General features: G+C 55.3%; 2 protein-coding genes across 3 annotated transcripts; both read left to right on the top strand.

The window, feature by feature from the left end:
- The first annotated feature begins 44,035 nt into the window (after window positions 1-44,035).
- Window positions 44,036-68,801, top strand: PRR5 (proline rich 5). 2 transcript variants are annotated; one of them, XM_060113483.1, is made up of 8 exons: window positions 44,036-44,437; window positions 53,067-53,147; window positions 55,607-55,655; window positions 57,170-57,227; window positions 61,985-62,076; window positions 62,498-62,638; window positions 66,144-66,279; window positions 67,844-68,801. In XM_060113483.1, exons 1-8 carry the CDS (start codon window positions 44,304-44,306, stop codon window positions 68,317-68,319), a joined length of 1,167 nt encoding a protein of 388 aa, XP_059969466.1. In that variant the 5' UTR covers window positions 44,036-44,303; the 3' UTR covers window positions 68,320-68,801. The 2 variants fall into 2 exon arrangements, with proteins under 2 accessions (XP_059969466.1, XP_059969467.1); XM_060113484.1 differs by lacking the exon at window positions 62,498-62,638.
- Window positions 68,802-77,786: 8,985 nt separating this feature from the next.
- Window positions 77,787-139,327, top strand: ARHGAP8 (Rho GTPase activating protein 8). The gene is given in 15 exon segments (XM_060114206.1): window positions 77,787-77,870; window positions 91,311-91,430; window positions 94,940-95,083; window positions 102,263-102,321; window positions 102,324-102,349; window positions 106,847-106,981; window positions 113,457-113,536; window positions 114,836-114,936; window positions 116,161-116,294; window positions 128,905-128,930; window positions 128,933-128,977; window positions 131,918-131,995; window positions 132,477-132,605; window positions 136,164-136,267; window positions 139,007-139,327. Coding segments are annotated over 14 exon segments (1,485 nt in total). The 5' UTR covers window positions 77,787-77,870; window positions 91,311-91,327.
- The last annotated feature ends 1,079 nt before the right edge of the window (window positions 139,328-140,406 follow it).

Here is a 140,406-nt window from a genome sequence, read left to right as displayed (position 1 = left end):
TATGCTTTAATAAACTGGTAAACGTTTTTCCCTGAGTTCTGTGAGCTGCTCTAGCAAACGATCAAATCCAAGGGGGAGGAGGTCACAGCAACCCCTCAATTTATAGATTGGTAGCCAAGTCAGACACAGGTTGCGGGGAACCTGGGGACCGACTTCTTGTGATTGGCATCTGAAGTGCAGGGGAGGCAGTCTCGTGGGGCTGAGCCCTTGACCTGTGGGGTCTGACGCCATCTCCAGGTAGTGTCAAAATCAAGTTAAATCGTAGGACACCCAGGTGGAGTCACAGAAATGCTGGGTGTGGGGAAAACCCACCCACACCCACACACAGTGTCAGAAGCGCTGTGAATGTGGCAGTGGTGTGAGCGTAAAGGGAAGACACAGGAGGAAGACTGTAGGTGAGGCAGGGTTCATGGTGCCCATTTCACAGAAAGGCAAACTGAGGTCCCACAAAATGAGTGGCTCCGTCTGGACTCCCACTCACTCATCTACATAAACCAAGGACCCCTTCAAAGGGACGGGGGTAGATCTTAGCATCTGACACGAGATGAGGGCCCCAGAAGGACCCGCTGTAAAGGCTGGCTTTTAGGGATCAGAGTGTTTTCTTAAATGTTTTTAAAGATTCCATGTGACCAGGGTTTAAAAGCAAAATATACACAGCTATTATAATTGTTTGCAATTTGCTCACCTTCCCCGCCCCGATCTCTAAGCTTCCTCAGCAGCAGAATCTGTGAAATGGGCTAACAGAGACAGAAGCCAGAGAGGTTGGGTTGATTTGAGCTGAGCGAACCCAGCGGGGGAAGCCCAGAAGGGGCTCAGACCAGGGAGCTGGAGATTTAAGGAGGAAAAGAGGAAGAGTCTTGGAGCACCTGAGATGGCAGCAGATCCTGGGCATGGGAGTGATGGGGAGACAAGTTTTAAATGTTCAGCTGTGAGTGTGGCTCTCCATCCTCATTATGGCGCTGTGGCAGGAGACTGCAGTGGACAACTTGCTTCTCTGTTACTCTGGATATGATGCAAAACGGGTGGTTCTTTTCATCTGTGGTGTGGACGCTCCTGGTCCACAGAGTAATTGCACTTACGTGTTCTCCCACAATCAAAATCATACACATTTCTTACCAGATGTTGGGAACATGCTAATTTGGAAAACTAGCAAGAACAGAAACTTTCCATATTGTCAGGATCCAAAGATCACCACTGATAGCAACAGAATGTGTGGCTTTGGGGTCTTTTCTTCATCTCTGCATTTTGCACCCTCTTGACGATATCCCATATGATATTTTGAATCTTAGTGGGGTTTCATTTAATATGATTGCATAAGCATTTTCCCATGTCTTTAAAAACTGTAAACCTAATTCTAATGGATGCATCATATTCCAGAGAAAGGATGTGTAGTCACTTCATGATTCATTTTTGCTGGGCATTGACATGGCGCCTGTTTTCTTCTCCTACAGATAATGCTCTGACAAACAGTGGGAAGGTTTTCCTAAGTTTTGGAATACTTCCTTAGCATGGGTTTCCAGATGTGGAATTATTGAGTCAGCTCACTTTCTGAAATAAACAGCCAAATTGGTCTCCAGCAAGTTTGTAGACGTTTATCAAAACATTACCCCCAGAGGTACCACGCTTCCCCTGCCAGCATCCCTCATACACACGTGTTATCACCTGTGATGTTGCCGACTTGAACCTGGAAGGGCGCTCCCCCAGCCCGAGAGCCATCCTCCGACCACCCTCAAGGACAAGAGTGTGTCTCTCAGCAGATGTTCCTGGTGCCTAGGGCATCGTCTGCTCCGGGCATCACTGCTCCGGGCCTGTCTGGGGTCTTGGGGTTAAGGGACTGCGGGTGGACACTGCTTGCTTTGAGAAGCCCACAGATCCAGGTCTATGGCCTTAGGCAGCGGCTCCCTAACCCATAAATGGGGACACTGGGAGGGTCACAGGAGGACACGTGCACGGCGGGCACAGACGCTGAGAGGCCACTGCATTACTGCCTCTCACAGCCTGTCCCCTTGCAGGCCCGCTTTGCGGGGACGCGCCATTCCCTGGTCCAAAGCCACTCTTGCTTCTTCCCAGAACAGCAGCAGATCAAACTCACGGGGCTCCTGGACTTCATTAGTCTTCATTAGACTTATTTATTTCTCTTTGCCTGACAGAAGTTTCCATTTAACAAGAGAAACCTTTTTTAAATTACACATCCCTTCCACCAGCTGCACAGCTTGGAGGCTGAGACAGATGGGGTTTGTCAAGATCCGCAGGTCTCAGACCTCTTCCTACTTCGGAGGTCCAGGGCCCCGTTTTGGGGATGCCCATCCCCACTTCCAGAAGCTCCCCCCAGCCCGGCTGCAGAGCGGGAGGGCCCGGCTTAGGGAGGCCCCAGCCACTCATCTGCTTACTCATTGGCCCTGTTTCCTCATGTCCTCAGCAGTGGGGCTGGCCTGGGGCTGGGGATGGAGAAATAAATCAGACAAAGCCCTCTTGCCAAGTGACCGTCAGGCTCTGGAGGAGATTTGGGTGCCGGAACATGTAATTACATTCAGACCGTTGTTGAAAATCTATTTTCTGAGCACTTATGGGAGAGTCACATTGTAAGAATTCTGTGAGCTGGGGACTGAATTTGTCCCAGGTCCTTGCTGGCGGAGACAGATAAATGTCCAGTGAGGGCCAGGGCTCACCCAGGGTCAGACCCAAGCCACCAGCAGGAGCCCAAGACCAGCCTCTCTGGCTCCCCGATGTTCCAATGGGGCCGGCAGGGAGGCCAGGATGTTTCTGCTTCCAGGCTTCCCTGAGGGTCACCGACAAGGGCCCCCGAGGCCCTGGGGCAGGGTCAGCCAGAAGAACATGTGACAGCGCCTGTCCTGGGGGAGACGGGGAGGGCTGGGTTTCTGCAGGCAGCCCTGGCAGGAAGCAGCTGTGGGAAGCTGGGAGAGGGTGGGGCTGCTCTCACCTCCACAGTCCACCCTCTGCTGGTGAGAACCCAGGGCGGGGACTCTGCTGCCATGTGGAACCACAGTGGCTGAGGCCCAGCCCGGCTCCAGGGCCTGACGGTCCCCGCTGGTCAGTCACTGCCCCATTCTTGACCTGCTCCAACCCAAAGGCCACAAGAGGTGACAGCTGGCGGACACAGAGGCTGTGAGCACCTCTCAGAAGTGGCTGTGTACCTGTGGCCGGTCCTGGAGGACGAGATGGAGATTTCTAGGGAGACAGGGTGCAGGATACAAAAAGACAAACCCACCACAGAAATACCAAGGCCAGCTTTTAAAGAAAATGGAGTAAGAGGGAATTCCCTGGCGGTCCAGTGGTTAGGACTCTGCGCTTTCACTGCCGAGGGCGCGGGTTCAATCCCTGATCCAGGAACTAAGATCTCACAGGCCACATTGCACAGACAAAAAAAAAAAAAAGAAAAGAAAAGAAAGAAAAGAAAATGGAGTAAGCATTGGCAGGGTTTCTTCCCTAACTGCCTTCTGTGTGTGCTAGATCCATCTTCCTGCCTTAATTCTGTTCCAAACTGAGGCTCCCAGCCTCCAGCCCCCAAGAACCCAGCCCCTAGGTGGAGAATCCAGCTGAGACAGCAGAGGAGGACAAGAAAGGTGGGCAAGAAAGCTCTTTCTCCAACCTGAACCCCACAATGAGAGCTCAAGTGACGGCTGAGTGTAGTGAGCCCACCGTCTCTAGAAGCAATCAAGCTGCTCCTAGATGCTCAGGGCCCAGAAAGCCAAGGAAGGCACCTATAAGTAGGGGGGGCGTGTAACAAGGTATCAAGGGGTTCTCTGTGGGCAGTACTGTGTGTGGGAGTCAGAGACACCTGAGTCCTCTAGATAGACCAGGTGAGGACCCCAGGAGCCCGCCCAGGCACCGGAAACAGCAATAAAGGGTGAGCAACTGCCACAGGCCTGATGCTGCAGCAGTCAGGAGTTCTGCTGTCATCTAAAACCATGTCAACACTTGCAGAGCATGGATTACTCTCCCCACTTAACAGATGAGGAAACCGAGGACCAAGGAGGTGTCGACTAAAAAATTATTCACAACCTAAAGTTGAGAGTTCTGTTTTATTCAGTGGGAGTATTTTAGGACTTCAAGCCTGGGAGTCAGCATCTCAAGAAACCCTGAGAGAACTGCTCCGAGGAGGTGAGGGGTGGGGTGAGCCAGGATAGATGGGAGTTTTGCAACAAAGGGCAGGTAGTCTGAACATGAAAAGATTATTGTTAATTAAAGAAAACCAGATATGTCACGTTAAGGAATTTAGTGCTTTTCCATATATGGGAAGATGGGAGAGTCTGGGCACACTGAAATCATTCCTTTGATATGCACCTCAGCTATCTGGGGCAAGTATCCTGTGTTTTCACATCCTGAGTTTCCTCAGGGCTCACCCTCAGGAGTGGCTGCAGTCTGATGGCGGCTAGATGGCAGGTATTCTTTCCTTTCTGAGTTTTCTCAGGGCTCACCAGCTCATAATCGATGGCTACAATCGCTGATGACTGTGACATCCTTTGTTTACTAATAAGGCAGGAAGTATTCCATTTATCTGAGGTAAATGAGTTGCTCAAGATCACACAGCCCTCTGGGGGCAGAGCCAGGATATGGACCCGGGTCTGGCTGACCCAACGCTGGGTGGAGCCCTCCCCTTGCAGACATCATTCAATTGAGAAATCTTCGTGGAGCGGCTGCCCAGTGCTGGGTCCCAGGAGGACGCGCGTCCGTGGGGAACCAACCAGGTGAGGCTCTTCCTCCTGTCCACGAGCCAGGCTCTCTCTTCACTGACTTCGCCAAAGCATTTCACATGTTTGCCTAGGTTGCTGATGTCTTTATGTTTTCTTGTATTCAACAAGCTTTGACCAGAATATTCAGTCCATTTCTCTCCTCCTTCCTAAATTGCATTCGTTCCCTCACTGACCCAGGCCCAAGGGTGGGGGCTGGGAGTTGACCAGCAGCTAAATCAGATCCCGGGACCACAGCCCCAGAGGGGAGATGATGCTGGGCTCCAGTGAGGAGGGGGCCCGAGAAGGGCCTGCCAGGACTGGTGCCAAGATTGGAGCACACAGCAGCCCTATAGAAACCCCGGCACCCCGGATGGGCTCCACGCCCATGTTGGGGGGATCGCTACCCCATTCTACAGCTGAGAAAAGTGAGGCATCCGTTTTTCATCTTCTACATCGAATGTTTGTCAAAGCATTTCACACCCAATAACCAGTCAGGGACAAACAACAGCCATATGGAGTCAGTAAGGAAGCAAGTGGGAGGCTTTGGGCAAGGGCTGGCTCCACAACAGGCAATCATTCCTGTCCCCAGGAGATTTTTTGCTCAAAACTCAGAACATCAGAATCAGACAGAGGCCACTGGGTCCAAATAATACCCCCTGGAGCTCTGGGGGTCCCAAAAGTGGAGGAAGCAGGCAGGGGGTTCTTGGGTCCTTCTTATAGCAAAACAGCTCCTCTGGGCCATTGTCACATGTAAGCCAGAAGCCAGATCTTCCCAGGTCCTCCAGCTTTTGGGGCCTCACCCTATGCTCACGTCCACCTGTAAGCAGATTCTAGCCCTTTCTCAGGCTCGCTGCCCTCCCTTCCCTCCCACCCCAACCCACTCTGTCCACCTGCGCTATCACTAGTGAGAGTGAGAGCTTGACTGAGATTTGGGGGGAGCCAGCAGGGGTTTTGCATTGCCTGCCACTCAGCTACGGGGGGGCCTCCTTGGGCACCTGGCCCCCCAGGCCCTCCTGGGCAGATCTTCACAGAGGCATCCTCTTCTCCTTCTTTCTCCTCCCAGGCCTCGCCTTGCTGCATCATCTACTCTCTTCCTTGATTCTTACCGCACGATTTGCACACTCCCTTCCTCTGTATTATGCTGAGCCATTCGCTCAGCTGGAAGTTCCACCCTGTCAGGAACTGGGACAGTTGGAGATTTACCCTACTTGCAAGCTGACAAGTGAGCCGCCACAGTTCCATGGGTGCTGGCAAAGACGTGAGATGCCTGGATCAGAAGCAAAGGATGGTTTGCGACTCACGGCCAGCAGGAGGCAGATATCAGCATTGTCATGGGCCAGTTCCCCAAGCTCCGAACCCTACGGAGGGTCAGATGGCACCTGCGTACTCAGTGGCTGTGTTACAGGAGAGGAACCCTGACCTCAGGGACCCTGGATCTTTCCTGGGAGGCAGTAAGCATGCCTGCCCTTCGCTCTGGAGGGAGAAAGGAGCTCTATCTTTCCAGGCCATTCACTTACACTATGTTGAATAGCATCTTTCCAGAATTCATGTCCGTCAGGGAACTGTGAACCTGTTCTTATTTGGAAATAGGGCCTTTGCAGATGAAATCAAGTTAAGATGGGTCATACGGGACTAGGGTGGGGCCTTAATCCAATATGATTGGTGTCCTTGTAAGAAGAAGGACATTTGGACATAGACACAGAGAGGGAAGGCAGCCATGTGAAGACGGAGGCAGAAATTGGAGGGATGCTGCCACAAACCAAGGAGTACCAAGGACTGCTAGCCATCACCAGAAGCTGGAAGAGGCCAGGAGGATTCTTCTCTAGAACTTTCAGAAGGAATGTGGCCCTGCTGTCACCTTGATTTTGGACTTCTGGCTTCCAGAACTCTGAAAGAATACATTTCTGTTGTTTTTAATCCACCCAGTTTGTGGTAATTTATTACAGGAACCATGGGAACAAACACATCACTCCCCCAAAACCTTGAAAAGATGGTCAGGAACAAAGGGCAGTGGTGTCTTGACCACAACGCACACAGAACCATGGGGAACCCACGGAGGGTCGTCTCTAAGGCCCGTGATGCTTTTGCTCATCAGAACTGAAGACCCACCCACATTTTCTTGCCCTTGGCGGGGGTCTCACCTCTGTCCCAACTGTTCACCGTGGCATTTCCCCCCTCCTTGTAAAGGAAATTTTTTACCAGCTAATAAGAAAAAATTTTAATGCTTATATCATATCATTGCTACATAGGGAATTTCCACCAAAGATTGTTTGAAGAAAAGCTTCTGTGGATTTCAAAATTTTTAAAGCTGAGAAGACTGGGCCCAGCCCTCTCAACCGGCAGCTCAGGGAAGGGCAGGGGCTCCCCCAAGGCCAAAAGTGAGTCAGAAGCAGGGTTAGTCAGTTTGCCGAACTGCAGCCCTAGGCACGGCCTCCGGATTTCGTCCCCAGTTTCCTCTGATCAAAGAGAGGTCAGAGCAGAAGAGAGAGAGGTTGGGCAGAGCAGGAAACGTGGACGTTGCTGGGGCCCAGATGGGTCTGGCAGGGCTCACGCCCCTGCTTCCGGGGACAAAAAGCGTATTTTTCACAAGCAGCATCCTTCGACCATCTCCTCCCCTTGTCTCCTGTCTGACGGCGGAAAACTCAGCCACATTTGTAACACCGTGGCTCCTATCCACACCCCTTCCCTCAAGCTCTCCATCATCGTCTTAAGAGCTGTCGGGCCAACATGTTACCTAAAAAATCCTGTTGAAAAGGGGCCATCTCTTCGGTGGGAAGGCAGGGATCTCATCCTTCTTGCTCCCCAGGCTGGTAGGTACAGCACAGTGTGTGTGTGTGTGTGTGTGTGTGTGTGTGACGGCTGTGCTGGTGCCGGGGACCACCAGCTCCACTCAGCCAACCTACCCACTCGTCCCACACGCTCGGGGCCCTCACCAGGTGCCAGACACACTGCACCAAAGGCTCTGCAGCTGGGATCTGGATTAATCCCCATGACAAGGTGACATCTGCCTATTTTGCACATAAGGAGCCAGAGGCTCAGAGAGGCAGATCTACAGTTCAAAAGTAGCCATGCAGGTAAAATGGGGATGGTTCAGGGCGGGATGGGGGGAGTGGGAGGTGGGAAAAAAGGAAGGGAGGGAGGGAATCACTAGATGCCCTTTCAAGAGACGGCTAGTTATATTCTAAGCACATTAGCTAATCCTAGAAGCGTCTGTATCTTTCATTTCTTGGAGCGAGTTCACAACTCTGTAAGTTGTAAAAAACTGATAGTAACGCCAAGATTCTTGTCCATAAAGATGCAAATGAATTTCATCAGGTGGAGGGACACTGGGTCCCTTACCCCACGGAAGTAGTCAGTTTTGCGTCTGTTAGCAAATTCAATTCCGCCTTCCTGATTGCCTATACGTGTGTCTGCTCTTGGCTTTTCTTCTGAATTGATTGTAACATCTTACTGGTCTCCTCACTAATTAACGAGCTAAATACAATCTTTGGTGCATGTTCATTTAATATTTGTATGAGAGTCGTGCGTTTACCCTTCAACCCAGGGGCCCCCTATCTAGCTCCATGCACCACCTCAAACTGCAAGTGTGCCTCGGAATCACCTGAAGGGAGGGCCCCTTACCACCCAGACTGTGGCCCTACTGGACACTTCTGATTCAGAAAGCTGGGTGGGGCCTGAGAGTCTGCATTTCTTTTTTTTTTTTTTTTTGGCCGCACTACACGGCACGTGGGATCTTAGTTCCCTGACCAGGGGTCGAACCCGTGCCCCCTGCAGTAGAAGCATGGAGCCCTAACCACTGGACCGCCAGGGAAGGCCCAAGAGTCTGCATTTCTAACAAGGTCCCGGTACTGGGGTTGCAGACTTTGAGGACCACACATCTCCCCTGAGCTCACCCTGCTTCCTCCATCTGACCCACCCTGTCCTGCCCTCTCCTCTGGGGTAAACCCCTCAGCCCTCTGGCAGAGAGGATTCTGAGGTCCTGTCGTCCCCACCCTCTCCCCAGAGGCCCTCTGGGGTAGACAGAGCCCCAAGCCTGGTGTTGGCCCTCACATCCAGGGGCCCACTCTGTCTGGGGTTGGGGTGTGGCTCAGAGGTAGGGCTCCTGTCTAGGGATGGGAGACCAGCAGAGGTGGCCCAGGGGAAGGCCCAGGCAAGCAGGGCCAGGGCGGGAAGAGCAGGAGCCTCACCCAGCCTCCCTGCAACTGTTCCCATAGCCCCACCATGGCAGCGCTAACCCTCCTTAGCTCCCTGAGCCTTCAAACCTGACTCCCAGGACTGGCTTGGAGGGGCCAGCTCCGCCCCCTGCCCATCTAGGTAGGGGTCGGGGCCCCAGAACTCAAGCTGCACTGCCCTCTTAAAATTCTCCCGATTGGTTTCTGCTGGTGGCTACGAGGATGTTCCCACCTGAGTCTACTTTTCCAGCTCCTGTGCACCAGGGAAGGACATGGGGGGCCCCAACATCCAGCCCCTGCAGCCTGAGTCTGGATGGCTCAGTGGGAGTCTCTGCCCGGGGTCTTGCTCTCCACCCAGTTCTCCCAGGTTCCTCCCAACCCACAGGCAGGGAGACCCCCTCCTCGAGAGGCAAGCAACTTGCCCCTGGCCACACTGATGAGGACTGGCAGAGGCGAAATGGATGCCCACTAGTCTCCTGACTTCTTCTGGACTTGACTACACCGCCTGGGCTTTCTTGGTAGATAACAGGGCGTGTGTGAGAGGGGTTGCCAGGAGCTGCAGTGACACATGCCAGCAGACAGATGGGCACAATGAATGTGCAAAGCCTCTGACAGCCCAGGCACAGAGCACCCCGATAAAGCAGCTGGGCTCACCCCTCCCTTCTCCAGGAGAGCTCATGTCCATTGCTTGGGGACAGGAGCTGGGCCAGGAGGACGGTGGAGAGACTGGAGCCAGGAAAAAATGGAGGCAGAAAAGGAAGGTCCCTGGAGAGAAACGCTGCCCACATAAAGCCACATAAAGTCTTTCAAGTGCTAAATAAGAAGATGCATGTTATTTGAATTAGAAATAGAATATGTAAACCTCTACTCAGGTGTTAAAAATACAATAACATTAAATAAAATAAGCTAAAATAAAGTGAGGAAAGCATTAGAAGTGCCGCTGGCTGGTTTTGCATACAGGCATTTTTATCCACCTTGAATAAGCTCAAGCCCCTCCCCATCCACTAGGGGCATCTAAGAAAATGGGGCTCCGAGGGTGGTCTGTGGGCATATCAGGAAAGCCCCTGGACTCCAGCTCTGGCAGCCAGCGCTCACACCACAACAGGCCCACACCCAGGTGCAAAAAAAAAGGATACCTCATGATGCCTCTGTGTCTCACAGATTATTTTTTGCATTTCAGGTAAGTGTATTAGGGCCCTGATATCCATCAGAAAGGGTGGAAGATTCATTTAAGGAAATGATTCTTGTCTAGGGTTTGATTTAGGGTTTTTGGTAGGGTGTTGATGTCTTTTTGGTTTTGCACTCATTTATACTTTTTTGAAAAGTATTTTAACAAGTTAGAATTACCCTGATAACAAAACTTGGCAAGGACCTTATAAGAAAACTACAGACCAGTATCACTTATGAACATATATGCAAAATCCTCAACACAATTTTAGCAAATCGAATCTAGCAATATATACAAAGGATGATGAATGTGACAAAGTGAGCTTTTTTCCACAAATGCAAGGTTGGTTCAATATTCAAAATCAATGGGGGCTTCCCTGGGGGGCTTCCCTGGTGGCGCAGTGGTTAAGAATCCGCCTGCCAATGCAGGGGACGCGGGTTTGAGCCCCAGTCCGGGAAGATCCCACATGCCGCGGAGCAACTAAGCCCATGCGCCACAACTATTGAGGCTGCGCTCTAGAGCCTGCAAGCCACAACTACTGAGCCTGTGTGCCACAACTACTAAAGCTGCGTGCCTAGAGCCTATGCTCCGCAACAAGAGAAGCCACCGCAACAAGAAGACTGCGTACTGTAACGAAGAGTAGCCCCCGCTCGCCTCAACCAGAGAAGAGCCCGCACACAGCAACAAAGACCCAACACAGCCAAAAGTAAAACAAATAAAATAAGTAAATTAAAAAAAAAACAAAATCAGTGGGCTTCCCTGGTGGTGCAGTGGTTAAGAATCCTCCTGCCAGTGCAGGGGACACGGGTTCGAGCCCTGGTCCAGGAGGATTCCACATGCCGTGGAGCTACTAAGCCTGTGAGCTGCTGAGCCTGCGCTCTAGAGCCCACGAGCCACAACTACTGAGCCCATGCGCCTAGAGGCCGTGCTCTACAACAAGAGAACCCACCGCAATGAGAAGCCCACGCACCGCAACAAAGAGTAGCCCCCGCTCGCCCCAACTAGAGAAAGACTGTGTGCAGCAATGAAGGCCCAACGCAGCCACAAATAAATAAATAATGATTCACATAATTAACAGAATAAAAAATCATATGATTTCAATAGACACAGAAATCACATGATCAAATTCATTCATGCTAAAAAGATGTTTTTAATTTTCAGCAATGCAGGAATAGGAGGGAACTTCACCAACCAGATAAAGAAACTGCAAGAAAACCTACAGCTAACATCACAGGGGAAGCGGGGAGACTGAGTCTTTTCCCAAAAGACCAGGAGGGAGACAGGATGTCCACTGTCCCCACTTCCATCCAGGTTGTCCCATGGTCACAGCCCACCTCTGTGTGCCAGCAACATGGTAGTCCACAGTGAAAACCCTGCAGAATCCACAAAATGCCCCCGAGGCCTCTCCGCAGTGAGGGAGGTACGGTCCTTGCATTGAGTTGGGGGAACCCAGGAAGACTGAACCTGGGGAGAGGGCCGCAGGCGCCTTTTCTGCTGAGTTATTTCAAGGCAAATTGGGCCTGGGTTTCCTGCAGAGGCCAGGCTTGTTCTCTTTGGGAAATCCGAAAGCAGCAATTGAAGATAGATTCTTGGCAGGACTGCGGGGTTGCACTAATTCTGCTCGCCAGCCCCGGGTGCTTCGGCCGAGTGCAGGGGGCTGGCTGCCAGCTTCTCAGAGTGTGCATTGGAGGAGTGGGGTTTTGGCGGCTGGCTGCGTGTGAAAGGCCTCAGCCCAGACCCTTTCATAGGCAAGTTATCCCCGCCAGGGGAGGGAGTGTCAGTTGTGTGGTCAGAGCTGCTCCCAGAGGGAGGGGTGAGAGAGAGGGTCTCTGGAGGAGGAATCGGGCCCACAGGACTGGCAGGCTGGGTCCTCCGAGCCCACCCTCTCAGGCACCCCTGCCTTGGGTCAGCACCTGCACCTGAGCCCTAGACCGTCACAGGCAGGCACCAGGCCTGTGGGATGTTTCAGGTGGCAGCCTGCGGGATGCACATGGGTCCCAGAGTCCTGAGCCGGGCTCTGCCCTTGGCGGGTGGGAAGATTCCACTCAACTCCCAGGAGGGGGCGCGGGGGCTACCTCCAGTTCCAGCCCCCAAGACCCTTTCTGGGCTTCCAGTACTACAGTCCTCGGCCACCACCTGGTAGACTTGGTTTCCGGCTCTGGTTCCCCTGCCTCCACCTCGGAGCTCCCCAGGGCTCCCACGTGCATCCAGGCCCAAACGCAGAGCCTAGCGCGGATGAGACACGTGAAAACACTCCTTGAATTGAACCGGACTCGGCCCCTGTGACCGTGGGCCGGCAGGCCAGGCCAGCACTGAATGCAGAGGGACCCCTGGCTTTCAGTTGCGCGCAGATGACTCTAGTGCTGGAGCCAGAATCAGCGGGTGGGGGTCAGAGGCTGCAGCTCTCTGCCAGAGCCCCCAGACCCCAGACCCCAGCCAGCCTGGCCCACTGCCCGAGCTGGGTCACCTCCCCCAGCCTGGCCTTGTCACCACGGGGATATCGGGGGCAGATGGTCTGCTGACCAGCTGGCACCAGCACCAGCCTGGTTCCCACCTCTCACATCTTGTCCTGCCCTGTCCCTCTCGGTCTGAGGGTCTGAAGGAGGGGACTGTCTCGTGGTGGCCCAGGGAGAGGGTCTCCATTGCCAAAGCCCTCCCTGCCAGGACGGCCAGGAGCAGCCCTGTGGGAAAACAGCATGGGTGCCTCGCTTGTTGCCTAGAGGGAGGGCACATGCAAGAACCTTGGGTGCTTGTAAGAGGGTGTTAGAAAGGACTTCAGGGCCCTGGGAGTGTGCTGGGCGACAGGTGGGTCTGGGGAGGCGGCTTTGCCCTCAGTTGGATGCTCTCAGGAAGGGCGGGTGACTCTGTGATCAGGTATCTTAGTAAACCTTGCCTGCAGGGGCGGAGCCTGGCATGAGGACTCACTCCTGTAGCCGGGAAGGGGGAGGCTTGGTCACATTGTGGCCTGGATGACGCTCATGCTGTGGCCTGTGCTCAATGGTTACCAGGCCGGAAGCCTCGCTTTTGATCAGCTGTGTCTGGTGTTCTGTGCAAATGTTTATGTTCCATGGGAGCACACGCTGTTTGTTCTGGAGAGGGAGGGCTCCCCAGGGAAGGGGGAGGGCTCCCCAGGGAAGGGAGAGGGCTGTGTGGAGCAAGGCCCCTTAAATGTTCAGGAAAATTCCTGAAGGCACCTCATGCTGGGGTGGGAGGGCTCAGGTGTAGGTGAGGCAGAGGAGCCAAGCTCTGCACTGATGTCTCCCAGGGCCCTGGATCTCCTGTAGGGCTCGGGGGCCAGGCAAAGGGACTGCCAGGCAGTGTAGCAGCCGCCCGGAAGCCCCAGGGACCCTGGGTAGACAGGCCAAGAGGCAGGACTGGACATTCCCAAGATGAGAGGTTCGAGGTTCGGTCACTAGGAAATAGCCTCTTGATACAAGCTTGTCAGGGTGGGTTCCATTCGGACCATGACCCCTGGGGTGGAGCTGGCACTTCCAGAGTCCAAAGGAAGAGTCTGGAACCTTCTAAGAGAGACACAGTCAAAGGTGAAGCCTGGGCTGGGGAGAAGAGTGTGAGGTCCTCAGGCCTGACTGAGTCTTGGTCCTTCCTACTTGCTAGCCTGTGCCTGGTACACAGGTGTGATGCCCAGATGTAGGGCCCAGGTGAGGCATGCATTTACCAAAACATCCCTTGGGTGCCGAATTTGCCCCGCTCTCTGCAAGGTACATCCATCATTTGCCATTCACTGAGCACCTATGATGGGCCAAGCCCTGCACTGCACCTTAGGGACCCAGAGTTGAAGGCCAAGCTCCCTGCTTTCGAAGACTTTCCATTCCAGGGAAGAGGAGGAGGAGGTAAGGAAGGGACCCCAACAGTCACTCCTGTTTATCAAGGCTGCTCGGCCACGCCAGCTCCTTAGTGAACAGGCATCTACTTAGGGGACAGGAGGATCCGCGTGCTCCCGCAATGCCATCAAACACAAGACCCAAGACAAAAGGTCAAGTCTGAGAAGCTAAAATGCAAGGTGAGTCAGTAGTGGGAGGAGTGAGGGGCGCTTGCCCTGGGTGGGTGTGGGTGTGGACACACAGGCTTCAAAACCGGGGGCACTGGTGGGGTTTTGTTTTTTCCATTAGTATTTAAGTTATTTTATGTATATAATATTCTTATGACATTCTAAGCACCCCATCAGAGGAAAATCAATCCTGAAGCACCCGGCCAATCTCACAGCCTGGGAGCCCCTGGATGGAAGGCCATGGAACAGGGGTCCAGGCCAGGCACAGAGCCAGGCTCAGCTGCAGGAGACCCGGCTTCCAGTCCTGGCCTTGCTGGGCGTACTAGCTTCCTATGGCTAGTCTAACAAATGGCCACAAACACACAGGCTTAAAACAACACAAATTTATTCTCTTATAGTTCTGGAGGCCAGAAGTCAACCAGGCCTCATTCCTTCTGGAGCCTCTAGGGCAGAATTTATCTCGTTGCTCTTCTAGCTTTTAGAGGCTGCCTGCATCCCGTGACTTGTGGTTCCTTTCTCCATCTTCAAAGCCATAGGCGCAGCATCTTCCAGTTTCTTTCTCTGTTTCTGTTGCCATGTCACCCTATTCTCACTCCTGCCTCCTTCTCATAAGGATCCTTGGGATGACATTGGACCCACCTGGTAACCCAGAATCATGTCCCCATCTGAAGATCCTTAATCTATCTCATCAAAAGTTCCTTTTGCCATGAAAGGTAATATCCACAGGCTCCGGGGCTTAGGACGTGGACATCTTTGAGAGCCATTACAAGCCTGGCACACAGGGTGACCTGGGGCAAGTCACTGCACATTGCTGGCCTCCGTCTCCCTGTGGGCAGTCACTGGGTAGGTGTCTCCAAGGGTCTTCCCCATGGAGGAGAGGCTCAGCGAGCCTTCGGAATCTTTGGGCTATTACCCCATCCCACAAGGGCACCAGAGCCCCTCTTGGCCAAGTGGGGTGTAGGAGATCCCAGAAGGGACCCCAGATCCACAGGGGCAGTGTTGGAAATAGCCAGCCTCACCCATCAGAGAACTAAGCTTTGCCCAGGGCTTTAGATTTGCAAAGCGCTTTTCTTACATGCCGGGCAATGAGCAAAAGTTCACTAAATAATTTTCAGTGACTCAACCAATGAATAAATACATAAACAAACTTGTGAAATTGGCAGGTATGACCATCCCCACTGTAGGGACAAGGAGCCTGAAGCTCAGAATGTATGGGTCACTCGACAAGGGGCTCAGCCTTGGTCTGCTAGCTGCAGAGCTTGTGCCCTTCCACGCTGGGACAGTCCTGGCTGGCACACAGTGGGACTGGCCTCCACCAGGGCGCAGGGAAGGAAATAGAAAGTTGGCTGCCACGGCGGGGCTGGGGCCTCACCTCAACCTCCCACAGTTTCCCACAGTCTCTCGTGACCCGCAGAGCAGCTCGGAGGTGACATATGTGCATGCTGGGGTTTCCTGCCAGGCCCAGGGACACACTCAGTTCTCACCCAGTTGCCTGGAGGAGGTGGATGGGGCTCTGGGGGTCAGTTGCCTCTGCATCACCTGCATCCCCTTCATGTTTGCCCCACAGTCCTGGGCCCCTCAGTGGAGAAGAGCTCAAAATCCCCCAAAAGCCAGATGTAGACTTTAAACCAGGGGTCTTGGGTTGGGACACTGGCTCTGTCGTTCCTCACTGTGTGGTCCTGGACATTTTTTTAAGACTTTATTTTTTTGGAAGAGTTTTAGGTTTCCAGCAAAATTAAGAGGGAGGTACAGAAATTTCCCATAGACACCCTCCCCCCACTACAATGCATAGCCCCCCGCCACTATCAATATCAGACGCCTCCTCATGGCACATTTGTTACAATTGGTGAACCTACACTGACACATTGTCACCCAAAGTCCATAGTTGACATTAGGGTTCACTCTTGGTGTTGGGACATTCTATGGGTTTGGATTAATGTATAATGACATGTATCTACTATTACAATATCACAGAGAAGTTTCACTACCCTAAAAATCCCCTGTCTCCACCTATTCATCCCTCCCTCCCCCCACCCCAACCCTTGGCAACCTCTGATCTTACTGACCCCATAGTTTTGCCTTTTCCAAAATGCCATAGAGTTGGAATCATACAATCTGTAGCCTTTTCAGATTGGCTTCTTTCACTTAGTAACATGCATTTACTTTCCTCTGTCTTGATGGCTTAATAGCTCCCTTCTCTTTAGCACTGAATAATATTCCATTGTATGGCACTGAATAATATTCCATTGTATGGCTATACCACAGTTTTTCCACTCACTTACTGAGGGACAGCTTTGTTGCTTCCAACTTTTGGCAAATATGAATAAAGCTGCTATAAACATTTGTATGCAGGTTTTGCATGGAAATAAGTTTCAACTCCCTTGGGTAAATACCAAGGAGAGTGATTGCTGGATCGTACATATGGTAAGAGTATGTTTAGTTTTGTGAGAAACTGCTAAACTGTCTTCCAAAGTGGCTGCACCATTCTGCATTCCCGCCTGCCGTGAAGGACAGTTCCTGTTGCTCCACATCCTCGCCAGCATTTGGTGATGTCAGTGTTCCGGATTTTGGCCATTCTAATAGGTGTATAATAGTATCACATTGCTGTTTTAACTTGCATTTCCCCAATAACATTAGATGCAAGGTATCTTTTCATATGCTTATTTGCCATTTGTGTATCTTCTTTGGTGAGGTGTCTATTAAGATCTCTGGTTGGGCATATTTTATAACCTCTCCATGCCTCAGTTTCCAATTCTGTAAAGTGGCAAAAATCGTATCTATCTGTTTCAGTCACGGTCCCAGCAGAAGAGATAATTTACCCCAGGTGGTCCAAATAAGGCACGTGACCAAAGGGACTGCTTACAGAGGTGCGGGCAGGTTCAGGAGCACCCAGAGACTGGCAATGGCGGGCAGATGCTACTATCCCTGGGGTTGGAGGAACTAGCAGAGGAGATGATGCTTCCAGCGGAAGCTGGTGGGAGCTAGAGTCACAGAGGGCCTCCCGGCAGGAGCTGTGGTCATAGAGAGGTGAAGCCACATCCAGCCTCTGTCCCTGGACACCGAATTAAATCTCGGAGACAGAGTTTTGGGTGAAGTAGAAAAGAACAGTTTTACTGTTTTGCCAGGCGAAGGGGGACACAGCGGGCTAACGCCCTCAAAACTGTGTGTTCCAACTTGGAGAGGGTAGTGAGAAGTTTTATAGTAATGGTTCAAAGAGGATGTGATCTGCTTGTGGACATCCTTCTGACTGGTTGGTGGTGAGGTAAGTAGGAGTCAGCATCATAAACCTTCAGCTTCCAACTGGTCTGGGGTCTACGTGCTTGTGGGCAGCATACCTTGGTCAATTGTTCACTTTTCCCACCTGGAGGGGGTTTCAGTATCCGCAAAACAGCTCAAAGATATTGTTGTATGTATACGTTGATGGGGACCCAGGACCTTGCCCCAAGGCTGCCTTATTGTTTTTCTTGACCGTTTGTTTCTCCCTTGTCTCCCATCCCTTCCCTTTGGCTCCCCGTCGGGAAATCGAACCCCGGTCTCCTGCATGACAGGTGGGGAGCTCTCTTTGAACCATTACTATAAAACTTCTCACTACCCTCTCCAAGGTGGGACACACAGTTTTGAGGGCAGGAGCCCGCTTGGCCCCCTTTGCCTGGCAAAGCAATAAAGCTGTTCTATTCTACTTCACCCAAAACTCTGTCTCTGAGATTTAATTCAGTGTCGGGGGACAGAGGCTGGATTCAGCTTCAGGGGCACCGACAGTGTCAGTGTACAGCACATGGCAGTGGGAGGAAATGCCCCATCCTCTCTCCCTCTGATCTCCAGCTGTTGCCCCCATTGGCCAGACCCAACCAGGCACCAGTGGGGGATGCAACTCACCAGGGTCGGCGCAGAGCCAGCAGCGGATGGATCTCGGGGGCAGGGGATGCCACAAGTGAAAAGTGACCAGCGCTGCTCACGATGATGGGGCCATTCATCCACGTGTTCTTTCAACAGACAAACACTGTCTTAACCACTGGGGACCCTCTGGGGAAGAAAAGCGACAAATCCCCCCCCTCAGGGAATTTACATCCTACTATAGGTGTGGGGCATGTGGTGTGGGCTATTTCCACCAGAGCAGAACTTCTCAAACTTCACGGGAGCTTGGGAAGCACCAGGAGGGCTTGTTAAAACCTAGATTCCTAGGCCCCATCCCCAGTTTCTGTAGGTCTGGGGTGAGGCCCGAAAATTTCCATCCTACCAAGTTCCAGGGTGCTGCCCACGGAGCAGTCGGGCCATCCTTTGACAACCATGGCCCTGGGATATTTAGATGCTGGAAGCGTTTGTTTGTCCCATCCCTGACCCCTCGGCCTCCCTCAAGACCCCAAGCCCCAGGGCAGGGACTGAATCTGAGTGTGTGATTTTTCCTCCGGGCTACCGGCGACCCCCACAGGCTGGGGCTTGGGGAAGGGGCGCTCCGTGGGCGTTAGAGGGCCGCGGAGGAATGCGTTACGGGCCGGAGAGCCGATCTGGGCCGCCAGGGTGGCCGGGGACACCCCCTTCCCTGGCGGGCACCGCCCACAGCCTGCGCAGTGCACCCGGGTGGGGGGATCCCGGGAGGGCGCCCCCGGCCCCCGGCTCCCAGCTCGGGCGGTCCCCAGTGGGTGGGCGTACCCGCGACCCAGGTGGCTACCTGCCGTGCATCTCCAGCAGCCCAGGAGTCCGGTGGCTCCGGCCTCGTCGGGCGCCCTACGCGGGCCCGGGGGGCGGGGCGGGGCGGGGCCTCCGCGGCCCCCTCCCCCGGCCCCGGGCTCCGGCTCTGCGCGGTGGCAGCGGCGGCGGAGGTGGCGCGGGGACCAAGGTGAGTGGCGGGGACGAGTCCCGGAGGCCCCGCCGGGGGAGGGGTCCGGGTGGGCAGGGGGCGGCACGCGCGCCCCTCGGAGGGCGGGGGCCCGGGCGGCGCCGGCGGAGTGGCGTGTGTGCGCGCGCGCGCGCGTGTCCCCGCCGAGTGCGGGGACATGGGTTGGGCGGGGGTCGGGCCTTCCCCTTGGTTGGGGGTCCAGCCCCTCCCACCCCCGTCTCCTGGGACCTCCGGAGCGCATCCTCTCTCGCAGTCTCTCTCTCGCCCACGCCCCGCCCCCACGCCCCCCCTTCTCTTCTCTGTCTCTGAGTTTCTCTCTGTCTCCGTGGGTGGGTCTCTGCGTGCCCATCCGGCCGCTTGTCCAGCTGCCTTGTTTCCTGATCTTACCCGCCCCCCAACACTGCCCCTCCCCATCGCAGCTCCCCTCTGTCTTTCCACTGCCCCCCCTTAATAGAGCAAACAAAGATGGTCAGAAGGGAGACACCTCCTTTCTGAGCCCTGTCCTGGCTCGGCGTACGGCCCCACCCCTCTGGCCTCTGGCCTGGGCCGCCCGCCACCTTCCTGCAGGGAGCTGGCCCTGCAGAGCTGTGCGGGTGCGTTTGGGGCAGCAGGCACATCTGAGGGCAGAGGCGGAGCCTGTAGAGGTTCGTGCCCTCAACCCGGTGAGCCCCCTCTCATCCCTTGAGAGGTGGCACACGGGGCAGGTCTGCCCGGTCTGCGGTCTGGGCCTCTGGCAAAACCTCATCATGCACGAGACCCCGTTGACATGAGCAGCGCCTGATGCTTTCTAAGATTTTCTCCGATGGAGCCAAGGTAGGGGAGAACTTGCTGGGCTGGGGGAGGGTCCCTGGCCCGAAGGTCACAGGGTGTGGTCTCAGCCGTGCTGGGCCAGGCCACTTCCTGAGGGCGAGCTCCATTTCCCCATCCGTGGCTCAGGGCAGCCCTGAGAGCTGTGTGCAGCTGCTGTGAGAACCCAGCGTGTCCAGGTGATTAGCGATGCTCTTGGCGAGAGCGTGGCTGTGCCTGAGTTCCCAGGGATCCCAAAGGCCGGTCCCTGGACTGCATCTGGAGGGGGAGGGCAAGCTCTCTGTGGCCTCTCAGACCTGCTGCACCAGGTCCAACCCAAGACCCTCCCCGGAGGGGTAAGCTGGGGGCTCTGGGAGAAGAGCCTGGGACCACCAGACTGTCCTCTTTAATGACAGGGCTTGATAAAATGCAGATTCCTGGACTCCTATCCTGACCTCTGATGGGGCACCAGGAATCTGCATTTTACCACTCCCCCCCCCCATTCTGGTACACATTCAAGTGTGAGTGCCGCTGGGTGGTGGCATTGGGTGATCGGGCAAGGTCATATTAGCTCCCTCTGGCTGGCAGGCAGTGGAGCGGACCCAAGAGGAGTCCATCCTGGGGGCATGGCCTTGCTGTGTCCCTGGGCAAGCCACTTCCCCTCTCTGAGGCCATGTCCCCGTCAGTCAGAGGAGATTAGGGCCTCCCTAGGGTCTTTCCTGCCAAACGGTCTGGGATTCTGAGCCATTTGTTTAAATGGTGGTAAGGGGTGGGTGAGGGCTATAGAATCAAGCTGACCTGGGTTAGCACCTGGGTCAGCATCCACCACTGGCTGGCTTTGTGGCCCTGGGCAAGTCACTGCTTCTCTGGGCCTCAGTTTCCTTATCTGAAAACTGGGAATCTTAATATTACGAACTCCTTGTGGGTAGTCAGGATCCAAAGAGGCACAACGCCCGACATATCACAAGCTCACTGCAAACTGGCGGTGGGGGTGGGTACCCGTTTTGAGAGTGGCTGGCACTCCATGTGTCTCGGCTGTTTTAAGTCTCTGGTGATGGGGACGGTCACATGAACTTAATTTCTCATCAGCAGGGAAAGTGGTCTGTGCAGAAACATTTGTTAGCTGATGGATTTTTTGTTTCTAATGGGTGGCTTAAAAGGCCTGAGGATGGCCACGCTCGGAATTGCCTCGCAGCCTCAGGCGGCATTTTATGGCATCCGGCTGTGCACCGGTACCAGCTCTCTTGCTCAAGGCAGGCACTGGGAGACAACACCCTTGTCCCCGGGGTGACTCCCGGCAGATTCTGGAGAGGCTGGGATGGGAGAAGGAAGGCGAAAGCCCCGGGCCCTCACCAGGTTCCCCAAATTGTGGACGTTCATGGACGTGAACAAAATCATCTTCTGGGACATCTGTAAGGAGAGCAGAGCTCTCGTGACGCCCAGAGAGGAACGGGAGACGTCATTCATTCATTCATTCACTCACTCACTCGTTCCCCCAGGCCTTCTTCAGGCCTGGAGGATGGCAAGCGTCCCCAGGGAGGCAGAGGGACCCACGCAGAAAGGGGGAAGCCACAGAAGCAACCTGGATGGGGAGCTGTTGGGTCAGACGTGCTGTCAGTGGTCCTCCAGGTCAAAAGCAGAGTCAGGACGTCCTGCTGCGGGACACACCCCGTGGCCCAGGGTGGCCCTCAGGGGTACGGATGCTGAGGAGGACCAGAGTTAGGGTCGGGAGGTATGAATTAGGACCATGGGCTGTGATGAAGGCGTGGGAGAGTGGGACAAGGAGGTGACTTCCTGGTGACAGTATAACCTTTTTTTTTCTTTTAACCACATCCTTCTTTTATGTCTCAAAATCGAACCTCAGTCGGGGAGCACCTAGAGGCACAGGGACTTTGAAACTCTGTGTGAGCAGAGTTCTAGTGACTCAGGAATCCAGATGTCTCAGGGGCGCAGCCCGGGTGCCGCTGCATAGAGGACTTGGCTCTGACCTCAGACCCTGGACTCTGGGTGGCCTGGAAGGGGAGCCAGCAGGGGCCAGGGAGGGGCCACAAAGGCTGGAGACCCCAGAGTCAGGTCCACCTGCTGAGCTTCAGTGCTCTCATTTGTATAGAGTGGATTGGAAAACACACTTAGGTGATTAAGACCTGGGTTCTGGAGCCAGGCTATTTGGGTTCGAATCTCAGCCCCACCTCTCACCAGCTGTGTGATGTTGGCAAGTCACCAAACGTCTCTGTGCACCTCGGTTTCTTCATCTATGACGTGGTGATTATCGTAGCACCTACCACATAGGGTGCTTTTGAGGACAACGTGACTTCATGGAAGGTTTCCAGAAGGACAGTGCCCTGCGTTGGTGTGGTAGAGTGGTCGTGCAGTGACGTGTGGTTGTGCAGTGACAGTGGCTTGCGGTCAGGCTGGCCTGGCACCGGCCCTGGAGCTCTTATCAGTATTAGTGTTAATGTTGCTGTTGGAATCTCACTTGTGGGGTCACATGATGACTATGGATGAAGCCATGTACAGGGCCCCTCGCTGCACAAGGAAGCCCTCAGGTGATGCTGGCACCCATCTGTACCCTCTAGGGAGAGCAGAGAGGACAGAGGTGACATTTGCTACTGCATTACCACGTACTACACCCAGGAGCAAGTGGGGAGGGGCCAGGGCCAGCTCCTTTCTGAAAAGATTTTCAGGAAAATCTATGTAGTTCATTGCAGCGGGGAGTATTGGTCTCCTCGGTTCTGACTCCAAAGCCTGGGTTTACCTCTGGAAGGAAGCAGGGGACAGCCATTCCCTGAGCACCTACTGTGTGCCAGGCCCTGTGTGAAGTCTTCCCCAGGCACCGTCCCACTTACTTCTCCCAGCAGCCCAGAAGGTGATCATGGCCATGCCCAGTTAACAGATGGGCAAACTGAGGCTTGGAGAGGCCAAGGGCTGCCCAGAGGCACAGGGCAGCAAGGAGCAGGGCTGGGGCTCAAACCCCAGGGTCTCTGGCATGAGGTGTGCACGCCCACTTTCCACGATGCTACACACTTTAAGGTGAGGGAATGTCACCAAGATGCCTCACTGTCAGGAGCTGCCACCGTGGGCTCCTCTGACCCCAGCAGAAGTCCTGCTCACTTTCTGGAAGGTTCTTAAGGTTTTGCTTTCTGTGCCATCAGCTGGGCTGGTTAAAGGCCTTCTTTGTGTTGCCAAAGCAGTTTCTCCAGCAAAGACAATCCACTTGGAGTCACTTACACCCCTTTGAGTCTGAGGGGGGTTACTCTCTGTGCTTCAGTTTTCAAATCTGTGAAATAGGAATTTTTATTTCTGTCCCACTCAGCTCCCACAAGTGGGTAGGTAAAGCTGTGAAATAATAACAGTCCTGGACAGGCACCTGGAAGGCATCTTACATATTTGCTCTCAGTTAACCCTCTGAGGCCTTATGAGGTCATTGTATGATCCCATTGTACAGATGGGGAGGGCAAGGCACAGAGAGGTCAGTATCTTGTCCAGTGTCACACAGCTGGTAAGACTTTGGGTCTCATTAAGATGGACTGAAAGACAGTCATTGAGGCCACATCTTGGTGGAGAGACATGATGCTCCTTGCTTGGTTATTCCCATGACAGGGAGCTCACTACCTCATGAGCCCCTGTGATTGCTACTCTAGGACTTGAGTCGGTGGTGGTGGTGATCCCTGGTACAGTTGACTTAACGTGGGAGAACATCCTGAGACTGGCTTTGGCTGTGCTGGGTTTGAGCTGCTGACAGGCCCAACCGTGGAGAGATGGGGAGGGTGGCCCCAAGTTCTTCGTTACTTACAATGGTGTGCATCTCATTCCTTCCACTGACTAAATCTGAGGCTGAGAGAGGAGAAAACTCTCAGCAAGGGAGGGCAGACACTAGGTGCTCAATAAATCCTTGTGGTGGACCAATCCTACTTCTTTTTTTTTAATTTATTTATTTTTATTTTTGGCTACGTTGTATCTTCCTTGCTGCACGCGGGCTTTCTCTAGTTGCAGCAAGCGGGGGCAACTCTTTGTTGCAGTGCGTGGGCTTCTTGCGGTGGCTTCTCTTGTTGCGGAGCACGGGCTCTAGGTGCACAGGCTTCAGTAGTTGTGGCTCGCAGGCTCTAGAGTGCACAGCAGGCTCTAGCTGTGGCGCCTGGCCTTAGTTGCTCCGCGGCATGTGAGATCTTCCCGGACCAGGGATAGAACCGTGTGCCCTGCATTGGCAGGCAGATTCTTAACCACTGTGCCACCAGGGAAGCCCCGCAATCCTATTTCTAAGGAAAATTTTAAAGTATAAAACCAACATAGCCATGTTGTACAAAGTCTGGAAAATAGGCTCCGATTTTACCTGTAACCTCAGCCTCTGAGCATGATTATTTTGTGTATCATTTCCAGTCTTTTTGGAATCAATACATCTTGATGTAGAACTATTTTCACAGGATGTCGTCACACCACACGCAGTTCCGTATCCTGTTCCTTTTCACTCACTGTAATACTACTAGCATCTCCCCTGTTCCCGCAATAGTCCAGTAGCTCCTAAAGAGCGGGGACGATTTTTTACTGGCTGCACCGTATCCTGTGCACCTTCATCATTTGACTTGGACCATCCCCCTCTCAGTGGAGCCCCCACATGGGCAATGATATGAAAGGCGGGTGTTGACCCCGAGGGCACACCCCAGAGGTCCAGCCGGAGCCCCACCAAGCTGTGTGACCTCAGGCAGGGTCCTGCCCCTCTTTGAGTCTCAGGTTCCTGCCATGCTGTGAAATGAGGGTGGGAACCTCATATCACAGGGCTGCTGGGAGGAGTAGACAAGGGGATGTGATGCCAATTATCTGGCAGTAGTGGGGGCTTGAAATGTGGTAGCTGTTATTACTGTTGCTGCTATTATTATTATTACTACTATTTTTATTATTTAGGTCCTATCTCCACAGTTAAATTGTGGAGCCCTGCAAGCAGGAGCCGGGCTCTATACATTCCTGTGTCCCACCCCTAGACAGGCCCTATAATATTTATTGATTTGATTCCACATGTTCAGGTCCCTCCAAAAAGAATGAGTCCATGTGGGCAAGGAGCTGGGAGATCCTTTGTTTATACAGTCTCATCTGGTCCCCCATGAGTGGGGACCACCAGCTCCATTTTAGAAACAGGCTCAGAGAGTGTGATGGGCCTGCCCAAGGTCACACAGTGGGAAGGAAAAAGCCAGGAATACTTCCTGGAGGAGGTGGCAGTGCTCTGGGCCAACAGGAAGGGGTGTCTGACCAGGCCAAGGTGCAGAGTGCTAGTGTTCTGAAGGCAGTGCAAAGGAGCCTGGGAGCTGGCAGAGTGGAGCCCAGCACCCAGCACAGTGCAAGGCAGATTGTGGCTGAGGCTCAGGGGCATTTGCTGGGCTGAGCTGACCTGAAATGACAGCAGGGCAGGAATGAGCTAGCTGTCTGGGCTCCTGACCCCACCAGCACCCCACCCAGCCACTTCCTTCTGTCCAGGCAGGAAGGGGTGCTCTGTGGGGTCAGAGGCTGCAGGCACCTTCCCGGGGCCTGCCTGCTCTGTGAGCAGTGATAAAATATTCATCAGAGATGCCAGCAGCCAGGCTTCCCTGCACAGCGTACAGCTGGGGGCAGCTCCCACCCCAGACCTGCAGACTCAGAGTCCCGCTGAGTCACGCGCGAGCCCGGTGAGCCACCTGCCCGTGCCCTCCTCAGCCCCTCTGCCCTTTGGCCACGTGGATGCCTCATAATGTGCAAGCCATTCACACAGGGCCAGGACATCCAGCTTGGTTAGTGCTGAGGGTTTCAGAGCTCATTTGGCGGCCAAGGTCATACGCAGAGGAGGCCAGAGGGACGGGATCTCCCCCGCACCCACCCCTGCGGGGTCCCAGCTCCTTAGTCCTCACTGCACCCACCCAGCAGGGTAGGTCCTCAGCACCTCCGTTTAGTGACGGAGACACCGAGGCTCAGAGCAGGGGCGCGACGGGTCCAGTCTCATGCTGTTAGTGGCTGAGCGGAGATTTGGTCCTCAGCTGTCTGACCCCTCTGCTGAGGTGCTGGACTCTGTTCTAGTCCCGGGTCAGGGGCTGGGGGTTCTGCCCACCCCGAAGTGACACAGCTGTGACTTCAGGTTTGTGCTTTTGATTTTCAGAGTGACAGCGACAACAAAAAACAGTAGCAGATGGCTCCTTCCTGCCGCCGGAGGTGTGGGTGGAAGGACAGGGCTATCGGATTCTTTTGTTCACTCATTCATAAAATACATTCTGGGTGCACTGGCCAGGGGCCAGCGTTCCAGGCCCTGGGGACCAATGGGGGACACTTAGGCCGTGGTTGGGGGCGCCCTCGGAGCCAGAGAGGGCTGGCTTCTGCGCCCGAGCCCACTTACTGCTTGCTTCCATGCTCTGTGACCTCTGGTGGGTTGGTCTCCGATTTGTGAATCGGGGGTAGAATCTGCTTTCTCAAGTGAGGATCACACCTGTGTCCTTGTTCTCCGTCACATCTTCACATTGGCCTGACGGACATCGATTGGCCTTTGGGACAGGTCTGGTTTCCAGAGAGATCCCGGCAGGCCTTGAGGTTGGTTCTCCCAGGAAATAACCTGGAACCACTGCCCGAGGGGCCTTGCAGTTCTGATGGTTGAAGGTGGAAGTTTTTGCCAAGCTTGGTTCTGAAGGGAACTGGCCTCTGTAGCCGCATTTGCTGCCCACAGCTGTGAGAGGGAGCCCTGTGGGTGGCCCGGGTCATCTCCCCCCGCACTGCCTGCAGGTCATCTCATATTCCTGCTTGCTGTCCGCCTTTCCCTCCTCTGGACCCTCCTCCTGCCATTCCTCTGTCTGGAATTCTTTTCTTCCCTTCTTCACTGGGGGCTTTTGTTGGTTCTTCAAGCCCCTGCTGGAAGATACCCTCCTCTTCCAGGAAGCCCTCCTGGCTGCCCTGTGTCCACCCCAGGCAGGGTGGGTAGGCGCCCCTCCCGTGCCCTCCTACCCTGGAATCTTTGTTCATATCTTTGATCCAGCACTGGATCTGCTCCCCAGTCTCCTCCCCTCCAGCCTGGGGCTCCAAGGGCAGAATTCTGCTGGATTCATCTCTGGGTCCCAGGGCTCAGCTCAGCATTGGCACAGAGTGGAACCCCGAGAATGAGGAATGAGAGAGAATGTCGGACATGAGGGCTGGGCTGGGGGTTTAGGAACGTGTGGAAAGGGGCAGCCACGAACCTGTAAGGTATGCTCCACGTGTGAACTCCCTGTGTTTCTGTGAGGGACCCCTGTTTTCCTGGTCTTCACAGACGATGAACATTCAGCTAGACAGCGGGAAATAAGGACTTCTGGGGCTGAGACTTGTGGGGCAGGGGTTGCTGAGCCCTGGGGGTCGGGAGGGCTGGACCTCTCCTTTTGGAGCTGCATGACCCCAAGCGACTCAGCCCCTCTGTCAGGCCTCACGTCCATTCTGCAAACCCAGCATTTATTCGTGGAAGAGAAGGGGGCAGGCGGCAGGCTTGCGTTCATGGGGTGCTCACGGGGGTGTCCGACAAACACTCACGACCGGCACAGATAAAAGGCTGGAGGGAAATGCACCAAGATGGTAGCAAGAACTTTCTCTGGTGGTTTGTTTCCTCTTCCAACTTTTTTGTGTTTTTCCAATTTTTTCAAGTTCATTCAGTGACTTTGCATGGGTGTTGAGAGCCTTGTGCTGAAGCCTGTGAGGCAACTGAGCCATAAAGACAGAGCCCATGCTGCTGGAGCACTCAGTCTGACAGAGAGGTAGTCCTTCTCCATCAGACTGACCCTACATGGTCTGATGGAGGAGGCTGCTGAGACTCAGACCCATGGTGTGATGGAACTGTCATGGTGGGAAGCCCAGAGGAGGCCCCTGGCCCAGCCTGAAGGCTTGTGAAGTTGGGACCTTGCTGGGGAGGGGGGGAGGGGGGGGCGCGTTGGGGGGGTGGGTTGCTAGGGAGGCCGGTGTGCTGGGACTGGGGAGTGGTCTTTGGCTGGAGACCTGGATGACGGTGAGGTGAGGATGGTGAGAGACCCTGCAAGGAGAGGGTCTGGACCAGATCCTGAGGGATGGGGGGAGGGGGTGCTCCTGTTAGAATCACAATGGCTGCATCCCCTGAGGGTCCACCCACCAGCCTTTGGGGGGTGCAGGGAGGCACTGTGCGCTAAGGAACCCAGGCGACCCTTACCCCTATAGGGACCCTATGGGACTGGCACTGCTGTGTCCCCCACTTTACAGAATGGCAAAACTGAGGCCAAGTACAGTGAGTGACCAAGCTGTGCTTCAGATCCAGGTGTGTTTGTCCCCAGAGCCCAACCGGGACCAGCTGGCCTCTCCTGCAGCCCTTGCTTGTCGCTGAGCCTTGGGGCCTCTGTTTTGTCATCCGTAGAGTGGGGATTAGAACCTGACATCTTAGACCAAATGAGCACCCTTCTTATAACTAAGTGTCAGGTCCACCCCTTGAAAATTCTCTGAGTTCACGATTTCTGTCATCTATGGTTAGAACATCGCCCATGGTGGCAGGTTAGGGGGACGAGACACAAGCGCAGGAGGCACCTTGGGGACAGGGCTCTGAGGAGAACCCACAGAAATGGGAAATGAGTTTGATTTCACATGACCAACCGGAAAGAACTTCAGGCAGCCAAAAGGAGGTCAACGTGGATGGCCCCAGGATTGGACCCGAGGGAGTGTGGGCCGCGGGCCCCGGGGATGGCAGAAACAAAGCAGGCCGGTCGGAGAGGGAGCCGATTCAGAAGGCTCTGGGCCGGGCCAGCTGAGGACTCAGAGGCAGGTGGGGAACACAGCTGCCCACCGAGCCACAGAGGGGGCGGCCCCTGTGCAGGTAAGGTGTCCTTTACTTTACCTGAAGGTGCAGAGAAGAACCAGCCAACGAAGGGAAAAGGCCTCCGTGCTAATGGTCAAGGTCACCAGCCATCACCTTGGTCTGTGGGCTGCAGGCCTTGGTGCTGGGCAAGGTGTAGAGGGGATGTCGCTGAGCTCAGATGGGTTTCCTCCCTGCATTTATGCTAATACAGTGGGCTCTGATGGGTACTGTAGGCAGTAGGTGGGCGAGAGGGGAGGAGTGGGGAGGGAGAGGCCCGCCCAGGCCCCAGCCAGGGCCCACCATTCTCTTCCCTTTGCTTCACCAGCAGAGGGTGAGGGGCCCCTGCTCCCTGCGGCTTTCAGCTGGGTGGGCAAAGTGGGCAGAGAAGGCGGTGTGCGGTGGCCCCCCAGGGGCCTGGACGTGTGGCCAGTGTCCCCCGCTGGAAAAATGAGGACAGCCCCCTCCCTCCCCCACATTCTAGCTTGCTCCCAGAGCAGTTATGAGGCCAGACAGACACTGAGGCTGCCACAGGGTAGAAGATTTGGCCAAGGTCAGGTTCAAATCCAGCGCTTAGCTCAGGGCCTGGTACATATTAGATTCGCATGAAATACTTCCTGGAGAAAAAGTGCACATGGCCTTTGGCAAATTGTGTGGCCCTCTCAGTCCCTGTGTCCTCAGGGAAGGGGGCTGCCGAGGCCCACCCCACCCAGGAATGCTGTGCAGACAGGCCTGGTGTGGGGGGAGTACTAAGCTGCTAACCAGGTTAGGACCACAGGAGCCAGCTAAGGAAAGAGACAGGAGCATGACCTTAATAGTGAGGGATCTCACCCTCTGAGCCTCCTGGGGGAAAGTGTCACTGCAGCAGGTGGCCTGGGCAGTACTGTCCTCCAAATGCTCGGGTATGTGTGGTCGGGTGGGGCTTGTGGAGAAGGCTTAGGTGGGTGACGTCACCCTGAGCAGGGTTTTTCAGGATGAATAGGAGTTGGCCAAGCAGCCCAGGCTTAGGGAAAGGTTATCCCAGACAGCGGGACAAGGGCAAGCACGTGGACGTGAACTGGGCCAGGCCTCCAAGGGCTGCACCTTCCACCAAGAAGTTGACTTCTGCTTTCATTTGTTTGGGAGGCTTCAGGAAGGCTCTTGGCTCCCTTTCCTCTCCCTTCAGACAACCCGTGAGCTGATGGCCTCCCTGTAAGGGGCTGGGAGCTTGTGACTGACTGCTTACCCTCTGTCTCATCCCTGCAGCAAAGCCCAGGAGACCCCGCTCCTGTCACCTGCCCCCGAGTCTGGGGAAATCCCGTGGGCCCAGCCAGTGCAGGAGGCACCATGCAGCTTTACAGTGGAGATGGCGGCCTCAGCTCCCAGGCAGACTTCTCACCTCGGTCCCCCCTGCATCTGCCACCCACACCAGGAACCACAAAGAAAGCCCAGGCCTCCATGACTCAAAAACAGAAACTGCTGAGACCTGAGCCGCTTGGGGGTCAGGCCAGGGGCTGGGCAGGGCCGCCCTCCCACGCCCAGCACCCCAGAGGGGGGCTCCAGGGAGAATAGGTGCCAGGACGCTGTGTCCCCATGCCAGCTCCTGGCCCTGGCCCTGTCAGGCCATTGATCTGCCCAGGCTCTGTCACTTGGGCGACTTATGGGCCCGCGGGGAGTCCCTTCCCTGAGCCTGAAGGCACAGTTTCAATACACTCACACGAAAAAAGCAAAGTCACAAGAGTCATTACTTACAGATCCCAGAAATGGGGCTGGGGGAGCATAATGAGTGGGGGGAAGGGGGAAGGGCAGCCCCTATCCCGGGTCACCAGCAAGAAGGACACGTAGAGAGCAGGGCAGCAGCCTCCGTGACTTAGAAGGCGTCTGGGGCGGAGGCCACTGGCTTTTCTCAGCCTCAACTCTAAGTGCCCTGGGAAAAGCAGAGCCCCTGGAAAAGCAAAGCGGGAACTCGGGGCAGAATCCTAAGCTCAGGCCCTTATCTAACTGTCCAATCTCTGGGCATGAGCCGGGTAGTCACACTGTAAAATCCCTGGGCGGCAACTCGGACTCATCACGGGGTCTTCCTGAAACCTTTCCCCCCAAAGCCCCTCACGCACCCCGAGGCGGCATCGTGGCACCCACTGTCCTCCCAGCCTTTGGGGCCCCCTGCCTGGTGGCCTCACACCCTTCACAGCCCCTGGAGCTCTGGCTCCCGCCTCCCCGGGCTGCATCTCCCGCCTCTGCTCTGTGTGTGCTCTGCCCTCCCTCTGTGATGCCCTCCCCTTCGGCCTGGAGAGAGACCTGGCCCATCTGAGCACCAGCCACGGCCCATCCCCAGACGCCCCCGACCCAGATGCCCCGGGCAGGTCTGGGGCCTGCAGCTGCGGGGGGGTGAGGAGTGCTGAGGAGAGAAGGGGAGGCCAGAGGGCCACCTCCTGACTTTGCCCTGACCGTCCCCTCCAGAGCGCAGAGTCTCTCCCGGGGACCGCTGAGAGCAGGGCCTGTCCTCTATCGATGCCGCGGTCTGTCCAATTCCTGCCACCAGGTCTGCACCCCACCCCGGCCCTGCTGGGTGAGGTCATCCTTCCAGGCTCGTTTGAAATGTCACTGCCTCTGGAGGCACTTCGGAGCTCCCCAGGGCAGTTGGTGTCCTCGGGGTTCTCATAACCCTCCACCCATTGCCTCCTCTGTTCCTGGTCTCCTGCGACTCCAGGGAAGGGGAAACGTGGCCTCCTCTGGGGACGTGCAGTAGGTGCTCACAATCACTAATGACTTGATGGGGGGAGAGGGGGTCCCCCGGAGTGACAGCGTGTAGTGTGGGTCCTCCAGGTCAGAGCTGGGCTCGACCTCAGCACTTCCACTTACCTGCCGTGCAGCAGGGTAGGTCAGTTCCCTTAGAACCTCAGTTTCCTCCTGAGAAAAATGTGGGTGGAAATTCTGACCTGGCTGCCCCAGGAGGGAGGGAGTGGGGGGCCCAGCACCCAGTAGGACCTCAGTATTTGCTCTTTTCGCCACACATTAGGACAGTCCTGCTCTGTGTGTGACCCTGCCTGTCCCACCCCTGCTCCCGGCCTCCGTCTTTCTGTCTGTAAAATGGACAGCTGAGCTACATGAACTCCGGGGGCCTCTGGACCTGGCCTCCTGTGGGAGAGAGTGGGGTGCAGAGGGCCTGGGAAGCAGCGTCAGAGCCAGGCCACCCAGCACCCTTTCTTGGGAATCCCCTTCTCTTACTTCCCCCTGCGTTTACTGTATTGACCGGCCTTTCTTGTAGGAAAGGAGGGCCAGATGCGTTTTGTTAAATGCTCTTTCTTAGCTGCTTGTGTCAGTTACCAAACTTAAACCACATTCACGGCCAGGAACGTGTAGGAACTGCAGACTCAGGTGTGTGAGGAGGGGAGAGTAACGGAGGGCTGGAGGGTCCGGGACTCCAGGGCCCTGGGTCCCTTCCCTCCAGACACCTCTAGGAGTGGAATCCTCCCAGTCTCCGACTCCCCCCCACCCCCCGTCCACCCCTGCCCCCAGCCCCTCCCGAGACAGCAGAGCCTGATTGCTGCTGCTACCCTGCTATGCAGGCTGCCAGGGGAAATGCCCTGTCTGAGGCTCCACTGCTCTGATCTCACCCTCCAGGTGCCACGGGAACATCACCACCCCTCCTGCAGCTTCGCTAGCCCTGTCTGCAGAAGCAGGAATGGCAATACCTGTGTGAGAGGGTATTGGGACTGTATGATTGTATGGTACACCCTTCAGGCCTGTGCTTGGCTATTAGAAAATGCTTATAATGTAATAACTCTGGTTGTGTTATTGCTATAATCATTATCAAGATGTTCCTGGATTTAAAAAAACAAAAACAAAAACAAAACATGCTAGGAGATCTAGTACATGTGTGAGATATGGACTGATTTTTTTTACTCTGAGCTTCCTGGCAACAAAAGCAAAGAGGGAAAGAGGATCACTCACTAGATTCATAATGCCCTTAAGATGAAAACACAGCTTTTCCTGGGAATGAAATCCAAGGGATGATCCTCCTAGGTGCCCTCATAAAGGGCTCCCTGTGTGATGTGGCAAGCAGCATCCTGGCTTGATCGAAGGACCTAGTATCTGGAGCAGGACCCTCAGGCTTTCCTTACTGCAGGGAAGATGGAGAGGGGCATCCTCAGGTGGACTGCAAGGGGGACCCAGTGAGGCCCATAACCTTGAGATGACTGAAGCTTCATGTGTTATCTTCAAAATCCATGAGGATTTCACCTCAGTCTGTAATTAAGGCATCTGTATTAACTCTAAAAATAATGTTTTCCCTCCTCGACTCAAAATCTTTGGGTACCACAGACGTTCCATACAGATGGGCCATGCTCATTCCTTGGCTTTGCCGTAAGGTGGGGTCCCAGCCCTTTTAGAGAAGCCCATGAAAGCCACACTCCTCTCCCCAGCAAAAGGCATTCAGGAGTTATGCAGACAATTTCAGGGTTTCACAGATCGTGAAAAACTCCAGGGCCTCCAGGGCCCTGGCTTGACAGGCTCTGATCTGGGGTGACAGGGATAAGTGCCTATCTTCTGGATGAAGCTCATGAGAATTTTTTCTCCCAGATGGGCTTCTGTTAGACATGGAGCAGCAGAAAGCTCTAATTTATCTTGAGGCTGTCTATTCTGTACAGAGCCAGATGTTTTCACTGTGGCCCAAACAGGAGTAGACCTGGTGCCTCACACCCTCCTGGACACGCCAGGCACTTGAGTCAGTGAGGACTTTTACATCGACTGCAGAACACCAGGGAAGGACAGGGAAATCAACGCTGAGACTGCGTACGATGCTCCCTTGTCCTGGGTCCCATCCCCTTTTACACCTGGGTGGGTGCCCAGTAAGCTGGTCCCTGGCTTTTATAACATCTTGTTCTATTCTTGCTTTCTTTTGTCTTTGATTATGTTAAGCAAATTCATTTTACAGTCTCTTTCCAATAGTTTCGTGGCTGAAGTTTTAGGAATTTCATCCTGACATTTGTAGCGTTTGCTCTCCTTCCCGCATAGCGGCTGTTTCTCTGTGTGTCGCATAATTTGAGATCATGAGTTTATTTCCATCCAGGCTTTTATCTGTGGAAACCCCAGGAGGCCTGGCGTGTGTGCGCTTACCCCTCCAGAGAATCTCTGTGGTTGCTCTGCCTGGCAGCCTAGGGCTGTCACAGCCTGGGGCCACGTTTATGTTAATCAGTTTAGGCTCTCTCCACCCTAACCCAGCAGCCTGTGAAGGTAGGCTCTTGGCTACAGATTATCAGGAGACGTGCGTGCTTTTTCCTACCTCGAGTTCAGGTGGTCAGAGACAAGTTTTCTTGTCATCTCTGTCAATGGGGAGATCTTTCTCCCGGCTACCCATTTATTAGAGGTGCAGCCCCTCGAGACCCCTGGCTTTCTGTGAAGAGGTCAGTTGCGTCTCCCATCGTCCTGCTTGCTGGTGTCTTATCTCCCGACTGCTGGTTTTAACCACTCTGTCTCAATATCCCTCTCCCTACCCTACAAGGCACCTTCATTTAACGTCTGGGTTTTTAGTTCACAGTATTTTCCTGTGACTTAAATGTTATGCTAATTAGAGTACAGCTAGTAGAGTGTAATAGTTAAGAATACAGACTCTGGAGCTGGACTGTCTGGGCTTGAATCCCAGCTCCACCAGCATGAGATGTGCTCAGTTTCTTCATCTGTGGAATGGGCATAGCAGTAGTTGGGGTTGCTGCAAGCGCTAGAGGGCGTTGACGGAAAACAGTAAAACACCTGTTATTTTACCAGCAAAAATGGGTTTATTCGGGAAGGGCAAAGAATTGCAATTCAGGATGCACAACCTATGGTGAACCACAGGCGAGTCCAGGGTACCATTCTTCTATAAGAGAGAAGGGGAGTTGGGAGGGGCTGTTATAAACAAAGAGTCCATTGGAGGAAACTGGGAGTCTGAAGTGTAGTGGCTTTTCATTGGCTGAATGGTACCAGTCTCTCATTGGCTGGGCTGTTGCCAGGCGAGGAGAAATTCTTCCTTCCTCCTGCTGGCAAGTAAAGTAGTAACCTTCTTCCTGTTGGAGATGCAAAGGTATGTCTCTTCCTCTTGGGTCTGTGGTTGACCAGGAGTGATGGGGGTGTGAGAGCTCCCCCTTCTGGCCTCCCAAATCCATTTTAAATGAGGTTTCTGTTTATTAATTTTCACAAGGGCTTGATACATTAAGACACTTGAGAACATCGCTCCCTATTGAATTTTGCATATTGCAAGCATTATACTGGCCTTCAGTAAAATTAATATTAAATATGATATAAGTATACTGATAAGTATCCTAATATTATTCTGGCCCCTGGTGATCATCCTCACTTTGTTACAAGCTCAGTTATGCATTGAGATGTTTGTAATTTTTTATCCAGCATTTCTAGGCGGTATGTGGGAAAGAGCTTTCAGGTTGTGTAGTTCTCTAAATTGACCTTTCACTGGTTAATGCACAATAATGATCATACTCTCCAGGTATTACTACTTCTTACCAAGCACTTTCAGAGGCTGTAGATAACTGTCTCTAATTCTCCTAGTAAGTTGCAGGCCACCTTTGGAGTCCGATGGAATCCAGCTCAGCCACATACCTGCCAGCTCTGTGACACATCTTGTGGCCTGTGCAAATCTTCCATCCTTTATCCGACTGACACCCCCAGGGCCAGATGTGACTTTGGAATTCCTACTGTTTTTGAATGATAATGCAGTCTGTTGCTGCCCTGTAGAAGGGATCAGGGAGGCATCCTGGGGAAAGTTTTGCACAGGATCTCCACTAAGTAGGGTAGACAGAGACTCTAAATAACCTCACTTCTGGCCAGGTCAGGTTTTGTGGCCTAATGAGCCCTGAAAAATCTGAGTTTTCAGAGCTCTTTGCATTTCTGAATCACAGATGGAGTCTTGCGGTCGGGGCAGGGGGTTGGATTTGACTCTCACTCCAACAAGAAGTGGGGATTTATAGCCAAGGAGCAGGGCGGGGGGGTCAGTGGATGGGAAAGTAGGAAGGGGAAACATCTGGGGAAGGAGGATTCTTGCTGACCCACTTAGCTGAATCCTTGCTCAAGGCCAGCCAGGGTGGTGAGACAGCGGGGTAGGGGTGTGGGGGTGTCTGACAGTGGGGGGTGGAGGATTTTCACTAAACTGACTTAGGATTCTTGCTCACAGTGGAGCCTACAAGGACAGAGAGGGAAGCCCAAGGTCAGGCCTCGTCCAGCAGAGGGCTCCAAGGAGACTGATTACAGTTAGGTTAAGAAGAAAGTCTTTGTCCATGTCCGCTGGGCGTTTGCCTCTCACCTCAGCTTGCAGAAGCCTCGGCCTCCGAGAGCATCTGATGGAGAAGGTAGGCCCGTCCCAAGATCCTAACGCAAGACAGAGGGAGGACAGCCTGGGGGTTGTTGGCTGAGCTGGGTCGAGGGGAGAAAGTTCTGCATCACTGGGGTGGGGACCCAGCGCCCAGGGGAAGCCAGAGGACTGGGAGTGGAGAGCGGAAGGCCAGCTGGTGATAATGGCTAAGGCTGCTGAGCACCTACTGTGTGCCAGGCCCATCCTAAGCATTGGACGTCTCTGAATACATTTACAGCCTTGGGATCTCCCAGGGAGGAAGGTGTTATTCTGACTCTCATCTTACAGATGAGGAAACCGAGGCACAATTCAACAGAAGTACTCAGCCCCAGGTGGTCAGCTGTCAACTAGTGAAGCCACATTCCAGCCCAGGCCATCTGGGTCCAGAGCCCATGCCCCGAATCACAATTCTTTACTGCCTTTTACTACTAATATAATCACTGAAAAAGAAACTAGTTGGAAGGAAGGGAGGAAGGGCATCCAGGCAGAGGGCAGAGGCTGGGTAAAGGCCCGGAGGTGGGAAGCAGGCAGAAAGGCTGTAGAACAGTGGTTGCTTTGTCTCCTCGGGGGCCGGGGTGGCAGGACGGGGCCTGGAGGGGCTTAGTGGGAGACGCAGCCAAGATGGGAGGATGAGTGCCGCGCCCAGACTGCGGAGGTCTTGGACACCTTGCTGGAAACGTGGAGTTCATCCTGCAGGTTAGGGGCCTCGGCTGAAGCCTCTGAGCAGACGGACAGGTCACACCTGGGTGGCAGAGTGAGTGTGCCAGCAGCAGTGGAGTGCCCGTAGGCTGTGAGGCCAGGAGGCTGTGTCTGGGGCAGGGGAGGTGGTGAAGTCTGGAGCCTTCGAGGCCCAGAGGTGGGCAGGCTGCAGGGACGGGGACAGGGCCTACGCTAGCTGGCCCTGCAGGGGCTGGGGGACAGCCAGGGGGTGCTTCCTGCCCAGGCTTCGGGCGGGGAGAGTCCCAGTCTCCTCCAGGAGCAGGCCTGGGTTCAGTCCACGGCCCACCATGGAAGAAGCCGGGGACTGGAATAGGGACCCCTGCATCTATGCTGGCCCTGCCCCTCTCAGCCTGTGACCTGGTAGGTGACACAGGATTTGTGGCCTCAACATCCGTCTGCAGTGGAGGAAGAGGCAATCCAGCTGGCAGGGTTACCGTGGGGACCGTGGGCCAGGCTGGCTGGGGCAAGCCCTCAGTAAGGGGTACCTCTCACTTCTAGGAGGAGATGGGCGCCCCTCCCCAAACCTTACAGCGAATCTCCGCAACAGTTTCTCCTGCATTAAATGCATCCCTTCGAGGACTGTGAGCTTCGTCCTTGGAGAAGCGGGAGGATGGCGAGTGGAGCGCCGTCCTGGGGGGATGCCCCTCCTCTGGGAGCGAAGCCTTAGACTTGGCAGAGCCCAGCTGACCCCGCATCACCTCCCCTCTGGGCTCTTTGGGCTTTGTTTACAAGGTCAAGAACATAGCCACCCACCCCCGACTGGAGCTAGTCATTCCTGCCTCACGGGGCTGTTTGGAAGAATACATGAAAAGGCACTTGCAAAGCTCCCACGTCCACCAACCTGGTCCACGATCTCAGGCTCCTCCTCCTGGGGCTTTTCATTATCAGTGTGAGTTCTGATGTCCTGAGCGGTACTTGTTCTTTCCAAGGATTCTTCTAAGAAAAGGCTGCTGGCCAGGAAAGTGCCTAGGGAGGATATAAAGCTGGACATCAAGCCCAGTCCACCCAGCTCTGCCCTGTGTGCCCTCAGTCCACCTATCTGCACAGTGGGGATGGTGGCAGGGCCGCCTTGCAGGGCAGCTGCATTTATCCAGGTCAGGAAAGGCAGATGCGGACCCGGCTCTGTTAGCGTTCAGAGGCCAGACCACGATGCCTTCGCCAGAAGTAACCTGTCACCGCCCGTCTCCCGGAGTTTGTGTGCTCCTGTTAGAGAAATCGGGAGTAGGGGGATGAGGGTGTCTCCAGTTTGCTGAGCTTTGGGGCCTGACCTTTCCACGTTTGGATGTGGGAGTTTTCTGGACATGGAGGTCAAAGCCAGAGTCTGGGGGAGTGCAGGCCCTATCTGGGGAAAGGCAATATACTGGTGTCTTAGGGCTGCTTTCACCAATTGCCACAAACTGGGTGGCTTAAAACAGAAGTTGATTTTCTCACAGTTCTGGAGGCTGGAAGTCTGAAATCAAGGTGTCAGCAGGTCAAGGATCGCTCCTCGTCTCTTCCAGCCCCTGCTGGCAGCTGCCTCCACATCGCTGTCTTCCCTCTGTGCCTGGATCTCTGTGTCTTCAGGTGGCCTTCTCATAAGGACAACAGTCACTGGCTGCAGGGCCCACCCTACTCCGGTATGATCTTACCTCAGCTTGAGCACAGCTGCAGAGACCTACACCCAAATGAGTTCACAGGCACCAGGGGTTAGGACTCCAGCGTGTCTTCTGGGGGCAACAACAACAGGTGAGCAGTCTGGGTACCCCAGGACTCAGCCCAGCAGGCAGATTGCTTCTCCTGTCTTCAAGTTGATCGTGCAGAGCTGGACGGGGCAGGTGGGGTCCTTTTCCGAACAGGAGGCACCTGGGTGGTGATGGCCCCCCTGCGCCAGTGTTGCATCTTCTTGTGACATCGCTGAAAGGAAGGAAGCAGTGGCTGCTGCTTTTTCGGGACCTGCTCCGCGCTGGGCCCCGGGCAGACATGCGCATCCTCATTAGTGTAGGAGGTCACTGAGCAGACGTCCAGACGCCGAAGCCAGCTGGTTTGAATCCCTGGCCAGGCCGCGTGACCTTGGACCCATCGCTTTTTCCAGGGGCGCCCCTGGCTCACCTGTAAACTGGGTTGATGAGAGCAGCTCCCTCCCGGTGGAACTGCTATGGAAATTGAAGGGTGGGTGCCGCGACACAGCCAGGTCACAGTAAGGACTCCACAAGCATCGGCTGTGACCTCTGCCCTCATTTGATCTTCATGCTCACGCTGGGAGGGACATTCTGCAGAGGAGTCCAAGGCTCAGGGGGCTCAGGAGCTTGCAGGGGAGGTGGCCGGGCAGGGAGCAGACCCGGTTCGGGGGGGCGTGGAGCCTGGAATCTCTGCTGTGCCGTGTGCTACTGCTCTCCTCCCCTCACTGCACCGCAGGGCACCTATTTATAGACCAGAATCAGGGTTACACAACACCCGCCCGGGAGGGGCCTCGAGGACTGATTGTTTGAGACCTCGTTTACAGATGGGAAACTGAGGTTTGGAAACAGTCTCCTGGGGATGCCCTGTAGGATCTAAGAACAGGGACCTCTGCTGATCCAAGCCCCCTGACCCACCCCAGGAGTGGGATCCAGAGTGAAAGGAAGGGGGAGTGTTCTGAGAGCAGAGGACGGAGACCACTAGTGTGGGGAAGGGGCTCCAGGAGGGGTCCTGGTGGCCGTGGGGTCGGAATCGGGGCTCAGCTGGTAGAGAGAAGACTTGAGGGGACCATGAGCATGTCAGGAGTTGTCGGATGACAGCTAGGATGGGACGGCGAACTCACCCCATGACGGCAGAGACCCTGTCTTTCCTGTCCCCTGCTGTATTCCCGACACCAAGAACAGTGCCAGGCATGTAGTAGGTGCTCAGCGTTTATTAAAGCACTGGGGAGATGGGCTTCGTCCCCCAGCAGCACAGTGTCCCCGCTCCCGCGCTTTCTAGCTGACGGCTTGAGCAGGTAGCTTAACCCCACTCAGCTTCCCTGTCCCCATCTGTGAAATCGGGGTAGTAACGGTTGGTACTGGCTCTGAAGCCACTGGAGGAGACTTTTCCTCCGGAGCACCGTGAGGGCAGGACCCACCCACCTTTGGTGTTGGTGCCCCCAACCCAGGCTTGGTACGGGGAGCATCTGTAAGTCACCCCATTCACAAAATGCCACACATGTTGCTTCTGGTGGGCCGACGCCCATCCAGCCTTGGATGAGGACCGGCCGTCCAGCCTCGGGACAGAACCGGCGCGTTGCAAAGCGTTCGGAGATGACCAGGCTGGAGTCGCCGAGGGTGACGAGGGCTTAGCCCTGACTCAGGAATCTCTTTCTGCAGTGCGACCGTCACAGCCGGCAGTAAGCAAGCCCTTGGCGTGCACCCCACGACTACGTGAATGGTCTCGGCCCACCTCGGCCCATCGTGGGGCAGGTGTGTCCCCATCCCTGTCCATCCCAGAGAAGGGAGGATGGGCCGAGCATTCCCCCCATGGCTCCCTGCGCCCGGCACATTGCCAAGCCCGTGCCTGGGTGTCCAGGCCCTGGGGGGGGGCGGGGTCCCCAACCAGCAGGAGGGACTTTCCCAGGCAGCCGTGGGGAGCACCAGCCTTCGCCACCAGGGGGCGCAAGTGCCCCTCAGAGTGGGCAGGCCTGGGGCGGGCAGGGAGCAGCCGGCTGAAGTCAGCGCCCGAGAGAGGGACAAGAGGGTGACAGAGCTGGCGGCTGTCTCTTCCCCGCTCGTGTCCTCACCCCGGTGGCCTAGAGGTCTGAAGGCCTGGGTTCCAGAGCTGCACGGACTTACTGCAGTCCTGTCCCCAGGCGTCAGGCTGTCCATTCGTGACGTGAGGGGCTGAGCCAGGCTCGGGGGTCTGCAGACCCCAGGGAATCACGCGAGATTCCCTGAGATGCTCCTGAGCAATCCCAGGTCCCGCTCCCAAAGACCCTGACTGGGGTTTTGAACCAGCCCCAGGGGACTTCCTGATGCAAAGTCCCAGCGCCTTGAGCCCACCCTAAAGGTCATTGCCAGTCCTAGCGCAGTGCCCATGAAGACAGCTGGCCAGCTGTCTGGCCAGCTCCTCAGCACAGTCATACCTCAGGGACCAAAGACACCTAGGTCACCATCTCCTGCCACATCGACGGGGAGCACGTGGCCTCTGAAAGGCTTTATGGGGTCTCATTTCCCCTGTCCCTCAACCCTCAACCCCATGCATCTTACAGATGGGCAGACCGAGGCCCTAGAGGTCATCTGACTTGGTGGCAGGGCCAGTGGACCCCCGTTCTGGCCCCCCGACCGAGGGCTCCCTCTCCCAACAGAAGGAAGAGCCCTGCGGGGGGCGGTCCCCCTTAGTGACCAGGGTCCTGTACCAGCTCCTGACACCCCACTGGTCGGGGAGGGGTTGGAATGAAGTTTGGATCCTGAAGGAGAGGACATGGTTGATGCCGTCGGGCCTGGCACGGTTCTTGGAGCAGGGTTACTCTGGCAGCTTTGGGGGTGCATGATGGGTACCTCCGTTTCCCATTCCCTTGAATGGAGGGCATTTCCCATCCCTGAGTGCCAGACACACATGGCCCCAGCCCAGCATCACCCCTCCCCCCGTACCGTTGCTCACTCCCCAACCCCTTATCTGGCCTGGGAGGCTCTGTAAGTGAGTGGAGGGCCCGTGCCTGCCTGCCGGGCAGCAGCTCAGCCAGAGCTGTCACGTGGGGCCTCAAGCCCGGGAGGCCCGGTCATCTGATGCTTCCCAGGAAGCCAGAAATCAGGGTTTCTATGTCAAGCTCTCCATTGTAAAACCTTGGCTGCATGCAGTTGGGGTTTTTTGTTTTCTTTCCCCGCACTGCCGGCTGTGCAGAACATGTTTAAGGGCTGGACTTGGCCATCGGCCACCCAGTTGCCCCCTGCTTTGGGGGGTGGGAGGGTTTGTCTCCTCCTGGCCTCGGCCTCAGATTCTGGCCCTGGGGGCTGGCTGCTCCCCTGGCTGTCCAGCCCCACTCCCCGCCCTGTGCCCCTCCCTGCCTGTCACCAGCCCAAACACAGGACAGCGGCACGTTTGCCTGGGTCTCCACTACACCCCCAGTACTGGGCTGTTGGGTGTAGACGGATCTTACAGAAGTCTGCGGCTGGCTTCAAGGGGCAGCTAAAGCTAATTCCTTAACACTGACTGTGCATGGCTTTTAAATCCCTCAGCCATCCCCACCTCCTGCATTTCTTGCTGGCCTCTTCTCCCAGCCCCTCCTCTTCTTGCCTCTCCTGCCCTCCCACCGTGGGCTGCCCTTACCACACACCTCCATTTTTCCCTTGATTCCCCATCCAGAGCAGTCCAGCCTCCCTCCGCACTCAGCTGGCCGCTCTGGCCAGCCAGGCCCTGCCAGTGGCTGAGGGTTTCGCACCCGAGGGTGCCAAGCAAACGAAGCCAGCCCCTCCCCCGAGAGTCTGCCTCCAGCTCGGGGAAACCATCCTTCATCCCGTCCACCCAGGGTCTCAGCCAATCCCGGGGGTTCTCTGCTACATTTACACCAGCGGCAGTTACAGTGGTTCTGTCTCTGTCCAGTGTGGCACCTTTTACAAAGCACTGAATCCCTTCCTGCCTGGGAGACAGATGCTTATCCATCCATTTAACCAAATATTTACTGCGTGTCTACTGCATGCTGGGCTCAGGAATGCAGTGGTGAACCAGTTAGTACAGTCCCAGGCCTCCTGGCTTATGGCATCGGATGGAAAACTCAACAGATGACCAGAGGGCAGCCCCTGAGCCTAACCCAGGGTGAAAGCAGTCAGAAGGCGGAGCCAGGAGAGGCAGGGAAGGCCCTGCAAGCTCTGGCTCTGGACCCCAGGCTCTGGACTTGATCCTCGGGGCAGTGGGAACACGCAGGAGCTCTAAGCACAGGGGCGTATGTGTGTGCGAAAGATCACTGCAGCCACCACCCAGAGGATGGGCTTGTCCGATGACCTGTGTGGCCCCGGGGAGAGAGGTCGGGGAGTGTCTGTTGTCCTGGCCTGGGAAGGGGACAGTGGAAGTGGAAGGAGTAGACGGGGTCCACAGAAGTTTCTAAAAGGGTGAGAAACCACCAGGGGCTTCACTGAGAGTTCAGTCCTTCCTGGTCTGTCACACCGGGTCACGCAGGTCTCGGCCTTGGGGATTATGGGTTCTGGGGGAGTCAAAGGTCTCTGTTCCCTCGATTTGGAGCTCAGGGTCAGGGGGTTTGCCGGGCATGACTCTGCCCCCCTAGGATGAGGGTAATGTCTGGCACGCAGTAGGTGCTCGGAAAATGCTGGTTGATTTTCACTGGACGTCTCCTCACCAGGGTCTCATACACCTTATATGAGGTTCTCCTGGTTCCTGGAGCCACAAAAGAGGCTCATTGGCTGCTCGGCCTGGCCTTGGCAACCCACCCTGCCCGGGGCATTCAGCAGAAAGCCCTGGCCTGGGGGGCTGAGCCAGGCCCCCTCCACCACCTCCTCCACACCAAGGAGCAGATCCCTGTCTCTGAGTGGGGACGATAACGTCGACCTATGCTGTGTCAGACTGAATTAGCAAGCCCCGCAAGGCCCGGGGGCAGGTGCTTTGATTCTGCCCTTGCGGGGGAGCATCTCATGCACACACCCTGGCACAGAGGACCCCGGGAACCCAGTGGCCTCTGGGCCTCAGTTTCCTCTTCTCTACAGCATGGGTTGGGGGCCTCTGAACACACTTCCCATGCTGAGGTTCTAGGATTGGCCCCTCCTCTCCCCCTCTGATTCACGCGGGAAGAATTTATAGGAAGACATGAGGCGGGTGCTCTGGTGACACAGGCATTGCTTCAGGAAAGAAATGAAGGAAGCAGAGGAGGGCGGCAACACTGTCTTGCTCTGTCTGACGGAGGGGGCAGGGGGCAGGAGAGCCCCGTGGGGATCCCGGAAGCTGGAGGGAGGGGTGTCCTGCCGTGTGCTCAGGAGGCCTGTGTTAGGCCCAGCCTTGCCATTTGTCGATTGCATGACGTTGGGCAAGTTCTTTCACCCTCTGAGCTTCAGTTTCCTCAACTGGAAAGTGGGCTGAAGACCTCGACCCAGTCTTCATGATAACCACGGAGGAGTCTGTGTCCACGTGGCGGGGTCCTGAGGGATCTGTGTGGGCACAGCCTTTGTGGGGAGGGATGGCAAGAAGGGGGAAGATAAACACTGCACTAGGGGTCTGGGAGGGGGCACGAAGCTGAGCACCGTGTGGGTGCACCGTGTGGGTGTGGCCGCAGGAGCCGGCGCTGGGTGGGTGCTTGGGGTTGGATTGTGCGGCCGTCCGTGTTGGTTTCCTGTGGGCACTGGTGGCCCTTGGAAGGACAGAGGGGGCCAGAGTGCGACCCCAGGAGGGCGGACTCGGGTTGCCTGGGGGAGGAGGGGCGAGTGGGATGCGGCGGCTGAGGCCGCGGAGGCCCAGGCCCCGCCCCCAGCTCGTGGCCACGCCCAGCTTGGTCCCGCCTCGGCGCACGCCCTCTTCCTTGAGGCCCCGCCTCGGCTCCGCCCCTCTCCTGCTCCGCCCCCGGGGCCTACCATGCTCCGCCTCCGGCCCTGAACCCCGCCCCCGGGCCCCTTTAGCGCCGAGTCCGCGCTACCGGCAGCGCTCTGGGAGCAGCACGCTGCGGCCGCTCCGAGCAATGATTAACCTGGCGGGGCGGCCGGCGCAGGGCCCGGGGCGGAGGCGTGGGGCCGGGGCGGGACCCTGGAGGGCCGCTCGGCTTCCTGCTTTTGCCCAAGTCTCCTCGTAGAGGGCGCCGCAACGGCCGGGGCCCGCGGAGCGGCGCGGCGTGGCGCAGGGCGAGGTGCCGGGCGCGCGTGGGCGCGGAGCCTGTCGCCGGGGTCACCATGAGGACTCTCCGCAGGTTGAAGTTCATGAGTTCGCCCAGCCTCAGTGACCTGGGCAAGAGAGAGCCGGCCGCCGCCGCGGACGAGCGGGGCACGCAGCAGCGCCGGGCCTGCGCCAACGCAACCTGGAACAGGTAAGGCCGCGCCCTCCCGGCCGGCCCGCGGGCCGCTGGCCCCGGGTCCCAGAGCCAGGGGAGGGGGAGCCCTGGAGCAGGTCCGCGGGCGAGGGCCGGCCCCCAGCGAGGAACTGTGCTGGGGGCAGCGCGGCACTTTACAGTTTGTAGAGAACTTGCTCCGCCGGAGTTGTGCGGACGGGAAGGGAAGTTTAGTGCAACGTGTTTCTAGAACGGAGGGACGAGACCGCGGACCCGGGGCTGGTCCCAACGCGCCCAGCTGGTGGGTGGTGGGGTGGGCCTGGATCCCGCGAGCCCGCCTCCCCCGCCCAACCCCCGGGGTCTTCCCACGTCTTCGCTCCAGTGCTCATGGCAACCTGGGAGGTAAATAGAGCAGGAAGTATTTATCCCATTTCGCAGATGAGCCTCGCGGGCGCAGTCTGTGGGTTGCCGCTGCGCTTCCTGTTCTGCGTTTAGGTCCCTTTGGTCGGCGGTGGGCGGGTGGCTTTCCCTTGAGCGGCCCCCTGCCCTCCCAGCTGTCAGCAGGGGTGCAGCAGCTGCCCGGCATTCTTTAGACGACCCTCCCCCCGCGGGCCCTTCCCAGACAAGCAGGGGCGTGGGAAGTCCCACCACCCCCTCCCACTTTGTTTGAAGAGCAAGGCTGGGGATCTCCGGAAAAGAGACGATTTATTTAGTGGGATTCCCCACCGTGTTTGCTCATGAGCCCTTTTCAAAATAGCTATTTCCACGGAAAGGAAAATGGGAGGGCAGGAGAAGAGAGTAGGGCAGGCTATCCAGGGGGCTGTGGATGCTGCCCCCATCACCATACACACCTGGCAGTGAAACCCTGCCAGATGCTCCACCGTCTGTGGTCTTGGCCACCAGAAAACCAACTGTCAATGTGGACACTCATTTATTCTGTTCATCAGTCGTTTCATGAGCGTCATGGTGGGCACAGGGCTGCCAGCCTGAGACCCTCCTCTGTGCACTAGGCAGGACGCCGTCGTCCAGTCACGTGCTTGTCTTCTGTCCCCTACCAAGTTGCGAATTGCTTGAGTGCTGGGACGAGCCTGCCTCAGTTTCCCTATCGGTCAGCGGGCATGCACATTCCTTGTTACGGGACTGGTGTGGGGACAGAAGGAAAGACTCTCGTTGGCTAATCTCATCAGCCCAGTGACTGCACGCTGCCTTAAGAGGCGTTTCCTCCTCTCGCAGAATTGCGGAGAGAAGCGGTCTCCCTCCTCGTTTCTCTGCCGTGGCTTAGTGCAAGGAGCCAGACAGACTCAGTTCAAATCCCAGCTCTGCCTCTTCCCTGCTGCGTGGCCTTGAGCAAGCTGTTTAGCCTCCCTGGTCCTTAATTTCCTTTTCCGTAAAATGGGCCATTGTAGGGATTAAATGTGCAGATCTGTATTAAAGTCCTCAGCACGTGCCTGGCGCGTGGTAGGGCCTCCGTAACTTATATTTCAAGCTCAAACTCATGCTGGGGACAAACTCATGTCAGGGAGGGCCTGTAGGGACAGGGTTTGGGGGGGCCCCTCAGGCGTCTGCTGGTTCCTGAGCTTTCACCAACAGCAGCTTTCTCCTGCTGTGGTTGGCCCTGCTGGGGGGTCTCCAGGCAGAGGTGGGGGCACCCTCGGGTAGGCTCGGAGTCTTCTGGAGCTCAGGGAGGTGCCTGTAGGGAGAGGCCACCTGGGTCCCCCCCACTGCTTCTCACTTAAAGGAACTTTCAAACTTCAGTGCCATCTGTACCTTGGCCGGGCAGACTGCAGGGGAGCAGCCCGGCCCACAGCTGGCATCTCTAAGGCTCCGAGCCGCCCAGCCCTTGGACCCACGTCAGCTCCGCTTGCCATGCTGCACTCCTGTGTGCCGGGCCCCTTCATGGCCCTTGGTGTACCTCGTAGCCCAGGGAGGGAGTTATGACTACCACGCCCCATATAGAGGTGGCAGAGGGGGATGCAGAGAGGACCAGGAAGCCTGCCCGTGTGGACGCCGCAGAGCGGAGCCACCGCTCTCGCTGGGCAGAGGGGGCCCTGAGCCAGGGAGGGGCAGTGCCTTCCCCGCCAGCATTCCGCAGGTACCATGGGGAGATCGGGGCCTCTTCTGGTCGCTGCCTGCCTGCCCAGCTCCGATCCTTGCAGTGCTCCCTGCCAGGGCCCCCCAGGCCACAGCCTTGGGGGGCGGGACAGTACAGGTCCTGCCTTGCTAGGTTGTAGACTCCTTATTTTGAGTCCAAGATGACCCCTCTTTTGCCATGTGACCACGTTAGTTTCCCAGGGCAACCGTAACAAATTGCCACAAACTTGGTGGCTTAAAACAACAGACATTCACTCTCTCACAGTTCTGGAGGCCAGAAGTCCAAAATCAAGGTGTCGCCAGGGCCTCGCTCCCTCTGGAGGTTCCAGGGAAGGCTCCTTCCTGCCTCTTCCAGCTCCCAGTGGCTCCTTGGCTTGTGGCTGCATCACCCCGTTCTCTGCTTCTCTCTTCATCTGGCCACCTTCTGTGTCCAAACCTCCCTCTCCTTTCTCTTAGAAAGTCATTGGGCCACCTAATGTAGGGCCCACCCTAAATCCAGGATGATTTCGTCTCAAGATTCTTAACTAATTACATCTGCAAAGACCCTGTTTTCACATAAGCTCTGGGGTAGCAGGTGGACATGAATTTCTAGGGGACACTATTCAACCCACTACAGTGGACCCTGGGTCCAGCCCCTAAATTCCTTGTGCCTCTGTTTCCTCATCTGGACATGGGGCAAAATACATAGCTTGCTCCTGTGATAGTGGAATCCGTGCACTCACCTAGCCACTCATTCATTCGTTCATTCATTCACTCTCCGGCACTGGTCCGAGCAGGTGGTGTTCATCGCTGGGAAGAGGATAAACCGGGGGAACGCAGGTGCTGACCACACACACTTGGGGCCTGGGCTCCCTTCTGCGCGTTCGCAGGGCAGGTTTGAGTGCTGGGTGCCAGGCTGCCGGCTGGCTGGGCCACGCTTACAAACCGGAAACTAGAACAGAACCGTCAGAAGCTGTTTCCTAAGCCCCTGCTGCTGCTTTACGGGGCGGGTTTGTCCCCTGTGCCCAGCCCAGTGCTGGCACTGCAGAGGGGAGGGCGCAGCCTGGCTTAGAAGGCTCACCTGTCACTCCCACCTGGAGCTCCTGATCCCCTCCCTCCCGAAGGGCCCGGGCGTGGCATGTTGTCTCCCTGTCTGTCCCAGTTTTGGCCCCAGTTAGCTCCTCGCTGGGTGTGCACCCCACGCATGTGCAAGGCCTCCAGCTGCACGAAGATCATGTTCCTGAGCTCAGGGGCCAGCTGGGGGGCGGGCAGGAGTCCCCTGTACCTGCGTTTGGGCCAGAGGGCGTAGACCATTAGGGAGCCCTACTCCTTGCCAGGCCTGGATCTGCCCGAAGGCCTGAGGCTTGGCGAGCCTGGCGCCCACCCGCCTTCTGGCTGTGAGAGCAGAGGCCCCGCGCAGGTGGAGCGCGCGCCCTCTTGTTCCCATGGGACCACCTCCGAGGCCGGGCTGGTGGTCCTTAGCATCTAGATAGAGAAACTGAGGCCAGAGAAGGAGAGGGACTTGACCGAGAGCCCCTGCTCACGTTCAGTCTGAACCCTGGCCTGACTTGAAGCCGCTGCCCAGGGACACGTGTGAGTTGGTGTCTGCTGGAGCCGGGTGAGGCGGGGGTTGGTGGTGAGAGCCCGAGGTGCAGCCCTCCCTCCTCGTCTGCTCGTCGCTGGTCCTGGACGGGGCCACTGTTGGCCTGAGCCCACAGGGCGTCCTGCACCTAGATCTCCTCCAGGGCCATGATTGCTCTATCCCCGGGACGGCGGTGCCCACCGACCCCAACCTGTGCCGGTCCCTGTCCCAACCCCAGGCGTGGAGGAGCTGCTTTCATCCCTGCAGCGGCCTGCAAGGTGGGACTTGGTACCCCCATCTTGCAGATGAGGATACTGAGGTCCAGAGGTGCGGGGACTGCCCAGGTCTAAGTCCAGAGCTTCTGCCACCACCTCATGGGGTCTCAGGGGCCGGAGGAGGTTGGCTGAAGCCCTCAGGGTGACGGGTTCGTTGGGAGTTGGGGGGGGGGGTGGAGGCCAGCGGGGGGCCGGTGCTTGGCTTCCCGGCCAACCCTCACGAACAACTTGCTCTGAGTTGGGCCTGGGTCCTGAGCCTCCTGCCGCTCTGAGGCGGTCTAGGTGTGCTCAGCAGAGTCATGGCCCTCAAAGATGTCTGGGAATCTGTGAATACATTCCCTTACACGCAAGAGGGACTTTTCTGATGTTATTAAGTAAATGACCTTCAGATGGGGAGATGGTCCAGGTGGGCCCAGTGTCACCACAAAGGTGCTAATGGGAGGGAGGCCCAGGGGTCAGAATTCAAGAAGGAGACGTGAGGATGGGAGAGGTTGAGGACACCGCACTGCTGGCTGTAAGGATGGAGGGAGGAGTCCTGACCAAGCTGGAAAAGGCCAGGAAACAGACTCTGCCCTGGAGCCTCCAAGGAGCCGCACCTTGATTCTAGCCCTGTGACACTGACAGAGCTTCCGGCTTCAGAGCTGTAAAAACCCAACTTTTGGCTGCTTTGCAGCCACTGTGTGTGGGCTTTGGTTACAGCAGCCAGAGGACACTCATATGCTGGGCTTCCCTCCCTCAGCGCCCTGCGCCCTGGGCCCTCACTTCTCCCACCTAGCAGTCGGGGCTCAGGGCCATCCGCTCTCCACCTCCCGGCCCCCAGCCCAACGTCCAGAAGCTGGCCTCCAGCTGGACGGGTGGGACTGTGCAGCCAGGCAGCCATGGGGGCGGCGTGGGCACCCCACTGTCCCCCTGCAGCCTGTCGGGACGGGGGTCAGCGCAGTCGGGCATCTGCCTCCCTGGGCAGGTGGGGCTCTGGAGAAAAGCTCTGAGTTCTTGCCTGGAGCCCAGGGAGGAGCAGGGGTGGGAATTGGGGGGTATGTAAGCCAGGGCCAGGGCACTGAAAGCAGGGTGAGCGTGATGCCGGTTTGCCGAGGAGCAGGGGAACGGCGCGCAGGCCTGAGAGTGGTGCCCTCAGGTACCCGCATCTGCCAGAGGGTCACCTTGAGGCCCGGCAGGGGGTCGGATTGGTGCCTGCCTCCCCTGTGCCTTCACCTGGGCGTGAAGAGGAGGCCCGTGGATGCTTCCCCCGGGGCGACCGGTGCAGAGCGATGCAGGGCTTCATCTTGGGGCTGGCCGTGGCCCCCTGGGATAATGATGAGGATGTTGGAGGCCCCGGGCCCGAGTTGCACTTCCGTCTGGGGGGATAAGTCACATGAGGGCCTCTCCTCTCCCCACCCCTCCTCCTCTCTCTCCCATGGCTCACAGCAGGGCTTTGTTATTGACCCAACTTGGACTTTGGAAAGAAGGTGGAACCTCAGCTGCAGAGAAACGGGAAGGAGCGGGGCCTTGCCTGTCCACCAACCCCAGGTTGAGCAGCTGTGGGGGGCGGGAGGACTGTGGGCCCCAGGCTCCCTTCTGGCCCTGCCAGGCATCAAGCTGTATGACTCTGGGCCATCCGCTGGCTTCTCTGAGCCTCAGTGTTTCCTTCTGCAGCCTGGGCTGTCACAGTCCCTACCTCATGGTGTGGTTAGAAGGAGATGGAGAAAGCCCGGGACAGATGGTCGAGCCGTGGTGGATGCTTCCGGGGGCACATATCCTGCCCCCCTGCCCCCCCGCAGTCACTGCTGATGATGCCATGGCACACGTAACCCCACAGGGGCTGTGATTACAAGTCCCATTGTACAGAGGGGGAAACTGAGGCACTCATGGTCTGGTCTCCAGAGGCCGGCAGCAGGGAAGCCCAGAGCTGGGATTCAACCCCAGGCCCGCGCCTCGGGGCTGGAGGTGGGAAGGGCAGGGTCAGGGTCCACCAGGGTGGAGGCTGGCCTGGGTGGGGGTGTAGATAGGAGAACTCAAGGGTGACCCTAGGGCTGGCGGGGGCGCCGCTCAGATACAAGTAGGGTGGTGCAAGACCTGGGCTGGGGGGAGTGGGGCCTAAGTGGTAAACCAAATAGACCTCCCCTCCCCCCAAAGAAGCCGGGATCAAATGCTGTCTGCACACAGGTGTGAAGGGGGAGGAACCTGACCTCTCGGTGAGCCCCAGGGAGACGGAACAGCAAGGATGAAGGCCCTGAGGCAGGGGGAGGCCAGTGCTGCTCAGACCCAGGGGCGGGGCGGTTCAAGTGACACAGATGACGATGGACCCCTGAGGGCCTCGGGGAAAGACTTGTCCGAAGAGCCTGTCTTCCCATCCAAAACTGTGGGTTAAGGTGCCCCTGGGCTGGGGACCAGAGTGAGCTGCGCTCCCTCCGGAAGGTTTTACTGGAGGAGGAGGGAGGAGGGACTTGGAGAGGCTGGTGAGAAGAGCACGGCCAGGCCTGGGAGGCTGATGAGGGTCCCCCACGCTGTCCCCTCAGCCTGATGCAGGCCTGGTCCCCAGGGAGGACTTGGCAAGGCCCCTCTGAGCCTCAGGAGGGGCCGGGCCCACGGGGCCATGCTCAGGATGCCCCATTTGCCAGCTCCCAGGCTCCCGCAGGTTTGGGAGGGTCTGCCCTCTGCCCCCAGCAGCACCCAGGCTGGGCACGAGTCCCCATCTGTTAGGATTTCAGGGTGGCAGCCATTAGACTTCCCGTCAGACTGTTTTCCTTTTTTTAGTCTGTAAATGGGGAACAGCCTCACTGTGACTGTTCCCCTGAGCCCACCAGGCACTTCTGACAGGCTGAGCAGAGACCCAGCCGTGACCACAAACCAAGGCTCGGCGCTGGCCGGGCTTTCATCCTGACAGCAACCTGGGGGCGGGCACATTCGCGGCCTCCATTTCACAGGCAGGAAACAGAAGTTAGAGGGCATGTGTGCCTGGACATGCGAATAAGCAACATTTCAACACCAGGTGCCTGGGTAGTCAGGCGTCGTCGTCGGGTCAGGTGACAAGGCCTCTGGCCTGGCCGGGTCGGGACCAACTGTGGACCCCTGGGGCACGTCCCTGCACTGCTCAGAGCTGCCTTCACCCACCTGGGATGCGGGGCCCTGACCCTGCCCTGCCCCTTCCAGGGTGCGGAGCTGGAAGCCCTGCCCACACCTGGCTCCGTGGGGAGAGGGGGCAGCTGTTGGGTGAGCTCTGTGGCCTCCCAGAGCTTGGTCCCTCTGAGCCTCAGTTTCCTCATCTGCAAAGTGGGCGGCCAGTCCATATTGCTGGGAAGGGTGGAACTGGTGAGAGCAGACAGAGGCAGCAGGAGCTTGGCGGCCCCCGCCTATTCCATGATGTGAACGGCAGCATGTGTCCAGCTGTCCCTGTACACCAAGAATCACACAGCTCGTCTGCAGTGGTGAGTTTAGAGCAGCAACCCAGTCCTGAGTGGAGGGTGGTGGAGCCACCCAGACCTGGTTCTCACCCTTGGGAGCTTATGGCTGGTGGTGAGGGCTAACATGAAAGTAAATCGGCAGAGTGCCAGGACCTGAGTCTGCACGGGGAAGGGAGGCGGTCAGGAGGGCTTCTGGAGGCAGCGGCCTCTGAGCCAGAGCTCCAGTATGAATAGCTACTTGCCTAGTAGATAGCATAAGGCCCCCCACCCAGGTAGGAAAGGCAGTGGATACAAAGACCCGGAGGTGTGGCTCCCCTGGCAGCTGCAGTACTCTGTGAGCATTGGGTGCCCAAGAATGCGGGGATGGACCATTCCAGACGAGCCTTGAATGCCACATTCAGGCCTTGGGCTGTACCTGCAGGACCCAGGGCAGGGGGCAGTGAGTGCAGTGAGGAGGTACCTGTGCGATCAGAGGTCAGGCGAGCGTGGAGGAGAGAGAAGGGTGCAACAGAGATCTAGGGGGTAGAGATTGGTGGGGCTTCAGGATCTGTTGGCTCTGGAGGGCCAGGGAGAGTCAGGATGAATTTCACCAGATAACTACCAGGCTGCCCCTTTGAGCCAGGTGAGAGCACACAGTCATAAACGGCACAGGGCCCTGTGCGCGGAGGTTTATAGATAGCCGTGGGAACCAATCAATCAAACGAATCACGGATAAACGGAGGTGCACACTGACAAGTGTTGTAAACGCTGTGACCTCCTGTGACCTGAAGGAAGGATCCACGTAGACGGGAGTGGGGGGTGAGGGTGGGGACCAAGCAGAAGAGAGGACATGTGCAAAGGCCCTGTGGTGAGGGCAGCTTCCCCAGCGGGGCCAGGTGCAGATAACACAGGTACCCAGTTCAGTGAGGCAGGCGCTGGCACACGGGCACCTGGAAGCACAGGGTGAGAAAGCCAGTTGGACTTGGTTATGTTTGGGTGTGCGAGAGACCATCAGAGGCTGACCCCTAGTTTCCGGCCTGGGGGCAGAGGGTTCAAGAACATGGGAAGGGAGGCAGAGTGTGTGGAAGGTAACCCAGGACAGCCTGGAGAGGTGACCGGTGACAGGCCTGGCGCTCCAGGGAGGCTGGGGCTGGGAGCCCAGCATCTGGCGCTCAAGATGGGAGTTGAGGCTCTGGGGCAGATGGGGTCCGATGGGACGGCCGGTCCCTGTACTCCAGGCCTGCCTTCGAAGCAAAAGGACTGGCGCCCTGCTGACCAGGAGGGGCTCCGTGGGAGAGGGAAGGAGGGGAGGGGTCTTGGGGCCTCTGGACAGCAGTGCTCTTCTTCCCTCCCCCACGCAGCATTCACAACGGGGTGATTGCCGTCTTCCAGCGCAAGGGGCTGCCCGACCAGGAGCTTTTCAGCCTTAACGAGGGCGTCCGGTGAGTGGTCATTTGTCCCATCCAGGCCTGGGTCTGTAAGTGGTGGGAGGGCTGTGCCAGGTGGGAGGCCCGCTCCCCCCACCTCGTGGGTCCACCAGCCTCCGGTTCCGCCTTTAGAGCCCAGGTGGGTGGTGACCACCACGTGGACCTTGACCCCAGGCCCTGTCCTGTGGCCTTCACCCCTACCCTCCTGAAGACTCCTTTTCAGGGGAAACAGAAGGACTGGGACAGTGGCTCAAGATAATGCCCACATGCCCCGCTGGTGTTAAGCATCACAAAGCATATTTGTTCTGTTAAAAGAGGAAGGACTGGAACTTCCCTGGTGGCGCAGTGGTTAAGAATCCGCCTGCCAATGCAGGAGACATGGGTTCGAGCCCTTGTCCAGGAAGATCCCACTTGCCACAGAGCAACTAAGGCTGTGCGCCACAACTACTGAGCCTGCGCGCCTAGAGCCCGTGCTCCTCAACAAGAGAAGCCACCGCAATGAGTAGCCAGCGCACCACAACGAAGAGTAGCCCCCGCTCGCCGCAACTAGAGAAAGCCCGCGCGCAGCAACGAAGACCCAATGCAGCCAACAATAAATAAAGCTAAAAAAACAACAACAACAGAGGAAGGACCCACCTGCCTAATGATGGGCCTGTTGTTCCCAGAAAAGCAGTCACAGCCCCGCCGAGTACCCCTCATTTCCTGTGAATAGCTGAGAATTGAGCGCTTGTGAAGGGGCCCAGGATGGACCAGCTTTGAGGGAATCTGCGAAGCCAAGGCATTAGTCCTGCATTTTAGTGGAGGAGGCTGAAGCTCAGAGAGGTCGAGAGACTTGCCCGGGGTCACAGCTGCCGCAAGGGGGCATTTCCTACCTCTGTGCCCTTTCCCTCATGCCCTGGCCTGTGCCACCCTGTCCCTACAGCAAAAGAATATCTGGGAAAAATAGGCAGCAAACCTCCTCATCAGCTTGGGGCAGGAGTAAAAGGGTAATTGGGGCAGGGTCCCCCCACTCCAACCCTAAATGGCTAAAATGGCCCTTACAGACAGATAAACTGAGGCCCAGGGAGGGAAAGGGGCTGCCTGAGGTCACAGCAGGGGCTTGTTGCTTCTCCCAGGCCTGATGTGTATGACCGTTCCAGGGGGGTCCTGCTTTTTTTGGGCTCATGTGGCCACTCGGGTGGGGCCCCAGGAGCCCCAGTTTCCTAATACGCCTCTGCATCCCTTGGCGTTGCCCGGCCACGAGCAGGGCAGGGGATGCTGCAGAGTCACAGAACTGATGTCTGGCCGTCATTCGTGTGTGTGTGTGTGTGTGTGTGTGTGTGTGGGGGGGGGGGGGGGGGGTTTCGTGTATTCACAAAGTTGTGCAACTGTCTTAATTCCAGGGCTTTTTCATCACCCCAAAAGGATACCCCATATTTATAGACAGGTAGTCCCCATGCCCCTCTCCCCCCAGCCCCAGGCCACCACCAAATAGATATAGATATAGACATAGATTTTTTTTAAGATGGTTTATCCTTTTACAACATACAGTTCAGTGGTATTTAGTACGTTCACAAGCTTGTAGAACTACCACTATTTAATTCCAGAACACTTTCATCACCCGCCCCCAAAAAAGCCTATACCCCTTAACGGTCACTCCCTGTGACCCATCCTCCCCCAGCAGCCTCTGGCCGATACCAGTCGACTTTGTCTCCAGGGATTTGCCTGTTCTGGACATTTCATATAAATGGAGTCGTAAATGGAGTTGTACTACGTACGTGTGGCCTTTTACATCTGGCTTCTTTCACTCGGCGTAACGGTCCTCTGTACTCGGGGGTCATCCCAGCTGGGGCAGGTTTCAGCGCTTCATTTGTTTTTATGGCCAGATAATATCCCATTGTGTGAAAAACACCACTGTGTTTCTCCAGTCATCTGTTGACGGACATTTGGGTTGTTTCTACCTTTTGGCTGTTGTGAACAGTGCCGCTGGGAGAATCTGTGCAGGAGACCTTGTGTGGATCTGCGGTTTCACTGCTCTCAGGTCTGCGCCTAGGGGCGGAATTACTGGGTCATATGGCTCTACCTTTAATCTTTTGAGGAACTGCCCAGCTGTTGTGCACAGAGACTGCACCATTTCACATTCCCACTAGCCGTGTATGAGGGTTCAATTTCCCCACCTTCTCACCAACACTTGTTACTGCCCGGCTTTTGTTTTTTCTGCCTGGGGTTTTGATTCTAACAGCACTAGTGGAGGTGAAGTGCCATCTCGGGGTTTGGGTTTGGGTTCCCCTGGTTACTCATGATGGTGCATCTTCCCACGTGCTTATTGGCCATTTGTGTATCTTTGGAGAAATATCTAGTCACGTCCTCACATCACTGGGCTAAGGGGGTGGGCCTCCCGCTGCAGGTGGCCCCCCAGCCCTGCCCCCAGCCCTCGCTGGCACCGTGGGGTCTCTGACTCCTGCCCTCCCTCTACTCTGCCCTCCCGCCCGCAGGCAGCTGCTGAAGACGGAGCTGGGGTCCTTCTTCACGGAGTACCTACAGGTGGGTGCTCTTTGCTCTCCTGCGGGGTTGCTTCCTGAGCTGGCCAGAAAGGGCGGGGGTAGGGGCCACTGGCTCCCGGTGGGTGCGTGGAGCTCTGGGTTCAAGGTTTCCGCCTGGCCATGACTCAGTTTCCCCCGTCTAGCCGGTGTGGGTTGTTGGGTAGGTTATACGATGAGACGCAGGTGAGGACTCACCGCTCTGCCTGGCACGTGGCGCGGCTCGAGGTCAGTTTTGTGATGAGTTGTCCACCTCCTCCTGGAGCATCAGTGTGGGTCCCCAGAGCCCACGGGTGGGTCATCAACAAACCCCAGGGCGCTGAGCCGCGTGATGATGCTGTCAGCGTGGCACCAGTGTCGCCGAGGCTGAGCTGTCCCAGGCGCTGCGGCCACAGGCTTGCAAAGTGGATGGACACGTGGAACCCTGGGGCTCGGGGAGGGGAGAGGACCCCTGAGGTTGCACAGGCAGGAAGGCCGAGGTGCTGCAGGCAGGGGCATCCTCACGCAGGCTCGGAGCATGGTGCCCACTCTCCTGGGAGAGGGTGAGGTGAGGACCAGCCTGCGGCTCCTCCCATCCTGTGGGTTTAGGGTTTTTTTTTTTTTTTTTTAATTTAACAGCTTTATTGAGGTGTAATTCACCTACCATACTGCACACCCACTGAAAGTGTGCAATTCAGTGGTATTTAGTATATTCAAAGAGTTGGGCAACCGTCCCTGCTAATTCCAGGGCTTTTTCATCACCCCTAAAAGGAAACCGCATGTTTATAGATAGGTAACCCCCGTTCCCCTCTCCCCCAGCTCTAGGTCACCACAGGTCTGTTTTCTGTCTCTCTGGATTTACCTGTGTGGACATTTCACGTCAGTGGGGTCTCACAGCGCATTGCCTTTTGTGTCTGGCTGCTCTCGCTGAGCACAGAGTTTTCGAGGTTCATCCATGTTGTGCCTGTATCAGAACCTCATCCCTTTTTACGGCCAAATAATATTCCACAGTGTGGCGAGACCGTGTCTCGCTTATCCATCCATCCGTCTGTGGTCCCCGGGTTGTTTCCACTCTCTGGCTGCTATGACTGCTGCTGAGACCACGTGGTGTCACTCAGCCATGCCCAGGGTGAAAGTGCAGGGGGGCTGCCGTTTGAGCCTCATGGCAGTGGGTGATGGCAGTGCTCAAGCCAGGCCTTTGGTCCCGGGGCCCCTCTTGCCTGAAAGTCCCTCCTTCCTTGTGGGATGCGGGGGCAGCTGCCTGCCTGCCCGCCCGCCCAGCCTGAAGCAGGAGGCCCAGGCCTGGCCTGTCTCTTGGGGGCGGTGAGGGTGGGGTCCTTGCACCACCTCCCATCTGGGACAACCTGGTTGGGTCAGTTGCCTGCGTGCGCCCGGGGAGCTGAGGTTCCAGCTCTGCAACAACTGGACTGGGATGTGGGTGAGTCCTTCCCCCTCTGGGCCTCGGCTGACTGTTGGTGAAGCCGTGGGGGCCCTGGGCACCCCCGGGGCGGTGACAGCATCTCCACGTGTGCCTTGCAGAACCAGCTGCTGACAAAAGGCATGGTGATACTGCGAGACAAGATCCGCTTCTACGAAGGTGAGTCTGGTGGCCCACGGCCGGGACCGGGTGCCAGACCACGCTGCTTGTGGGTGTGGCCTCTGGGAACCATGGCCTTACCTGGGCTCCACCTGGGGCTCTGGGTGGGCGGTGTGGCCCTTCTGGTCGAGAGAGTCCAGAGGGGCAGAAGCAATGCCTAGAGGGCAGCAGGGCTGAGATCTGATCCCGGGAGGGGACCCTGCTGGGAAGAGCATCTGCCCCCCATCTTGCTGGGGCCCAGGAGGGCTGAGGGATGTCTGGGAGAAGGCCCCTGCTTCACCTCACTGCCCATGAGGCCTTCTGGCCCCCGTGAACCCTGTCCCAGCAGCCTGGGAGAACCCCCATCAGGATCTTTGAGGACCAGAGGGGAACTGGTCTAGACCCGGGGGAAGAGGTAGAGCTGGAAGCTGCCACCTGGAAGACCAGCTGATGAGGGCTCCCTGCCAGGGTTTGGGGCCCAGGCTTGGTGCGGGGCCTTCTGGGCAAGTTTTCTCTTTTAATGCACATACCCACCCTGTGAGGCCTTTGGGTCACTGTACCCATTTCACTGCTGGGGGACAACGCAGCGATGGCCCTCAACTTGTCCATAGCCACAGTGCACATAAGGGGTGGAGGTGGGATTCGAACATAGGGCATCCCGACTCCAGAGCACACCCTCTTTGCCCTTCTAGGGGCAGGTCCACAAGTCACAGCTGGCCTCGCTGCCCAGCTCGGGCCTCAGCAAGGAGAAGGAGGGTCCTGGCTGGGCGCTGTCTCCTTCTGCCAGGCCCAGAGCCCTGGCAGGATGTGCCCGGTCCCGGAACCCTTGGGCCCCCTGTGTCCATGGGCTGGCGGTGACAAGTACTGCGTGTACACCTCCCGGCAGGAGTGAGTTGATGTAGAGAGAAATCAAATTATGGGGGAACGCAGCTCAAACCGACACATCTTGCTACGGGCCCGCTGTGTGTCAGGCCCTGTGCAGGTCACAGCCCTCCCTCTGTGTGCCAGGCACCGGCCCCCGCACGTCCTCACCCTGTGCTGGGCTTGTCCCGACAGTTTCCATTGCCTGACTCCTAGATCACCCCACAACCCTGTGAGGAAGGTTCCATTGTTGTAGCCACTGAACACTTGGGGAAACCGAGGCACAGAGGGGCTGAGTAACTCGCCTGAGCCACACAGCCCTACCTGGCAGCCTGGCTCCCGAGCCTGCACTCCTCTCCCTGCTGCTCCAAATTCCTCCTCGAGTTCTCAGTGACCCCGGAAAGCACGGGTCTTAGCCCATTTCACAGAGGCAGAGACCGAGGCCTGGGGTGCTCAGCATAACTCAAGAGCCACGTGTCCTGTGTTCCTCCTGCACCGCCTCTGCCTGTGCTGGGGGGAAGCAGCCAAGGCAGGAGCCTGAGAAAGGCTGTGAGAACCACAGACGTGGGGGCAGGAGGCACAGGCCGATGGGGGTCTGAGCCGGCTTCCTGGAGGGGGCAGCACCAAGCCAGCAGGAGGATTTGCTGGCGGAGGTTCCCTCGCACGCCCCCCTCCTGACTCAGCACATTCCGGCAGTGCCTGCCCTCCCACCAGCTCCGGCCCAGGGGAGCTGGGACCTTAGGAGAAGAGGCGCTTTGTGTGGCTTGGTGGAGTCCTGCCCACAGTGGCCGTGTCCGCCAGGCCACCCAGGAGGGAGCACCGACCCCATCCAACCCCCCTTGGCCTCAGGGACAGGCACAGAGCCCCAGGCTGGGGGCCAGAGGGCCCGACCTCCAGTTCCCATCCAGCCACAGACTGTCATTTCCCTCTGTCCCCACCTTAGCACAGGGGGTTAGACAGGCTCCACCCATATGCTCACTACAGGTCAGGCCCCAGGTAGCCTTTGGGGACTTAGAGCTGGACCTAGGCCCTGCCTGGCAGGGGCTCACGGCCCAGCTGGGGACACAGACATGGACCAGACAGTGAGAGTCCACTGTGATGAATGTCAAAGTGAAGGGAAGCCCTGGGGAAGGAAGGGCTAGTTCCACCTTGGCAGTCAGGGAGGGCTGCGTGGAAGCGGCGGCCTTTGAGTCAGGCCTAGAAACATCTCTTCAAGAGGACATCTGCCCCCCTTCAGCCAATGCAGTGGGGACAGTGGCTGACATCACACCCAGCGGGGTTGCCTTGGGAGCCTCCCCTTTCTGCCTCCTACCGGGTCCCAGGGAGAGCTCTTCCTTAAGACTACTCCCTGCGTCCAGCCATGTCCTCAGCCCATGCCTCTGCTGGAGGTGGTGGGTAGCCCCACGAGGGGCAGCCCAGGACATTGCCACCTGCCCCCCTCCAGTCTCCAGCAAGGCCTTGAACCCGAGCACAGTGATTCCTGGAAGTGGGAGGCCTGGAGGGACCTTGAGGTGGAGGCCTCCCTCCCTGGGGCCACATTCAAGGTGGTGGTTCGGTGGGCTCAGCTGCAGCGGGGGTAGCTTCTCAGCAGCCAGATGCTCTGGGACTCTGAGCGGGAGCCCGGGGTTTCTGCAGGCTCCGGGCCCTGGGCTCTGCCTGTCCTGCAGGAATCCCAGCCTGTTAAGGTCAGGCCACCAAACTGCACTGCGACGGCCCTCACATGCTCACCTCCGAGCCTGGCCACCCTCCTCCAAGCCCCTGCTGTGGCCTTTCCAACTGCCCTGTGTTCACCACTGAGATCTGAGCTGAGATCAGCCTGGTGCATTCCCGTCTCCAGGGCCTGCACAGTCGGACTGAAGAAAGGAAGACAGACAGGCTGACGCACACCCCATCCTGGGAGAACCAGCTCAAGGGCACGCCCGCTGGGTGGTGTGGGTCCTCCTGAGCGTCAGCGCGGCCTCAGACCATGTGGGCCTGCTAGTCAGCGCCAGGCTAACAGCTGAGCACTTGCTACAGGGGCAGCTTTTGGCCTTTGAGTGCGGACGTGTTGATCACGCCCATTTTACAGAGGACCACACTGAGGCTCGGGCTGAGGGACTCGGTGGGGCTTTGACTCCATGTGCTTGACTCACCCCTGCCGACCTTGGTGTCCCCAGACCACAGTTCCCGGGCAGCAGAGAGCCCAGCCAGGGGACGGAGCTGAGCTTCCTGGCCCCTTGGTCGGCGTGTGGCTCTGGCGGGGCCTGGACTGTACGACATCCCCTTTCCGCCCCACGGGCTGGAGAGCAGCCTGTGCTCCGCAGACGCCACCTGGCCCACGCCCAGAGCTGCCCCACGGCCGCCCGGGGAACTGAGCCGCCTTTCTTCTCGCCGGTGACGGCGGGGACCTCAAGGGACCTTTGTATGCAGGCAGAGCTCCTTGGGTGGCGGACACCCACCGTCCTGGGTTCCATAGAGCCCGGTGTGGGGTGTGGACCCCCGGTCGGACCAGGAGCTGGCCGCCAGGCAGGGTGCTCCAGTGCCAGCAGACGGATGCATGGAAAGGTGGACCCGCCCTCTCCACGGTCACCCCCACCAGGCTCCCCTCCCAGAGCCCGGCACCTACACAGACCCGGGGGCTTTATGGGGGGAGGGGCGTGGGGGGCTTAGAGCCCAGGAAAAGGGAGCACAAGAGGCACAGGCCCTTGACCGGCCTCCTGGTTCCCATGGAAACCTTGAGGAGTCGGGCCGGGTGGTGCGCTCCGGGAGGCTGGCCAGCCCGTGGCCCTGGCCCCTCCACTCCTTGAGATGCCCACCATCACGGCCGTGTTTCTCCAGCCAACTGCTAGTCTGGCTTCCAGGTGGGGTCCCGCCAAGCAGCAGAGGCCTCAGCGACATGTCCCGGAGGCCTGCTTATCCTGACCCAGCAGCCTTTCATCCCAGCTCTCCGCTCCTTCCAGGCAGAGGGGCTGAGGGTTCAGCACTTGGCGTTTCCTGGGGGAGCCCAGAGCCGGCTGCGGGGGGCACCTCAGCTGTCCCCACCCCCAGGGTCTGTCCACCTTGTGACTGGGGCTGCTGCTTCCCCAGAGCCGGCAGAAAGGCCTACAGAGCTTGTCCAGATGCCTGCTTTCCACAGGAGTGCCTCCATGGTTCATGTGCCAAGGGTGTCAGTCCACCAAGCAAGACGGTCCTCCTGAATTAGCTTGGGTATCACTTCCTCCAGGAAGCTCTCCCTGTGTGACCCCCTCGTACCTGGGACAATTGCTGCTGTTGGATGCGGTTTCCCTGGCTCCCCAGATCCCACCCCAGGCAGCCTGGGTGGTGGGGACCCAGGCCCTTGAGGGAGAGACCCGCACCTCTCTGAGGCTCAGGCACTTCATCTGCCCGGCGGGGGTCACTCCTCCCTCGCCAGGGTGGCTGTGCACTGTCCTGCTGCCCTGTCACGTGGTGGGACTGGGGTAGTTTTGGGCTCAGCTGGGTCCCTAGTGCCAGGCCTGGCACAGCGTAGCTGTTGCGTGAATGTCTTGTCAGGTGGACAGAGGGACAGACCAATGGGTGGGCGGAAGGAGGGGGAGGGCGGATGAGACAAGGGTGTGAGTGGAGCACCTGTCCGGCTGTGCCTATAGGGCTCGTGTGCAGAGGAAACGGACCCACCGGCACCTCTCTGCCCCAGGCCCTGCTTCATCCCCTTTCCTCCTGTCGGCTCTGAGGGGTTCGCCCTGCTACAGCCCCATTTTATTAGTGGGGCAGCTGAGGCTCGGTGGGGGTGAAGCTGGGCATCCGGGCCCATCGCCCTGGCAGGTGGGGGAGGCCCTCCAGGGCCCGGCCCTCAGATCCCATGTCCTCCTGCTGCCAGGAGAGGTGACTCGCGACCTGGGAAGGCGGGAAGCATCTGCCAGCACCCGTTGGGGTAATGGTGACAGTCCCTGTGCCCACAGGACAGAAGCTGCTGGACTCGCTGGCAGAGACCTGGGACTTCTTCTTCAGCGACGTGTTGCCCACGCTGCAGGCCGTCTTCTACCCGGTGCAGGTGAGCGGCTCCTGGGCCACAGGGACAGCCCATCCCGGCCTGGGGGTGGGCACACCTCTGCCCTTGTTGCCACGTGTGGGCCATCTGCGCCTGCGCTCGCCCCCGGACCTCCCAGAACCTGCTCCCCACCCCCGAGATGGGCATAAGGACAGCTCCATGCTCAGAGCCTTGGGAAGCCCTTAGCAGCACCCAGTAGGCCGTGCCCGGCACGCAGTAGGGGCTCTGTGCGTGACCGTCACCCTTCCCCTGCCTGAGGGAGCCGCGTGGGGCCCTCTCTCCGCAGAACGAGGGTCATCTGGGGAGGAGGACGGGGTGGAAGGGGGCCTGGGGGTCAGTGGTCCGCCCCTGTATCTGGCCCCGGAACTGGTGGGGGCAGGGGAGCAAGGGTCTCCCGTGATAGCGGCGGCCCCCACGTCCGCAGGGCAAGGAGCCGTCGGTGCGCCAGCTGGCTCTGCTGCACTTCCGGAACATCCTCACCCTCAGTGTGAAGCTGGAGGACGCGCTGGGCCGGGCCCACGCCCGCGTGCCCCCCGCCGTCGTGCAGATGCTGCTGGTGCTGCAGGTGGGCGGGGCCCGTGGGGGCTGCGCTCAGCCCGGTGACGGGCACAGGCAGCGCGTCTCAGGCCAGGCTCCCCGGAGACAGCCTGCAATGTGGATGTGGGGCCACGTGACTTCTCAACGGTGGGGGAGGGCGGGGGAAGGGACTCCCAGGAGAAACCTGGGAGGGAGAAGGAAGCAGCGGGGGCTGAGAAGGAGCTGGACGAAGGTGTGGGTTCGTTCACAAGAAGGCCAGCCCGGGAGCCCACAGGGAGCCCAAGAGTGTGGACGGAGTGTCCCTCGAGGGCAGCAGGGCCAGGGCTTTACTCCCCCATCGGTCAGTCACTGGGGTTGGGGGCCACCGCCTCCCACTCCCCACAGCAGTTCCAGACATTTCTGAAGGACCTTTCTGCAAACTGCTGCACCCTAAGCCCTGTGGCGGGCACAGCACCCTACAGTTTGCCAGCCTATCTCACTGTCACAGCACCAGGATGAGCACCATCAACTACCCCATTTTACAGGTGGGGAAATAGAGTCCTCGCTTGCCTGGAGCTATGATGGCCAGGAGCCTGGCCTTCCCTGAGGCTGACAGGCTCCAAACCCTGTTCATTGTCCTGAACCCACCCATGCACGTGCAAGTCCTTCTAAATTTATGTCTGTGAGGTTGGTCCTGGGGCCCAGGGCAGCTGGTTGAAGATTCCAGAGCAAAGAAGGGGCGGATGAATGTGGACGTTAGAAGGGTCGAGGGGATACACTCGGTGGGAACCGGTGGTCATCCTGGCGGCCACACAAGGCAGCGACTGGCGGGACATTGCATCCCTCGGCCTATTTCCTCCTCTGTGTGATGGAGTAAGACCACCTACGTGGCAGGGCAGGTCCAAGGATAATGAGGAGAAATCGACACAAAGTCCTCCATGGTGCACTTCCTCTTGGGGGCAGGAAGTGATGAGGCTGGGATTTCAAGCCAAGGAATAAGGTCTCATCTTGATCCCTGGGTGGCGGCCAGGCCGGGGTGGTGCTGCCCCCTGGTGGTCGCTGTGCCTCATGCAGCTTCTGGGCTTGGCCCCATTTTCCCCCAGTGTCCTTCAACCCCTCCTGGATGCGACCCCTACCCCCAACCTCAACCCTTTGTTCTCGCCTTGGCCTCCACTTTGAATGGCCTTGTCCCAACCCTGCGGTGAACTTTTCCCCACTGTTTTCAAGTCCCAGATGTATCTGAGGTCACAGCTTACTGGTCAGCATATCTTTTGAGGGCCTACTATGTGCCCCATGCTTCACCTGCCAAATCAATGTTCCTTCTCACCGGGGTCCCAGAAGCTGAGTAGCAGCCCTGCATCTGAACGTACACAAATAATGCAGCCCCAGGGCCCCCATTTCCTCACTGTGCAATGGGGAGCAGAGACCAGACATCAGAAACAAATTCTGGGAATGAAGGGACAAAGTTTGTGAAACGCCCAGCACAACTCAGCAGTAACGTCGTCCTCGGCACTGTTGCTGGGGGCGGGGACGGCTCCTTCAGGTTCATCTGGATGACTGCCAGGGGCACCCCCTCCTTGTCCAGACACAGCTGGATCCACGGAGTCTGTAGTGATGTCCCCTCTTTCGTTTCTCATATTAGTCATTTGGGTCTTCTCTCTCTCATTCTTAGTTGGTCTGGCTAGAGGCTTATGGATTTTATTGATCTTTTCAAAGCTTTTGGTTTTGTTGATTTTCTCCATCCATTTTTCTGTTTTCAATTCCGTTGATTTCTGCTGATTCTTATTTTTTTTCTTCTGCTTCATTTGGACTTAATTTGCTCTTTGTCTCGTTTCCTAAGGTGGAAGCTTACATGACTGACTGTAGACTTTTTATATTCTAATGTATCCATTCAGTGCTGTAAATTTCCCTCTAAGCACTGCTTCAATGCATCCTGATAATTTGGACGTTGCGTTTTCATTTTCATTTAATTCAAAATATTTAAAAATTCTTCTTTGACCCCTGTGTCATTTAGAAGTGAGTTGTTTAATTTCCATGTGTTTGGGGGTTTTCAGTTATCATTGTGTTATGGATTCCTGGTTTAGTTTCTTCGTGGTCTGAGAGCAGACATTGTACGATTTCTGTTCTTTTAAATGTGTTGAGGTGTGTTTTATGGCCCAGAATGTGGTCTGTCTTGGAGAATGTCCCATGTGAGCTTGAGAGGAATATGGATTCTGCCATTGGACAAGTTGTCGATAGATGTCAAGTATATCCAGTTGATAGATGGTGTTGTTGAGCTCATCTGTGTCCTTCCTGATTTTCTGCCTGCTGGATCTATTTCTGAGAGGGGGTTTGAAGTCTCCAGCTAGGAGAATGGATTTCTCTGTCTCTCCTCGCAGCCCCATCACTTTTTGCCTCCGTAGTTTCCTGCTCTGTATTAGGTGCGTACACATTAGGGATTGTTATGTCACCTCGGAGGAGTGACCTCTTTATCATTAGGTAATGACCTTCCTTATCCCTGATAAATTTCTTTGGTCTGAAGTCTATCCTGTCTGAAATTGACAGGGCTACTCCTGCTGTGGTCTGTGTTATCGTGATCTGTGATCCGTGATCCGTGTTATCACATATAATCCTGCACTCCCTTACTTCTCGTCTCTGTGTGTCTTTAATAGTTTAAATGGGTTTCTTGTAGGCAGCACAGTGTGGGGTTCTCGCTGTCTTGAATCGTCATTTAACATTAACCTGGGTGTATCTTGTTTCTTAACTGCTGGCAGCCCCTTGAGGATGATTCATTCGTTCAGAGACATCATTCATTCAGCAAGCACTCACTAAAAACCTGCTGTGTGCCCCGCCCTCTGCCGGGGGTGCTGGGAACCCAGAGCTTGCCTCCTGGTCAGCTCACAGCTGAGTGGGCAAGACCACGGCTGTCCCGTGGGCAGCCTCATTTCCAGGCTTTGGCTCCAGTGAAATGGGAGGGGTGGAAAACCCTTCAAAGCTCTGAATGAGGGGAGGTGTTGGGAGGAGCTGGATGGTGCCTGGCAGGGGAAGAAGTGTGGGAGGGGAAGGGGCGGCTCTATCAAATGGATGGGCCTTGACTGCTCAGCTTGCATACAGACCTGGACCTGGGCCTGGCCCAGGGGGCAGCCTTTCCTGCCTACAGTGCTCCTTGGGGCGAGGGAGTGAGGGTGCGGGTCCAGGTGAATGAGCTTGGCCCCCCAGGACTGCCCAGAGCTTCTGGGAAGCCAGCTCACAGAAGGGGACACACAACTGTCCCGAGGGGGAGGTGCAGGGTGCCCAGCCTAATTTGGCCACAGACCCCTTTCCCGCAGGCGTCATGGTCTCCCAGCCACACCGGCTCCTGTGTGCAGCAGGCAGCCACGAGGGCGTTAAAGCAGGAGGGTGGCTCAGAGGCCCCAACCCGAGAGACAGCTGGGAAGGGAGAGTGTGGGGCCAGGACCCCGGGGGAGGGGGAGGGGGAGGGCGCTCTTCGTGGTGTCCTTTGAGCTAAGCACGGCTGGGCTAGGGAGGCAGGGAACAGGCCGACCGGCGGACCCCCGCACCCCTCCCTCTTGCAGGGGGTGCACGAGTCCCGGGGAGTGACCAAAGACTACCTGCGCCTGGAGACGCTGATCCAGAAGGTGGTGTCGCCCTACCTGGGCACCTACGGCCTCTACTCCAGCGAGGGTGCCTTCACACACTCCTGCATCCTGGGTAGGGGTCGCCTGGGCGTGGGTGGGAGCGGGGTGACCCCTGGCCCCATCCACCTCTGCCCGGGCTGGGGCCCAGGCCTCCCAGGGGAGTCATGCAGAACCAGATGTGGAGCCACGGCAAACCTGTCCTGAGCATCCACCAGCAGTGATGTGTGCGGGGCACTGGGCAAAGGGTGGGTCACGTGGGGTCCCTCCTTGAAGGGCTGACGTCACAGTGGTGCTGCAGTGACTCCCCTGAGAGCCCGGCAGAGGCCCCCGCATCCCCCATGGAGGTCACATCCGAGCTCAGTCCTGAAAGTCAGGAATTGACGAGGGAGAGGACCCAGCATGTGCAAAGGCCCAGAGCCCAAGAATTCCTGGCTTATTTGGGGACTCATGGGGGTGTGGAGGGGTTGTGAGGTGGGCATGGCTGGGCGTCCTGGGGCTGCCTGGCCCCGTCGGTTCGTTCAGCACTGTAAACCGAACACCTACTGTGCGCCAGCCCCTGTTCTTGGTCCTGAGGGTTCAGCAGAGACCAAGCCCCACCCTCATGAGCTCTTGTCCACCAGAGGAGGCAGACCAATGAGTAAACCATCCCCAGATGAGTGCCCAAGGGGACCAGTGCCCAGGTGACATGAGGGCCATGGGCGGGGAGCTCAGGGAAGGCCAGACTGGGAGCTGAAGGGCAGGGAGGATCCAGGCCTGGGAAGAAATGCATGAAGAGAACCAAGGGGACAGTGGTACAAGAGCTCATCAGGAGTGTCCCCTCGTCCAGAGGGCCCACCCACCTGCAGGTATAAAACCTGCCCAGCTAGCATGTCCCAGCTCAGGCGGGGCTCCAGCAACTGGAGGAACTTTGAGGTCTGTGTGGCCCTGGACACCGAGACCCCTGCCAGGCAAAGAGAGAGCCTGTCTCCTGTGGTCCAGGACGGCCCCTGGTTCATCCCGCTCAGCCCTGCCACCTGGTGGTCAACTCTCTGGAACTGCAGGGTCCTGAGTGGGAGCCTGAGACCTGCCCCTATATCCATCCTCTCCCACCCCCGGGGTCTCCCCCCACACTCGGAATAAACCCCAGCCCTGACCTCACGTGCTGCCCCATCAGGGCACTTGCCACTGCCCGACCTGTGGCCCACCCAGAGGGGTTTCTAGTCCCCCCCACACACACAGTAGGACTCCAGCTCTGAGGACAGGGGCTGTGTCTGCCTAGAAAGTGCTGGCATGCAGCAAGTGCTTGGGTTTGTTGACTTTCCGCAGGTGAGGAAACTGAGGCACGTGCACAGGTCACTGGCAAGGTGCATGTTTGAACCCAGGCGGTTGACTTGAGGCCCCCCGCCCCCATTCCAGTCTGAGAGGCCGGACCGAGGAGAGAAGGAGGTCACATAGGGGTGGACCTAGTATCAGCTGGGGTGGAAACCCCGACTCCCCTCCAGGCTGCCCCAGCAGGATCTACACCGGTCGGGCTTTTCCCTGTAGTGGTCCCTTCATGGAGAGCTGGGCGCAAAGTAGGTGCTTGCAGTGGGTGTTCCCTAGCATCTGGCCAGCCCCACCCTGGCCCCATGCCTGATGCCCTGTCTGTCTGTCTGCAGAGAAGCACTTCCTGCGCCGCTCCCGATCGGGGGACATCCTGGCCAAGAACCCGGTGGTGCGGTCCAAGAGCTACAACACGCCACTGCTGAACCCCGTGGCGGAGCACGAGGCCGAGGGCGCGGTGGCCGGCGGCACAGGCATCCGCAGGCACTCGGTCTCCGAGATGACGTCCTGCCCTGAGCCCCAGGGCTTTGCTGACGCACCCGGCCAGGACCCTGCTGGGACCTTCAGACCCTCCCCGGCGCCCCCGTCGGGGCCCTGCCCCAGCAGACTGTACCCCCTGGTGCAGCCCCCTGAGCCTGGCCCAGGCCCGGCCCGCAGCTCCCCAGCCTCATCCAGCCCCGAGAACCTGGTGGACCAGATCCTGGAGTCGGTGGACTCGGATTCGGAAGGGATCTTCATTGACTTTGGCCGGGGCGGTGGCCGTGGCACGTCTGAGTCTGAGGGGGCAGGGGGCCGGCAGAGCGTCGTGTGACCCAGGCCTTGTGTTTTTACTGACCCCGCGTGTACGCCTGTGCGGTGCGTGAGTGCGAGAGTTTTCTACTCTGTCCCGTCCAGTCCCGTCGGCCTCAGCCACTGTGGCATTCCTGAGTCTTTGCCGAAAAGACCGTCGCCGCCCGAGACCCCGAGACCCCGGCACCTTTGTTCTGGGGCGTCAGGGGCTCAGGTGCAGGGCAGCCTCCTGTGCGTGGAACAGGCCTGGCTGTTGCCTGCGCCCCAGCCTGCTCAGCCCTCCAGTGTCCACACCATGGAGACTGTGAACCCCTCAGCTCGGCCAGGCCCCCAGAGAGACCCCCAGGGTCAGTGGCAGAACTGCCTCCCCGCCCCCCGCTCGCCTCGGGCCACAGCGTGACCTCCTGTGTGCACCTCTGTCCCAGACCCTCCACGCGGCCTGTCCTCGCTCGGCCTGGGGTGGCCGTGGGCGGGAAGCGGGTGGAATAAAACTTGTCTGCCCGGCTCTCGAGCTGTGTCTGCAATGCCAGGCCCCGAGGACGTTCTTCCAGGGTCCTCACCCTCGGGCTGCACCCGGCCTCACCGGCGTCTCCCCTTCCCGCTCCCAGAGGCCACAGGTTCCCAGGGCCGGCTCTGGGCCTCTGGAGGGGGCCTTCCAGGCTGGGTGAGAGACCCCCAACCCCGTTCCCAGGGCTCCCCTCTTGTGGAGTTAACCTTTGGTTGGAGGTGGGGAGTGGGTGCCCTACAAGCAGATAACAGGACAGACCCAGGACGCGTGAGCCAGCGATTGGGGGTTGCTGGGAGTCGGGTGGTCGGGGAAGGGAGGTGGGTGCCTGGTGAGAAGCGTCAGCCCACGAGGGTCTGCAGGGGGAGCTACCTAGAGGGACAAGTTTCTCCTGTCTAGTGGGAAAAGCGAGCCAGGAGCCCCTGCTCCAGCCCAGGGTGGGGTGCACAGGGGACGGCAGGGTAGGAGCAAAGCTTTGTGGTCTGATCTGGGGATGCACTGACTGCACGGGGCCTCGTGGCTCCTCAGGACTGGGAAGGTGCCAGGGGCGGTGGCCGAGAGAGCGGAAGTGAGCCAGCCTCAGAGGAACCAGGTGTGGGGCATGGGGCCGGAAGCCTGTCCCTGGTCTGAGGACCAACGAGAATGTGGCCACTCAGCTCCGCTGATGGGGCTGAGATTCCCTGAACTGCCCTGCTTGGCTCCCAGCTCCATTATGGAACCCAGGATAGGCCTGGGACCGGCTGAGCCTGGGGTGGGGTGGGGAGCATTATGGGCAGGGTCCCCTCGAGACGGAAGGACCAGGCAAAGGGCGGAGGCTGTAGCAGGGGGCTGTCTGCCTGGGCCCTGTCCCCCCCAGCCCCCCGCGGCACTGGGCCCTGTCCTGCCCTCACCTCCCGAGTGTCAGGGGCTCTTATCGTGGAGGTCTGAGCACTGCCACCTCATGGGCTGCCGGGCCTGCTCTGATCCCTGGGGACTCTGCTGGCACACAGCCCCACGCCCAGGCATGACCTTTGTCTGTGGGGGACCCTGAGCTCTTTGACCAATCCCTCCACCCCGGGCGGAAGGGGAGCCCCAGACACAGGCCAGCCGTGCCTTCCCAGCAGTGGGGAGACAGAAACCGGGGGGGTGGGTGCTGAGCCTGGGTCCCGCAGCCGCTCCAGACACCCAGGCGGGGCCTCCAGCCGGGGCTGCCCCCGCTCCCCCCATAAAGGGGTGTCCCATCAAGGTGGGCTTTGAGTGTGTCCATGGGTTGCACCCACTCTTGTTGGAAAAATGTTTGAGGTACTCTACATCAAAACATCTTGCTATAAACTGGTAAATTATAAATGAAAAATCAGGACCAGGGAACACATAAATTCGGATAGAAAATCAGCTATTGCTGGTCCCCCCAAATCTACAGAACCTTCACGTACAGACGTGTGGGCCTTGGTTTAAGATGAAACCCAGGTGTTCCATCCAAGAACCAAACCTTACAATGAAGGTCACATCACCGACCGTGTCTCACTTTGGCCACCAGGGAGCTCAGGCCAAGCCCCAAGCTAGCTGTGGCTAAGGCCGGCCTATGGCCCTGTGTCCGCCCCACCGGCCTACCCTCCTCCCATCCCCGAGTCCTCTCTCCACCTCCTGTTTCCTGGGTGGAAACAGGGACTGTGCGGTCAGAAGCTTATGCAGTGCGGTTTTCTTTCAGGACAGAGCAGAAAGAGACAGTGGATAAACTACATCTGCCTCGGAGGGACCAGAACCCGAGAGAGGCTCGGAGGTTTTAGCTCATGGGAGACCCCTGTGGAAGAAATGAATTTGTTATTAGCTCTTCTCCCCACTAGAAGGCAGCCCCATGTGGCCAGGAGTCCCCCCTGCCCTGTTCCCACTGAGCCCTCAGCCCCAGGTCAGTGCCCAGCACACACTGGTTGCTCAGTTAACTGAAGGCTGATCCGGCCTCAGCATCAGCAGGGGAGCCGCCTTCAGAGGATGGTCCGTCTGCATCTTTAGGGCTGGGGTGCAAGAGACCAGCTCACTGTTTTTGTCTTTTTCTGGTTTATTTGTTGTAGGTCTTCCAGGAGACCCTGATGACTACGCTCGCCTTTGCCTCTCAGATGCAGAATCTCAGGCCAGTCCACGCATGCTGACGCTGGATCTGCATTTCAGCCAGATGCTGGGGGTCTGCGTGCTGTGAGCTGTGCTGGCTGTGCTCGGGTTCTGAGGCGGCTGTTCCGAAGGCATCTGAAATGGAAGGTCCCACTAAATAAAGTCAACAGCACTTCAGGCAAAACAGCCAAAAAGCAGATTGCGGAACATCCCTTGTAGTCAGAGTAGGATGTCTGTCCCGTCCGTCCAGCAACCTGCAGCAGGGGTGCTCGCTGTGGAGAGGATGTGCTCACGGTGAAGGGGGTACAAGGGGCCACAGAGAGCTGCACGTCCAAGAGATCTGGGGGAAGTGAAAAAGATTTTATTAAAAAAGTACATCTGGGGACTCCCCGTCAGCACTGAGTGGGGGCCATCCTCCACCTCAGGCGGTCTTGACCTGCCCTGTGTATCTCCTTCGGGCGTCCTGGGAAGCCCAGGAACAGTCTTAGAATAGTGTTTTCACAATAAAATGCATAGGATGACGAGGAAACCAGCTATGCTGGCGTACAACCTTGAAGGTCTCTTTAAAATGTGTGACTGGTGATACCTTATTAACTCATCAGTAAACAGATCTCCTGCAGGTCACCTGCTGACCGGGGTCGGGGTGGTGATGAGTGGAACCAGCAACCGCTGGGTGTAACGTCAGCACAGTCCCCACTTCTGCTGGTGACAAGCCGATTTGCCGCAGAGAGGCTGACGGCCACTCCGAGGTCAGTTAACGAGCACAAAGCTGTCGCTTTTGCCAAGTTTTTGCCCCAGGCAGTGGGGAGTCTGAGCGCTGCACTCCAGACCCTGCCGCCCACCTATGGGCAGGAGGGACTCCACACTCCCCTCCGCTGGGGCCTTGTAAGCCCTTCAGTGTCTGCTGGCCTCCTCTCCCCACCAGAGGAGCTGGACTCAGCCCTTCAGGGAGTAAAGGGCACACAGGATACAGGCTCCCTGCCCACCACCCTAGAGGCCCACAGTCTCAAGGGATAGCTGGTTCCAGGAACATTTCTGGTAGAGTCCAGAACTCCTGCTGGGTTGTGGGGGCGGGGAGGAAGGGAAATTGGCTGTTGGGGTGTGTGTGTGTGTGTGTATGTGTCCCCAGGACCTATATTCTTGGGAACACAGTCCTTGATGTGATGGGACAGCAATGAAAACTATGTATAGCTGCAGGAGGGGAAGGTGTCCCTCAGTGGATGATGGATAAACAAAATGTGGTCCATCCGTTCAATGAAATATGACTCAGCCTTTAAAAAGGAAGGAAATTCTGACATGGGCTACACCGAGGATGAACCTTTCTAAGTGAAACAAGCCAGTCACAAAAGGACAAATATTGTAGGATTCCACTTACGTGAGACACCTAGAGGGGTCAAGTTCATCAAGAAAGAAAGTAGATGGTGGGGGCCAGGGGGAGGGGGAGTCAGTGTTTATGGGGACAGGGTTTCAGTTTTCTTGTTTTAAAACTCTTTTTGGCGGGGGGTGGGGGGGCACACCACACGGCATGTGGGATCCTGGTTCCCTGACCAGGGATCGAACCCGCATCCCCTGCATTGGAAGTGCGGAGCCTCAACCACTGGTCAGCCAGGGAAGTCCCGAGTTTCCGTTTTGCAATGTCAGTGTGCTTAACAACACTCACTGTAGACTTAGATGTGTTATGACAGTAAATGTTATGTTACATGTATTTTACCACATTAAAACACGCACGCTTGCACACACACAAGAACGAAAGGAAGAAAGGGAGGGAGGGGGAATGGAGAATTCCCTTTCTCCTTGCAGTTCTGCAGCGCTTGCCTTGGGGAGCGTGGACGGCCCGTGTGGGCCCCTCTGCAAGGGCCCGAGTGGAGGGCAGCAGCATTCCAGCAGGGAATCGTGTTCCCAAAGCTCAGGCGTGTCCAGCAGTGAAGTGGGCAGTACTCTTGGGGATGCTGGGAGAAGTGGGGGGGAGGCTGCTGGGCAGAGGAGCATGTGCCAGGGATGCAACGGGCACAGACTCAAGTCCCTAAAATCACAATGGTCTTCCGCTCCCTGCTTCCCGAGCACACAGAAGGCCCACACTTCCTGGTCCCCTTGGGGCTGGCTGGGGTGCTGTGACCAGCTCTGGCCAGCGACTTCTGAGCAGAGGGCCCCTTTGGCGCTGGATCTTTTCATTGCCAGGCAGACACCCTCCAGAGCTCTCCTTTTCTCTGTGTGGTGATTGGCATTATCCAGATGGGGCTGCTCCAGCAGGCCGGGTCCCAGGGGGCTGTGGACAGGCAGCGTGCATGAGAAGTAGGCCTAATTTGGTGTAAGCCCATGAGACGGGGGATATTTGTTGCTGCAGCATAACCTGGCATGACTAACTGATACACTCCTCTTTCCCAAACACTCTAGAAGAAGGTCATCTGTGGATGGAGAGAAGGCTGATACTGGGATGTGGCATTTTATTTATTTATGTGTGCTGCATACCCCTCGTGGGCAGAGCCAGGACCCGGGGTTCTGATCCTGAATTGGTCACTATCTTGCTGTGTAATATTGGGCCAGTCACTCATTCTCAGATTCCTCATCCATAGTGAGGATCTTTCCAGATGTAATATTCTGTGACCGGTGATATTTCTCTGCTTGTCTGTACGCCATGGACACACGCAGAGCAGGGACTGTAAGATCACAAACCCTGAGATACCAAGTGTCCTTGATTAAGAAGCTCTGTGCAGATGACAATATATGGGGCCCGACAAGCACTTAATGGATTTTGACCTGAAGGTGATAATGACTTAATAAACTGATGGTTTCACCCAAGAACCCTTCTCCTCATTGACAGATGTGTTTGCAGAAAACTCAGAACTGCTTTAACAGACTGTAGAAAGCTATAAAAATGTAAAGCATCATCGACATCATCACAAGAAGAATGGTGGCATTTCTCTTTTCACTATGGGGATTTATGTCAGCCTGTGTTTGTAGCATGAAATAGGAGGATGCAGGATAAGGCAGGGCTCTTATTTGCAAGCAATGGCAGCAGATTCTGGCTGATTACCCAGAGAAGGAGTTTATTAAAGGATGTTGGGAGTTCCTAGAGTTGTCAGGAGGTGGGAGAGCCAAGCTTGAGGCTTACCTTCCAGGAACAATGCCTCAAACCATCGCTTATGACAGGCCTGGTGGGGAAACTGCCACTACTGCGCCACTGCACAGGGATACTCACACCCCACAGAGATACTCCCATTGCCCGGAGAGGATGCTATGGCACAGAGATGCTCCCACCACTCAGAGATGCTTCTACCACACAGGGATGCTCCAGTTGTACTGGACCAAACCCACAACTGTCACCAGCATCAATAGCAATCACGTCCCAGGTATTTAAACTTGTACCCACTGCAGTGTCCCGCCCCGCCCCCCAGCTGAACATCCGAGGCTGTCCCTTCCCATAATAAATTGCAGGGCCACCTCTTCTCTTATGGTGTAGGTCACAACGGTGGAGCCTAGTCAATGTCTGGGTCCTCGCTGCAAAGGACTCTGGGTAAACCCATGGTCTGGCCACCTCGGGTGGAGAGACTGGTAAGACAGGGAATCCCAATACAGCAAGGGCATTTGAAAGGTGCACGGTGTCAGAGGACACAACCAGCGTTCCAGCCTGATGTCAAAAAGGCATCAAGAATGTCACCTCAGTTTCAAATCAAAAGAGTTTCAACAATTAGGTCCAAGCAATCACAGAAGACATCGTGGAGTGTGCATATGGGTTGTACTCAGTTTGCAGTCAATGCTAACAACCAAATGCATTTGCTCTAAAACTTGGACCAGGGAACATGATAGGAGGGCAGGGAGTCGGGAAACCTGGCTGGGGTTCCTGGCTTGGCTACACAGCAGCAGAGAAAACCCCTTACCTCGCTGGTCTGCGCCCTTAAGGGGGAGGGTTGGAACACGATCTCCCAGATGCCTTTTGGCTCAACCTATTTTGGTTTCATGGTTTTAATAAGGTTCAAAGCAGACCACGTCTTGGCTCAAGCAGCTGGCAGGGAGAGTTAATTTGGAAAAAAACAAGTGAGAAGCCCAAGACCAGGGACCAGGGGTCTTTCTTTCCTCCTTCCTTCAAGCTCCCATCCCCCACTGCTTATTGATGTGGAATTTGCTGCTTGGGGGAGAAGCAGCTCTCCGACTTCATAAACATTTGTACTGAGAGCAAATTTAATAAAGCTGAGAATAATACCATTCAGATGTAATTCCTTCATTTTGCATTATTATTCTTTCTTTTCTATCGCAAAGCATTTGAAATGCAAGGAGTTATTGTTATAGCTACAAAAGGAAATGACTAACTGGTGGGTTATTGATTAGACGTTCTTGGGGAAAAACAGAACCAAAAAGAGAGCTGGCCTGGGTCTCACAGTTTCTTTCTACTTCTTTTTCCTTTTATTATGAAAAGCAGGATACACCTGCATTCTTTTCCTGACAATCATTCTGTATGATTGCTTTATTGTATATATTTAAAATCACTAAGCTATGGTAGTGGAATTTGTATGAGATTTTCACAAAACACAGATACGAGGAGGGCGGCATTCCCCCTGACAAGTCTTAATACCATGAAACTACACTGCCAGCCGTAGACCAGCTGGGGGGTGTTTTCTCTTACTTCTGTTCAAAGTCTCTTTTTGAACCAGAAAACCTGCAAATTGTCCCGCTTTCATGAGACCGATCTGACATTGATAATAAAAGGCGTTTACATTCCACAAAAGGAAAAGAGAAACCAGCGCAAAGCACTAGACAAAACCCATCAAGTGTGAGTCCCTGGCATTAGGCGTCCTCTCGATTTCCTTGTCAAGTTTTGAGAGGTAAGGAGGGTTTCGACCCAGAAATAGGCCCCCTTCCTGATCCATCCAGGGGCTCCGGTATGCATGAGACTTAAAGGTCAGGCAGCACCATAGATGCTTCTGCTTTCTCACCACCAAAGTCCTTTGGGAGCAAGGAATGTACAAATAATAACATGCAAGTGTGCTGTGTGAGGTGAACAGGCCCACGAGCTAGGATGGTTACAAATTCTTTGCACAGAAAAAGGCAGCTGCTTGAGTGACGGTAGAGAGAAACAGTGGTCATTCATTCATTCATACTGATTGGGGATAGTGTCTACCATGTGCCAGACGCAGGGCTAGACACTGGAGATACTGCAGCGAGAAAACGGCCTCATGGTTCATGGCTACCATTAGCACAACTGGCTTGAAGCTGACTGTCTTGACTTTGGGGAGGATAAAGTTTTGGTCTGTCTAACTCCCTTCCTATCCCTGGAACGGTCATGTGTCTTGGGCTCAGCCATTCAGGGCTTCCCTGGGGTTTTTTTTTTCTGCTAATCCTGTCAGGAGAGAAACTCTTCGCAATTTGGCTAAAAGGTATAAAGATATTTTATCAGAGGGCATTTTGGTTGTAAGAAATAGAAAATTCAAACTAGTTCAAACAATAAGAGAATTTATTGGTGTATTTAATGAGAAAGTCTGGAGGAAGTGTGGGCCCCAGGGTGGGTTTGATCCAGGGGCTCTGCAAGGTCACCAAGGACCCAGTTCCTTGCCATCTCTGTTTTGTCCTAAGCCTAGATCCCTTTGTGGTCACAGGATGGCTTCTTGCTATTCCCAGTGCACTAAGCTTTGCATCTAAGTTGGGGGAGAGGAAAGGACAGAGCAGGATTTGTTCTTCCCCAAACTTCCAGGCAAAGTCCAGCTCCTCCCACCAACTGGAGCGTCCTGAACTGCTCACTGTGGCCCAACGAAGGCCTGCGTCATTGGCTTAGGCCCAGTGACTTCTGGAACCGGAACCAGTCACTGTAGCAGCGTGTGCTATTATGCCAGCTGGCCTCTGCAATCAGATCCCCCCTCTAGAAATGGAGAGGGGTCAACACACCTGATTGTTTTGGCTGCTGTACACAGGCCACTGGGGACCACAGAGCCCACCACACGTGACCCCAGAGCTGACAGCAGCCGTGCCACCTTCCACGCAAGGCAGCCTGGGATTGTGCAGCTGCTAGCGCCAGCCCCCTCCCCCAAGAGCAGGAGGGGGAGGGACACTTGAACAGGAGCAGGGCAGAATCTCATGAAAGGCTCCCCCTGGCTGCTGTGTTAACCCAGATGGAAAGGGGCAAGGGCAGAAGCCAGGAGATGCATTAGGAGGCTGCTGCACTGAGCCACGTGAGAGATGCTGGTGGCCTGGACCACTTGGGCCAGTGTGGGTGGACAGAAGTGGTGGCACTGTGACATGTTTGAAGGAAAAGCTATTGGGGCTCATCCAGGCACCACGCATGGGGTGTGAGGGAATGAGAGGAGCCAAGGATGCCCCGACGGGTTTGGAAGGGGCTGGTGGAGAACCAAATGGGAAGCCCAGGAGAGGAGCCCACGTGGACGTGTGGGGATGTCAGGTGGGCAGTCAGAGGCAGGAGGCTGGAGTCGGGAGACATCAGTTGGGAATCATCTGGTATAGGCTGTATTGAAAGCAGGAGGCTGGGGAGTAAATGAAAGCAGGTGCAGACCCAGTCCCGGGGCGCCGACCTTCAGAAACCGAGGAGACGGGGAGGAGGCAGCGGAGACAGAGCTGCAGCCAGAAGGGGGCGCCAGACACCGGGCCTGATAGAAATCCACCCTTAGAACGCCACCTCCTGAGCGGCTCTCCGGGTGGGAATGCGATCCTATCGGAGGACCAGTCATCTTCTTGCCTGGGGCCCCGGAACGTCAGTGGCACCTCTGGGGTATCTGGGCCACAGCCTGGTCTTTCCTGAGTACATGACCCCCGCCTCAGGGCTGGAACAGTGACTTTGCCCATGCGCAGAAATGCAGGCATAGCCCACAATGTCTCTGGGCCACTCAGGTCCTGTGCTCCAGGGAAACAGCGCGGGCGGGGTAGCGCGCGGGGCGGGGCGAGGGGCGGGGCCTGCAGGGAAGCCACGTCCGGGGCGGGGCCAGGTGGGTCGCAAGCTGAGCCGAGCCCAGGTGAGGCACCGGCGGAGCTGTAGTCAGGTAAGGCCCATTGTCCGCGGGAGGGAACCCGCCTGGGACCAGGTTGGGACGCAGCGCGGGTTCTGGGGCTGGGCCCATTGCTCAGGCGGGCAAGCCGAGGCGGGGAGGGGGGCGGGGCCACATGACGCGGCGCGGAGACGGGCGGGGACCCCGGTGCCTCCCACACCCCAACCCCTACCTTACCCCACCCCCGTTTTGCACGAGCGCGCGCTCCTCTCCCACTCCTCCAGTCCTGCTCCCCCGCACCCTCCCTGAACCCCGGTCCCCTCCTTCCCTGCTCCCTCGCTTCACCCAAACTTTCACCGTTCCCCCATTTTCCTCCCCAAATTAAGGGTCTCCGATCCGGCCGGGTCCACATCAGTTCCCTCAGCTCCAACTTGGGAGGCAGGAAGCGTCGCTCCGCTTCACAGATGAGAAAACTGAGGCTGAGCATTTGTTGCGCTGATTCAGACTCAGAGGCTCCGGCTGGGGGTGCCGGGCCCGCTCATCACAGGGGATGGACCCCCAAGACTTAATATGCCCAAAACTTAAATCAGCCTCCCAAATCGCCATTTAGGGGAGAGGCCCTGGACGCTTTCACTTTTCCCAAACCTTGGCCCGGCGCCACTCGCCACTGTCAACAGCCCTGGCTTGGGGGTTCCCCAGGGCCTGGCAGGTGTGTGAAGAGTGGAGGCTAAGGCACCAGGAGAAGGAAGCAGGGTGGGAGGGGAGGAGTTCCTCAGTCCTTGTCGGCGGGGTGGGGACCTGGCCTTGGCTGTCTGGAGGCCACAGACTTTGAGGTTTTGTGAGGAGGCTGTGTGGATTCCAAAGCACGCGGTGCTTATTGATGGTGAAACACAGTGTTGACATTTGTCCTGATGAGAACTCAAAATCTAAGACTCAAGAGTAAATATCCTTTGGTCAGTCTCTGTTGGTGGTTTTAGGGTCTTGTTTGTGAGTTTCTCCTTTAATGCAGTGACGTTAAACCATTTCTCAAACCAACAGCAGGGCAGGGGCCGAGGGGTGAAGACAGACAGAGTGCATTGGCCTGAGCCAGGCTAGTCCTTGTGGACAGCCACCTCCCCAGTCCCCTGTCCACGGAGGACTCCAAGTCTAGCCTCTGTGTGACAGAGGGAAGCCAGGGGCTTGTGGGAGGTCAGGGGCTTGTGGGAGGTCAGGGAGGGCTTCCTGGAGGAAGTGACAGTTGAGTTGGAAGATGGGTGAGAGATAGGCAGGGAAGGTTGTGGCACACTGAGGTTACACAGAGGCTGGGGGACTGTAGTTGGCTGGGGATAAGTCACATGTGAGGTGGGGGTAGAAATACCTGTGGAGTACCTGACAGGTGGTCAGGTGGAGCCAGTAGGAATTTACTTGGTTGATGTCATTGAGTCGCTGAAGTGCAACCTCAGTGAGATGTTTTGTTTGTTTGTTTGTTGTATTCATTTGTTTAATTTTTAGATTGCACATATCAGTGAAAAAGTACTTGTCTTTCTCTGACTTACTTCACAAAGCATAATACCTTCCACGTCCATCTGTATTTTTGCAAATGGCAATATTTGATGCTTTTTTATGGCTAGTAATATTCCATTATGTATATATGCTACATCTTTATCCACTCATCTGTTGATGGGTGCTGCAGCGAGATGTTTTAAGGTCTGGAAACTTGACTAAACATCCCATGGATCTTGGCATCTCCCTAACAAGCCAGTTCCAGCTGAGTCGGTTGTGGGCATGCCATGGATGGTGGCTTCCAGCAAGAGCTCAGCCACCTTAGAAGTGCCTGGCGTGCATACCCATTCCCTGATTTTACCCTCTTTTACTGATGGGGAAACCAAGGCACAGAGGCAGCAGGAGGGGGAGAATGAACCACAGAGGGAGTCAGAGACCTAGTTTTGGAGCAGGTCACTTTCCCTCTTGGGGACTCAGCCTCCTGATGTGTAAAGTGGCCGCCCTTGGCCATCCTTCCACAAAAGCATCACGGGCACCTTTGCTATTGGCTCTCAGGCCCTAATTGTCCACTTGATTGCCTCATTCCTCACTCACACCAGCCTCATGAGGCAGGGGCTGTTACTGTCCCCTTTTACAGATGAGGAGACTGAGGCAGGGATGTTTAGATGACTTTCTGAGGTCACATGGCCAGTGAATGGAGAGCCAGGCCTGCTGTGCTGTGGCTGCAGCGTCCACACCCTCCCCACCCGGCCAGCCACCTCCCAGAGCCCTGAGGTCTGTCTCCTGGGTGGAGACGTTCCAAGCCTGCCAGTGACTGCCCTTCAAATCTATGTGAGAATAGCTTAGGGATATGAAAATGATGCTTTCAGTTTCTTTTCAGATAAATTACTTAACTTTTCCCTCAATCCTTTGATTAAAATTGATGCTCAAGGAAGATGTGCCACATGTATCCAGAGGCTTCCGGGGCCGCCCAGGGTACATTTGAGGGTCCCTTTCTGGGCTCGGCACTGAGGGAGGGGGATGACCTCAGAGATGTCCATGTGGGGCTCAGCTGCAGGGTCCCATCCCAGCCATCTGCCTGGAGGCTCCCAGAGCTGCTGGCAGCTGGATCTGGCCACTGTCCCGGTTTCTGGGTCCCAGGCTGAGTTGGGTCCTCGTTTTCTCACCTCTCAAATGGGCATCAAGCAGCAGGGTGTCCTGAAGCTCAGAGGGGATAACATGGGTGTTCAGTGCCGTCAGAGAGTGCACTGGTTAACAGCTGGTGCTGGAGCCTGACACCCCGACCCCCATCCTGGCCATGTGACCGTGAGTTGCTAACCAGAGGAGCTGGCTACTCCATGCCTTGGCTTCCCCATCTGTAAAATATGGGCAGTGTTATCACCTCCTCCTAGGGTTCCTGGGAGAAAGAAACAAATGAGTTAATGTGTGCAAAGTGCCTAAAACAGGGCAGGGCACCTTTATAGGTGTTTACACTTAGCAGTACTCGTCCCGCCTCCCCCCCCACCCCATCCCTGCGCCCAACCAGGGAAGACGTGTGGGGACAGAGCTTGTGTGGAATCTCTTCCTGCCCCGGGGTGGGTGGGGGGTGTGGCAAACGGTTCTTTCTTCAGTGACCTTGGACAGAGGAGGGCATGAGAAGTTTGTTTCAGTCGGAGCCTGTGACTGTTCCATCGAAGGAACTGATTTGGCAGGTCAGGAGTCCAGAAGCTTCTGGGAGCTGCCCCTTCCCTCCCCCCACCTGGTCATAAAATTAAAACAAGCAAAGGAAACCAGTGGCCAGGAGGCTGTCTGGGCTGGGGCATTTGTCATCCACAGAAAAATGGCCTGTGGTTGGGATGTGGACCAGCAGGGCATGTGTGGGACTTCTGGAAAGCACCTCCTCTCTGGGCCACGATCTCCATCGAGTTCTAGGGGCCTCTGAGGCCCCTGCAGCTGTGAGGGTCTCTGCTCCCACCCGTGTCCCTAAAGCTCCCGGGTCTGTGCTGTTATAACACCTTGCATATTAGGTAGGAGGGCTGATGGATTTATTTAAGTTTTTCCCGTGATGGAGAATTTCAGATGTTCAAAAGGAAGCAGACATCCTAGCATCAGCCGCTACCACGCTGCAGCCAACCTGGCTTGCGCTCAGCCCCACCTGCTCTCCCCTCCCCCCTCCCCCAGCTCACACCCCTCCCCCGCCGCTTACCCCCTGCTCCCGTGTTATTTTAATACTTGTGCTCCATAAATACTGCGGGGTGCCTCCACTTTTATAACATGACCGCAATATTATTATCACACTTGAAACAATGAACAATAATTCCTTAATATCCAATACCCAGTTAGTATTCAGAATCCCAATTGCCTCAAATATAAACATTTCTTTTATTTTTTGTCAGGATCCAAATAAGGTTAATCTTTCTTCTGACCATTGCCTGGCCTCTTTAAGAGTGGTCTGTACGTGGCTTCCACAGCCCTGGTGACCGTTACCATGCATTTGCCTCCAGGGTGGATCGTTCAGCATGATGTCACACCTGCCCTTTATTTGATCCTCATTGTGGCACTGGTAGAGCAGGGCTTGTGCCCATTTCACAGATGGGGGAGTGGGGTCTGAGAAGAACGGACCGGGCTCACTAAGGAGGCATCTTGAGTGGGGGGGTGGGGACATGGGCTGGAACCCATTCCTCTGACTCTTCATCTGTGCTGCATGCTCACAGTGCTGGCGCAGGGGCTGGGGGCCAACGCTGCCGAGGTACAGAGGGGTCTGTGGATCGGGTACAGAGGGGATCAGAACCAGATCCCTGGCTCTGCAAAGTACAAGTGGCCTGACCTTCCCCGGGGACTTGGGGTGTTTTTCTCTCTGGCTTCATCGGGGGCAAGTCTTTATTTGACCCAGCTAAACTGTAACAAGATTTTTCTATACAGAAGCATCTGAAGGTGGAGTGTTGGTTCATGGGGGCCCTGTGGATACCACTTTGCTTTCCAAGGAGGCCAGTGAGGAGGTAGATTTGGATTCAGACCGAATTATTGAATTGGACTTGAGCCAATGGTAGTAATAGAAACCATAGGGATCACTTACTCACTTCAGGAGCTGTGTGTTCCAGCTAGAGGGGACCGCATGTGCAAAGGCCCTGAGGCAGGAACAGCTTGGCATGTTTGAGGAGCAACCCTGAGGCTTTTGTGGCTGGAGCAGAGACAATGAGGTGGCGTGGAGTGGTATGAGATGAGTTCCTGAGGGTGGCGGGGCCAGGCCACAAGAGTCTTTCAGGTGTTTGTAGGGGTTTGAATTTTATTCCAAGAACTACAGGACGCTGTTGGCACTCAGAGGGTGTCATGGGAGGTGTGGAGTAAGTAGTTGGGATATTTGAGTTGAGAGTTGGGGGAGAGGTCTGGGCCTGAGATCTGGGTTTGGGGGTGGAGAGCCTGGGATTTAATATCCCTTAGGGAGGAGAGGAGAGGACCCAGGGTCCCCCCACCCAACAGGTCTGAGTATGGATGATGGAGATCATGGCAGAGCCCCCAGCTGTGTCCGTCCTCTTCCGGGACAGAGCAGCCTGGGATGGCAGACAGTGGAGCGAGCAAGGTGGGCAGTGGGAGTGACCTGGGGCGGTGGGGGGGTGTTGGTGAGATGGGCCAGGAAGGCTTTGAATGCTGGGCTCTGCTGTGAACACTTTGCCTGCTTTTTGTTCAACAGACACCCCAAGTTCCTTTCATGTCCTGGGCTGGATGAGTGCTGGGGCTCAAGCATGAGTCAGAAATGGCCCCGGCTGTCAGGGAACACACGGTGATGGGTCAAGAAGGACACATGGACACCTGGTGTAGGCTGATGAGGGCTGCCAGAGTTTGGAGGAAGCCCCTCTCCCAGCCTGTGGTAGGTGTGGGGTCTGGGGGCACCCTAACACTTTTGACTGTAACAGACAGAAAACCCAGCTCTGAACCAGCCCAAAAGTCCAAGCGGCCATATTGGCCCATGTAGCTGAAATGGTCTGGGGATGCTATGGAGATCAGGTATGGCTTGATCAAGGCTGAGCAATTTCCTGCCCTTCTTGTGGGCTGCTGGATCTTCAGGGTGGCAGCACATTGGCTCCAGCCATTCCAGGCCTCATCTTTATACACAGCTGTGTGGAGAGAATCTCCTCCAGTGGCCCTCTCAGGACAGCAAGTGATCTTCTTTCCCAGAAGCACCTGGAAAGCTTTTCCTGATATCTCAGAGGCCTGAATGACCCTATATCTGTGGCCAGGAAAGTTGCCGTATGCTGATTGGCTCAACTTGGCTTCCTCAGCAAACCTTTGAGAGGGGAGATAGGCTTCCTCTTTGGTAATCAGGCAGGCTGGGAGGTGGGGTGGGTCAGCTCTTTGCAGCTGGAGGGCTGTGCAGGTGAGGGGTGCACACCTGAGCGAGCACCTGGGTACCGTGGGCAGGGCCACAGGGATGCTGGGGAGGGGAACGGCCCCAAGTCTCGAGGTTGGTGTCTACAAGAGCCACAGGTCTCTCTGCAGACCCCCCGTTGTCTTTTCAGAGTGCCCACTGTCCCTGGGACTTGCGGGCAGGCCTCTGACAAAGTCCTGTAGCAGGTCACAGGTCATTTGGACCTTGCTGCTGCCACCTTAGGGTGTCACGCCCAGGTTCCAGTGGCTTCTGGCCCCACTACCTTCACAAATGATCTACATCTGCCTTCCCGCCTGTGTCGGGGACCCAATGGTGTTTGCGATAAAGAGTGGGTAGCGGGGTCTGTATAAATACATTTGTGACATAGCTGAGACAAAAGGGTGAAAATTACTCTTCATGGGGTGCAACCCGGAGACTCTGGAATCCCAACTCAGGCGGCCCCCTTCTCAGCCCCTGCCCCTCATGCCTTGACTTTGCCTCCCCTGCCCAGGTGGGACCCTGTGCCAGCCCCCTTCTCTCTGGGTCTCCGTGACCTCCCTGTAAATACAGGGTTAGGCCTGGATGGCCCTGAGCCCGCCTTTCTTCCCCGCAGAGCCCTTTTTCAGACGCCCCATCCTGAGCCTAAAGCCGAGAACCAGGTCCTACAGATACGGCCGAGGGCTCTTGCTCTGTGCGCCCTGCACATCGTCCGCGCCACTCAAATTAAATTTGGTGCTAATTTGCCCGAGGTAAGTAGGTGATAATTTGTAGCTACAGCATTAAGATAATTGCTGTGAGGGTCTATTTGTGTAATGTGCAAATATATTTTCATAGCAACAAACCATTTTGCTATGAATTATACATAGAGCCGTCGGGCGATTTGAAGCCTCTTCTGCGTGCTGGCCGTGCTGCGCCCGCCCCGGCCCAGGGCTCGAGCCAGCACGGCCTCGCGATGCTGGTGGTTCCTCGGTGCCCACATCCCCCATCCTCGGGCCACGGAGCCTGGCTCAGAGGGAAAGGGCTTGGCAGCGAGAGGTTCAGGAAGGAGTTGAGGCGTGTGTGGACTCAGGTGGAGGGCAAGGCAGGTCCGGGGTGATGGAGCTGCTGCTCTGAAGCCCACTGCCGAGGAAAAAGGGTCCATTTGTAATGTCTGGTTTATTCTCATTTGATTTTGGCATTTACGGAGGGCCCGTATATGCCGGGCCTGGTGCTCAGGGATCCTGTTTGATAGAGTCCAGACCCCACCTCGGGGTGGTGGTGAGGGAGTCCCCCCGTCATGTTAACTAAAGGATCACAGAACCATGTATCCACTCGTACCTGGTGGAGAGGTGCGAATGATGGGTACCAAAGGGGTGAATGATGGGTACCAGAGGTGCGAATGATGGGTACCAGAGGGGCGAATGATGGGTACCAGAGGGGCGAATGATGGGTCCAGGTGCTGGGAGCGTGTGGGGGAGGGGCCTGACACACTCTGGTTGGAAAGGGAGGTCAAAAGGATGAGCAGGAGTTGCCCTGAAGGTGGGGACTACTGTATAATATGAATATATATTTCATCCTTGTCCCCAGTTCTTGACACCGAGCTCCTAAAACCTGGCAATTTCCTGCATGATAGGAGTGAATTTTATTCAAAATTAGCCCTTTTTGACCTTACCTGAGGCCATACTAATGAGGTGACTCAAGGTGGGGCCCCTAGATAGCATCAGGATGGGGGCTGGTCGGCCAGAGGACCCACCCTCCTGATGAGAGGGTTAGAACCGTCAGCACCCCCTTCAATCTCCAGGGAGCGGGGAGGGGCTGGAGACTGAGTTTAATCAATGGCAGTGGTCTAATCAATTATGCCGGTGTAATGAAACTTGGGTGAAAACTCTGGAACCAGGAGACTTCCGGGTTGGTGAACACATCCCTTTGCTGGGGGGTGGCACACCCAGCCAGGGCCTGGGAGCTCCGTGCACAGCCCCGCCCCCATACCTTGCTCCGTGCATCTCTTCTGTTTGGCGGTTCCTGAGTTGTAGCCTTTAAAATAAACGGGTAATTGTAAGTAAAGCACTTTCTTGAGCTCTGTGAGTCATTCTAGCAAATTACTGAACCAGAGTGGGGGTCATGGGAGCCCCCAGATTTGTAGCCAAGTCAATCAACCATGGCTGGTGCCAGGTGGTGGGATGTGCCCATGGTTACTTTCCTCCTTGCATTAAAAAAATATATATATTTGACATTTCTTACCATAATTTGGAGCCATTTTGGCTCTTGGCTGGAGTCAAGAGACCTGGTTTCAAGATCCAATGCCATGGGCTTGCTGTGTGGCTTTGGGCAAGCCCCTTCCCCTCTCTGGGCCTCAGTTTTCCTGCTGTACAATAACCAAGTTGACAGCACAAGATGTTCACTGTGATCCTTCTTGGTGCCAGTGTTTTGTGATTCTGACAGTTTGTGGGAAGGAGGAATCTGACTGTTTAAGAGGCCTGTATCAGTCAGGCTCTCCAGAGAAGCGGAAACAAAAAATAGGAGGTATTTATACAGAGATATTTGTTTTAAGTCATCGGTTCATGCAGTTGTGGGGACCAGCGAGTCTGAAACCTGCAGGGCAGGGCAGCAGGCTGGAAGCTTAGGCAGGAACTCTGTGTTGTAGTGTTGAGGCAGAATTCTTTCTCGAAAAACCCCGGTGTTTGCTCTTAGGCCTTCAACTGATTAGCCGAAGCCCACCCACACCATCGAGGGTAATCTGCTTTATTCAAAGTTAATTTTTTTAAGTTAATCAATTAATTAATTAATTTTATTTTTGGCTGCTTTGGGTCTTCATTGCATGCAGGCTATCTCTAGTTACGGCGAGCAGGGACTACTCTTCCTTGTGGTGCGCAGACTTCTCATTGTTGTGGCTTCTCTTGTTGCAGAGCACAGGCTCTAGGCACACGGGCTTCATTAGTTGTGGCACGTGGGCTCAGTAGTTGTGTCGTAGCGCATGGGCCCAGTTGCTCCGCGGCATGTGGGATCCTCCCGGACCAGGGCTCGAGCCTGTGTCCCCTGCATTAGCAGGCAGATTCTTAACCACTGCGCCACCAGGGAAGTCCCTATTCAAAGTTAATTGATTGTAAATGTTAATCATATCCACAAACACCTTCACAGCAACATCTAGACTGGTGTTTGACCAAACAAATGGGCACCATAGCCCAGCCAAGGTGACACATAAAGTCAACCATCACAAGGCCAGTGGGACCAGCCTGACCAGGTGCAGGAGCCCTCTGCTCCATGGGGGCCTCCCAGCCAGTAAGAGCCACTTGGGGCTCCTGGGCCTGGGGAGGACAGACCAGCTATGTGGTGCCTGGTGGCAGCAGGACACTGGCCTCCTGAGGATCACCTGGGCAGCACGGGGGTGGCTTCCTTCTCTTGCCCTGGCCGTGTGCCCGTCCTGCACGGGGTGGGGTCCTGCCGTCCATATGCAGCAGGGGGCCAGGGGAGGCCACCAGGCTCTGATCCAAGCCCAGGGGAGCAACCCATGATGGGAGGAGAGCCTGATTTTACTCTTGACTCTGGGCCTGCGGGGTTGGGGGCTCACAGGGCTCCGTTGACAGTTACCCCCCAGCTAGCCCTTCGTCACCACAACAAAGCACAGATTATGTATGACACGCTCAGGCCCAAGCACACAAGCTTCAAAGCAAATAGTGCTGCCTATGCTGTTTTCGGCTAGGCGGTCGGGGAAAGCTTCTGAGCTTGCAGAGGAAAAAAAAGGAGTGAAAAGCATTCTGGTTACAGCAGAGTCTGGAGGAAAAACAAAGCCTTCTTGGCTTCAGAGGCTCTGGGGCCTCAGGCTGTGCTGCTGGGTTCAGTGCAGCTGGAGTCCCCCCCATCCCCCGGGGGCTGAGGAGGAGGCCTGGGGCCCCTGGGTGGTTCACCCCGGTGGTCATGTTCCTGCCCCTGGGTGGGCGGGTCCCCCAGGAGGTGCCCCTGCCTTTTCAATCAGGGGCCCCTGGTGCCCTCGGAAGGTTGCTTTCAAGCTGTTTGTTAACAGGCTGGTAACAGGCTTTTTCCAGGCTGGCCCACCAAAGGGGGACATGCAGGACTGGAAGATGGGGGACTGGGGGGAGGGGCTGAGGGTGGAGCGGGGACAGGGTGGCCTCCCCCCATCTTCAGACTTCGGGACCCCCTCTCACCTGTCGTGAGGTGTCAGTGGAATGACAGGGCGGCCGTGAGTCCCCCACAGGACCGGGTGCCCCCCGAGGGTGGCAACAGCCCCCGGGCCCCTGTGCCTGGCAGCCAGGCTCGTTGGTGACCAGGGACAGATGACCGGCGTGTGCCAGGTCTGCAGCTCACAGGGCTCCTGGCCAGTGCTCCTCTCAGACCGACTGCCCGGGCGGGTCCAGAGCTGTGGGTGTAGACAATCGAGTTTCTTTTCTCACTTTCACTGCAGCTAGAGGGTGGCTGCCTGCCAGGCCTGGGTACAGGCTCCCGGGCCTGGGGTCACCTCCGCTGCCCTCCCAGGTCCCCAGCTTGGGGAAGGCAGCATTTGGAAGGTGGACCTCTGTTCCCGACGTGGAGAAGATGGGTGGCGGGCCGGGCTGGGGCAGCGCAGGGCCTCCCCTGCCTGGTGCTCCGTGCCCTGCATCCTGCCAGGAGCAAACCCAATCCTGTGTGTGCACTGGGCCCCGCCCAGCCCAACCTGCCCCTGCCCCCGGCCCTTGGGAGCTGTGGTCTCTGAAGAACACCGGGGATGCAGGCCCCGGGCCGGGGCGGGCGTGGGGGTTTACAGGCAGGGGCGGTGGCAGGTCCAGTCTCCGGCATGAAGTGTGGGCAGTTGGGGGGCTGATCTGGAATCATCGTCTGCTGGACTAGGAAATGGTGTCACAGCGAGGGGCTTGCTCTACGTGACGGCCCAGAACTGCAGGCACGGGGGAGCCAGGATGTGTGCGTGTCGGGGGGCGGTGTAGAAGGTTGTGCCAGTGACCCCTGAGACCTCGCCTGCCTGTTCCTGGGCTCTCTGCCCCCCTTTCCCTTCCCTCCCCCTGTCCTGCCCTCCCCCCTTGAGCCCTGCCCAGGGTCTCCCACCAGCAGCCAGCAGGGCTCTTGCTCCTCCTCAGCCCAGAGAGGGCACAAGCCTTGGCAAGGCCACACAGCCATCTGTGGCAGCAGAGTCCCCCTGAGGGAGCAGGTGGCCTGGGGTGGGAAGAGTGCTTGGGGGTGCAGAGCACAGCAGGGGGTGGAGGGAGGAGGCTGATTGAAACTGGACACGAGCCAGGCAACGGTCACTGGCGACATGGCCCCTGGACAGCGGAGAGCTATCAGAAGGGAAACACCAAAACCCCAGGCTTGGGCTTCCCTGGTGGCGCAGTGGTTAAGAATCCGCCTGCCAATGCAGGGGACACAGGTTCAAGACCTGGTCTGGGAAGATCCCACATGCCACAGAGCAACTAAGCTGGAGTGCCTCAACTACTGAGCCCACATTCCACAACTACTCAGCCCGCATGCCACAACTACTGAAGCCCGTGTGCCACAACTACTGAAGCCCACGCGCCTAGAGCCCATGCTCTGCAGCAAGAGAAGCCACTGCAATGAGAAGCCTGCGCACTGCAACGAAGGTAGCCCCCGCTCGCCGCAACTAGAGAAAACCTGCGTGCAGCAACGAACACCCAACAGAGACAAAAATAAATAAATAAAATAAATAAGTGAAAAAAAAAAAAAAACCCAGGCTTACCTGTGCCAAGAGAAGCCATAGAGGCAAAAGTCCTAGGGGGCATCCTGGGGCTGACTCGCCGTGTGGCCTTGAGCCACTATAGGCCCCTCTGGCCTTGGTTTTGTTCTCTGATAAGTGGGGTGATGGAAGCACGCCAGGGCCGCTCCTTCCTTCCCTCCATCTGTCTCCAACTGTTTTTAAGAAAATTGTTCAGAGTACAGAAACATGTAAGAAAACACATTTTTTACCATGATTTGGAAATTGGTACCATTCGTTATGGGTTTTCTCTGTCTCTGTCTTTCTCTCTCTCTTAGCTGAACTCCTGGAAGGTGAGTGGCAGACCTCCTGCCATTCCCTGCTGACTATTTTAGCATCTGAGTGTAAAGACATTCTCTTGTATAACCTGATACCATTCTCACATCTAAGAAAATTAACCGTAATTCCTTTAATGTCATCAACCATTCAGGCCACATTCAAATTGTGCCAGTTGCCCCAAGAATGTTTTCACTGCTCTATTTATTTATATATTTATTTACTTACTGATTTATTTACTTATTTGCTGCATTGGGTCTTTGTTGCTCGCGTGGGCTTTCTCTAGTTGTGTCGAGCGGGGGCTACTCTTCCCTATGGTGTGCGGGCTTCTCACTGTGGTGGCTTCTCTTGTTGCGGAACATGGGCTCTAGGCGCGCGGGCTTCAGTAGCGTGGCATGTGGGCTTCAGTAGTTGTGGCTCGCGGGCTCTAGAGTGCAGGCTCAGTAGTTGTGGTGCATGGGCTTAGTTGCTCCGCGGCATATGGGATCCTCCGGGACCAGGGCTTGAACCCATGTCCCCTGCATTGGCAGGTGGATTCTTAACCACTGCGCCACCAGGGAAGTCCCAGTTCAGTGGTTTTTAGTGTAGTCACAGATATAAGCAACCATCACCCCAGTCAATTTTAGGACATTTTCTTCACCTCCAAAAGAACCCATGCAGGGAATTCCCTGGCTGGCCAGTGGTTAGGGCTCTGTGCTTTCACTGTTGAGGGCGTGGGTTTGACCCCTGGTGGGGGAACTAAGATCCCACAAGCCATGCAGTGCAGCCAAAAAAAAAAAGAACCCATGCTACTTTGCTCTCACCTCCCTACTCCCCCCTTTCCCCTCCACCCTCTGGCAGCCAATAATCTGCTTTCTGTCTCTATGGATTTGCCTATTCTGGATATTATCAATGGAATCATGTTATCTTCTGTGGCTGGCTTCTTTCACTTAGCATGACATTTTCAAGGTTCATCCATGTTGTAGCAGGTGTCAGTACTTTATTCCTTTTTATGGACAAATAATATTCCATTGTTTGGGTACTAACAGTTTTGTAAAGATTTGCACAGGTTTTGAAGCAGCATCCTAGGCACAGAATAACCAGGTGGTAACTCTTAGCTATAGTTGTGATTACTAGCTATGCGGGCATGAGCAGCTCTAAGTGATCTTTGCTGGCCCCGGGTACCCGCTCTGTAAAGTGGGTACAGGAGTGAGTGTGCGTATCTCTGAAGCGGTTGTGAAGCAGGAACGATGCTGTCCTCGAAGTGCGTTGGCCCTGGAAGTGCTGTTCTCACTCCACATGTCCCCCCATCCCACTGCCCTTTGTGCTCCCCCGGGACATGGGACCGTTGAGGAGCGGAGCCCCGTCTAGGTGCGCCCATCAGGGGGCAGAGCCTGCGGAGGAGGAGATCAGATATAGGGGCCCAAACGTGGGGTGGATGCCACCGTCCAGGGGTCTGGCTCCTGGGACCTCGAGTTGTTCATTGAGAGGCAATTCTCCCACGTGGTGGGGGGGCGGGGAGGGGGTGGGGCCTGGCAGGCTGAGCCCCAAACACCAAAGTGATCTGAGGTCTGGGTGAATCAGATGTGGCTGCTTTTTTTCTTGTCAAGAAGGGAAATTAAACAGCCAGCGGGCCACGTGAAGGGCATTCCTTCATTCCTCAAGCCCGGTGCACTTGTGTTAAACGTCCCCTGGGTTCCGTGTGCTTCTCCCTCAGGGCGTTGGAAGGACCCCATGCCCGGATCCTCAGGAGGTGGCATCCCCACGGTGTCTCCGGGCCGCCCTGCCCCCCAGCAGAGCATGTCTGGGCTGGGGTTGAAGGATCTGGCCGAAGTAGGTAAAGTACGTTCTCTTCCAGCCCCATCCCGGGAGAAGGAGGTTGGCGGTGCCCATTTATTTTTATAGGTAATATATTTATGTGGCTCACAAAATCTAACCCTGTAAAAAGAGGTGGATGACCCTCAGTGGACACAGGTCAGCCCAGCCCCAGCGCACAGCCTGGCCTTGCCGGGCTCTAGTCTGGTCCACACACTCCCCTCTGTCTCTGTGCGAGGCTGTCCCTGGCATTTGCTCCCACCCTCCAGCTCTCTGTTGACCCTCCCGGTGGCCTCCAGGGCTCTCTGGACACAACCCAGATCCTCACCATGGCTTTGAGGCCCCGTGGTCCAGCTCACCCTGGCCGCTCACCCCTGCTCTCCCTCTGGCCACAGTGACCTGTTACGCTCACCCTGCTAGGGACCCTGTCCTCTTTCTGGGACACTCCGTCCTCACCCCGCCTGTTGTTTTATGCCCGTCCATCGACAGCTCCTCAGGGGAGCCTGTTCTCCCCCGACCCTGGGGCACAGCGCCTGGTCCGACCCCTCACCTCGGTGGGCTGCACGGGATGGCGATGGGGCCAGCCCTCTGCCCTCTGCCGCCTGCCCTGCACTCAGCTGCCCAGGGACCCTAGTGGGGATGGAGCATGCCCCTCACTGACTCCAAGCCCCCAGCGGCTCCGGCTCCTTGGGAAGAGAGGTCCCTGCTGGGCTTCTCTGTTTCTCCTCGGGGACTCCCTGCAGCCACCTCATGGCCTTGGCACGTGGTTCCCTCCGCCTGGATTCCTGTTCCAGCAGCTTCCAACCTGGCTCCCTGCTTCCCCTCCTTCCCGCCTCTGCTCAGACCTGACACACTCGGCCCCCACTGCGACCCCCTCACGCAGCTTGACCTTTCATCAGCATTTGTCCCTGACACCTGACATTTCTTTCTTGTCTGTTTCCCAACCCCACCAGAAGGCCGCCCTTGAGGACAAAGTGCATATATCCCCTTGGGCTGCTGTAACAACGTCCCTGAGTTAGTGGGTTAGATCAACACTGTCTGAAATGCGTTTCGCTGGACCGGTCCACACTCCCTCAAGGGCTCTGGGGGATCATCTCCCCATCCCAGATCCTTACCTTAATCACACCTGCAAAGTCTCTTTTGCCATCTAAGGTCACATGGTCTCAGGTTCTGGGGATCAGGACGTGGACATCATTGGGTGGCCTTTCTTCTGCCCACCACAGGGACTCTGTGTTTCATGCTGTGTCCCTACTGTCTAAAACTGTCCCCTGCACGTGGGGATACTCAGTACATATTGCTAGATGACTGGGTGGCTGAGGAGTGCCTTGCAGCCTCCCACGCTGGTCCTGCTCTGGGACCTGTCACACTGTTGGTAAACAAGGGCCTTGCCCCATCCACCCCCCCTCCCCGGGCCTTCATGGGCTCAGGGGACACCAAGGAGTGGGGGTGGCTCTGGGACCGGTGGGTGAGAGGCCACAGGAGGCAGGCTGCAGACCACGTGAGGCAGCCTCACTTGGGCCTGTCCCCCCAGCTACAGATGGGCCACCCTGGGGTCGTGGGTGGGTCTCTCTGGCATGGGGTGTGGGTCTGAATCAGGAGGTCTCAGACCTGGCTTTGCATCAGGATCATCTTCAGAATTTGTTAGGAAAAGTCACAGCTTCTTCCCAAACCCCTCACCCGACCCCGTCATGCCCCCTGCTGATGCTAACTCAGCTGTTCTGTCTCTCGATGCCAGTCTGCTGTGGCAGTCTCCTGGGGCGGCTGGAACATAGTACCACTAACTCTGAGCCTTAAGGCAATAGAAATGTATTCTCTCTCAGCTCTGGAGGCTAAAAGTCCAAAATCAATGCGTCAGCAGGGCCGTGCTCCCTCCGGAGGCTGCAGGGGAGGATCCTTCCTGCCTCTTCCAGCTTCCGGAGCCCCAGGTGCTCCTGGGCTTGTGGCCGTGTCACTCCAGTCTCTGACCCCATCTTCGAGTGGCTTTCTCCCTGGGTGTCTGTGTCCTCTCCTCTTCTTATAAGGACATGTCATTGGATTTAGGGCCCACCCTAATCCAGTGTGACCTCATCTTAACTCATTTCATCTGTAAAGACACTATTTCCAAATGAGGTCACATTGTGGGTTTCCAGGTAGACGTGGATTTTGGAGTCATACTATTCATTCCAGTACATCTGGGGGCCGAAGTCTACCCTCACCTGAAATTTGAATTTTCTGTTCGTTTTCCAACTGAAAACTTTTTTTTTCTTTCTTTCTTTTTTTTTTTTGGCCACTCCACACAGCATGCGGGATCTTAGTTCCCCAACCAGGGATCAAACCTGCACCCCCTGCATTGAGAGAGCAGAGTCTTAACCAGTGGACCGCCAGGGAAGTCCCTGAAAACATTTCTGAAGGAGCCTGGATTTGTTTTGTATGAAGGAACCTCCTGTACTAAAATTAAACTTTGGAAGACAGCCCTTTTCTTTTTCTTTCTTTTTTCTTTTTCTCTTATTTTGCTTAAGCTAAACATATTTATTTATTTTTTAACATCTTTATTGGGTGTAATTGCTTTACAGTGGTGTGTTAGTTTCTGCTATATAACAAAGTGAATCAGCTATATGTATACATATATCCCCATATCCCCTCCCTCTTGCATCTCCCTTCCACCCTCCCTATCCCACCCCTCTAGGTGGTCACAAAGCACTGAGCTGATCTCCCTGTGCTATGCAGCTGCTTCCCACTAGCTAGCTATTTTATATTTGGTAGTGGATATATGTCCATGCCACTCTCTCACTTGGTCCCAGCTTACCCTTCCCCCTCCCCGTATCCTCAAGTCCATTCTCTACGTCTGCGTCTTTATTCCTGTCCTGCCCCTAGGTTCTTCAGAACCTTTTTTTTTTTTTAGATTCCATGTATATGTGTTAGCATACGGTATTTATTTTTCTCTTTCTGACTTACTTCACTCTGTATGACAGACTCTAGGTCCATCCACCTCACTACAGATAACTCAATTTCGTTTCTTTTTATGGCTGAGTAATATTCCATTGCATATATGTGCCACGTCTTCTTTATCCATTCATCTGTTGATGGACACTTAGGTTGCTTCCATGTCCTGGACAGCCCTTTTCTTACTGCCTCATAGCACAGTGACCCCGGTTTCTTCCCTTGACCCCAGCCACGGCTTCCTGCCGGCTGCCAGTGTCAGCATCTTACAAGAAGGCCCTGAGTCAGAGTTTAGAGCTGGGAAATCAAGTTCACGTCCACACCTTACTGCCGATTAGCAGTGTGACCTCGGGCAAGTCATTCTCCCCTCTGAGCCTCAGTTTCCACTGCTGTCAGTGCGCAAGATACTCCAGCTCTCGGGTCTCATTTTTCTCCTTCCATGGTGCAGTGTACTGAGCAGGTGCATAGTGGGTGCACAGCAGAGGCGGGCACAGAGTGGGTGCACAGCAGAGGCAAGGTGCATGTCCAGTAAAAAGACGTCAGGAGGCTCCCTCGCTCTCCTCCTTCCTCGGAAATACAGCTACTTCCTCTCATCCTTGTCGTCTGCTGCAGAGCTGCAGAGAGATGAGGGGGAGGTCACCGCACTGGGTGCCACGAGAAGGCCCTCAGTGGCTCCCATGGCTGGCCCGGACCCTGTGCTGAGCATGAATCACCCCTTCTATGACGTGGCCCGACACGGCATCCTGCAGGTGGCAGGTGAGTCCTAGTTGGGTGGTCGGTTCCCAGGAACACCACAGTGCCAGCCTTCCTGAGGGCCCTGCAGCATGTGGCGGGCTCAGTAGGGCTGCTCACTCCAGCTTGGCTGTGCCCATAGCGTGAAAACCACAGAGGAACAAAAGTACCTGCCAGTGTTTTGAAAACACAAATGACACAGATGTTAGAGCACCACCAAGTGCTCTGAGTAGCCACCGGGCAGCATCTTCAAATAGCTCTTTAAAGAGTGCAGGCCAGAATTAAATGAATTGCTTGATTAACCCGGGACTGTTATGCTACAGCTCATCAAAAGCAACACTCGGAAGGCAAGCAGCCCCACGCCCAGAAGTGGCCAGAGGGGAGTCTATTTTTTTTTAAATTTTATTTCATTTATTTTTTATATAGCATGTTCTTATTAGTTATCTATTTTATACATATTAGTGTATATATGTCAATCCAGAGGAGAGTCTATTGCATCGCTTTAATTGATCCTGAGGAATCAGGGCCACTCCAGATACACTTCTCACATGGGCGGCGTGTTAGTCAGGGTTCCCTAGAGAAACAACCAGTAGGCTATATAGAGGTATGTATCTGAGGAGATTTCTCATAGGAATTGGCTTTCACGCAATTATGGAGGCTGAGAAGTCCCATGATCTGCCCTCTGCAAGCTGGAGACCAGGGTGTACGTGGTGTAAATCCCACTCCGAGTCTGGGTAAGCCTGTGGCTTTTCCAGTTGGAGCACATGGTGAGAGCAGAGCCCGGGGTTCCCTCCCTGAGGGCCAGTCCTTTACCCTCCTCCTCCTGGGCCTCACCTTGGTGTCCAGGTTTGTCCCCTCGGCCCTAACAGGTTCACACTCCTGTGTGGCCAGCGGCCTGGGGGACAGTTCAGGACCTGGAACCCTTTTTCCTTCTCCAGGAGGTGGCACGTGCCAATCCAGGAACCCCGCCCCCCCCAGGGGTCCACTTCAGGTGTACCCAGGCGTCCCTCCCCACCAAGGGCTTCTCCCAGGTGCTGCCTCCCCCAGGGCTCAACATCAGGACCATGGCCAGAGCCAAAGACTCTTATCAAAAAGTAATGTTGGGGGCTTCCCTGTCAGCACAGTGGTTGGGAGTCCGCCTGCCGATGCAGGGGTCACAGGTTTGTGCCCCGGTCCAGGAGGATCTCGTGTGCCGCGAAGTGGCTGGGCCCGTGTACCATGGCCGCTGAGCCTGCATGTCCGGAGCCTGTGCTCCGCAATGGGAGAGGCCACAGCAGTGAGAGGCCCATGTACAGCAAAAAAAAAAAAAAAAAGTTATGTTGGATGATCTCTCATTATTACCTTAAGGGACTGTGTATTTGGCCAGATGGAAACTTTGTAGAATTTTAAGTCTTAAGATAGTGTTGGGACTTCCCTGGTGGCACCGTGGTTAAGAATCCACCTGCCAATGCAGGGGACACAGGTTTGAGCCCTGGTCCAGGAAGATCCCACATGCCGCGGAGCAACTTAGCCCGTGCGCCACAACTACTGAGCCTGTGCTCTAGAGCCCGTGAGCCACAACAAGAGAAGCCACTGCAACGAGAAGCCTGCGCACCACAACGAAGAGTAGCCCCCGCTCTCTGCAACTAGAGAAAACCCGCATGCAGGAATGAAGACCCAATGCAGCCAAAAATAAATAAATAAATTAAAAAGATAGTGTTGATTTAAATATTTTAGGGAATTCCCTGGCGGTCCAGTGGTTAGGACTGTGCGCTCTCACTGCTGAGGGCCTGGGTTCAATCCCTGGTCAGGGAACTAAAATCCTGCAAGCCATGCGACACAGCCAAAAAATAAAATAAAAAATAAAAAATATTTTAAAGAGTGGTGGTCATCTTCTGAAGCTCCAGTCTGGGTCCGGGGCTGTGAGCTCAGAGGCATATTAGATGTTGGAAAGCAGGGTGGGCAGAGGGAAAGTTCCGCCCCAGGATCAGAGGCGGTGGGAGGTATAATCTTAGAGGCGCGTGGCAGAGAAGAGAGAACAGAGGGACATGCCGGACCTGGTCCTGCTGGGTGACTGACAAGTCACCACCTTCACAGCCAGAGCTTCCCTCACAACCATGCAGACCCCAGCTGGGATTTCCTACAGGGCACAGACAAAACGAGTCTTCAAATCCCCTTTCACTCCTGCAAAAAACAGTTAGCAACCTTAAATAAAAACCTAAACAAACTCCCACATTAGTCCCAGTGAGATCGCTGATGCCTTTATTACGCGTTTTAATCGTCCTTTACTCTCGGAGCCGATGATGGGTGGTGGTGGGCGTGTCACGAGTCTCAGCTCAGGGAATCATTTCTTTATGCATAAACAGGGCTCCCCCTGTCTCAGAGACAGTGAACAATGTCGTGTTGTAAACAGCGAGGGGAGAAGAAGGGGTCGTGAGTTAAACCGAGGCCTTGTAGAATTTGCATTTTATTGATAGTTTTTATTTCCTCCCATATATCGTCATCTTGAAGCCTGTTTCGATACACTGGCCTGTGCTGCCAGAGAGCAGCAAGGGTATCTACTCATCTGTTTTTTTTTTGTTTTTTTTTTTTGCAGTACGCGGGCCTCTCACCGCTGTGGCCTCTCCCGTTGCGGAGCACAGGCTCCAGACTCACAGGCTCAGCGGCCATGGCTCACGGGCCCGGCTGCTCCGCAGCATGTGGGATCTTCCTGGACCGGGGCACAAACCCGTGTCCCCTGCATCGGCAGGCGGACTCTCAACCACTGCGCCACCAGGGAAGCCCCAAACTCATCTTGACTGACGTTGTTAATGCAGATGCCCAGCGACTGCTCAGTGAGCGGAAGGACTGGGGGTCCCGGGGCTCCTCACGGCTGCGGAGGAGGCCTGAACGCAGGGGCTGCGGGAGTGCGAAGGCCTCCCCACCCGGAACATGGGGTTCCAGGGGCAGAGGAGGCCATGGAGGCCGGGCTGGGGGTGCTGCCCTTGAAGCCAGCCGGTGGCTCACTTGGCTTCTCTGGGCCTCGATTTCCACACCCACAAATGAAAGAGCACACCTGGAAGCACCCACCATCCTGCCGGACACGTGGTAACGGGTCACATTTATTGAGCACCTGCTGTGTGTCAGCTCTGCATGGCTTTATTCAAGCTATGGATTTAGTCCTTCCTGCTCCCCACGAAGTCAGTTCTCTTATCCCCACGTTGTAGATGAGCAGAGAGGCTGGCCCAGGGCTGCTCGGCTGGTGCGTGGGGCAGGGGTTCTGTCCCGATGGGCAGAGCGCCCAGCCTTGGCTCTTCCTCTCTCCCTCCCTCCTTTTTCACATTTTTTTATGGAAATTTTCAAATGCATCAGAGGTAGAGAGAACAGCATAAGGAACCCAATGTACCCACCGTGGCACTTGTTCTAAGCTGCATGAAAGTTTGTCGAATCTGAATAATGCTGTGATATTAATTTGGCAGGACATTTAGAAATCTGTTGATGTGAAAGGAAAATGCTGTGAGTTGCCCTTTCAGTTTTGGGGGAGGTAAAATGCCTTCAAGAGTAGCTGACCTCCATAGCTCAGCCTCGTGCCAGTGGATAGACTTGCAAACAGTACGTGTTCAGTAAGTGTTTATCGAATGAAATCAGTGTTTTTTGTAAACAGGATGCTCATAGGGGAAAGGAACCAGGCCCGACGTGGGTGCTGGCCTTGTATACTGTATGTCCCTGTCTCAGTGCCTTTGCACATGCTGTGCTCTGCCCAGGGACACTCCCTACTTTCGTTTGCAGATGGCAGGGCAGGAGGGGCTCACAGCCTGGCCAGAGCCCCTCCTACCCCATTGCTGGCTGAACTGAGTCCAGACTCCTCGGGGGGGAATTCATCATTCAGACCCTTACCTGCCTGTTTTGCCCTTGTTTCCAAACCCCATCCATTCTCTGCAGGAGCACATCCCCTCGCCTGGCCAGCACAGGGCCCCCTCATCAGCAGTAGGTCTGAGGTGCCTCTCCCTCCGCCACTGGCAAACTGAGAAACTGTGGGTGGGAGGGAAGTGGGGCCCGAGTGTACGGGGAGGCCACTGACCTCTGCTGCAGATCTACTGTGTCCTGGCGTTACCCAGAGGCATCTCATTCTTGGACACCAGGTTCCCCGGGTTTTCTGAGAGCCTGACGTGTGACTTCTTGTTGGGAATTTCCCTCTGCTCGCCCTTGGCCTGGGGGTGGCCATGCTGCCCCTCACTGGCGGGGGCATCACGTCCCCATGCCCATCCCCCCACCTCTGTGAAGCTTTCCACGCCTCCCTAGGTTCTCCGTGTCCCTGGGGTGCTGGGCTGCTCTGTTCCCGATGTTTCTCACTGCTGCGGGGTGTGGGCGTTCAGCTGCCCTTCTCTTCTCAGGGGCCCGCCCGAGGGCAGGGGCACTCGACCGCGGCCAGCAGGGCGCTGAGAGGATGGAGGGTGGGGGGTTCTCGTCAGTGAACCTCACTCTTCCCTGCGACCCACCACACCAGGCAGCTGCTCCCACCGGCCTCCCAGCCCCTCGTCCACCGCCAGGCCATCATCACCTCCCTGAGGGGTCCTCGGTGGAGCCCCAGCCCGTGTCCACAGCCCCACACAGTGCCCCCCACCGCCGCCTCCTGTGTTCCCTCCCCAGTGAGCGGCCCGGCCACCCACACTCTCTGCGGGGGCCTTCTGGCTCCCCACCCGCCATCGCTGGCCTGCAGGTCTCCTTCTGCCTCCCCCCACTTCCTTCCACCGGGCAGTCTCCACTTGGGACATCCTGCCGTTGGCCGTCCTCCAGCTGGCACCTGGGCGGGCCTTCCAGTGACCCCTGACCCCCCTTGCAGGCTCCCCAGGGTCACTCGCCCGCCTCGTCACAGTAGTCTCGTTCCCTCCGTCCCACCACCGTCTCTCATTTGGGCCCCGAAGCTGGGAGTGGTGTGTCGTGTCGGTGGCGTGCCCCGTCCGAGGCCCTGGTTCCTGCTGCTTCTCTTCCTGCATCGCCAGCCTGGTGCGTGGAGGCCCCTCTGGCACAGCGGACAGTGGGCTGGGGTGCAGGGTCATGGGACACTGCAGTAAAGAATGTGTCTGCCCTTTGTCCCAGTTCCCAGGAGGTAGCCTCTCAATCCTTGGAATTTCCCAAGTGATAGGAGTATCTTAGTGATTCGTGATAGTTTATGTTAGGGGGTGACTCGTGCAGGACCCCCAGATAGTTATGCTCACGAGACGACTCCGGGTGGAGCTTCTGTGCGGGAGAGACTCGCCATGTGACTAGAGGGTTGGGGCTTTGTGGCCTTGGGGGCACTGGAGACCAAGCTCAGTAAACCAGCTCGATGATTTAATCAGCAGTACCCATGGATAGAATGGATGGATGGATGTGTGAATGGACGGATGGATGGACGGACGGACGTGTGGATGGATGGATGGATGGACGTGTGGATGGATGGATGGATGGATGGACAGACGGCTGGATGGATGGATGGACGTGTGGATGGATGGATGGATGGATGGATGGATGGATGGACGTGTGGATGCATGGGTTGCTGCATATTGATTGGATTGTGATTCAGCCAGTCATGCCTATGTAATGAAACCCCAACAATTGCGCTGGACACAGCAGCTCAGTGGAGCTGTTTGGTGGTAATGGTGCGTGGTCAATGTCCTGACTGCATGGGGAGGGGGCACACAGGTTCCATGGCCAGGACCCCCGACCCCCCCACCTGACTCCCTGTGCATCTCCCTTCTTACCGGGTCCTGATTTGTATTCTTTATAAGAAAACTAATTGTAAGTATAGCGCTTTCCCAAGTTCTGTGAGCCGATGAATTATCGGTTGTGAGGGGGGTAGTGAGAAGCTCGGAATCTATAGGCAGCTGGTCAGAAGTGGGGTGGCCTGGGGACCCCTGACACATAGCTGGTGTCTGAAGTGAGGGCTGGCCTGGGGCGGACAGCAGCCCCCACCTGTGAAGTCACTGCAGATGTGGATGTGGCTGATAGAGCCCTGGCTGGTTCTCAGAGAGGGGTTCGCAGAGCTGGGCAGACACTCCCCCCACGCCGTCCCTGTCCTTTCCCCTGGACCATGGGGCCAGGCAGGGGCCATACCTGGTCTTTTCGCTCCAGAGCTGGCCTTCCGTTCACCAAACCACTTAGCACGTCCCCGAGACTCTCCACTTGGTCTGATTCCAGTGCTAACAATGCTCCTCATTTTTTTGTTTTTGACATTTCAACATGGATATTGACTTCCCTTTCAGCCCCAGGGTCATTCAATTCCATGTTCCTTCAGTAGCTGCACAAACAATTCATATCTTCAGAAGCAAAGTCATCCTTTTCCCTTCCCTCTCGCAGATGAGCACAGGCTCAGGTGAGCCGTGGAACCCTGGCTTCCAAGATGGTAGAAACACTGTTTGGAAAACACTTTGTGCTTCCAGGCATAGCCATCGAAGGTTTTTGTGCCCGAAAATGCCCATCTGGCAAGGAAAACAGATAAATGTGTGGATTCCAGCGCAGCACTTTCAACAGGAGCTTTCTAAACAAACAGAAACCATGACCAGAATTCTCAAGGAACCTGTGAAAAGGCTGCTGTCTTTGGAAACCGAAATGACTGTCGAATTCTGAACGTCCCAGTGGCTTGCAGGCTCCTGGGAGAAGCTGACGTGTCATAAATAACAAACGGCTGTCCTGGCCGGGCAGCAGGCGGGACTCCGAGGGCACGTGATGTGTGTGTGTCTGCACGTGTGAGTGTGTGCGCATGTGTGTGATCTTGACTCGCCCTTCAGAGCTGGCCGGTGATGAGGATGCTCGGCTGTCATTCTTCTCATTTTAAGTAAATGTCTGAGAACAGTTGTAAATACTTGTTCACTGTGAGTTAAAGTGAGTTCAGAATCGCGTACATTGCTGGAGGGGCACCCTTCTATTTTCTCCAGGTTCTGATCCTCTTCCTATAACCAGTCCGCCTGTCAATCAGTAAATGATTGCTGGACGCCGTCCGAGCCACAGGTACGGGCAGCAAGCGTGCGCTCTGGGGATGCAGGTGGTGGTGAAGGTTACCTTGGCTAAGGTACCCGGAGTGTCAGGTAGTAGGTGCCCGTCCAGCAGGTGCGGCTACCACCTCACTGTAGCCTCCCGTGCCTCTTGGCTCAGGTGGGCTGGTCCAGAGGCTGCTGTTTTCTGGGCTCGCCCCCAGCTGTGGCAAGAGACAGCAGACTTGGGTGTCCGTGCTGGGACCAGGGCTCATGGCTGTCTGCCCTGCAGGGGAGGACCGCCTCGGAAGACAAGTCATCACACTCTGCTGCTGCCAGATGCCCCCAACCCTCGCGAGCTCAACCACAGGCGGCTGCTGGGCTAAGTCTGCCCTGTGCCCCCTCCACACACCCCCTTGAACACACTCCCTCCGAAGGCCACCCTCCCCACCCCACTCCCGTGTGTGTCCCCCTCCCTGTGCAGGTGCCTCTCCGTCACTCTCAGCACAGAGCGGATATGCCAGGTCACAGGCTAACAGACAGACTGACTAGCAGGTCCTCAGGTGGATGTCACGTCAGTGCCAGGTCACCAGTCCCACCCGCAGGACTGATGTCTTCCCGCCGCCTCGGGTGGCTTTAGGTCCACAGACTTGAACTCTGGACTCAGGGCCCTTTTATTTTGTAATTAATTTATTTATTTGGTCTCGCCATGCGGCTTGTGGGATCTCAGTTCCCCAACCAGGGATTGAATCCCCGGCCACGGCAGTGAAACCCTGGCATCTTAACCACTAAGCCACCAGGGAGATCCCTCAGGGCCCTTTGAGGCCTCCTCCCTCCCTCCCTCACGGCCTCCCTCTCAAAGCCACACAGGCCGCCCTCTGCGCTTGCTTCATTTCCTGCTGCTCAGAAGGCAGCGCCTCCCACTCACCTGCCATGGCCTCAGCTGCCCTCACCCCTCCTCCATCTTGCCCCTCTCTGCTGGGGCTGCGCGCTCTGTGCGGCCACGCTGCCCCCGGGGCCTCCTCCCTGGCCAGGTCCCTCGGGTGTCCTGAGAGCTGCCAAAGTCCCGACTGCAGCCCAGAGTCACCCGGGTGAGCAGGCGGCCTCAGGTCTGGTGACAAGCTTGGCCTGGGGAGGAGGGCAGCTCCTGGTCCTGGGCCACCAAGGCTGCTTGAAATCAAGCGAAGTGCCCTCCTGCCCAGCAGCTCTTGCTGGGGGTCGAGTCCTCGCTCAGGTTACCTGCAGAGGCCAGGCACCCGTGTGACTCGTGTCCCTCGTTTGGGACATTCTTGCACCCGTGGGGCTCGTGTGGGTGCTCCGGGCCTCAGACTGTGGTCCCTGACAATGTGCCGACTGTGTTTCACTCAAGTAGCCTAACCCCAGCCCATGTCTGGGCATCCCTGGAAATGTTTGTGTCCCCTTGTGAGGGACAGAGAGGAGGAAAGGCTGGCCGGGGGCAGACTCGCCCGCTGCTGGGCCGGCTCGGGGGCCACAGCACAGGGGGCTCTGCCAGGGCTGCTTCCAGATCTGCTTCCCTCTCGACCGTGGAAGCCCCGCTTGTCCACCCACAGCGTGGTGCCCAGAGGCCATGGCCTGGGGCCCTCAGCTCAAAGCGAACAGAGGCACAGTTGGATCATAGGAGCATCTGGAAGCCTTTGGGCTGCTTGTTTCATGAGAATCCCCCTGACCCAGGCATCTGACCTAGTTTGTTAAAGAATCTTCCAAGAGCCGCGCAAGATAGAACAACGACAGCAAGAGCCTTGCCGGTAGCGGATGCCCAGAGGATCTTTAGCCACTTCTGCTGCCGCGTGATGGGCTTGGCCGCGGAGGCAGCCCATTACCCCGGCCGGTGAGCTGCCCTCCCGGGAGGCGCTCCCCAGCCCCTCCTCCTGAGCAGCTGACACCGCTCTCAGCCCACTGTGTTTACGGAGCACACAAGACAGAGGATGCCCGATCCCGGAGAATTCGTATCCTGCGGCCCTCTGAGATTGGGCACGTTCCACTGCCAGATTATTCCTTTTGTGGCATCAAATAATCCATGACCTGTGGGTCAACTCTCACCGAGGGTACCACTGCTGGGCCAGGGATGAGTTGAGGATTTGTTTTCTTGTGAAGACAGAAGTACCTCCGACAGACAGAAAGCAGGTGGGGTTACTGGCAGTGGCGGGGCAGGGAAGGAGGAATGATTGCCTAATGGGTATGGGCTTTCTTGGGGGCAAAGAGAAAGTTTTGGAACCGGATGGAGGTTGTGATTGCACGATGTTGTGAATGTACTAAATGTCACTGGATTGTTCGCTTTAAGATGGTTAATGTTAAGAATTTCACCTCAATCCAAAAAAAAGTTCCTCTGACAACAACTGATACAATGTGCTCTTTCCAGGCACCTGCCTCAGAAACCTTCACCACCAGATGAAAGTGGTAAGCATGGCCGCTGTGAAGAGTTGTGTAGGTTGTTCACTGCCCAAGGGCATTGACATGAAGGGCTACTATCAAGCGGGTCTCTTCTCACCTAGCGCTGGAAGGCGTCTGCCTGGAGGAAGGAGTGCCTGTTTCTACCTGACTCAGACGTGCTCTATGGGCTTCTCGGCCATGATAGGATGAGCCCTAATGCTTAGTCTTTTCCATGGCTTTTCGGGGAAAAAGTGACACCATGGACATCATCCTCCCTCTCCCCATCCAAGTGGGTGGCTTTCCTGTGGCCAGATGTGCGCTCCTACTTCTGAGATGGGTGAAGAAATCAGTCCTTGTCCTTGAAGCTCAACCAGTGATTTAGTTCATGACTTCCTATGCTGAGCACGCACACAGACATGTTGAGATCCCAAGAAGATCTCGGCACGTTGTGGGCAGAACCCGGGGGCAGGGGAGAGGTGCCTGCTTTTGCCACAAGTGTCCAGTGTGGATAAGGGAGCTGGGCAAGGACATCTTCCTATTTCTCCTTTCTTGAAAAAGTTGAGAAATGCAAGAGCGACCATCCTTTCAGGAATGAGGAGGCGTTCTCAACGGCTCAAGGACTCTCTGTGTGAAGTCAGAGATCTCCATCTGGGTTCTGTCCAGGGGAGGATGGGCTCAGTGAATTGTCCCTGAGGGCTTGGTCCAAAGGACCTGTGCCCGGGTGAGTCTGGGCATTGAAGTTGCTTCCACATCGCTGAACCCAAACCACGTACTGCATGAGGTCAGCTTCGCATCATTTTTACATCAAAGCCGATGATGGCTGGGGGTACGTGGCTTTCTGGAGGCAGGACAGTGTGGATCAGAGGGTGAACTCTGGAGCCAGGCTGCTCCCTTCGGATCCTGGCTCTGCCTCTTACCGGTTCTCCTCTGCCAGCCTCAGCTGGCTCCTCTGTAAAATGGGCATGTTAGTACCTGCCTCATGGGGTTGTTGTGAGGATTAAATAAATGGGTAAGTACGTGCAAGGGCCTGCAGGTCACATAGTCAGTGCTTTGGGTGGAGGGTACTCTGATGTTGTTTAGAAATCAAACCAGCTAAGGAGATGCTGACATCCTTTTGAGCAAGGAAAAGATCCCACTGCATTGTCCCGGCTGTGCAGGTGGCCGAATGCTGGCAGATGGCGGAGGCTGCTGGGGTCTTCTCCTCAAGCAGTTCTGGGGGGCTTGTCCACCCGAGCACCCAGCCCACACTGTGGACCCCAGAGCTCCGGCGGGCCGCGTTGGCACGGCTCACAGTGAAGGCAGCTGTGGTCCCACCACAAACTTGGAGAAGCCAGGCCTGAATTCCTGGAGCACCAGCCTGGATTCATTACGAGATGCGCTTCTAGGTAATGAATGACTCGGGTGACGTGACACGCGAGAACTTGGCCGGACCAGCTGGAGGTCGGGAGCCAGAGTGCTGATGGGCTCAGGAATGGCCCTTCTGCAGCTCATCTACAGGTGGCCGGACGAGGTATTTTTAAGCGGGTCACGTAGGCGTGGCCGGGAAGGAGCAGGGCTCTGCAGCCCTGAGAAGTGATCACTGGATTTGTAGAGCTTATCCTGTGAGGTCAAATGACAGAAGCTGTGCAGAGCCAGGATCTGCTTTCCAGTAAAAATTAAAAACGTTAGCTAATCTGGAAAGAAGGTGTTGCTTGCTTCTAGAAATACAGCAGAACAGCAGGGAGTCTGAGGTGGAGGGACGGAGTTAGTCCTGGGTTTGAATCCCAGTTCATCCTCTGTGTTAGTGTCCTGTGGCCCTTATAATAAATTACCCAAAACTGGGTGGCGTGAAACAACAAATTTATTCTCCCACTGTCCTGGGGTCCAGGAGTCTGAAAGCAAGGTGTCCTCAGGCCTGCAGTCCTAGAGGGAGCTCCGCCTCCAGGGGAGGAGCCTTCCTTGCCCCTTCTAGCTTCTGGTGGCTGTCGGCCACCCTTCACCCTCTCGGGCTGGTGGCCACATCCCTCTGTACTCTGCCTCTTGTCTTCACATGGCTGTCTCCCCTCCGTGACTTTCACTCTTTACAGCCATCTTCTCAGGATACGAGTGATTACAGTCAGCACCCTCCTGTATAATCCAGGATAAACTCCTCTTCTCAAGATCCTTATCTTAATCACACCTTCTAAGACTCTTTTCCAAGTAAGGCCACATTCATGGGTTCTGGGGATTTGATGAGGATGTCTTTTGGGGGCCGTAGTCAGGCCACCACATCCACTCACTGGCTGTGTGAACTTACATAAGTTACTTAATGTCTCTGAGCCTCAGTTGTCATCTAAGAAATGAGGACTGGGCCCCCCTGCATGTGGATTCTGAGTGTTGCCATGGACATGTCCCCAAATGGCCTGGTGCTGGCACCCACTGGGTGACCATAGTTTCCATTATGGGGAAGGCATATTTGGTTTCAGCGATGGTGAGATTTTCGTAACTGCATCCTGTGCTTTGTGCCCAGGTATTCGAAGTACACGCTGGACCAGTACGTGGAGAGCGATTACACCATCATCCACTTCCACTATGGGCTGAACAGCCAGAACAAGCCATCCCTGGGCTGGCTCCAGAGCGCCTACAAAGAGTTTGACAGGAGGTGGGTGTCCTCCAGCTTTGGGGGAGACATCAGGGTGCAGACTGAGTGAGGGGGAGGCTCAGGTGACAGGAGGGGTCATGGCTGTGCAGTGGGGGAGGGCGGGATACCGAGGGCCAGGAGAGGTGTTAGGTTGACCTCCCTTCAGGGCCACGGGCCTCTGTCCACCGTTGTCATCTGGGGCAGGGTGGGCACAAACGTTCTGAAAGGGCTAGACAGTCAGCGTCTTGGCTTTGGGGACCACTGCGTCTCGGCTTGTCGCAACCTCTCGACTCTGCCGTAAATTCTGGAAGCAGCCGAAGACCATACATAAACAAATAGGTGGAACTATTTATTTATGGACCCTGCAATGTGAATGTCATGTCATTTTCACATATCATGAAATATTATTCTTTTAATTTTTTTCAACCATTAAAAATGTAAAGCCATTCTCAGCTTGTGGGCTGTACAAAAGCAGGCGCAGGCTGGATTGGGCTTAGCTACACTAAATTACTGACCCTGACCCACTGACTTGTTGGCAAAGAAATACAACAGTACACTGTCCTTCAAGTACCTTTACACCTGCGCAGCACTTTACAGTTTGCAAGGGGCTTTCTGGTGTCTCGTGTCAGTGAGGTGGACACATGTGTTACAGATGAGGATACACGCACCCCAGGCAGCAGGTGTCTCCCTCAGGTCCCTCAGCAGGTGTGCAGCAGGGCTGGGACCTCAGCCGAGACCCCGTCCCCCCTCCTACTCTCTCACCCCGTGCTGCGCACGAGCTGGGGACAGCCTGGAGCTGGTGGGGTTTTTCCCGAGTGACGTCTTGCATGGCAGTCAACTTTGCAGTGTATTTGGCTAATAGGTGGCCCTGCTGGGCGTTCATGTTGAAATCCTGCATTCCTCTGGCTTTTCCTTCTTCCAAGTCCTTTCAAACCTGTACGGGAAATCTTCCTAACAGACATTTGAGTCAGTGAAGCAGTGGCAGGCAGCGCCTGGTTTCCCAAAGCCCTGCCTCCTGACTGCCTTTCGGGTCCTGCTGTCACTGTCGCTCAAACCTTTAGAGGAATTCCTTGGTTTTCTGTCCTCTGTCGTAGGGAAAGTTTTGTTGCTTCACTTTGCAGTCATGTGTCTGGCACTGTATGTGCTGGCCCTGCGGGGCAGTCAGAGACAACCAGACCCCAGCTCTGCCCTCCCCCATGAAGCCTTCCTGGGTTGTCCCAGGAGAATCAATGGCCCCTCCCCTGCGGCTTCACTGTCCCTGAGCAGAAAATGTACCTGCAAAACAGTGCATTTGTGAACAAGTCTGCCTCCTGTGTCTGGCTGCAACCCCCTGACCCATCTCTGCATCCCTTGGACGTGGAAAAGGGTCTGCATGTGGCAGCCTCTCATTAAATGTTGGACGGGAGGATGGAGGAGAGAGGTGAGGCCAGCGGTGAGTACCAACCTTCCAGCTGGGGCAATCAGAGAGGCTGCATGGCAGAGGCAGCCTTTGAGTGGCCCCTAGAGTGATGGGCAGGCTGTTGCTAGGTAGCAGACACAAGAAAGAGGAAGGTGGGCTGAGGCTCTGTGGGTGGGAGGGCTGGACTAGAGGGTTCACACGGGAAACCATGGAGGGAGGCAGCAAGGGGTAGGGGGCGTGCTAAGGAGGCCAGGCTTTGTTTGGGAGGCAGTGGGGAGCCAAGTAAGGTTCTTGAGGAAAAGCAAGTGACATGTTCAAGGTGGCCCTTTCCAGAAGCTCAGCCTGACAGCAGAAGGGTATGTGTATGTAGCCCTGTCTTGAAACAGATACATTTTCAAATGGAAGGAGGTGAACTTGTTCTGTGTCTCTCCCACACCCCTCAAAGGTGGTCTGGGGGCCCGGGTAGGATTACAGACCTTGGCTTGATGGAAGCCAAAAGGAGGGCATCCTAGGCTTCAAAACCATCTAACAGTGGAGTAGCTGCTGGAGTCAGTGAGTTCCCCATCACTGAAGGTATGTAAGCGGCACTCCAAATCGAATTTGATGAGCTTTACACAGCAAGGATTTTCCATCTGCCATCACTGCACCCCGGTGGGTATCCTGCATCCTTTTCTGTTCTCTCTGCTGTTGACCTCTCATCTTCTGTTCTCATTGATTGTTCTGCCAGGTTGCTCCTTTAAGAGAGAACCATCCACACAGGAATGTACGTGACCCCCTTCCAGGAGAGCTTGCCTTTGCTAAGGAGCTCTTGCCATGGGGGGCACCTGAGGGAGGCCACCTTCCTGTAGGGACAGACTTTGCAGCAGCTGTGCTCTGGGTCCCTGGACCACCCGGAAGTCACTGCAACTGCTCTCCTCCCAATTGCAAGCTTTTCTTTTTGTAATTAATTAGTATTCCTTTGGGAGATACTTTGAGACTCTATAAATATCCTGCTCCTCATCAAAGTTTTATGTGCTAGCTGTCACCTCCATTGCCATTTTTTCTTTTTTCTTTTTTTTTTTTTGCGGTACGCGGGCCTCTCACTGTTGTGGCCTCTCCCGTTGCCAAGCACAGGCTCCTGACATGCAGGCTCAGCAGCCATGGCTCACGGGTCCAGCCGCTCCACGGCATGTGGGATCCTCCCGGACCGGGACACGAACCCATGTCCCCTGCATCGGCAGGCAGACTCTCAACCACTGCACCACCAGGGAAGCCCTCCATTGCCATTTCTTGGCTTAAGTATTACTAAGATGGATGCCAAACGGTGACTGGGACTCTTAATTGGCATTTTACTGTAAGGAAGAGCTTTCCCTTCTGGTTTATTTATATCAATATGGACATGTGATTTCCCATTTTATTCAATGGGTTATAATCCATGACTATATTTATCTTAATGCTCAAATTGTTCAAATTTGGCCCAGTGGGCTCCAGCCTGGCTCCTGTGTCCCTCAGACACGTGCCCATCCCTCCAAGCACTTTCTTTGCTTTCTAGAACAACGAGATGCTCCAGGCACATCTTACATTGTCCTCACCCAGCCTGGGAATCCGCCATTTCTCTGGGGCCCTGGTTCCTCTTAGGGGAGGAAGCTCCTAGGAACCTGGCCCTGGAAGCAGTGTGTTAGCTGCTGTTGGGGCATTAGGGCTCCCAGGCTAGTCAGTGGACAGTTGGTGTGTGTGTGCATGTGCATGCGTGGGTGTGTGTGTATACATACATGGACATACGTACCCACACACATCAACATTGGTCTTTATGTTCACACTTACCTATTCCTACTGGTACCTGTGCGTTCACACCGACATCTATACTAGTTCCTGTCCTTCCCTGCAGGGTGGGCTCGTTCTGGTTTTCTCCCTTTCTGCATTTGGAACATCTCTTCTCTGAGACTGGCTCCCGCTGCCCTTACGTGGCCCACATTTGACTAATCTGCTTGGCCGCCTCTCACTCACTGAGGCTCTGTTACCGCTCGGGCTGCCCTGCCCCCGCACAGCTCCTGCCCATGCCCCCTGCACTGACGCCCGCACCAGGCCACTGTCACCGCCACCTTCCTGCTTCCACACGTGGTTGCGAATGTTGGGTCCTCTCTCGGCCCTCTGGCTCCAGTGCTCGACCACCACCGTCCTCACCCTGCCTGGGCCCAGACGCCTCTCGCTGGGGCTTTGCCACTCCCTGGCACCCCCTTCCCCAGTCTGGCTGACTAACCAGCTCCTGGGGGGCTGGGGAGACCGATTTGTAACGTTTGCAGATTTCCATGGTGTCACTTCTGCCACTGTGGCCAGTTCCAAGCAGCCAGCCTGACCCCACTGGACAGAGACTGGGAGGAAACGGGTGGCCATCCCCTTAGTGGGGCCTTCCATCCCTTGGATGCAACAGGCAAAACAGCTCAGGGGCACAGGGAGTAGTAAATGTAGTAAATTGATCAGGAATTGACGAGGTTGGAACATTTATGACCTATGTGTTTAATACGATTTACTTAATTGTAAGTTGATATTATTATTTTTTTAAATAAATTTATTTATTTATTTATTTTTGGCTGCCTTGGGTCTTCGTTGCTGTGTGCGCGGGCTTTCTCTAGTTGCAGCGAGCAGGGACTACTCTTCATTGCGGTGCGCGGGCTTCTCACTGCGGGGCTTCTCTTGCTGCAGAGCATGGGCTGTAGGCGTGCGGGCTTCAGTAGTTGTGGCGCATGGGTTGGGCTTAGTTGCCCCGCGGCATGTGGGATCTTCCCGGACCAGGGCTCAAACCCGTGTCCCCTGCATCAGCAGGTGGATTCTTAACCACTGTGCTACCAGGGAAGTCCCTTTTCCCTCCATTTTGACTGTATGCACCTGGCACAAACTGTTTGCATGGCACCACGCCATGATAACGAGGCCCACAGATGCGATTTTCTCACAGCGGCTCTGGCCCTGTGCCTGCCAGAGGGAGGGGCTCCCAGTGCAGGAGGCCCCAGGGGGGCACGAGGGAGGTTGGGACACTCAGGTGAGACCTGTGTTGGAGTTCTGACCCCCAAGCCTGTAGGATAAGCTTGTGTCGTTTTAAGCTGTTAGGTTTGTGATTGTTCCAGTGGCCACAGGACCCTCATGCACCTGGCCTCTCCGCGGGCCACTCTTGCAGCATTCGTACTCTGGCACCGCTCAGGGTCTCATCAACCTGCTCGCTTCTCACTTAGCGAGCGAGTACACACGTACCCGCGCTCAAACGTGCACACACACCCCTTCTGTGACCCCAGATCGCTGTCCAGGGCCCGAAGCTGCCTCCTGAGCCCCCTCCGCTCTCTGGGCCAGCTCTGGGACTTGAGCAGGGACTTCCCAGGGTGTCTGGTAGTGAGAGGCCACCCTGGGACTTGAGCAGGGACTTACCAGAGGAACCCCGTGCCCCCCACTGCCCCCTTCAACATGCAGACTCCTGAGCCCTGCACATGCAAGCAGGTGTGTATTGTCCAGGCTACGCAGAATCCCCGCTTTGAGGAAGGGCTTCTGGGGAGTTCTGAGATGCTCTTCCTGTTAATAAATCCTGCTGCAACCCTCAGGCCAGATCGGGAAGCCGCGAAGGCTTAAGTCCAACCTCCTTCTGGAACTGAAGCTTCTTATGAGGTGGTGCAGTCGAGGTCCGAGAGCTGCCCCGCCAGGGGTCTGAGCCCTTCCTTATCCCAGAGAGCTTGACCGTGTGGTCCCAAGAGAGGGTCACGTGATTCTCGGATCTACAGGCTCCACTCAGAGAACTCCTGGAACAGTGGACTTAACATGGGGAGCGATTTTTGTGGCCAGAGAACTCGTTTCATTTCATTAGAATTCCCTGCCCGCTTTCCCACGCGTGTGCCTGTGCTGCAGACATACACCTGCTGGGAAGGTGGACTTCTGTTCTTCTGTTTAGTTTAACCAGGACCAGCACGCTGGTGCCATAACAGATGAAGCGAGAAAGCCAGTCCTGGTTACCCTGCTGCCCAAGAAGATAGTTCAGATGTTCTTCTGTTTACTGGAGCTGTTATTCACCTTAGAAAAGCTCCAAGATTCCTAGAAACCTGTAAAGTTCTTGGGGAAAAAACCATCTGCTTTTTGCTGTGTTGCAGCGTGGCAGCCTAGGTGATATGGTGGGTCTGGAGCCAGACCTCCCGGGCTTGCCTGTGGGCTGCCCTCGACCATCCATCACCCTGGGCAATGGATGCCACCTCTCTCTGCCTTGGTTTCCCCTTGTGGCTGACGATGCCACTTAAGTCACTTTATCCCTATAACAGTTCACTGACTTAATACACGTGGAATGTTTAGAGCAGGGCCTGATGGCAGATGCTCACTGTTAGCTGCTAGTGTTGTTTTAAAATTTTTTTATTAGCTTTTTGTGATTAATTACAATATTAATTACAATATCTGTGATTAATTAATGTACCTTATGTGCCAGACACCCCAAAACAATCCTTTGAAGTCAGCTGTATTTTCCCTCTTCCAAAGGAGAGGAGATTGATGCTCAGAGAGGTTAAGGAGTTTGTCTGAGGTCACACAGCAAGTCAGGGCTTGGCTGGCATTCCAACTGAAGCCTGTGTGGTTCTCTCTCTTATCCTGCCATGAGGGGACTTCAGGGATCAGGGTTGGGGGTCTTGGGACTCCTCTGCCTGTTGGCTGTCACGTGGCTCCCCACCTGAGCCCTGGAGTCCTTCATTGATAGTGGACGAGCCCAGTGGCTCTCCACTGCCCACCCACTGCCTGACCCAGACCCTCTGGAGGAGGGGCTGATGATTCCACCGCACACCCGCATTGGGATCTCCTAAATGGGCTGCGAACAGGCCCTTCTCTGGGTGTGAGAGGCAGGAAGGCGGCCCTGCCTGCATCTGCAGAACCTGGTGTCCAGCAAATGCCTGGCTGGCTTGGGGTCGGAGGGGGAACAGGCAGAAACGCAGAGAGAAAGCTGAAGGGGGCTCCTGTGTGGGCGGGAGTTTGCACGAGGGGCTTCCCTGCAGCTCTAAAGCCGACACCTCTGTCCCCGCTGCCGGCTCATGCCAGGCCCCCTCTGTCAGTGCTGGTGGCCAGGGGCCTGGGCACCCGGTCTGACTCCCCCTCATCCACTAGGGGGAGCCGGTGCCCGCAGTTCAGCCTCCCGTGGGCTCTGGGCTCCAGCGGGTCTGAGATAAGACAGCTGTTTTGGTTATGCAAGTTGAGGAGGTTCTAGAGAACCCGCAGGACAGCGGGGAGCCTGGGCTGACGATGTGTCACGCACTTGAGATGTCCTGGAGAGGGTGCATCTCGTGTCGTGTTCTTACCACACACACACACACACACACACGCATGCACATACAGTAAAGGGGCACAAGGAAACCTTTAGAGGCTATGGTTGCGCCTGTTACCTGGTTGTGGCGATGGTATAACAGTGTACGCACATGTCCAAACTCATCGAATGGTGCACATGAAATACATCCAGCTGCGTGTGTGTCAGTGATATGTCAGTGAAGCTGTAAACAGCGGAGCAGTCAGGTGGTGGTCGTTTACGAGGCGCAGGCTGGGCCTGGCGTCGAACTTCTCACCCAGCTGAGCCTCCTGTTCTCCCCACTTTTCAGCTGGGGAAACTTACGCTCCTTACTAGTCATAGTCCCAGGTCGTGATGTCTACCAGGTGTCAGACAGTGGACCAGTGTACGTAAATAGTCTTATGACTTGTGTAGGAGGACCCCTGCTTTCAAGGGGATGTGAGTGGATTCGGCCAGGACTTGCCTGCATTGTGCTCCTTCGTGGGCCCCAGGGTGACCGTCCTGGAGAGAAATCAGAGGGTGTCTTGCTTGGTCCCCACAGTCATGAAGATGTGCTCCACCCTCACAGAGAGATGTTCAAAAGTGAAGCCACGGACTTCCCTGGTGGCGCAGTGGTTGAGAGTCCGCCTGCCAATGAAGGGGACACGGGTTCGTGCCCCGGTCCGGGAAGATCCCACATGCCGCGGAGCAACTGGGCCCGTGAGCCATGGCCACTGAGCCTGCGCACCCGGAGCCTGTGCTCCGCAACGGGAGAGGCCACAATAGTGAGAGACCCGCGTACCGCAAAAAAAAAAAAAAAAAAAAAAAGTGAAGCCACTGCTGACCCCAGAAACCGGGCCCCGCAGGCCCCTCTGTGTGCCCCTCCGGCAGCCGTGGGCACAGGGCTTCCTGGCTCTGTGCTCTCCTACATCTGTACAAATTCACGGCCATTCAGACTGGAGGCAGATATTTATTTTTATGCAGATGAGATTCTCAAGAGTGTTTGATGCGTCGAGATCGTATGAAAGCGGAACATCTGCAGACATGCGCTGCTTCCATTATGTTCTGGGTTTAGGTTGTGTCAGCATTTATGTTTCCTTAATATGAGAAATGCCAGCACTGTTCTTCCAGGGCCCCTGCTGCCAGCCCCCTCCCCCCGGGCCCCCTGGCCTCTTTCCTGCCATCGAATCATTTTTTTAATTCTCTTGCTTCTGTTTTTTTTTAGTCACAAGTTTGGGAAAAAAAGTCACCTATTTCAACTATCTGAGTGAGCTACTTGAACACCTCAGATAAGACCAGCTGATCATCCCTCCCGGAGGCTCTGCAGTGAGTGCGACCCTGTCCTGGAAGGTGTGGGCTACACCCTCGAGCTTCCTTGGGCCTCCGTCCCATCCCGTTAACGCTGAAGGCTTAATTTTCAGACGTGTGCCCGGCCAGATCGGGTTCCGAAATCTGCGGCCTCAACAAAGATTCACAGTAAAAGATGCTAACTGCTGACTCAGAGAAACGAGGCTGAGGATGGTTGTGTACATGGATGAGATGTTTTTCTCACCCACCGTGGCAAAACTGATTAACAAAAAAAAATCAGCCACGGTGGTAACTGCTGTTTGCTGCCTTGGTGTTTACCATTCTTGCTTTGGAACAGAGAACCGGCGGGGTGGGGCGGTTTCTCGGGTGTGTGGATGACACCATGGACAGCATGAAATGTTCCCAGGCCCATTGCAGGTGTTTTGGAGGACAGCCCACCTGGTGCTTCTGGCTAGAAGCCTAGTTAATGTGTCTGCTGCTTTGTTTTATACAGCAGTGGTCCCCACCTTGGACAGGGTGTCAGGGGGGCAGAGGGAGCCCAGGAAGGCGTGTGGTCGGTCCGGGGCCCACCGTTAGCTCCGGGTGGAGCTCAGTCTCTGAGCCCTGCCTGAGCACCCTCTGCCCTTTGCATCACCCTCTCTGGGGGCTCCACTGAGGGAGCAGGGCCCTCGCCAAGCTGCACGCAGGTGAGGCCGGCAGCCCCGCAGGAGGAGTGGAGATGTCACGCTCCCTCTGGGCACCAAGTCACAGGCGCTGGGCATATTAGAGCCGTGTAGGGAGTGTGTCTGCCCACAGGACACTCGCAGGGGGTGGGGCCACGAGTCGGTGACAGTAGGAGCTGGAAGAGGGCCTGAACCCAGCTAGGGAGGGGACTGGTGAAGAGGGGATGTCAGGGAAGGCTTCCATGAGGAGGTGACTTCTGAAGTGAGTTTCAGAGGGACGGCTGGCTAGATCGAGAGTCCAGGGAAAGGTGTTTCCTGCAGAGGGAAGCTCTTGTGTAGACACGTGGGTGAAGTATTGGCCATGGGCTGGTAGGAGAGCCTGGACATTTGACAGAGCTTGGATGACCCTTGCTGGCTTGTGTGTGTTCCTGTGAGTGCATGTGCAAGACAGCCATAAGGCATGTGGGCCCAGAAAGATGGGACACTCAGGTATCCTGCAGACCTTTGTGGGGCATCTGCCCCCGACAGCACCTGGAGCCGGCCCCTTGTGGCCCAAGGCTTCTCGCCTGCAGGGTGACAGCTGTGCTCCCTCTGTGTCCACAGATACGATGAAGAGCTTCGGAACCTGCACACGAGCAGGCTGCCCCCTCCCACAAAGACGGCCCTGCAGCGGCCCCCTCTGCCCACCCAGCAGTTTGGCGTCAGTCTGCGATAGTAAGTGAGCCTCCACGTGGTCTGCCCTTGTTTCCTGGGAGGGTGGGATGCTTCCGTGTGCCGGGGAGTTCTCTCCAGACCTTGGCCTCTGCATCCGAGCTTAACCCTGCAGGAAAACTGAAGTGTGAGCTTGGCACTGAGGCCGGAGTGCCCACCGCTGTGTGTGTCTGTGTGCAGAGGACCCAGCCGTGGGCAGGGAGGGGACCAGGGGCCTGGGGTCCTCGGCCCAGCTTTCGTCACCACTGCTCACTGGGCGGTTCTGGCCCCCGACCCCCAGGCCACGCTGGGACACCTCCCACCACCTTCCACGTGAAGTGTGGCCACGTGCTTTGCTCTGGCCAAGGAGACAGGAGTGGCCGCAGAGCGGGTCTCCTCCTGGAGGGAGCTTCAGGGGCCAGTTCACAGTTCGCCTCTCGTGGTGACGGAAGCCGGGTGGAGATGCTGCCTCGCTGGCCTGCGTCCCTGAGTGACCCCAGAGTGCCTCCCACTGACACCCACGCTGCGGGAGGGCATGAGAGAGGGGTGAATTTCTGTGGGATTCGGCTGCCGGGATTTAGGGACTCTTGTTACGATGGTGTGTCCTACCCTTCCTGCCTGATCTTACCCTTATTAGGCCACATGACCTTGAACTCACTCCCCCTCTCAGCTTGTTTCCTTATTTCTAAAATCAGCAAGTTGGAAGATGTGATCTTTAATCTTCACTCCTTGGAAACGATTCTGGGCCAACTGTCCACGCCAACTTTGTCTCTTTTAAGACTCATCTCACCTCCTCCAGGAAGACTTCCCTGATGCTCCAGACTGCATACAGGGCCCAGATCTGAGCAAGCTGCTGTGGGGAGTCCCTCCAGCTGTTTTCCCTGCTCAGCGGCGAGCTCCTTGTCCTCCTCCTATTTTCTGCTTCTGGCGGCAGGCCAGGTGCTGAGGCACCTGAAATGATGGAAGATGAAGGGGTTGTTTTAACCGTACAACCACCGTTGGGCACTTGGGTCTGAGCTACACGACGTACAGGGCCTGGAGGGTGGTGGATCCCGGAGAGGTGTATGCTCAATTTCATTTGTTAGTAGTTTCTTGTTAGAAACTTGCATGGGATCTGTTTCTACATAAAAACCTGATGATCTTTAAGACCCACGTTGGATTTTTTTTTTTTTTTTTTTTTTTGGCTACACTGGGTCTTTGATGTTGTGCGCGGGCTCTCTCTAGTTGCGGCGAGCGGGGGCTATCCTTCGTTGCTGCGCACAGGCTTCTCTTGTTGTGGAGCATGGGCTCTAGGCACATGGGCTTCAGTAGTTGCAGCACATGGGCTCTAGAGTGCAGGCTCAGTAGTTGTGGTGCACGGGCTTAGTTGCTCCACAGCATGTGGATCTTCCCGGACCAGGACTCAAACCCGTGTCCCCTGCATTGGAAGGCGGATTCTTAACCACTGCACCACCAGGGAAGTCCCTGGATCTTTTTTTGGCCGCGCCGTGCGGTATGTGAAATCTTAGTTCCCTGACCAGGGATCAAACCCGGGCTCTCAGCAGTGAAAGCACAGAGCCCTAACCACTGGACCACCAGGGAATTCCTTCTGTTTCCCCCCGCCTCCCACCCCATGCTGGATCTTGAAACACAGAAAGGTTAGGAGCTGAGGAGACTCTGGGTGGCGCCCAGGCCAGCTAAGGAGGTGGGAATGGCACCTCGGGTGTGTCCAGCAGGCAAGAATGGATGGTTGTTTTCCAGAACTTTCTGCGATGATGGCCATGATCTGTACTGTCCACATGTGAGGATTGAGCAGTGCAGGTGAGGCACTGAATTTCTAATTTTATTTACCTTTAACTGATTTGAATTTAGATGGCTACTGGCTGCCTGGTGGACAGCGCAGCCCTAGACTGTGTATACTGTGGGGTTTCAGCCCCGCCTCCCAAATGACACACACAGTAGTGTTCCCTCAAAGAGGATTTTTGTAAGCACTTAGTGAATATTGTGTATGTCCAATATGGTCTCCCTAAATACATCTGGAGCAAAGTTTCCCAAACAGCATGTCCTTTTCCTTTTCTAAACGTTGTAAAAATGTGCTGGTGTGACCCACTCATGTGTATGGTGTGACAACCCCGTCCCCCAGCAGCCCTAGGAACGCAGGGTCGGGAACTCACCTGCGGTGACTCTGGGCCCCTCTGGGGGGTGCTGGTGAGAACTCTGCTCTCAGAGGAGAGTCCTAGGGAGGCCTAGCCAGCAGGCTCAGGATTTTCAAGCCATGTGTGACTGTTTTACCAAAGTTTCTGAGGCTTCTCCTGTCGGCTCTGTGCTGTGAGCCCATCACTGAGGTTCGCTGCCCTGGTCCTGGCGGGGTGTGATCTGATACCTGGGGATCCAGGGTGACCATGCGAGGCCGCTGGCATTTCTATCATCAGTGCCTTAGCCCGAGGACTAGCAGCGCCTTCTGGGTTGCCTGTTTCGTTGTTCAGAACCACTTCTGTCTCCTTATAGTCTAACAAAACTTTAAAAATGAAAAACAAAAAACCCAAAACTCACCCAACTCATGGACTTCTGAAGCCATCCACCTGAGTACAGCGTGGGCTGCGGGGCTGGGGGCTGTAATTCGGGCATCCTCGGGCCTATGAGGTTCACCAGGGCACCTTTGGCCTTGTGTTTTGAGCAGGGGCCTTCCGGAAGGTTCTGACACAGCATTTGAACTCCAAAGCTGTCAGCAGATGGAAAGCAGGTGTTAGGAATGTCCATTATAAAGGCTGTGGTCCAGCCCTATTCCAGGACCAGTTGTAACTATACACATCAGTTCATCATGTCTTTTGGGGATGAAGAGTATCATTGGGCAACCTTTGAAAAACATTCTGCACGTGCCACTTTGAGAAATAATCCATGCGATCGTCTCTTTTTTTAAAAAAATAAATTTATTTATTTATGTATTTATTTATTTTTGGCTACATTGGGTCTTCGTTGCTGCACGTGGGCTTTCTCTATTTGCGGTGAGCGGGGACCACTCTTCGTTGCAGTGCGTGGGCTTCTCATCGCGGTGGCTTCTCTTGTTGCGGAGCACGGGCTTTAGGCGCGCAGGTTCAGTAGTTGTGGCTCGCGGGCTCTAGAGCGCAGGCTCAGTAGTTGTGACGCATGGGCTTAGTTGCTCCGTGACACGTGGGATCGTCCCAGACCAGGGCTCAAACCCGTGTCCCCTGCATTGGCAGGCGGATTCCCAACCACTGTGCCACCAGGGAAGTCCCCGCGATTGCCTCTTTAAATTAATATTTTATGCTGTTTCATTGCAAATGACTATCATAAAATTGCAATAAACATATTAAATAAAGCACCAAATATGTAATTTGTTTGGACTATGAATGAATGAAAGTCATTAAAATTCATAAGCAAATCCTATTCACAAGTGTTAATTCGCTGAAGTTCAAAAGCACACAACAGAAAGCCATCACCTTAGAACAAGCTAATTCAGGCAAAATATTAAGGGGAAGTCAGAGATTCAAGAGGTCTTTGCCTGCCTGCCATCCCTGAAGATGGACAATGGAAACGGACATGTGCATTTTGAGCAGCCCCATCTGGGCAGCTGCGGGGAAGTGGAAAGAGGGAGGGGCCTCCTTAGGGCAGGGGAGCGGAGGCAGCTCACATCCCAACTCTAGCTCTTTCCAGCTCTGGGAAGGCAGTCTTGTGGCTTAACTTCTCACCGTAGTCTCTTCCTGTGTAACCGTAGGTATAACCCTGCCCTCCGCACCCTCCAGGGCCATGGGATCTTAACAGGGTGTGCAGACAACGCGAGCCAGTTCCTGCTGCCCAGTGCTTTTCCTGCTCTGTTCCTCCTTTTGATCCCCTCCTCCAGGAAACCTTCCCTGATGGCTCCACACAGACGGGAATCATCTGTTGAAAAGACTATTCTTTCCCCCATTGGATTGCCCTGGGACCCTTGTAAAGAACTAACTGACCATACATGTAAGGGTTTATTTCTGGACTCTCAATTCTATTCCACTGATTTGTATGCTGGTGTCACACGATCTTTATTGCTACAGCTTTACGGTGAGTTTTGCCACTGGGAAGTGTGATTCTTCCAACTTTGTTCTTCTTTTTCAAGATTGTTTCAGCTCTTCTGGGTCCCTTGCATTTCCATATTAATTTTAGAATCAGCTTGTCCATGTCTGCAAAAAAAAAAAAAAAAAAAAAGCAGCTGGGATTTCAATAGGGATTGTGTTGTCTCTGTAGGCCAATTTGGGAAGTATTGCCATTTTAACAATATTGCCTTCCAATTCAAGAGCATGGATATCTTGCCAATTTTTTGAATGTTTTAAATTTCTTTCAATAATGTTTTATAGTTTGCAGTGTACCAGTTTTGTACTTTTTTGTTAAATGTATTAAGTATTTTATTCTTTGTGATGTATTGTAAATCAAATTGTTTTCTTAAATTTAGTTTTTGATTGTTCATTGCTAGTGTATAGAAATACAATTGATTTTTGTATACTGATCTTATATCCTGCAACCTAGCTGAATTCATTTGTTAGTTCTAATAGGTTTTTGTGAATTTTTTTTTAGTATTTTCTATATCTAAGAGAATGCCATCTGCAAATAGAGATAGTTATTCTTTTCCAACCTGGATGCCTTTTATTTCCTTTTCTTGCCTGGTTGCACTGGCTGTACTATCTAGTACAATGTCGAATAGAAGTGATGAGAGTGGACATCCTTGTTTTGTTCCTGATCTTAGGGGGAAGCTTTCAGTCTTCTAACATTAAGTATGATGCTAGCTGTGGGTTTTTCATAGATACCCTTGATCAGGTTGAGGAAAATCCCTTCTGTTCCTACTTTGTTGAGTGTGGGTTTTTTCTTTCATGAAAGGGTGTTAGATTTTGTCAAATGCTTTTTTTGCTCTATTGAGATGATCACATGACTTTTGTCCCTTATTCTATTAATATGGTGTTACACTAATTGATTTGCATATGTTGAACAAACCTTGTATTCTTGGGATAAATCACACATGTTCATGGTATGTAATCTTTTTATATGCTGCTGGATTTGCTTTGCTAGTATTTCATTGAGGATTTTGTGTCTATTCATAAGAAATACTGATCTGTAGTCATCTTGTCTTCTGGTGTCCTTGTCTGGTTTTGGTAATACTAGCCTCATAGAATGAATTGCAAAATGTTCCCTCTTGTTCTATTTTTTGGAAGGGTTTGTGCAGGATTACAGTTAATCCTACATTTTACATTTGGTAAAAGTCACCAGTGAAACCATCTGATCTTGAGCTTTTCTTTGCAGGAAGTTTTTTTGACTACTAATTCAATCTGTTTACTTGTCAATCTATTCAGATCTTATATTTCTTCTTGAGTCAGTTTTGGTAGTTTGTGTTTTTCTAGGAGTTTGTCCATTTCATTTAGGTTATCTAATTTGTTGGTGTGCAGTTGTTCTTAGTACTCCTTTGTAATCCTACATTTCTGTAACATCACTGGTAATGTTCCCCCTTTCATTCCTGATTGTCATAATTTGAATCTCCTCCCTTTTTTTCTTAGTCTCGCTGAAGCCTTATCCATTTCAGTGATCTTTTCAAGGAGTCAACTTTTGGTTTGATTGATTTTTCTCTATTGTTTTTCTATTGCCTATTAATTTCCACTCTCATCTTTAATACTTCCTTCCTTCTGCTTGTTTTGGGTTTAATTTGATCTTCTGTTTCTAGTTTCTTAAGGTGGAAGTTTTGGTTACTGATTTGAGATCTTTTTTCTTTTCAATATAGGTGTTTAGAGCTGTAAATTTCTCTGAGCCCTGCTTCAGATGCATCCCATCAGTGCTAGTATGTTGTCTTTCTATTTTAATTAATCTTAAGGTGTTTTCTAATTTCCCTTGTGATCTTTTTCTTTGACCCATTGGTTTTTAGCAGTCTGTTGTTAAATTTTCACGTATTTGTTGTTGATTTCTCACTTCATTTCATTGTAGTTAGAGAACTTATTTTGTATGATTTAATTCCTTTTAAATGTATTGAGATCTGTATGATCCAACATATGGCCTATCCTAGGGAATGTTGCATGGGCCTTGAGAAGAATGTATACTCTGTTGTTGGGTGGAGTGGTCTGTAGATGTCTGTTAGGTCTTATTGGTTTACAGTGTGGTTCAAATTTTCTGTTTCTTTGTTGATATTCTGACCAATTGTTCTATTCACTATTGGAAGTGGGGGAGTGAAGTCTCCAACTATTATTGTTAAATTATTTCTCCCTTCATTTCTGTCAGTTTTTGTTTCACATATTGATATTTTGGGCCTCTGTTGTGAGTTGCATAAATTTTTATAATTCTTATGTTTTCTTGGTTGATTGACCCTTTTTGCCTTTATAAAATGGTATTCATTGTCACTAGAATACCATTTTATAACATTTTAAAATTGTCACAACAATTTTTGACCTCAAGTCTATTTTGTCTGATATTAGTATAGCCACTCCAGCTCCTTTTAGTTACTATTGGCATGTTGTATCTTTTTCATCCTTTTACTTACAATCTATCTGTGGCTTTTAATGACAAGTGTGTTGCTTGTAGGCAACATATAATTGGATCATGTTTTTGCCCATTTTGCCTTTTGATTAGAGTATTTAACCCATTTACATTTAATGTGTTTGCTGGTAAGGTAAGTTTACATCTGCCAGTTTACTACTTATCTCTATGTCTTGTCTTTTTTGTTCCTCTAGTTCCTCCATTACTACCTTTCTAGTGTGCCATTTTAATTCTCCTGTTTCTTTTGCTATATATTTTTTAGTATTCTTAGTGCTACCCCAGTGATTAGAATTGACATCGTAATTTATAAGTCTAGTTCTGATGAATAATAACTTCAATAGGATACAAAAAAAATTGTGCTCCATTCCTTCTCCTCTCCTTTGTGCCATTATTGTCATACAAATTACATCTTTATTTTATGGCCACTGACACCAATTTACAATTCTTGCTCTATGCAGTGGATGAAGGGGGAAAATAGAGTTGCAAACAATAATACATGTACACTGTCTTTTATGTTTACCTCTGGAGTTTCCTTTACCTATGCTTTTTATATCTTCATGCAGAGGTGAGAGGGTGGGTCGGGGGAGAAGAAAGAAATAGGAGGACTGTGGAATTTTCAAACACTTTGGAGAAGTGGGTGTGTGTCCTCCTCCCCACACCTCCCCTGATTCTTTCCTGTTTGGAGGAAACATCTGATGGTGACCCATTCAGGAATACTCTGGGCTGTTCATTAACGAGCAGTGCTGCACGGCTCTTTCTGCTTCTGTGTCTCTCCCAGAGCTGAAGTCTTCAGCTGGGCCAGGGCCCACTTTTGCAAAGAAGGAGAAGATGGGCATCTGACTTTCTGTTCTCTTTCCCTGCCAGCTCGAGATACACTCATCTGTGCTCTCCTGCATGGGAGTCTGTCTGTCCAGAGAGCATAAGCTCCTGGCACTTGTGAATGGCCTCGGGTGGGGAGTGGGCTTCCCCAGGCTCTGGTTCTAGGTCATGTGAGCCAGCCTGACTTGCCAGAACTCCCAATCCCATTAGCGTTTTGGGGACTGGTCTAGCTGATGATACAAAGCAGTTTCTTATTCTTCATTCATCCCCCAGAGAGGGCCAGCTGTGCAGAGGTGGGCCTTGTCACCACAGATGACCTCAGCACCCCCATCTCACACCAAACCCCCGACTCAGAAAGAAGGGCTGTGGTCTGCTCCAGGTACAACAAGGGCTTCGGAGTCAGATTTTGATTTGAGCCCTGGCTGTGTGACTTCAGATAAAATAATTTGCAGCTGAGTTTCAGTTTTGTCCTCTATACAAACAGGGGCACAGTGATGAAGCCAGTGGGCTTAGGAGTGTGGCCAGAGCACAGTAGGTCCTCAGCACACGGTCTTCCTGTGATTGTCCACGTGAGCTGCTGGGAGGAGATGTGAGACGAATGACCGTCTCAGAGGGCTGGGAAGAGCTGGGGTGCCCAGTGAGGCAAGCCTGGCCCACACTCCCTGTTACCACTGAGATTTCAGGTTGCTGGTCCTCCCTCCCTGTCCCTACTGTCTCTAAAAACCACAGTCCCTCCTTACTTGTATTCCTTGCATGCACAACCAGAGAAGGAACATGCTGTGAATTACTGTAAGCGCATCTCCCAAGGTGGGGGCTACAAACAAGAAGATGTGCCGAGAATCCCCAGTGCCCTCTGGGGTCGACCGACTGGCCGAGAGTGAGCTGTGCGGACGGTGATTTGCGCTCTGTCTCCGAAAGCGCCTCCGCCCACTGCATACCTGGGAACTTCAGTTCAGGGTCTGGCCCTGGGCCGCACACGTGGAGGTAGATGCTCAGGAGGGATGTGGTGTGTTAGGATTCAACCCTGCCCTGGACATCCCCACACAGCCAGGACGCACACCCTGTTTTTAATCCAGAGTTCCTGGGGTGATTGCCATTCTCTGCACTGACTCTGTCAGTCCATTGAACAAGCCTGTCTCTCGGCCAACAAGCAGGGGATGGGGAGGGGAGGAGAAACCCAAATTGAGGGTTTCTGCTCTATTGAAGGCAGTGATTTTATGCCACGGCCCCCATTCTGCAGTGAGCTGGATGTAGGCTCCTTAAGTGCTTGAGCAGAGGAGAGAGTGCTCAGCTGGGAGCCCTGCGTCTGTGGGCACATCCCTCCCCTTCTGCGACCTCAGTCTGCCCCTGATCCTCCAGGCCCCTTCCTGCTCTGGAAGTCTGCTTTCAAAAACAAAGTGTGGACTAAGCTATAGGCAAAGAGGTCTTTCAGTAGCTCATGGGTGTCCAGCCTTTGGGAAGGTCTCAGTAGAGCCCCCTCCCCAGGTTAGTTATAGCAACTAACCTAGGCTTCAGAATCAATAGACCCAGGCTCTCTGGCTGTGTGACCTTGGGTAGGTCACTGCAGCACACTGGGCCCAATTTCCCATCCATGAAATGGGCCACCTGTGTCTGGCCTGGGACATCGCCCAGCCCTTGGCATTCCAGTGATTTTAGTTATTAGTGCCTTTGACTTACAGCTTAAAGCCTTTCCCATCGTTCACTGTTTATGACTTGCAGCTCCCTAGAGGAAGGTTGCCAGCATCTCCACTTTCCATGTGGGAACACTGTAGCTGGGGAGGCTCAGAGACAGGCTGAGGGTCACCCAGCTCCTAGGACAGGGCCAGGACTTGTGCAGTCTGTGTGGTTCCCAAGGAAACGGAGGAGAAAGAGAGACTGCAGCTTTGGAGCGTCCTGGGAGAAAAGGACCCGTCTGCCATGTTCCTCCCTCCCAGGGGTGCAGAGGGAGACCACCTGGATGCTGCTTGGGCCCCAGGCCACCTCCTCCCTCTCAGAGGGGACACACAGGAAATCATGTTGGGGCAGGGGTAGGGAGGGTCCAGGTCACATTACTGTGGTAGCATGGCCTCGTGAAGGCAGGGATGGTCCCCAGGGCCCCTTTGCCAAATGGACCATAGTTTGGTGTCCTGGACGGGCAGCTTCAGTGAAATCACCATGAGGGACTTCCCTGGCGGTCCAGTGGTTAGGACTTTTTTTTTTTTTTTGCTGCAGATGTCAGTAGTTTATTGTTTGTTTAGTCCAAACACATTCAAAATGGAAACACAAAGAATCCTTTCCACCTGAAACAATTAAACTAGATACTACTAGCATATAATGCTTAACACATTACAGCAATAAAGATGGTAATCCATTGTCTTCTATACCTACTAAAGCCAAGATGGTAAAGCCACTTTCTGCTGAAGGCACGGGTTCAGTCCCTGGTCGGGGAACTAAGATCCCTAAAGCCGCTCATCCAAACAAACAAACAAAACAAACCATAAACCTAAATGTAAAATTCAGAACTATAAAACTTCTAGAAGATAATATAGGAGAAATCACCAGGAAACCCAGCTTTCCATGGAGATTGGGACATGCAGAGTCCTGTCACTACTGGTGATACAGTTTTAATTGTATTCATGTGGACCAGATTTTGGGCGCTTTGTAAATTTCGGAGTAAAATAGAAAACAGGACTGATATCACATCCAGCCGATGAATCGCTACAGAAGGAGCATAGATCTGGGTCATGGCTGGCCTTGCCTCCAACTCTGTCACCTCCCAGCTGCGGGACCTCAAGCTGGTCACCTGGACTTTCCCAGTGTCCATCTCCGATCCCTGATTTGGGCTAACAAAAGTACAGTGGAACTTAAATAGATAACATACAAGAATGAAGGTTCTAGACTCAGACTCGAGGGTCTGAGTCCCGGCTCTGCCCGTTTGTGACCATGTTTTCCCGTAATCTGTTGCTGCGTCATAAACTCCCCAAGCACTTAACAGCTTCAAACAACAACCATTTTGATGTGTATCCTGATTTCTGTGGGATATAGAGGGACATTTTGTAATAATAAAGAAGACAAAATAACCCTCAGGGGCTTCCCTGGTGGCCCAGTGGTTGAGAGTCCGCCTGCCGATGCAGGGGACGTGGATTCGTGCCCCGGTCTGGGAAGATCCCACATGCCGTGGAGCGGCTGGGCCCGTGAGCCATGGCCGCTGGGCCTGCGCATCTGGAGCCTGTGCTCCACAACAGGAGAGGCCACAACAGTGAGAGGGCTGCATACCGCAAAAAAAAAAAAAAAAAAAAACCTCAGAATTTATGGACCAGTAACAGTTTTAAAATACATGCAGCAAAATCTGGTAGAACCAAAGGGAAAACAGATACACGATCCTAGTGGGAAACCTCAGTACCCTTCTCTGTATAGTTGATGGAACAAGAAGACAGAAAACCAAGACTCTAGAAACACAATCAATCAAATTAACCTAACTGACATTTAAAAAGCACGCACCCTAAGAACAGCAAAACAGGGCTTCCCTGGTGGCGCAGTGGTTAAGAATCCGCCTGCCACTGCAGGGGACACAGTTTCGAGCCCTGGTCTGGGAAGATCCCACATGCCACGGAGCAACTAAGCCTGTGTGCCACAACTACTGAGCCTGCGCTCTAGAGCCCGTGAGCCACAACTACTGAGCCCGCGTGCCATAACTACTGAGCCCGCGTGCCGTAACTACTGAAGCCCGCACGCCTAGAGCCTGTGCTCCACAACTAGAGAAGCCACTGCAATGAGAAGCCCGCACACTGCAATGAAGAGTAGCCCCTGCTTGCCGCAACTAGAGAAAGCCCATGCACAGCAACAAAGACCCAACGCAGCCAAAAATAAATTTAAAAAATTAAAAAAAAAGAAATTGTACGCTCAGCACTACTAGAAAATGATATTTCATTGTGTTCAAATCTATTAAAATAAAAAAAAAAGAACAGTGAAACATATTCTGCTCAATTAAAAAGTGGCAGAGGGCTTCCCTAGTGGCGCAGTGGTTGGGAGTCTGCCTGCCGATGCAGGGGATGCGGGTTCGTGCCCCGGTCTGGGAGGATCCCACGTGCCGCGCAGCGGCTGGACCCGTGAGCCATGGCCGCTGGGCCTGCGCGTCCGGAGCCTGTGCTCCGCGGCGGGGGAGGCCACGACAGTGGGAGGCCCGTATACCGCAAAAAAAAAAAAAAAAAAAAGTGGCAGAGTAGGATCCCAGTCAGGTATATCTGACTTCAGAGCCCTTGTCCTCAGTCTAGCATAATCCTCAAATATGCTGCCTTTGGGGCAAGAAAATACAGCAGATGAGGAAAGAGAAACACGTGTTTAGTGGGAGCCCAGGGGTCCGTAGAATGGATCACTGTGGGCAGCTCTGGCTTCAGATCCTGACTCTGCCAGCTGGGGAGGGGTGTGGTGGGATGCGGCTGGGAGGGTCATTCTTTTATATTAGTACTCGTTTTTGAAAGTTTCCTTATGTGAATCTCTGTATCAAATGAGCACATAAGAGACTGAGGGTTAACAGCCTGTCTGAGGCAACATACTGGGTTTTCACGAAGCATCTTTTTTTTTTTGGCCACGCTGCACGGCTTGCAAGATCTTAGTTCCCCATCCAGGGACTGAACCCGGGCCACAGCAGTGAAAGCGCCAAGTCTTAACCACTGGACCCCCAGGAATTCCCGAAGCATCTTTTTTTTTTTTTTAATATTTATTTATTTCGTTGCACCGAGTCTTAGTTGTGACAGGCGGGCTTCTTAGTTGAGGCTCCAGGGCTCATTAGTTGTGGCACGTGAACTCTTAGTTGCAGCATGCATGTGGGATCTAGTTCCCTGACCAGGGATCGAACCTGGGCCCCCTGCATTGGGAGTGCAGAGTCTTAACCACTGCGCCACCAGGGAAGTCCCCGAAGCATCTTTTTTGATTGATCAGGTCTCCTGGTTCTGCTCTCATGGCCAGATCTTCTCAGGCCCCTGGGCCTTCCTTTGTATGTTTCCTTCTGTCTGGAATGCCCTTCCCTCTTTTGTCCTCTGCAAGCTCCTACTCATCCCTCAAAACCCAGCTCTGAATTTGCCCCATGTGGAGCCCTTCCCAACTCCAGATCTCCCCCATAGCACGTGCATCCTTCTGATAGAACGCTCAGACGATGCACTATCATTTTTATTATTTCTGCCTCTCTTTTGGTCACCTACTTCCTTAGGGTCCAGGCTGCATCTCTCTCTCCCTGTACGGCATCTTGGTCCTGTGTTTTCACAAAGGTGTGGTGAGGACCAGAGCCCTGTGCTTGTCACGATCTCCCATCATACCCAGGTGAAAACTGTTGCTTTCTTTTCTCTCCCCTCAGCCTCAAAGACAAAAATCAAGGTGAACTCACCCCCCTGTGCTGAGGTACACAGTGACATACCTGAGAGAGAAAGGTAAGAGCTGGCTTCAGCCAGGGGAGGTGAGGGCTGCCAGGTACACCTCCCCAGGAGGTCTCTCTGGGATCCTGAGCGCCCCACAGGTCAGGGAATTGGAGGAGCTGGAACCTGGGCAGGGAGGGTGATTGGGATGGGCAGGGCTCGGGCACAGTGGCTCCAGCCATGGGCTCTGACCCTACTGTCTGGGTTTAAATCCTGGCTCCACTGTGTGCTAGCTGTGTGGCCTCAGGTGAGTTACTTATCTTCTCTGGGCCTCTGTTTCCTCATCTGTCCAATGGGGTTAATAACAGTATCTGGTGCACGGGGTTGTCATGGGGCCTAAATGAGGGGAAGCGTGTGTGTTGCCTCTCACAGCACTAGTCTGCAAGAGGCCCACCATGAAAGGGACTCCTTTGGTATGAGAGATAAGCTTGGTTTGTAGATGCCATTGCCAGTGGGGTGGGTGCGCTCAGTGACTTGGAGGTGAGAGCCTTGTGGCTCCTCCAAGACTCCTGAGGCCAGAGCTCAGATACACAGGGCAGGTGCGTGGAGGCTGCTTTTACCCTAACAGGAGGAAGATGATTCCCTCAGAGGAATGGGCTACCAGGGAGGAGTGGCCCCCTGCAGGTGCAGGTGCAGGAGCTGCAGGGGGCGGTGCATCAGTCAGGAAGTGGGGTCCCTGGGGGTGGTTCCCAGTGTGCCCCAAGAACTGTATGTTCAAGGCATAAAAAGTTCTCTGAGACAACGGCTGTCGGGCTGGAGGGTCTGTGGTTGTCATTTGGAGCTGTCTCTCCTTTCACACTTGTTTCTACTTTTCATTTGTAGTACTGCCCGTTCTGTTATGTATTTCAGGAATGGACAAAAAGCTAGTGTGTAAACAGTTTCACAGAAACTATGAAAGGGAGTCTTCCTTTTTTTTTTAACATATTAATTTCTTTATTTATTAAAAAAAAATTTAACAAAACAAAAAAACAGCCCATAGTAGGAACTCACTATATATTTGTTGGATGAATATGTGGATTAAACACGTATTCATTGGGCACTCAGCTGTATCCAGCCTGGGTCTAGGCACTGGGGTTGCCATGGTGACCGCAACACATAACCTCTGCCTTCCAGGGGGCTGTAACTGTGACAACCACAAACTCACAAGCACAGGGATGAACTGGTCATAGACGTCAGGGGAACCTGAGCTCTGATGCCTGGGCCGGAGGTCCTTGTATTAGTTTCCTGTGCTGCGTAACAAATAGACACAAACTTAGGAGCTTAAAACAGCATGAATTTATTATTTCTAAAGTGTCTGGAAGTCAGAAGTCCGGGTGCACGGGGGTTGGATTTTCTGCTCAGGGTCTCACAGGGCTAAACTCAAGGTGTTGACCAGGCTGGTTCCTTTCTGGAGGCTCTGGGCAAGAACCCACTTCCTTGCTCATTCAGATCATTGACCAAATTCAGTTCTTTGTAGTTGTAGTTCCAAGATGCCTGCTTCCTTGCTGGCTGTCAGCCAGGGGCCTATTTCTGTTCCTAAAGGCCGCTTGCTTTCCTTGCCGTGTGACCCCTCCCTGGAGAAATTCCCACACCTGGAATCCCTGCCCCCATGCTGTGAACCTCTGTTGCCAGGAAGACCCCAGTCCCTTTAAAGAAGCTCACCTGATTAGGTCAGGCCCACCCTAGATAATCTCCATATCTTGAGGTCAACTGCATTGGAACTGAATTCCATCTGCAAAGTCCCTTCACTGCAGTATCTGGCTTAGTGTTTGAGTGAATACCTGGGACCCCAGGGTCTGGGAATCTGGGGGCCCTCTCAGAATTCTGCCTACTACAGTCACTCAGCAAAAAATAGAGGGACCAGCCCCTCCCCCCCCAAGCAGAGTGCAAAGGCTGAAGGTAGGAAGGAGCATGGAGCCAACTAGAGGCTGGACGGAGGGGTTAGAGGGGCAGTGGGGCAGGAGAGCGGTCAGCAGTAGCCAGACCTGTAGGTCTGTGGTACGGGGCCACGGGCAGCTGTCCCTTGGCTGATGGGGACAGGAAGGGCTCCGTGCCAGAGCTGATGAGTTATGTGTTGGATAGCTCACTCAGCTTCAGAGTGGAAAAGAGACTGGGGACGAGGTGAGGGGCAAGCATGGGCGTCTGGGGCCCAGCACGGTCCCATAGAACTTGGAAATGTTCTATGTCTGCACTGTCCGGAGTGGTAACCACTGACCACTTGCGGCAGTCGCCCAACAGAGCACTTAATATGTGGCTTGTGTGTTGAGTGTGGGTAACTTGAGTCTTCATTTAATTTAATTTCTTTTTTTTGGCTGCACCATGCGGCATGTGGGATCTTAGTTCCCCGACCAGGGATCGAACCCACTTCCCCTGCACTGGAAGGTGGAGTCTTAACTACTGGACCGCCAGGGAAGTCCCTATTTTATTAATTTTAATTGAACAAGTTTAAATCACCATGTGCCGCTAGTAGCCACCATATTGGACAGGTCAGCTTTAGACACTCACGGGAAGAAAAGGAAGCAGCATGTTTGGGGGTGTCCTGGGGGCCAGGCTCGTGCCATGCATTATCCGTCCATCTTTCCTTCAGCCCTCGGAGGCAGGGGCCCCAGGCCTTACTCGACAGATGAGGTAGCTGAGGCTCACAGAGGCTAAGTGCTTTCTCTGAGGTCACACAGCTGGCACGAGACAGCGTCAGGCAGACCCCAGCTGTCTTCCTTAAGTGTCATTCTCTTCCATGCTCCCTTTCTGGGGCCCACAGAGGTGGAGAATCAGGTGGGATTGGGGAATATGGAAGGTTTGATTTAAGAGGAATAAATACAGGTAGGGGTGGAGGATAGTGTGGGGAAGATGAGCCAGGCTGGAGAGCCTTTCCTGCCAGCCACAGCGGGGTGATGCGCCGGCAGGGGGAGTCACAGGACATTCTAGAAACTTCAGGTGCTGGGCCCTGTGAGATGCCTGGAGGCTCTCCCCCTGCAGGAATCCACACCGAGGGCCTGTTCTGGAGATTGGCCAGTGTCCAGACCATCTGCGAGATCCAGCGGCTCTACAACCAAGGTGAATGGGCTTCCCCAAGACCCCCACTCTGAGCCTGCTGCCCGGCCAGCCACACAGCCCTCGGGCGCCTCAGAGCCCCGTCACCCCCCAACCCCAGAATAGCCCAGGGCCGGGGCCAGCTGTCCAGATGAGTCCTGTGCCCGGACCCCAGACTCCCGTCTCAGCCCTGTGTGCCAGGTACTGGGGACAGTGGAAGCCAGGCCCTAACCTCAGAGCGCCAGGCCCTGACCTCAGAGCGCTCTCGTCCCAGGCGGGGCTAAGCCACAGGGCAGAGAATCAATAGTGTCCCCCAGCCTCCGCTGGACACCCTGGAGAGGCAGGGGAGGGTGGGCGACACCCTATTCCCAGGACAGGACAGCTGTGTCCCAGTGTCAGGCTCTTCCGCTCAGGAGGTTTAAAGCCATTTCGTGGCAGAGCCTGTTTTAAAGCAGGAATCCCCTGCCCAGAGTCAGAACTCAGACGTCTGATGTTCTGTGTCTAGGGAAGCCTGTGAACTTTGACGACTATGGCGACATCTACATCCCTGCTGTGATCCTGAAGACCTTCCTGTGTGAGCTGCCCCAGCCTCTGCTGACCTTCGAGGCCTACGAGCAGATTCTCGGGATCACCAGTCCGTAACCGACGGGGGTGCCGGCCGAGGACCAGGCGGGGCGGGCGCTGGCACTGCGGGCCAGGAGAGGGGCTGTCCCCACCTGCACCCCTGCTGGCCTCAGCCAGGCCACCACTGTCCGTGGTCAGGGGACAGGGGTCAGGGGTTGTCAGCTGCTGCTGGGCCGAGAGGCGGGGTCTCGGATTTGGGGCACGTCTTTTGAGGCATCTCTAGATTTGGGGCACGTCTCCCTGGTCATAGTGCCTCCCCCAGTGCTGCTCTGGGGGGACTCCCACCTCCAGCACCTCAGCTTCTTCATCTAAAAGGGGGTAGCCACCCACCTGCTGTTACAGAAAAAGCCATTCCTGACCCTTGTGAAAGCACAGTGAGGCAGCCCTTATCTGGGGCGGGGGGGATTGTGAGAGGCGTAGGGACCACTGCAGTGGGGTTTGGCAGTGGGGAGACAGTTTGGGCTCAACTCCAAATACAACAAGCAGGAGGAAGGGTTTACAGCCAAGGAGCAGGTGGGGGGGCGGGAGGCGGGGTGGCCTATGAATGGAAAATTACTGAGAGGCAACATCAGGGGTGGGGGATGGATTCTGGCTAAACTGATCCAACAGGATTCTTTTTTTTTTTTTGCTGTACGCGGGCCTCTCACTGCTGTGGCCTCTCCCGTTGCGGAGCACAGGCTCCGGACGCGCAGGCTCAGCGGCCCTGGCTCACGGGCCCAGCCACTCTGCGGCATGTGGGATCCTCCCAGACCGGGGCACGAACCCATGTCCCCTGCATCGGCAGAAGGACTCTCAACCACTGTGCCACCAGGGAAGCCCCCAACAGGATTCTTGCTCCAGGCAGGCCAGGTGGTCCAAAATCCACTGAGGGATGGGGGGGATGAGGACCCAATCAGATATCAAGGGTGATCAAGGTTCTTGTTAAACTAACTTAGGGTTCTTGGTCAAGTTGGACAATGCAGAGATAAACACAGAAGCCCAAAAGTTGAGGGCTTGTTAAAAAAAGAACTCAGAAGAGCCTGACTAGAGTTCTCCCCAAATTGGTAGAGAACACCAACGAGATGTGATGCAAGCTGCAGCTCTAGGGCGTGGAGATGCAGATGCTCTGGGGTAGATCAGGTACACACTTGGCTGTGGCACTGATCACTCCTAACAGCCCAGTAATGGCGCATCAGAGATGCTGGAGGATGCTAGGAAAGCAATGTAATCAAACATAGTCGCTTTCAAACAGGGCGACCTCTGGCCCCAGTGTTCTCCCAAAACTGGGTTTGCTTCTTGGTGGGTGTCGAGCCAGAAGACATAACCAAGGTCCCCACCACCACATACACACACACACTAAGAGACTAAGCACTAGCATTGTTTCTAACAGCTCAAGGTTGCACCCCTAGGATGGTGACTCCAACCCAAATAAGTTCCTACCCAAGGAAGTACTTTTCATTCCAGCCAAAACCTGGTGATAGGCAGAGATGCCCGACCCCGTCTTAGAGGAGTTACTTTAGAAAGTTTGCAGTTATGAGTTCGTTCTTTCCTTTTCATTTGCATCTCTACTCATTCTTTCTAATAGCTGCCTAGCCTTCCATCAGCTTTATTATTCTGAAGCGTACAGACCCTGCCTTCTGGGCTGCCACCTGACAACTCAACCTGGCTGAATCGTGACTCAGGCATAGCGTTGCCAGATTCAGCCGTTAAAAAATACAGGAGGCCCAGTTAAATGTGAATTTCAGATAAACAACAAATACCTTTTTAGTATAAGTATGTTCCAAATATTGCACGGGACATACCTATACTAAAAAATATTTGCTGTTTATCTGAAATTCACATTTAACTGGATGTCCTCTGTTTTATCTGGCAAACCTGCTCATGTTGGGTGCGTGGTTCCTTGAAGTGATGGAAAAGCAAATCCTTGCAGGGCACGCTTTGGAGGAAATGGACTTTCCAGGTGGCCTGTGGTGTCCAGGGAAAAAGGAAACTGCTACAGGGACCATCGCCCAATGTATAGCAAGGTTAAGAACACCGGCTCAGGGGCTTCCCTGGTGGCGCAGTGGTTGAGAGTCCGCCTGCCGATGCAGGGGACACGGGTTCGTGCCCCGGTCTGGGAAGATCCCACATGCCGCAGAGTGGCTAGGCCCGTGAGCCATGGCCGCTGAGCCTGTGCGTCCGGAGCCTGTGCTCCGCAAGGGGGAGAGGCCACAACAGTGAGAGGCCCGCGTACTGCAAAAAAAAAAAAAAAAAAAAAAAAAGAACACGCGCTCAGAGCTGAACAGATTTGGACTCAAGTCTGGGCTTCATCACATATTAGCTGTATGACCTTGGGCAAGTCACTTAACCTCTCTGAGCCCACCGCCCTCATCTATATAAAATTGGGACTGCTTTGAGGATTAAATGGGCATAAAATGCTTGGCACGGTTCCTGGCACACAGTAAGTGCTTTGTACGTGGTGGCTTTGCGACAGTGAGCTGGTCCTTCCTGCTCACCAGTGAGTGCTCTTTTTCAAAGGAACCATAGTGAGGGCTGGAGGTGGACATTACACCAGTATCTACTCTGGGACCACAGTTCTTAGAAAGATGTTGAGGCTGGAAAGCAGAGATCCAGGGCAACTAGATGGAAGCCAGCAAGGGGCTTCCCTGGTGGCGCAGTGGTTGAGAGTCCGCCTGCCGACACAGGGGACATGGGTTCGTGCCCCGGTCCGGGAGGATCCCACATGCCACGGAGCGGCTGGGCCCGTGAGCCTATGGCCGCTGGACCTGCGCGTCCGGAGCCTGTGTTCCACAACGGGAGAGGTCACAAGAGTGAGAGGCCCGCGTACAGCAAAAAAAAAAAAAGCCAGCAAGAATGTTCACAGCAGGGAATTCTGTGTCTTTCAGCAGCGGCTGTGTTTGTAAAGCCCAAGGTTTAGTGGGAGGAAGTTGGTATGCTGGAGGACTGAGGTGTGAGTGTGTGTACATGTGTGTACGTGTGTGTCTACAGCAGGAGCTCAGTGGATGTGTGTTGATTGGCGCGTTTGGACTTGCAGTTTATGGAGCTCAGTGAGGGTTGGAGTTGTGGCAGCACTGGGGGCGCTCAGTCTGCTCACTTACATCCAGGCCCTGGTCGGGGTAGGGCCCTGAGCTGTGAATCTAAGCAGGTTGAGTTAGTCTAGAGCAGGGTCAGCACGCTTTCGCTCTAAAGAGCCCAATAGTAAATAGTTTAGGCTGTGTGCTCCGGACTCAACTGTCATGCAAAGCAGCCATTCATTCATGCATGAATGAATGGGTGTGGGTCTGGGCCAATGAGGCTTTACTGACAGAAGTAGGCCATGGCCCTCGCCTGTAGTTTGCCTAGACCATCCCACGCATAAGGTGATCTGGCTCCCTGGGCTGTCTGCGGGGGAGCCGTGACAGTGCCCGGGGCAGAGACTGGAGCGGAGCTCAGAGAAGGGGACGTTTGCTGAGAACAGCCACGTGGCCGGGAAGGAAGTGGGATCCCCAGGCCCAGCCAAGGGACAGTCTGTTCCCCGCCCCACACCCCTGCCCGCCCTCGGAGGGACGCAGGAAGAGGGGGCTCAGGAAGGACCCTCATGCCGTGGCAGGTGTGGAGAGCAGCCTGCGAGTGACCCGCTGCCGCCCAATTCTGCAGAGCCTTCCAGAACACAGCTACGCCGACCTCAGCTACTTCATGGGCTTCCTGCACGAGGTAAGTGGGCCGAGCCAGCCCCAGCGGTTCCCGAACAGACCAACATCTGGTTCCCACCCTCTCTCGGCCTCGGAGCCCCACCCTGGCCCCAGAGGACCTCATCCAAGGCATGACCGGGCAACAGCTCCGCTGAGAAACCCTCCTGGCCTCCGGGGAGGTCACCTGTGCCATGCCTGCTGCTCCCGGGCCAGCTGCCCTCAGGCGATGCCAGACCCCCTCTAGCGGGTTCCTCTGCTCTCACACCAGCTCCTGCCTGGGCTGAGTGTCGGGGGGACGTGCCCGGGGCCAGGGATGCTCAGGAGCGTCTCGCTACCTGTGTGTGGCCTGAGCTGGACGTGCCTGTGAAGTTTCATGAACGTCCTAGGGCTGCCGTAGCAAGTGCCACATACTGAGGAGGCTTAAGACTATAGAAATGTGTACTCTCATGGTCCTGGAGGCCAGAGATCCTAGAATCAAGGTGTCGTAGGGCCGCACTCCCTCCGAAGGCTCCAGGGGAAGGTCCTTCCTGCCTCTTCTGCTCCTGGTAGCTGCAGGCACTCCATAGCTCGTGGCTGCATCCCTCCGGCCCCGTCTTCCCCGGCCTCCTCCTGTGTGTCTCTGTCTCCCTCTCTTTTCTCTGATAAGGCTGCTTGTCATTGGATTTAGGGCCCACCTGGGTCATCTGGGGTGATCTCGTCTTGATATCCTTAACTACATCTGCAAAGACCCTTTTTCCAGTAAGGTCATCTTCACAGGTTCTGGGCAGACTTACCTTTTGCAGGGCTGCCATTCAACCCCTTGCACTAGGATAAGAAAATGACAGGGAGAGAAGCTCCTTTCCTGGCTCTGGGTCTGAGCTCTCCTGGGACAGAGAACAGCAGCCTGTGAGGCCAATAGGGGGAGCATCCACAGCCCCAAATGGGTCCTCCCCCCTCGCCCCCAGACCCACGTCCTCCATTGTATAACTGCTTCTTGATCCCCTCACCTCTCCGGGCCCTTTGTGGGTGGGGAGTGGATGCAGTTGTGAACGAGGCAGGGCCTGGCTGTGTGGGTCCCGGCTGGGGACCAGAGCTTCTGAGCACCTGCAGTGCAGCAACGTCACGGGGGAGGCTTGTCCAGGGTCTTCAGGACCCGTGCAGGAACCCTGTTCTGAGGCAAGCGGCCTGAGGATGTGATGACCAGTGAGGGCAGAGGGGACCTCCGGGCCGTGTCACAGGCTGGAGCCCGTACCCTAGCACAACCTCTTGGGGGTTTTTTGTTTTTTGTTTTTTTTTACTTTAAGACTTTTTTTTTTTTTACATCTTTATTGGAGTATAATTGCTTCACAATGGTGTGTTAGTTTCTGCTTTATAACAAAGTGGATCAGTTATACATATACATATGTTCCCATATCTCTTCCCTCTTGCATCTCCCTCCCACCCTCCCTATCCCACCCCTCTAGGTGGTCACAAAGCACCGAGCTGATCTCCCTGGGCTATGCGGCTGCTTCCCACTAACTATCTACCTTACGTTTGGTAGTGTATACATGTCCATGCCTCTCTCTCGCTTTGTCACAGCTAACCCTTCCCCCTCCCCATATCCTCAAGTCCATTCTCTAGTAGGTCTGTGTCTTTATTCCTGTTTTACCCCTAGGTTCTTCATGATATTTTTTTTCTTAAATTCCATATATATGTGTTAGTATACAGTATTTATGGGGGGGGGAATGAAGCAGTTTATTTTAAACCCAAGAGGTGAGTCAGAAGTCACCTCTTGGTTTTAAAATAAACTGCTTCATTCCCCACCTCCATCACTTGACTTCATTTCTCAGAGGTCAGCAACTCGAAGTTTCCCTCCCAAGCCTCTTCTTCTTTTCCTCCTCCGTTTTCCTGACCTGGAGACGGTGTTGCTTCTCTGGCCTCCTGCACAGCACTGCCGTTCCTACGTCTGGTGGCGCCCGGCGTGGCGGGTGTCGGCCCTGGCGCACACCTGCGAGGGGCGTGGGGGCCCTGCTGTCTCACTGAGGCAGGGCTTGCACATGTCTGGTCACCACTTCTGGAACCGTGGGGGGTCACCTGCTTGTGCCTCTCCCCCAGCGCCCCCCCTCCATTTCCGCCCTCCCCTGACACCTGTGGCTTAGGATTCTCAGAGGTCCTGGGACCTGGGAGCCGAGAAGAGACCAGGCTTTGCCCTCAGATGAGCCTGTGTGTCCCCCAGGCCACTGACTGGCTGTGTGACCTTGGGCAAGTCTCCTGCACCTTCAGGGCCTCAGCTTCCTCATCTATAAAATGGGCTTGGAGCGCCCCACTTCCTGTGCCTGCTCTAAGTGTTGGCTGAGATGGCTGGGCAGCCCCTTCGGGGGGGGCAAGCTCCTTACACCCTCTCATCAGCCTTCCCAGAACCCCTGCGTGCCAGCTGGTCTGGACTGTGCCAAACTCACCGGCCCGAGCATGGAGGTCAGAGAGGCCATTGCCTGGGTGACACCAGAGCCTGTGCTTGCACCCACTATGCTAGAGCCCCACCTCCTGAGTCCTCTGGAGTGGAAGAGGAGACTTGCGGGGTAGGGGGGTGCTGCGGAGAATCGGGAAGGAGATCCCAGAAGGTCAGAGCCAGAGGGCCCCTCGAGACCTCAAGGCCGATCCCTTCCTTTTACAGACAGGAGACTGAGGCTGGGACGGGGAGGGGGCTGCACAGGGTCACAGCAGTGGCTAGTGGCTCCCAGAACTTTTCGCACCGCCCAGAACCCATGTTAGCGCCCCTTGTCTCACCTGTGTTCTCGCCCAGGTATCCCAGGAGTGCATTTTTAACAAACTGAGCAGCTCCCACCTGGCCTGTGTCTTCGGGCTGAATCTGATCTGGACGTCCCAGGGGGCAGCCTCGCTGAGTGCCCTCGTGTCCCTCAACCTGTTCACTGAACTGCTGATCGAGTACTATGGGAAGGTCTTCAGCGGCCAGGAGGTGCGCGGGGCCCAGGTGGGCGAGCTGGGCAGTCCCTGCGCCAGGGGCTCTGCCCCAGATGAACGCCCCAGAGACAGACCCACCACGGGCCTCGCCAGGCCCCCCATGCCTCAGCGTCCCCTGACCGCGGCCGGGAGACTCCTCTAAGACTGGAAATGTCAATCGAAGTCTATCCATCTGTGTTTTGTAAACTTGCCTTTAAATGAACTTTTTGTGAACCTTCTAGTGAAAATTCCATGGTTCTGATTCTTCAGCCCTTCTCCCTTGTTTATAACTGCGAGCTGGGATAAGATGATGGATCTGGTAGGATCGTGACTCGACGTGACTCCACTGGAAACGGGAATTTATTGGTTGGGGCTGGGACCAGGTGTCTCCTGCTGCCGTGATGCCGTGTGACAAACCACGCCGACCCAGTGACTTAACACAGCAGCTGTTTGTTATTGCCTGCGAGTCGGTGGGTCAGCCGGGCAGCTCTGGTCTGTTGGGACTTGCTCAGCGTTGGGCTGGAGGTCAGCTGGGGAGACTCTGCTCTCCTGCAGGTATCACATTTCCCTTTAGTCGGCTGAATGGGACACGTTCCCAAGACGTGAGCCGAGGTCCAAGCACAAGCACTAGTGCAGCAGCTTTCGCGCTTGGGTGGAGTCACTTGTGCTCACACCCTGTTGGCTAGAGCCGGTCTCATGGCCAAGGCCAGGGTCACAGCAGAAGGGCAAAGGGTGTGGATACCAGGAGGTGGAGAACTGGTGCCATGCCCTGTGGTCTCAGACAGGCTGGCCCCTCAGCATTGCAAGATGGGTCCTGTGTTTCCAGCCCCAGATACAGTGAGGAACGGTGAGAAGTCGCGGTTCCACATTCCCAGCAAAAAGCCCACAGCTCCCTGATTGGCCAAGCTGAGGTCACACCTTGGATGGATGCTGTGTCCGGGGCATGCACTGGCTGCCTGGCCTGAGTCATGTGCCCCATGCAGACCTGGCAGGGAAGGAGGGCTGGTGCCCTGATGGGTCAGTGTGCTTGGGTCACAATAACAAGTACCACAGACTGGGGCCTAAACAACAGTCACTTGTTTTCTCACAGTTGTGGAGGCTGGAAGTCCAAGGTCAGGGTGCCAGCAGGCTTGGGTTCTGGTGAGAGCTCTCTCCCTGGCCTGCAGATGGCCCCCTTCTCACTGTGTCCTCAGGCGGCTCTCTGGTGTCTCTTCTTACAAGGACACTAATCCTATCGGATCA

This window comes from Mesoplodon densirostris, chromosome 11 (genome assembly GCF_025265405.1).
Source record: "Mesoplodon densirostris isolate mMesDen1 chromosome 11, mMesDen1 primary haplotype, whole genome shotgun sequence".
In the NCBI taxonomy this organism is placed as follows: Eukaryota; Metazoa; Chordata; class Mammalia; order Artiodactyla; family Ziphiidae; genus Mesoplodon; species Mesoplodon densirostris.
The sequence above is the reverse complement of the archived record's forward strand: the minus strand, read 5'-3'. Positions and strand labels throughout refer to the sequence as shown.

What these genes read in the sequence shown, in the direction of transcription:
- PRR5 (XM_060113483.1), top strand. Translation starts at nt 44,304, where the DNA reads ATGAGGACTCTCCGCAGGTTGAAGTTCATGAGTTCGCCCAGCCTCAGT. An exon ending in AGCCTTAACGAGGGCGTCCG is followed by an intron (nt 53,148 to 55,606) that starts GTGAGTGGTCAT and finishes TCCCGCCCGCAG; the next exon opens with GCAGCTGCTGAAGACGGAGC. An exon ending in TCTTCACGGAGTACCTACAG is followed by an intron (nt 55,656 to 57,169) that starts GTGGGTGCTCTT and finishes TGTGCCTTGCAG; the next exon opens with AACCAGCTGCTGACAAAAGG.